This window comes from Canis aureus, chromosome 16 (genome assembly GCF_053574225.1).
Source record: "Canis aureus isolate CA01 chromosome 16, VMU_Caureus_v.1.0, whole genome shotgun sequence".
Classification (NCBI taxonomy): Eukaryota; Metazoa; Chordata; class Mammalia; order Carnivora; family Canidae; genus Canis; species Canis aureus.
In genome coordinates, this window is record NC_135626.1 from 10,515,732 (window position 1) to 10,655,279 (window position 139,548).

Genomic DNA, 139,548 nt, shown 5'->3' on the forward strand with positions numbered 1-139,548 from the left:
AGTAGAGGGTTACTTCTGCGCCTTCACTGATCATACAAAGTCCTATGCAAATACCAGCGAGCACTGGGCTCCCGGGACCCTTGAATGGATTCATGTCCCAGAGTCTGTGACGGGGAATGCAGCCAGGTTCAGGCAGGATAATGGCACCCCTTTCTTTTTTGGAGTTTCCAAATCATCGGAAGATTCTCAGGTTCTTTTCTCCGCTGGCTACCACTCAAAGGCCTCGTTGTTATATTTACTCCACCAAAGCCACAGATAATGCTGCATCAGCACTGCTAACTGAGCATGTGGGCATCGTCACCCTGTCTTGGTCTTCGCAGACCAAACACCACAGCCCTGGGGGCTTCAGTGACAGATTTATTCTCACAGTTCTGAAGGCCGAAAGTCCAAGATCAAGGTCCCAACCAACTCACTGTCCGGTGCAAGCTCCCCTCCTGACCCGTAGATGGCCACGGTCTTGCTGTGTGCTCATGTGGTAGGGAGGGGAGACAGAGAGACCATGGCTGTCCCCGGGACACCCATTGATAGGATGTAGGCTCCACCCATATGCCTCATTTAACCTTCGTTACCTCCAGAAAGGCCCATCTCCAAATACAGTCACAGTGCGGGTTGGGGCTTCATGACCTAAATTGGGTGGGTGGGGGAAGTACGCACAGTCCGTGGCCCAGGGGGTGGGAGTCTCTCCCTCAATCGCCCACCTTGGCTTCTCTCTTCTTTCCTCTGCCAATAAACAACGTTGCCAAACACTCATTTCCCATCAAACACCAGTGTGCCCACGAGAGGAGCAGGTGTCTTGAGAAAATAGGACTATTCTGCGAGATGGGGTTACCCCATGTAGAGTGAAATAGGCTTAGCGAGACAGGGTTGCCCCACGTGGAGCAGCCTCCCCCAGGCTTGCTGGAGTGAGCTCGTGGCCTGCAGAGGGACACCCACCCCCAGCCAGGGCTGGTTCTCCTCGGATGGGCGGGTGAGTGATGGCGCCGCGGGCCCAGACACCACGTGGCCACTCGCCCTCCCGAGTCCAGCCACTGAGTCCGGTCACGCCGTCCCTAAGGTGAGTCAGAGCCCGGCCAGGAGACCCACCTACCCCAGTAGACAGACGAGCCACAAGGGAGCACCATCCAGGCCGGCGCCAGCTCCCACCCATTCGTTGACACTTCCTGAAGCCGGTTCCTGGCTCAGGCAGGGTTTACCACGACTTCATAAGCTGCCTGAGGCCGCTTCTCCTGCCAACCCATGAGCAAACTAAAACAAGAAGCTTTTCCTCCCTCCAAACGCTTGAAAGGGCATCCGAGGCCCCATCAGTTGCACCCGGCACCCTGCTTGGACTCATCACTCCAGGCTGCCCGGCCTGCAGGCAGGGCCCAAGGGAGGACCCTCAACCCCACTGGGTGCAGGCAGGACCCCTCCCAGGCCTCCCTGCTCATCTGTCCACCTCTCAGTGCAATCTCCCACCAGTCCCTGCCCTGGGGACTCAGAGCAGATCAAAGCCCCAGGTCCCATCGGAGGGGGGACCCCACAGGAAGGCATGATCTGGGCCCCCTAAGTCCTGGCGGGGGGACCCTGCAGGAGGGAACAGTCGGGGCCCCCCAAGTTCTGGCAGGGTGGGGGACCCTGCAGGAGGGGCACGATCAGGGCACCCCAGTCCTGGCAGGGTGGGGGGACCCTGCAGGAGGGCACGATCAGGGCCCCCCGGATCCTGGCGGAGGGGAACCCTGCAGGAGGGGACAATTGGGGTCCCCCAGGTCCTGGTGGGGCGGGGGGACCCTGCAGAAGGGGCACTCAGGCTACCACACAGTGCATTCATTCAGCACTGTTCTGGAAGCCGTCTGAGCCGGGCTCAGGCTGGCACACCAACTGGGTGCAGCTAAGCCGTGCCCAGTCTGGCTGCTGCAGCACTGCAAGTGCCACCCCTGCCTGCATGGAGCTGCCGGCCCACTGGGAAGATGGCAGCAAGGCACTAACGGGTCCAGGAACCTGGGCCCGACCTCCCCCTCCACCACCAGGGGTCTTTGGGGACGTCCAGTTGTTGCGGCCTTGCCAGGAACGAGTGGGAGGGGTGCATCTGGAAGGGACCGAACTGTAGCTGCGAGGAACAAGGGTCTGGATGGTTATTCTGAAGCCCGCTCACCACTCCTGTCCCAGAGAAAGATAAGAGACACCTGAGGGCCAGGAGCAGGTGGTGGGAAGGCAGGTGTGAAAGTCAGGGGCCTACAGGGAGGTGGCAGTGGAGAGCACTGGGGACCAAGCCCGCTGTCCCGGATGGTCAGAGTAACTGGACTCTGCAGATGGCTGACATCCAACAGGGCAGGCCAACAAGCAAAGGTCAGGGGCCTGGTTGGGAGAACCTGGGACCTCAGCACAGGGCAGGGGTGGATTATTTAGAGACACTGGCCCCCCAGCTCCTCTGAGCCTTTGGCACCAGCAGATGTAGCCCACCCAGCCCGGGGACAGCATGTGCCCCCCACCGCCCCCTGGACGGGGGCCTGTAACCGGGGTTCGTTACGCTATGGGCTGATTAGGGAAGAGGAGCCAGTACCCCATGGACTTGAGGGCTCTAGAGTAAGAGGCCTTGCTAGAATCATCCAGCACGGGGAGAGGCTGACTGACTCTCCCGAGGTGCCAGGGAAACAGCCCTGGTGGGAGACACGGTGAGTCCCCCAGGCCCCAAGACCCTACCCATGGGGGAGCACCTTGTCTCCTTTCAAGGACAACAGCCGGGGTGCCATGGCCCCAGCGGAGACTGAGAGGCTGACCATGGGGCCCCGGTTCCTTCAGGGGGCAGGGTCCCAACAGGGCAGGGCTGACGAGGGGGCCCAGCCCCCTCACCCCCTGCACTCCCCCTCAGCCCAGTCCCTCAGTGACTCTCAGCTGTCTGGGGGCCCAGGGACAGCTAGAGGAGACCCCCAGCCAGGGCACCCAAGTGGGTCTGCTCAGGTTGTGGGCATGAAGCAAGGCTGGACCCCAGGGTGGAAGCCCCAACCCCAAACCTGGACCCAGACACCCACCCCGGGGGGAGACGGGGCCCCTCCACTCCCAGCTCCTCTGCTGACCCGGTAGGAGAGCCACCAGACCTCACTTAGAACTGCGTCCTGACAGCCTGCCTTGCATGCTCCTCCAACAGGGAACGCAAAGCCCTTTCCCTGCCCCTTGAAAGGAGAACCAAAGTCACAAGAAAGCATTTTCGTAATAGATTTCAGAAGTGTTATAAAACCTAAATGCAGACAATTTTGTCCACCTGGTTTCTGTACTTCCTAAATAAAACTGCACAAAGACCTAAAATTCTTCCCCATTCCAAAGTGTGCTCAAGAGCACATCCACAAGGGCGGATGAGTCAAACCCTGTGGGGGGGTGGAGGGAGGGAGAGAGAGGGCAGGGAGGGGGAGCAAGAACAAGAGTCCCAACAGCCCACACTCCACTCTGATTTCATCAGAGCCTCCCAGCCCAGACTCCTGGCTCTGGGGACAGAGCAGAGTCCTGCCAGGAGCGAGGCACTTCGTGTCTGCAGGGTCCAGGCCCCAGGAGTCTGCGGGGCCAGCCCTCCCCAGCCTCCTGGGCTCCCCCAGGCTGAGATCCTGCAGTGGAGGACAAGTGGTGGCATCCAGGCCACAGCTCAGGGGATACCTGCTGGTGGTGGGGCTGCAGAGCGTGCCTGTGGCCCGTCTTGGGGTCAAGAGGAGACGGAGAGATGGTGGGACGAAGGGGATTGGGGTCCTGGGTGAGCCTGCCCCCCCGCCCTTCCTGGGGCTCTGGTCCTGCAGCCTGGATCCAAGCTCCCCCACCCCCACCCACCCCCACAGCTCAGGCTTCCCTCCAGGGCCCAGGGCCGGGAAGCTCTAGAAGGTCCCCAGAGGCAGCACCATCAGGCTCTGGACAGGTAGGAGCAGCAGCCGCAGCTCACCTCCCCGGCAGAGGCCGAGTGTTCGCTAGCACCCACTCCACAGACAGGGAACCAGAGGCTCAGGCAGTGAGAAAGCCACTTGCTGGAGGCCACGCAGTCGAGATGTGGCCACGCTGGCAGCCAGACCCACACACCTCGTCTACACCTGCCTCACCACCACCGGCAACTCTCGGGAGCAACCTGGCCCATCACACAGGTGGGCAAACCAAAACCTGGAGAGGACGCAACTAGCTGGCAGGTCCAGGGTGTGTCCCCAGTCTGCGCCGAGGAAGCTGCAGGAGTCCAGGGGTGTCGGGAGGCCCCCTCTCCAAATGTGGGGGGCTCTGTAAGAGCAGCTGACCAGCTGCATCCCCAAACCAGCTCCCAGCGAACTGCACACTCGCTCAGGGGGAGGCGGTGCAGTCAGGGTGCGGCTTGGCGGGGGGTGGAGAATGGTGACAATGAGGGCTCCCAGCTCAGCCCCAGCTGTGGAGTGCAGGGGGCACTGGGCACGGCTCCCTGGCCGGGGCCCGCCTCCTCTCCTGCAGGCCCAGCCTCCCCGGGAAGAGGCCCAGAAAAGGAGGAGGAAAAAATTCATTTCCTGAACATGCACGGAGATGGGGCGGGCGGCAGGCAGCGTCCACGTGGCAGCTCCCAGGCACCAGCACCACCAGCGGCCGCGCCCCCAGCAGGCGTGGAGTGGGGGGGCTCCTGCTGGGGCCGGCAGCACCCTGTCCTCCAAGCCGGGGCCATCAGGCCATCCCCCAACTCTGCCCCCACCCCACCCCAGGGACCCGTGGCCCCTTCTTGCTCCCAGGACAGCGGGGAAATGGGGGATGCGAGAGATGGCAGGGTCTCTCCCTCAGCTCCCCCGCTCCAGGCCGGGCTTTTTCTCAGGGCCAGACCCACGCCTCGTGGGCCAGGCCCACCCCAGACACCAGGGTCACAGCTGGGAGCAAACATACCTCTATGCCTTGGGGCCGGTGACAACAGAACAAAGCACATACCAGGTGCCTCCCAGCCTGAGGAGGAAGACACCCGGGGAGACAGGAGGGCGGGGGACGGGGAGGGCACCCTGAATATCCCCCCAGAGAAGGCTCTGCCGGGAAGTAGACACCAGAGCAGAGCGTGACTGGAGGCCCCAGCAGATGCAAAGGCCCTGACGCAGGCGCTCACGCCCGGACTGCAGCTGCCAGGCACGCACGCCACCCTCTCCCGAATCACACACCAAGTGGCAGCCGTGTACCTGGCTGTGCGGGTGGGCTCTCCATCAGCAGCTCAGGCTCTCCGGGGAGGGCAGATGCACCAGCCTGTGGCCACCCTGGGGGAGGTCACAGCAGGGCAAGGGGCAGGGGTCACCTGCTCAGGCCTCACATCCGTCAAGGGGCTCAAGAGACTGACCCTGGGTGCTCTCTCCAGAGCAGCGTAAATTCTCCCCCAGGAGTTCTGCTGTGAGGACCCAGGAGGGCACTGGAACAGACCCCAGGCCACTGGGTGCCCTGTTTTGGCCTCCCTGGCTCCCGAAGAGCCTGCGAACATCCCGTGGAAGAGGGTGGGAGTCCTGGGGACAGGAGTCAACAGGGGCCAGCATCCTCCTGAGGGCAGGGGCACATGCTGAGGGCGTAGTGGGCCCTACCTGCTGCCTGCACACCTGTCTACCCCGTCACCCACTGGGCCCTGACCCCACAGTGGGGGGAGAGCCGTGGCTGCCCTGCAGCCAGGGGCTCCTCCAGGCTCAGCCCAGGGCAGTCTCTGCGCAGAGCCCAGGGGTGGACCTTGGATAGGGGTGTGCTGGGCTGGGCTGGGCCAGGAGGACTTGCCGGGTGCACTGGGGGGGCAGCCCAGGGCCGGTCCAGGTGAGGGAGGCCAGGGCCCTGCTAGACGCCCTTCCCATTCCAGAGCCTTCCGGGGCCCAAGCTCAGCTGGTGTGAAGCCTGCACCCCAAACCCATATTGCCATCCTGTGCTACCAGGTGTGGGACTTGAGCTGGAGCCTCACCTGGGAGAGGTGGACGCGCTACCTCCCACCCAGACATGGGGACACAGGGACACTGGGACACGGAGACGCCAGAGCTGACTGCTCAGGGTTGAACTGAGGCCTGCAATGGGCCAGGCCGAGTCAACCATCACATGCCGGGGAGGCCCCTCCACTCAGACCACTCAGCCTTTCCAGGGGTGGTAATGGGGCACAGGGGGCACAGCGGTGGGTGTGCGGGTCTCAGGCTCTGATTCTAGCTGGGCACCCTAGGGAGCCAAGGTGCCCCCAGGCCAGACAGCAGGGTGGACCCGCGGGCCCGGAGAGGGCCCCACGCCCCTCACAGAGCAGACGTTATGGTCCGGACTCTGCTGGAGAAGGGCCTCTGGCCCAGCTGCTGGGGCGTGGGAGGCCGAAGCCGGGAACATGGGCCGCGGCAACGATGGGCCTATGCGGCCAAGGCTCCTCGGGGATGCCCGGTGTGGGCTCCATGCTGTGGGCGCCATGACTTTACCAGCCTGGACCCTCCATCTTCACATCACGTGGCCAGGCCATGAGAGCTACCTGGGGAAGGAGCCCCTCACCCCAGCGCATGACCCCCCCAGCCTCCTGAGCTGCCCGTGCCCAACCTCCCACCACTCGGGTGGCCCGTGCTGTCTCTAGTGCCCGGAACCGCAGGGCCGCAGGGAGCTGCCCCCCCCACGGGGGTTGGCCTGGTAGAAGGAGGCCCCAGATTCTGAGAGAGCTCTGTGACTCGGGCACAGTCACCCCACAGCCCTGCGCTCACCCTGCCGGCCCCGCGGCACAGTCTGAGCAGCCCGGGGAGAGCGGAGGGAGGCTGAGCCCCCAGGCCGGTGCCCAGGAGGCCCCTGCTCAGGCTCAGACACTGCACTTGCCCTCTTGAAACCCTTGTTGATTTTTGAACGAGAAGCCCTGGGTTCTCATTTCGCACCAGTTCTGCGCTGGTGCAGCTCCTGGCCTTCACGCTGAATGCGTGGGAATCCGCCATGCATCCACCCTGGGCCTTTACTGACCTTCTGCGAAATGGGTTTACGCCCACTCCCCAGGGTGGCCCGGGAAGGCGACGGGAAGAGCCCAGGAGGGGACGGTGAGGGGTCCCAGAGAGACAGAGGGGCAAGGGGGAGAGGGAAGAGGGGAGGCCCGGGGAGGGGCAAAGCTCCCTCTTTTCCCCATGCTGTCCCCCCTTCCTTCTGTCCGTGTCCAGTCCCACCTCACCATCGGAGCTGGGAGGATCAGGGTTGAGTCCTGTGGAAAAGAAGAGGCTGCACATTTTCCGAGATGTTTTAAACGTTGTTTTGGCAACGCCACCTCCTCCACAGCCCGAGTCATCCTGACATAAAATAAGCCTGATCCAGGTCCCGGCCCCAGGCTCCAGCTCCCTCCGCCGCCGCCAGCCCTGGCAGGAGAGGCTGGACTGCCCTCTCCAATTAGCCTCTTTTTGGGGCCAAAATACACCTCTTGGTGCGCCGGGCTCCACACTGCTAAGTGGCAATGCCGCGTCAGCGTGAGTGGTTCCATGCCTCGTGCAGACGTCCTAGGCCAGGTAGGGGCCCAGCCCCACTGCTATGATGGTGCCTGAGGCACTCAGGGTGCAGGGAGAGAAACTGAGGCCCAAAGAGGCAGAGAGCTCACCCGGGCCTCAGAGCAAGTGGTTAAGCTGGAGCAGGTCCCAGCTGTTGTCCCCAACAGGTAAGTTGTGGGACATCACAGGGCCCACGATACCTCGGGCCCACACGCCCACCTGCCGTGGTGTCCACCTGCCTCCCCTGAGGGCCGCAGCAGGGCACAGAGTGTCAGTAGCTATCCCCAGCGGGACCCCAAGTCGCCCCCTCGAGGACTCAAACTTCCAATGAGGAACAGGCACTCGGCCCCGACAGGGGCCTCTCCAGGGGCTGAGGCTGCCCCCAGAACTCACGGGCCACCTAGGCCCCACGTTGGCCTGGCCACAACCATCGGGAGAGGCTGTCCGCTTATCAGCGCTAACTCTGGATGGGCCACGATTGAGGACATCAGCCCCTACTTATTTCCCGTCACACATCCGAGCTGCCCCCCCCAAGCCCCACCATAGAGACCCCTAAGACCTGCCTGAGCTGTGCACATGGCCTGGGCTCAGGCACCCCGCACACACCTACGCTGGCCAAGCATGGGGACCCAGGAGGACGGAAGCCCGAGGCTGGAAGTGGACGTTGGCTCTGTAGCTCCGAGGGGGGCAGGCCCCAGGGTAGGCAAGCTGGCTGGGGGTCTCGGGGGCCTCAGGTGTGTGTCAAGGGATGAGGATAGGCAGCCAGTGAGGACTCGGGGAAGCCCAAGGCAGACGCTCTGCAAGGACTAAGGAGGGGGCGGTGACAGTCAGGAGAGGAGGGGTCCAGCCTGACCCCTGGCTTCAAACAGCTTCAGGCTTGGACTCGGGCTTTACCTACATGTTTTCCTCAGGGTCAAAATAATCAGATTGTCAACCTCGCTGCGGGGCAGAGGACGGACCACGCCGGGAACTGTGGTGGGAGAGCAGAGAAGGAGATGTCACTGCTGCTGCCTGCACCGGGACAGTGATGGTGGACCCGCAAGAGGTGACCTTATGGGGGGAGGGGGGACAGAGGCCGCGGTCCCAGGCCCAGCTTCCCCTGGGAGCCTGGAGGCTCAAGTTACCTGCACCTTCCTTTTTTTTTTTTTTTTAATTTATTTTTTATTGGTGTTCAATTTGCCAACATATAGAATAACACCCAGTGCTCATCCCATCAAGTGCCCCCCTCAGTGCACCTTCCAAAGTGGAGGTCAGGTGACCAACAGGCTTCGAGCAAAACCTTCTGTTCTCCTTTTGAAGCTCTCTGTGTCTTTCATGAATAAATAAATAAAATCTTAAAAAAAATTAAAAAATAAAGATTTATGATCTTGTCATGAGCAGAGACGTCGAGTAACCAGGAATGAAAGCTATCGCTGTGGAAATGTTTGGGAGAGACTCTCACCAGGGACCTGCACAAATATGGAACCTTCTTGAGTGTGGGGCGGGGCTGGGCCACCACGCCCAGGACTGCCGCCAGATGGCCCAGGACAGGACCAGCGGAGGCCACCCTGTCCCAGCTGCCAGCATCCCCTCATTTCAGCGCCTCTGCGAGCTCCTACCCGGCTGGGCGTTCTGCTGGCTGGGATTTTTATTGTCGAGTTGTCCTAAAGGTTTATTTTTTTCCCTTGCTGTACAAAATTGATGCCCTCGCTCTTCAGACCTCGGTCTGTCTTCAGGCAGAAAAATGCAACAGGGGAGCCCTGGGACTGTCTGGTTTGTCTCCGCCAGAGGAGGGAGCAGCGGCCCGGCTGCCATAAGGAGGCAGGAGACGCACCAGCCACGATCCGTGCTCACACACCGTCCGGCCCAGGAGCACTGACCTGGCCGGGGTCCCAGATGCGGCCGCGGCCCCAGCCCTGCCCGTGTTCACAGGTGCCCGGCGGCTTCGCCCTCCCCCGTAGCGGGCACCGACCTGCCTGCAGCCCAGCAGCCGGCGTTACCCTCGCATCCCGGCAATGGGCCCGTTTCCCAGCCTGCCCTGGCCACGGCCACTGAGCACGGCCGGCGGCTGGGAAGCCAGTGCCCCTTCTCTGCCCCGGCCCTCTCGCCGGCTTCACTCTAGGTCCTCCGGCAGCTGCAGAGGCCGAGAGCACAGCCCCCCGCCGCGAGCAAGTTGCTGTTGTGGCAAAGCCCAGGGTCAGGGCTCCTGGCCAGGTGCCGTGCTCAAGGCTCTCTGGGGCTCCTTACAGGCCAGAGCCCGCCTCTCCCCATTTTACAGATGAAGAAACTAAGGCCCAGGGGAGCTCAGAGACGTGCCTAAAGCCACACTGCCTGGGTTGGAGAGCCCATCCCTTTGGATGGACACCGTCACACTGTGACACTCCTGTCGAGCCAGAAGATGACCCCCACAGGCCTTCCAGGAGCCAACCGGCCCCAGCTGGGAGGCCTGGAGGCCCAGATCCATTCAAGCCCCGACCAAACCCACCCTGCCTGTCGGATGCTGGCGTCCCATGGAGGAGAGGAGCCAGCATGTGAGAAAACCAGCCTCAGGATGGTGCCACGAGAGCCACCTGGAGAATGGCCACTGCTGGCACCCAGCTGAGCCGCAATTGGTCACATGAGGGCCAGGCGCCCGCAGAACGTGTGCAAGTCACGGCGTACAGGGTGACTCATGGGGACCACGGCTCTGCCCTGGCCGGCCGCAGGGCTGTGGGGGTGCTGGGGGACCCGCATGGACGGAGCCTGCATGGATGGAGCCGCCTGCGAAGCAGCTCCTCCAGCGCCGATGCGACACTCCGACCAGGCGATGGCATCAGGCTGCAGCCCCGTGAGAAACCTGCTTCTGAACTCCTGGCCCACAGAGGCCATGGAAGCCAACCTCCAACCTCATGTCATCTCCAGCCACCAGGGGTGGGCAGCTCCGCCCCAGAGAAAGAAGGTGGAGGAGCGCCACCCCCCACCCCGGACCCAGCAATCGGTGCACTGCATGCACCTGCCCCGAGGCTCCAGGGGGCACACGGCGGGCCCCCAGCCTCCCAGGTTGCAGTCAGGGAGGCAACAGGCACCTCCTCAGGCCGAGCATGACGAGGAGAGGACGGCTTGGCCTACGGAGAAGCGGGTCTGGCTCCCTAGAGGAGGCCACCCCTGAGCCCCTCAGACTCCCGCCTGGCTCAGGAGGAGGTCTTGTTTCTCTAGGTCACAGGTTCTTAATGGGGGGGGGGGGAACGGGGTAGGGAGGAGGTTGTCCCCTGGGGGACGTTTGGCAATGGCTGGACACAGTTGTGGTTATCTTCTGGGCTGGGGATGCCCACTGGCATCCAGCAGCAGAGGTCAGACGCTTGAGACATCCCCCGGCCGGCCCCAGCCCCGGATGTAGGGGGGACAGGAACCCTGCTCTGGGCCAGCAAAGGGCGAGGGTCCCTCCCAGATGGTCCCCCGAGCCCAGGACAGCCTGGAGGCAGGTGTTTGGGAGACGCTGTGGCTCCGACCCCCGGAGCCCAGCGCTGGGGCACTCCACTGAGGTGGGGGAGCCACAGAAGGTACGAGAGGGGTAACCCTGCCACCCAAGCGGAGGGACTTCTAAGCTTGGACTCAAGGAAGCCAAGGCTGGGCGTGGGGCCCAGAGAAGCATGGCAGGTGGACGCACAAGAGCACCACCAGCGCCACCACCAACACAGCCGCCGGCCACCCCATCCTGGGTGTCCCTGAATGTGTTCACATGTAGCAGCTCACGGATTCCCCACCAGACCCCTCTGAGGCGGGCTCTGGCCCCATGGCCCAGACAGGGAAACTGAGGCTCGGGGAGAGTCTGTGGTTGCCCATGGCTGGTTCCCCCCGGTCCAGGCCCGGGACCCTTGTCCACCCATCCTGCTGCCTTGTGGCAAACACAGCCATGCCCCTGGGAGCCGCTGTCCCTCCATAGGGGGACAAGACAGACCGAAGCCACAGGTGTGCCCTCGTGCCCACTGCGCAGGAGCCCCACAGACACTAACAGTAATCGGCAAAAGGTCAAGAAGCAATAGGATATTTGCGTTCCTAGGACACAGGTGAAGGGCCGAGGGCTGCACGGGGATGGAGGGCCTCCTGGGGGGGGCTGGGACCTGGACAGCCTGTGGGGCCTGTGGAGCCATTACCGTGAAGTCCCCCCAGTAACTCAGTGATGCCAGAGCTGCTCCGATCCCATCTCACAGAAGGAGAAACCAAGGCTCAGAGCGACTTGCTCAAACACGTGCCAGCTCTGGGTGGCGGAGTTGGGAGCCACACCCAAGCCAGTCTGTCTGCAAAGCCCCCCACGCCTGGCACTCACTCACCCCTCGGTCAACACGACCAGTGCCCCTGGGGAGCCCTCTGGGGACCACGACCTCAAGAGGGTTAAGACTTCTCACAGAAACCTAGAACACCTGAAGGTCACACTGTGCCATCCATTTGCCAAACACCACCGAGGCCAAAAGGACAAAGAAACCCAGACAGGCAGACATGGTTCAGGACGGCTTCCTGGAGGAAGGGGTAGGGGCAGGAACGGTCACAGAGCTTCCCGTGTTGAAGCCCCAGGGCCACACTGCCAAGACCACTTGGGGTAACCCACTGCAGGGCTTCCCTAGGCTGCATCCACGGCCCCCCAGGAGGCCGCCTGCCCGCCTGCCAACCTCTCTGGCCCCTGCTATGGGGAGGAAGAAGGAGGCAATGCTCCCAAGCTCAGCCACTCTCGGGGGACGCAGAGTCACGGATCTTCACCGCTGACCGACCCCCTGCCCCTGTGTCACCAGAAGTTCTGGGGCTCCTGGGAACGCCTGCATTTCCCGTGGTGGGAAAAGGCCCCCCGGCTTCAGGAGGGATCTCTGGGGACCAGGTTTATGGCCAAGGCCCCAGTGGAGCAGCGGCTGGGGTGCCACATCCGGCACAAGTGGGCACATTCCGCGTGGAGCAGCTGCTGGAGGCAGGTAGGTGCCTTTCCGCTGGGGCTGCGGTGGGCACGTTCCACGTGGAGCAGCTGCTGCAAGGCCAGCAGGGTGGCAAACACCCGTGGAGCCACCACCTGCCCTGACCCCTGCTCACTCTCACACAATCCGCCTCCTGCAGCTCCCCACCCTCAATCCAGCTTCCCCTGCAAGCACCAGCCAAGGTGTAGGTCCGTCCCCTTCCAGCCGACCCTGACACTCATTGTCCTCGGTCCCAAGCGACATGGAAACAGAAAGCAAACCAGAAGCTCAGAGGGCAGGCACCCACCCGAGGCCGACTCAAACCCAGAACCTGTCTGTCTCACCCCTGCCTGGCACTCCCACCCCACCCCAGGCCCCGGAAAGTCCAATACAGAGAATCGGCCCGAGGACAGTGAAGGCCCACAGCCAAGGCCCCACAGGCGGGGGGGGGGAGGGGGGGTTGCTCCCTGCTTAGCAGAGAGCCAGTGGCTACTTTCCATGGAAAAAATGTCTTCAGACCACCCCCCCCCCCCAGAGGCCAGGAGGCCCCAGCCCATGACTCAAGGCTCTGCTGCAGCCACAGCTGAATCGTGTCCCAGACAGACGGCGCCCCCCCGCCCCCCACACCCTGTGTCCCAAGCCGGGCTCTGCCCCCTGCCCAACCGGACCCACCCCAGGCCTAGCCCCGCAGCCCACCCTGTATCCTTCGGGGCCTCAGCCTCCTACCTGTTGAGAGAAAGGGGAGGTGGGAGGAGCCCTCTGGGGCTTTGCTCAGGGGGTGCCCCATTAGGTGGGCTCCCAGGGCAGGGCCTGGCTTTCAGGTCTGACACAGGTCAGCTGGTCCCATGGAACCTGAGTCCCCTCGGCACACAGCCGCCCACCGTCACTAGGTCACTGGGCTTCTCCACTGGGTTTTACATTGAGAACCATTTCTGACGAGACATGGGGACAGCAGGAAGCTAGCCCCCCGCCCCATGCAGACTCCCCGAGCTGTGATGTCTCTGGGGACAGCAGGCCTCTCTGGGAGTGGTCCGCAGGTGAGGCTGTGCTCACCTTGGCCGGAGGCCTGGCCTCCATCAGGGTCAGGGGGTGTCTACAGGGAGGCCCTAGGATCTTGAGGATGGGGAGTTGGCCCCCTTCCCTGCAAAGCTCCCGTCATGTTCCCAGAGCCCTGGCCTCCGGAGACCTGTCCAGCAGGGCTGCAACAGGCTCGTCTCAACCCAGGGGCTGGAGCTGCCCCAAAGCTGGAGGCACAGAAGTTAGCTGCTGCCCTCACCCCTGCTCCAGGATGGAGGCAGCCGGGACCTGGGCACTGCGTGAGGGCCACCGACACCCAGCCCTGCGGTCCCGGGCACCCTCCCAGACCCGGGAGCCCCCGATGCCGAAGGCATGGTGGGGAGGACACAGCCGGCTCAGCCCAGCCAGGGTTTCTGGAGCCGGTGGGCTTGCGATGGGCTTGATAGAAACCGAACCTTGGCGAGGAGCCCGGTGCAATGCTCCTCCTTTGTCCTCCCTCCCGCAGAGGGGCGGCCCGGCCCCAGCTGGGCCAGGCCACCGGGTTGGGACCAGACACCCCAGGAAGGCCAAAGCCGGGGCCCCGTCCTGCTTTTCCCACTTCTGGAAAAGACCCCGTGTTTCATCAACTGTCCTGATTCGAAAGCCAGGAGCCGGCCTGGGACCCATTCCGTGTTGTGTGTGTCACAAAAGCATCTCCAGCTTCATATTTTCCCCCTGACGTCAGCCGGCATGGTTTGAATCTGAGGTGGCTGTGAAGCCCTCAGAGCATAATTGCCGTTGTCTTTGCAAAGTGAAATCAGATGGTTTTTCCAAACCTCCCCCAACCCCTGCCTCCTCCGCTCCCTCTCTCTCTCTCTCTCTCTTTTTTTCATTATGTTCCTTGGACCACGTCCAGATGTTTCCTGCAACAACAACCCTCCAAAAATTCACAGAAAGAGAGCAAGAGCGCGCAGCTTCCTGCCGGCAGGGTGGAAGTGGAGACGTGGCGGGGCGGGGGCGGCCGGCCACGTCTGCAGGCCAGGGAGGCGGCGGGCCCCAGTCGGTCGAGTCCTCTCCCGCCTACACGCCCCGGCTCTGGACTCTGGGAGGACATGGTCCTGGGGCCATGGAGCCTCAAGGACGGCCCAGGGAGAAGCAGGGCCGGGCTTCAGGACCAGGCTTGGGCCCAGACTGTCCTGCGGGGAATCCCAGCCCCGCAGCCTCGGCTTCCCCACGATAGAGGCTGTGTTCAGTTTGAATTAGAAGCAGCCTCTGTCCGGTGCTGGCAGCAGAGAGCACCTGGTCCAGACCCACTCACCTAGAGGCAGGTGTGGAGCTGAACAGGGAGGGCAGGTCCCAGAGGGCTCAGGGGTGAAGGGATGCATGTGCCTCAGAGAGTTTTCCCCGGGGCAGAGGGCAGAGATGGGGGAGAGTGGTGGAGGCCAGCGAACCACTTTGACCAAAGGCCTGAACCTGGACAGACCCACTGCCGGGCCCAAGGCGTCTCCGGGAGGGCTGGCACCTCTGTGGGGGCCCCTGGGCAGCTACATGAGGGGGCCGGGCAATCCCGGCTATGTGAGCACAGCCACAGCCTCCGCCAGGCCACTGTGGAAGTGTCACCTGAGCCCGAGAAGAAAGAGCCAGGTGCTGCCCTTGGAAGCCCCCACCCGCCTCAACACTCCAGCCTCCGGGGTGACACAAAGTCTTCACGTCCGGAGTCCTGCCAGCCAGCGTCCCCTTCCCCGCCGCCCCCCCACCCTTTCCTGTGCCCAGACGTTTCAGATCGAGGATGGGGCAGGGGAGCTAGCCAGGCCTCCTCGACCCACGGAGGCTCCACACACTGGCAGCAGTTTGGTTCTCCCCTGGGATTCAGGGACGCCGGGTGGGTGCCCCGGGTGGCCAGAGCGGGAAACGTGGACAGCTGGAGAGAGATGTCAAAGGCCCGGGGAAGCCTCAGCAAACATCCCAGGGGTCTGTACGGCGGGAGCTCCTGGACCAGGACTGCCCTCCATGGGCTGTGGCAGAAATGGGGCCGACACCTTCCCTGCTCACCTGCCTGCAGTGGGCCAAGCCCCAGAGATGCAGCTCAGGGGCCCCACCACCAACCCCAGGTCCAGGGATTCACCAGGACCTGCAGAGCTCCGCCAAGCAACCGCACGGTGATCACAGCCTCTTGCCCATGGACGTGGCCAGCCCTTCCAGAACCCAACTGACAACATGCGTGCGGCCAACCAGGGAAGCCATCTGCACTCTGGCATCCAGTGCTCCTGGGCCCGGGTCACATACACACAGCCAACCTGAGTCTTCTGTCCCTCCAGGGGTCCAGCTGATGCCGGGGGGGGGTGCTCAAGGGCTCTGTAGATGCCATCATTGGCAGACACTCTCTGGCACGGGCGAAGGCCCCAGGTAAACAAAGGCAGGATGTCCTAAGGGCTCAGAGGTTGCTTCCCAGGAGTCAGGCTAGGGCCAGATATCTCCCGTGTGCAGGCTGTGGGCACACGGGGTCGGCCCCGTTAACCCTTTCCTGCAGGGTGACGCAGCCCACTGTGCCCCGCAAGGGGAGGCCCTGGGCCCGAAGGAGCCCACCACGTAGGGCAGAGTGGGCAAGAAACGTGTCAGGCAGATTTCCAGCCCCTGCCCGACATGCACGGGCCAGCCCCACAGGACCCAGGATGCCTGCTGCTACCCCCGCCTTCCTGATGATGCCCGAAGGCAGGCGGGGTCACAGAGCCTGAAGCCATGCCCGATCTCACGCTGTACGCCCTCCCGGCTTCCCAAGCCAGGTGAGCCCAGGCCTCGAGGGGCTCTGAGACCCTGCGGGGCGTGGCTGCGTGGGTGCAGCACCCCCCACCCCGCCAGGCACCACTGGGTTGCTTCCCTCAACTTCGGGTGGACTTTGGACTAGACAGTGGCCACACCTGCTCCAACCTGCCCAGCCCCCCATCCCTAAGAATGTGCAACAAGTGTCTGTTTATCCCCTGGGTGAGGCCCTGGTGAGCACACAACAGAGGATGGGGGTCCGGGGGAGGCAGAGACCTGCTTGCCACCCACCCCACCGCCTGGAACCACAAACCTTAATCCCAGAAGAACCCCTGCCCCTTACGGCAGGGAGAGAGGGGTAGGGGCCGTGGCTGCGGTCACATGGCACTGTCACAGCCCTCGGCCACCCTGGCACTGATCACCTATCCAGAGATGCCTTTGATGCAGGTTTAATCTTTAGATGCTTCGTGGAAACATTTTGGAAGATCCATGTCTAAAATGGATTCATCAACTTTCCAGGTGGGTCCCTGCCTCCCAGCAGCCCGGAAGGACCACCCAGCCCGGGCTGCAGCAGCAGCAAGGAGAGTTCGTTCACTCAGGCCTGGTGGAGGCTACACAGACCATAACTGGATAATCCTGCCTTGTCTGTCAGCTGAGTTTCGAGAACCCCCACCTGTAACACATACACAAGCGTTCTGGAAAGTTCCCAAGCACACGCATAATGCCTTGTAAACAGCAGTGGGACCAGGCCACACTGTCCAACGGCCTGGCCAGCATGGCTCGAGGTTTCTGGCCCACCTGCCAGTAGCTGGACTCTTCCTGCAGTGTTTGTAACTGGAAGATGGGAAAACACCAACCCCGGCCGCAGGTCAGAAATAAGAGGATTTAAACCCGTGGGTCCATCAGGAGCACCTGATGGAGAGGTCATCCAAGGTCCTTCGTTCCTTTTTGGTTTTGTTTTGTTTTGTTTAAATATTTTATTTATTTATTCATGAGAAACACAGAGAGGCAGAGACACAGGCAGAGGGAGAAGCAGGCTCCCTGCAGGGAGCCCGATGTGGGACTCGATCCCAGGACCCCGGGATCACACCTGAGCCAAAGGTGTCTGCTCAATCACTGAGCCACCCAGGTGTCCCAGGTCCTTGATCCCTTTACACTCTCCTTGATCTCCATGAGCCCTACACGGGGTACCAGGAACGAAATTAGAAGATTTTTGCGCCCACAGGACTCCTATGTATGCCGCAGAACCCAGCTCAGCCCCTCCTGCACTGGCTGCTCTCTCATCTGTGTGCCCATAGCGCCTACTCCCAACATGGCCTAGCCCACATGCAGCCCCATGAGAATGCTCTGGACTTTCACTGTCCAATACGCCAGCTACCAGCCACATGTGACTTTGGGGAGCTCGAAACATGGCTTGCACAAATGGAGATGTGCTGGAAGTGTAAATGTACACCAATTCTCAAGGACTTTGTACCAAAAGCCAAATGAAAAATGGCTCATTAGTAACTTTTATATTACTTGCATATTGAAGTAATAATAATTCATCATATTGGGTTAAATAAAAATATATTATTAAAATTCACGTGGTTCTTGATGAGACGACTACAATGTGTTTAATCCCATATGTGGCCCACATTGCATCTCTGTCAGAGAGACTCTGCTAACTGCTGAGCCAGCTCAGCTTCCCAGGCAGTGTTTGCTGAATGAATGAAGGAATGAGAGAACGAATGAATGAGTGGGTGGGTGCTCCGCAGGGAGCGCCCGGGAATCTGACTCGCCCCAGCAGGACTGTCGTGTTGCCGTGCAGGCGGCCTGTGACGTTCAGCGAAGCACAGCCCCCCTCCTCTGAGGTCTACAGCCAGCCCACCCCTCAGGTGCTCACCCCACGGGGCACCCGGCCCTGTGCTGGGAGCTCGGGGCACCCCAAGGAGAAGCTGGGGAGCCTCACAGGTGGCTGAGCACGCCCCTAACCAAGCCTGGAGGCTCCGAGGGGGCAGAAGCAGGGGCAGGGAGGGGGCCCCGGGAGCAGGAGGGCGTCGGAAGGCCGGTGAGAGGCTGGGCCATCTGGAAGGGACTGAGGCAGCCGGCGGGGCTGTGCGGCGTCTGGCTGCCGCTGGGTTGCCCGGCAGCCCTGTACCTGACCTGCCCCGCGCCCCACATGCCGCGCTCTCACCTGCCAGCTGTCCCTGGCTGCCCGGCCCTCCACTGCCTCTGAGCCTCCACACCTGCTGTTCCCCTGCTGGGATGGCTTTCCCTGGATCTTCGCGGGGTTGGCTCCTGGCTGAGGCCTGCTCAGAGCAGGGCCGGCCCCCAGATGGTCCCCCCACCTGCCGCCCATCTGGCCTCCTCAGGGTGCGAGGCTGGGACCCAGGCCCGGCCCCAGAGGCAGCCGCAGGTGCGCTGCGGGGCTTCCGCGACCCTCTGCCCTCCTGCAGGGCCGGCCCGCCAACGCGAAGGTGCCCTCCGGGCGTTCTGCAGGCCCCGGGGACCCCTGGGGGGTCACGCTGGGGTCCGGGGGGGTCAGAGTCCCTGATGACTTCACACCTGAGGGGGTCCGGCGGGGGGGGGGCGCCCACTGGACCTCCCCCAGGACCGCGGCCGCAGCAGGTGCACCCGGCCGCCCTCGCCCTCCGTCCGGGGTGAGGGGACCCGCTGGGAGGCCGCGCGGGGACGGGGACTGGGCGGGGGGGGGGGGTCGCAGCGCCGCGGGACCCTCCTGCGCGGCCCCACAGCTCCCTCCGCGTTTTCCGCCGCGGCCTCCAGGCGGGACGTGGGAAGGACGCGCATGTGAGGAAACGGGGACCTCGGCCAGGCGGCGGCGCTCGGCCCGAGCTGGGGACCCGCGGGCCCGCGGGCGCGGAGGGGGCGGCCCGGGCGGTTGCCGGGGAGACGGCGGCCCGGGCCAATGGGCGGGGGCCACGGCCGGCGGCCGGAGCGCTCACGGGGCGACGCTGCCCTCTGGTGGCGGCGGCGGGTATGACAGCCGGGCTGCGCGCCCGGAGCCGGTGGGGCCCCGCGCAGTGGGCGGCAGGGGCATCCAGGTGATTCGCACCTGCCGGGCGGCAGGGGCTACGCGGTCGGTCGCCGCGAGCTCCCCGCCATCCTGAGCTCCGGGGAGGTTACTGTCTGCCGCAGTCGGCCTTGCCCGCAGCCCCGCTGGGCGGGGGGAGCGGGGTGGGGGAATAGAAAGAGCTCGCGAAACGCCTTTCCTTGACCCGGCCTCAGGTCGGGGTCATAATCCGCAGAGTTCAGCGTGCAAACGCAGGCCTTGCTGAGCCCGCTCGTTCCATAGCTTAGTTTGGGTTTAGAGACCCTAAAGTTGCAAAATTGAAGGACCTTCAGCTTGGAATAATTAGATAGCGCCACGCACCGTCCACCCGGAGGCTTGCAACCCAGCTGTACTAGGGCTGTCGCTCCAGCTGGGAGGTGCCTCCACCTGCAGGGGGCGGGGCGGGTGGAGGGGGAGCTGGATTTCCCGAGCCCTAAGGGGGCCTGACCCACGTCACAGGGGTGGCCACCAAAGCTCCAGGCCTCAAGCAGGCTGACCGCTCACACCATCACCCCCACCTGGCCCCAGTTGTGACAGCTGTCACTCTCCCGAACCCGTGGTGGCAGACCCGGCCAACCTGGCCTCTGTGTCCTGCACCAGACGAGACCTCAGGCCCCTTCTCAAGGCGGCTCCAGGAAGCCCTCTCGGGTGGGACGGCGAGCGGCTAGCCACTCCATCCACACTGCATTTCCCCTAACTCACTGCTTTTTTCGGAAGTTGCTTTTTTCCTCCCAAAGTATCACGTGTCCCACCCAACATTCATTGCATTTGTCCTTGCTGGCAAACTCCCACACCCGTCCCTCTAACCTGGCCCCGCCGGGCCCTTGGAGACCCCACAGCCCTCCCGCCACCCGGGTATCTTGGTCCTCAGCCCCCTAGGCAGTGTCCACCTCGCTCACCCGAAGACCCTGAGGCCCAGGAGAGTCCCACCTTCCACCCCCGCATCCAGCTCGGACCCTCTGCCCCTCAGCCAGGAAGGCCCTGACTCAGGCCTGGGAACCTGCCCAGGGCCTCGAGTCACAGCCTGTTCGTTCCAGACAGACACCTGTTGTGGATTCCGCACACGGAGCCCTGGAGACCCTGTTGTCCTCGCCGTGCACTCAGCCCAGCTCAGTGCCATGAGGAGGCAAGAGGACTGGCCCATTGCGCAGATGCAGAAACTGAAGCTCGCCTGGAGAGTGAGTGGGAGAGGTGATGTGTGTGACTCGGGATCCCTAGGGAGGGGGGCGGCAGAAGAGGCCCTGGGCCTCCAGGGGGGCCCCCCAGCCACACCCGAGGCCTGGCCACAGCTCCGCAGAGCCCATGTCTGCTCTCCCCTCTCACACCCACGGCTGCCAGCCCTGGATGGTGGGAGACCCCCCAGAAACCCTGCCTGTATGGGAAGTTCCCCTTCGGACCCCAGCTCTGGATCTGTACACACAAGCTGCTCCAGGACCCAGCCTGAGGTTGGGGTCACACCCCTTCCCACAGAGGTTTGCTCCTGGGAACCTGGAGTGCACCGGGCACCAGCAGACCCAGGAGTGTCACCCTAGAGACTCTAGTGAGTGACCCTACCTTGGGGAGGGTGGGTAGGAGGGAGCGAGAGGGCAGAGGGAGGGAGGGGGAGGGAGGGCTGTCAACCTGGTGGCAACTTCACAGCCTCCCATCCCCAGACCCCTGTGTCCCTCACCTCCCCCTTCCCTTCCTCTCCCCCCTCCCCCCTCTCCCCTCCCTCCCTCTTCTCTAAGTATGAGATATTAATAATGCCTCGATATGGCATCTTTTGGGACAAGCCACATCCTTATTTACAGCACTGGAATGTCTCACAAGTAAACACGTTGGTTTCCCTAAGTAAGTATCTCAGGCAACAGTTTGCGACATGTTTTATGTACACACACCGCTTTGATTTTCTAAATAAACTTTTTTTATTTTAGACGGGCGTCAGATGTACCGAAGAGCACCAGGTGGCCGGTGCTCCGTCCCCCACGCCCGGGGCTCCCTCACTGGCCTCGGCGCCCTGGGGCACGGCTGTCCTGGTGGGTGAGCCCCATGCTCCCTGCGGGCGGTCTTTGTTTCCTAGCTAATGCCCTGTCCCTGCCCCAGGTCCTGGCGAGGACCCTGCGTGAGCCCCGGGCCCCCTCTGGACCGTCCCACGGTTCCCTTCTGTGTGTGACCTCAATGGTTTCCAGGAGGACCGGCCGGGCGTTCTGTGCCCCGTCCCTCGGCTAGTGTCTGCCCGTGCTCCCCGTGCTCCCCGTGCTCCCCGTGCTCCCCGTGCTTGGGTGGGTGGCGGGTCCGGGAGCGGGGCCACGAGGTGGGGTACGCTCCTCATCACTCCAGGGGCGCACGCCGCTGGGCTCAGGCCGCCAGGCTTCTCCACTGCAGTCACTCTTTCTCTCCCCTTGGACGGTCCCCTTGGTCAGGACGTCCGCCCGCGCAGCCCGCACTCAGCAGCGGACTCGGGCACCCCGTCTCCAGGCTGCAGCGTCTCCGCGGACAAGGGCGCCGCGTTCCGCCGGGAGCGGTCCTCCCTCACGTCTCCAGTCTCCATCCCAGCCAGCCCGGGGGTCCCTCCCGCGGCTCTCACTGCCCTGGCTGACCCGCTCCCCTCCCTGTCCGGAGCCACCAGCGGCCGAGGTCTGGGAAGCCGGCAGGCAGGGGCACGGATGACCCCAGCTCCGCCCCACCATGTGATGCCCGGCCCTGGCCCCCCGACAGCCTGGCACCCCCACTCGGATGGAGCTGAGCCCCACGTGTCCCATACGCGCCACTCCCTCCGCTTGCACTTGCACAACACCCGCTCCTCTCGGGGCTCCCAGCTGGGCCGCCTGGTCGCTGGTTGGAGGAACTACACCCCGGGTCTGTCCGAACCCTAGCACCCCGCCCCATGTGCTCCAGAACCCCCGAAGCACCCATCTGCCCCCAAGGCTCCCTGTCTGCATGGCCACAGGCGTGTCCTGTCCCCACCGGTGAGGCAGCACGCGGCCACCGCCCTGGACTCCTCCAGGCACCCCCTGCCCCACCTGCCCACCCTGGGCCCTGGGAATTCCACCACCCTGCCCTTCCCAGGGGGCCCTGTGAACCGAGTCACCGTGTCACCCTCTCTCTAGGGCTCCTGTCAGTCGGCGACATTTATGATGCACCCCCGCCTCCTCTGAGGGACGTGGAAGTGCTAGAGAAGGCTGTCCCCTCTCTAAGGCCCTCATGGCCTTGGGGATCTAGAGCCTCCGGCCAAGCCAGGCAGCAGATAGGGGAGGGGAAGAGGTCCACAGGCGGCAGGTGGTGGGCTCCACCGGCCCCCTCTTGGCACCCTGGGCCTGCTCTTTCCACCTGCCTGCAGGCTGAGGCCCAAGTTCCACCACCTATCTGACCTCGAGTCGCCACCTACCCCAGCCCCCTGCCTCAATTTCTCTCTCTCTTTTTTTTTTTTTTTAAAGATTTTACACTATTCATTTTATTTATTCATGAGAGACACAGAGAGAGGCAGAGACACAGGCAGAGGGAGGAGCAGGCTCCCTGCGGGGAGCCCGATGAGGGACTGGATCCCAGGACCCCGGGATCACGCCCTGAGCTGCTGAGCCACCCAGGCATCCTCTGCCTCATTTCTTACCTGAGCAGTGGTGACATGTCTCCCAAGTCTGAGCCTTCAGGGTGCACACTCACTACCGTGTTCACCAGGCCACGGAAGGGAGACTGAGGCTGGGGAGGTAAGTGTGGTGCCCCCAGATCTCCAGCTGGCTGAGGCCTGGCTGGCTGACCCTCGTGTCCCCCCCAGGCCCCCGGAAGGCCCAGGCCGGGCCTGGACACTGCTGTCACCACAAAGGCAGGAGGGCTGGCTGTGATCCCCTGGCCCCCCAGAGACCTGAATGGGCTCCTCCAAGTGGCAGCGCAGCCCCGCTTCTTCAGGACACCCCGAGGGGCAGGGCGGCTGAGGAGGGACCATCAGACTGGTCCCCGCCGGTCCCCACCCCACGGTCCTCCATGGGCAGCGGGCGGGACTGGCCCCAGCACTCCCAGCAAGCTCCGGCCATCCACACCCGAGCCAGCCCCCAGCCTCCGTGCAGCCAGCTTCTGGGCTCCAGCGTGTGCAGAGCACCGGGCCGCCCAGGCTCTGGTCACGGGTGCACAGCCCTGCCGGGGCGGGGGGTGGGGAGGGTCAGGGCCGCTAGGTGACCGGGACAGCCGTGCCCGGGCCACACCACGGAGCCGGGGGTGGGGGTGCCGTCCAGCAGGTGAATGAAGGCAGTCCCTGCCCTGCAGATTCTCCCCCAGGCAGCTCTGGGGACACAACGATGTCCCATCTTCTGGGCTCCCACCCCCGGCGCCGCCCCCTGGGCTGGCCACCCCAGCCTTCTCAGGAAGGGGACCTCCAGGGCTGACCCCTAAGGGCTCCTGCCCAGCCCTGTCCAGGTCCTCGCCCTGTATCCCAGCCTCTTCAGAGAAAATAAAACAGGAAGTGGTGGCTCAGGAGCATTTTTCTGGACCCAGGCCCCGGGCGGAGCACATGCAGCTTTGCTGACCCCCACCCCAGGCCCCCAGGCACCTCCACAGGGCGCGTGCACAAGCTCCACCTGGACCTTGGGATCTCAGGGGGGGAGGTCCCCTGATCCCAGCAGGACAGGAGGGGACCCGAGGAGGCAGGGGGCCGTAGCCCAGCACCTCCAGCAGAGGGCAGTGCTGCTCCATGCCTGGGTGCTGGGTGACCAGATAAGAGTGGGGTGTCCTCCCTCTGAGCCCTGTCCCCCTCCCCACTGAGGACCCCGGGGGCTCTGTGGGCGAGAGGCTGCCCTGGACCCTCTGGGTTCTGCAGCTGGAAATACCCACTGGATGGTGGCCGTGTACCCTGGACCCCAAGGATACAAGGTCACCAGCAGCCCCGGAGTTTGGGGACAGATGGGACTGCTGGGCACTAGGGGCTGGGGCTGGGGACCTTACATGGCCCACCTTCCCTGGAGCCCCCTGGGCTACCCCCCCCCCATCTGTTCCCTCCTCCCTGCAGCCCTCACGATTGCCCCTCCCCCTCCCCCAGGTTCCTGTCACTCTGGGGCTGCCACCCTTGTGCCCAGCGATGGCACCAGCCCCTTTCTGTGCTGTGTGTCCAAGGCAGGGCACCGGGGCCTGTCCCCTGTGGACAACCCCCCACTTCCTGAGCATGCCCACACGTGCTTGCTGATGACAAGACCACCCCCTTCCTGTCACGGGACTCCTGGCCCCAGCACAGGAGCTGCCACACAGTGGGTGCTCAGCACATCCCAACCCAAATCCCACTGCTCCCACCCTCACCTCTTGGGTTACAACCCCTACACACTGCTGAGCTGGCCTGTCCCCCCAATCCTGCCAGTGACCAACCCCAGCACCTCTGGGCCAGGGGACCACCCTGGGCAGGGGTTGCCATGGCAGCCAGAGGCAGCAGGAAGACCAAGGCCAGACTGCCCTGCAACATCGTGTGGGCCGGGGGTCCCCAAGGGTCTCTGCCTGACTGCTGGAAGCTCAGTGCACCCGGCAGTGCACCCATTGCAGGGTGGGGGGGTCACCAGGGCTGCACTCACCGCAGGAGGTCGGCATTAGAGCCCCGCCCAGCCACACTCACCGGCCCCCAGCCCCTGCTGCACAGGCTCCTCTGTGCCCCCCGGCGGGAAGCACAGCACCCCAGCTGTGCCCCCTGCAGCCTGCGGCCTGGAGCACGCGTGCAGGACCCTGGGCTTGGGCATGAGGGGCCCCCATGGAGGTCACCTGTCACCTGCCTATTCTGGCCATGGCGGCCCCCGAAGGACTCAAGGACAGAAGGGGTCGCGTGGCCCAGCACCTCCGGGGCCCACATGGCTCCTCCGGAAGACGCAGATCTGCCCCAGCCCCGGGCAGGGCCATAGCCTGAAGCCCTGTGAGGAATGCTCCTTTCCCGGTTTCCCCACTGCGGGCGGGCAGCTGTGAGAGCCTGTGCCCGAGAGGACACTTACACTGTGCCTGCCCAGCCCTCCTGACACAGCCCTGCACGACTGGTCAGAAGGCCCTGCCCAGAGCGGGGTGCTGGTGTCTGCTCGGGCAGGGGGACCCCCGGGGAACTCAGCAGTAGCTGCGGTCATGTGGAGGCAGGACAAGGGGCCCAACGGGGATGCCACCTCCTGATTCCCCAGGCTGCAACCCCCTTTGCAAGGAAGCAGCCCCTACAGCCAGTAATACGTGCTTCCGACGGGAAAGCAGAGTGGGCCTGGCTGGGAGGGGGCCAGGGGGGCTTCCTGCGGGGGTATGGGGGCCCCCATGCCCACCCTGTCTCAGGGTGCCCGGGCACCTGGTGGGCAAGAACAAGGCCTTGACCCAGGAAGGGCATGACCCCATGAGCACAACCAGTGGCAGGTCTGACGGGGCCCAAAGCTGACAGTGAACCGTGTCACTTGTCCTTCCATTCCTGGTGTCTCCATCCAGCCACGGTCCAGGGCCCCGGGAGGGACTCAGTTGTCAGCGTGCAGCCTCCTCCTCGGCCCATGCCATGAGGGGCAGTGTGTGGGGGGGTGTGCCAACTTGACTTCCCGAGGCCCCGTGAGGTCCTGGCACCCCAGTGCACACATGCGTGTTACACGTACATGTATGTTGTGGGCAAGTGCTGCACGGGGGCAGGCCTGTTGTGTGCAGGAGTGTGTCTGTGTACCTGTCGTGTTCACGTGCATGAGTGTGTGTGTGTGAGCACACCCTGGGGAGGGGCACGTGAGGGGAGCCACCAGCCTCCTGCTGTGAGGTTCACCCCACCTGGCTGGGCGCTTGCCTCTGCCCTCGGTCAGATCTGTCTGGTGTCCCTGGGGCAGGACCCCAGCCCTCAAGGCTCCCAGCTCCAGGAAGGTGCCTGCTGGAGGGTACAGCACTGTTACCAAGCCGTGGCCCAGCCCCCAGACTGCGCAGCGATGATAAGCACATATCACATAGGATGGAGCAGGTGAGTGTCATCCCGTCCTTATGAACAGGGCAGCTGGAAGGCCTCACTCATTTGGTGGCCCCGTGTGTGAACCGCGTGTCCATCAGGGCTTGGGCCTCCTGGGGCAGGCAGGTGGCTGCACGCCCAGTGCCCAAGGATGTGGAGGGGCCCTCATGGAACCTCCAGACCTGCCCTGGGGCCCAGAGTGGAGGGGAGCGGGCCAAGGAAGGAGCACAGCTGTGGGGGGCCCGATGCCCCAAAGCTGGGACCTCGCTGCCTGGGACTGGCCCCCCGCAAGTCAGGCAGCAGCCGAGGCGCCCTGCGCACCCTCACCGGCCCGGGGAAGCGTGCCAGCCCCGTGCGTGGCCAACTTCCAGACCCAGACAGGAAAGCCCCCAGCAGAACAAATGAGAATAGCACAACGATGTATTCTTAAACGCTCATATTTTGTTTCTCCTCTCACGTTTTTCTGTGTTTTCCTTTCCACGTTCTGACACCATTGTTCGTCTGTGCCCGGCACCCACGGCGGCGGCGTTCAGACAACAATCACGCAGGGAAGTAAGTTCACAGTCAAACAGTCTCGGGGAGGCCGGCTGGCGACAGGGGCAGAACAGAGCAAGGCTTTAAGAATCTCTCGGAAGAGGAGGAGACCCCTGGCCGCCGGGGGCCCACCTGCCCGAGGGGAGACGTCTGCGCAGCGCAGCGGGGCATCCGCACCTTCACTGAGAAAACTCTCCTCCATCTCTAGAAGCAGAAACAAAACAAGTCCCACCCCCCCATCATCCAAGTATACATGAGGGATAAAATTACATTTGTACAAAAATAGATTTTTTTTTTACCTTTCCCGATGCTTTAGACATTTTATCTCTACTCTCTGTACTCGCCACCCTCTCAAGTGTTCGCTGCGCGTCCCAGCTAAGGCATTGCTAAGGATGGGGGACTGATAAAGCTGCTTGCTCCAAAGCATCTTAAAATAGATGCACTCCTTGCCTTGAGATATTCACTCGAACCCGGATTTCACCAAAGGAGGGTCCTTATGTACTTGCTTACACGAAGCAAATGGATAGGAAAATGGGGGAAAGTCTTAATTACAAATAAAGACACAACGTTGGTAACTGCTCTGCATGTGCTGTGCGTCGACGGTGTGCAGCCCCACGCAGTTTCTCCGACAGCACAGACATGGCAGGCCGCACACCTACATGGACGGGGAGCGGGCCATGCGCCCGAATTCCATGATGGGGACAACGTCAGCCGATTACCCAGTGGCCACGCGCTGGCCGGGCCCTGCTGGTGGCCCCCGCAGACCAGGGGCTCCAGCGTGGTGTCCGCACTGGCCGCAGGCCTGAATCCTTTAGGGGCATGGAGACATGGCAAGCCGGGGTGCACGAGGCCATCTCCGCCTGAGGCCACATGCTTCCCGGGGCTGAGGGCAGGCTGGTGTCCATCCAAGGTGCCCGATGGGCTTAGCTGGCTCCATGCGGACACGGCGTGGTCATCTTCGCTCCCCGGCTGCGGAGCCCCGGCCCCAGGTCACACACGCGCCGGAGGCACGGATGCCCGGGGCCCAGGCAGCACCTGGCCGGGCTGCGGCGGGGATGGGCAAGAGGTGGCTAACAAGCTGATGTTAGTGCTATCTTTAGAAAATTAAAGATTGTCCCACCAAAATAATAATAATAATAAAAATAATTACAAAAATCACCTTAATTGAACCACATTGGTAACACTACTATCGGTCTGGTTAAATAAACCTCCTACCTCTCTACTGAGCCATGTGCATCTCCCCACTCAGCCACCTCCTCCAACAGCACTGAATGCGTGACAAGGACAGCTGAGGGATGAAAACGCAGGACAGCCCCACGCACCCACGGTGCTGTGCCCGCGGGCCGGCCGGGCTGGGACTTCTGGCTCTCGAAGCTGTGGTCTGGGGGCCTCAGGGCTTTATGGACAAGCAGCCGGGGCCCCCGGGGCCCCCGGAGCCCGTCACAGCTGAGTTCCCCAGCAGAAGCCAACCCTCCCACAGACCCAGTCCCGGGCTTTCTCCACTGCAGGTCCCCACCTTCCCAACGCCCCTGGGGAGGAGGGGGCGGGGCATGGATGATGGGGTGCGTCTGGCTGCAGAAGGCACCAGGGGTGTTGGTGGGGGGCAGTCTATGGTGCCCACAATGGGGGGAACCCAAGACGAAGTTCCCAAGACTGCCTGCATCACCACCTGTCACACCTAAGCCCCCAGAGGCTGCTGAGACTTTCGGGAGAGGCTGAGAGCTGGGCAGACCCTCCACGCCCGGCCTATACCACCCCCAGGGCAGGGGACACCTCCCCATGTTTCGAGCAGGCGGGCGGCAGAGGAAGGAGGATTTTGTGCAGTCCTTTAGAGCCTCCGCCCGGTGCCTCACCTTCAGCTTGGCTGGGGATTCTGGAAGGCAGAGGGGACACCTTCTTCCCGCCGGAGGCCTGGAGGCCTGTCCTGGCCTTGCCCCTGGGGCACCCTTGCACCAGCTGGGGAACCAGGCTCTGGGGAAGGCACCCCCCTCCCAGGGCTGCTCGTGGGGGCAGCAGGAGGGAAGCCAGGGCTACAGAGCATCCCCTCAGGGGCCGCGAAGACAGGAGCTGCCCGCATCACCCCCACCCCACCATCCCTGCTCAGCAACCCCCTCCCTCCAAGGACAAACGCTGGGTTTGTGGAGTATGAGGCATAAGATTGGAAAGGACTCAGACCAAAAGGAGGACATTACAGTGCAAAAGAAGCCAGTTCAACCTGAGAGAGCCCCTGCGCGCCCAGAGTTCAGAGCACCCTGCCCCAGAACGCAGCGCCCCGCCCGGGTTGGTGGAAATGCTACAGAAGCAGGTGCAGCGCTGGACTGGGGAGCCGTCAACCGGAGCAGGCGTTTGAAGGAGGCCCGCATGCGGCTGTCACCCAGACGAGACAACAGCCGGGCTGGCTGTCCCCGAGGGCCATCTAGCTGCAGGCCCGAGGACGCTGGCCACAACAGTCCCCGATTCCAAGAGTCTCCTACACACAACAGGCAGTCAGCGAAGGGGGCCTCCCTGCCAACAGCTCCAGGAAGCAGCCCCACTCGCCCCTTCCTGCTGGGCCTATGTGTCTACAAGTCCTTTGGGCCCTGCACGCCCCCCATGGGCCTCCTGGCTCCCTCCAAATGTGCACAGCTGCCTGAAGACCCTCTGGGGAAAGCATCCCCGCCCTCCTATCCCTGTGGGCCTCCCAGACTCAGCCTCTGCCCACGACAGGTCAGCATGGCCCAGGACTTCCAGGAAGGCTGGGCAGTGGGCTAGCCCTGCAGAGACGGGGGGTAGCCTGCCCTCCACACAGACTAGAATAGCAGACGGAACTGAGGGTGGGCCGCTCATGGGGTCTGGTTACCCCAGCCTGCGCAGGGCTGTGCAGAGGGAGAAGCTGAAGCCACAGTAATGCGAAGAGAAAAGCGAGGTGGGGAGGTGCATGACTCCCATCCCCGCAGCCTCGAGGGGGCCCCGGAACCCTACACAGAGGTCAGCTCCTGGCCTGGTCAGCTCAGGGGCCACACTGCAAGTCATCTTTGGAAAAGGGGCTGCTCGCCCATCACTGTGAGGGAAGGGAAGCCTGCTCACCCCAGAACCCCCCTCATCTTTCTGGGGGTCGAGGGTCTTCTGCGCCCCACTCCCAAGGCTGGGCGGGGCATGCCAGCCGGGGGGTGCCCGACAAGAGGCGACGGAGGTCACTCCAAACACAGGAGGGGAGCGTGGCATGTTCCAAACACCAGCGAGGCCCGGGGGGAGCTGCCCCCGCCACCCAGGGGGGGCCTGCCGGGCCTGGCCGGGGTTCACGCCAGTTCCTGCCGCTCGGCTGTCGCCCCGGGAAAGCCACGGCCAGCTCTGTGGACGAGTAGCTCTGAAAACAGCGAGGTGGCCACACACTCAGGCTTAGCAGGCGGTGCCCCCACGTCCTAACAGGCCAGGCGGAGAAGGGGCAAGGGCGGGCTCGGCCGGGCAGAATGGCCGCCGGGTGGGTGGGTGGGTGGGTGCGAAGGACGGGCTGGGGCCTAAGTCATCTGGTGGGGGGCTTCCAGCATCTCCATGAGGAAGGTGTCGATGGGCGTGTCTCCGATGAGTTTGAAGAAGAAGAGATGTTCCAGGCACTTGAGGCCAATAGAGCGCAGGGCCGGCAGGCGGAGCAGCAGCTTGGCAAACCTGTGGGAGGGCCGGCTGACGGTGAGCCCGGGGTGTCCTTTCCTCCACCTGGTGCCCGGCAGCCCCCAGGGGCAGGACCCAGGCCTGAAGCCAGAGCAGCAGAGCCCGGCCTGTAAGAAACCTGAGAGGGAGGCCGGGCTCTCCGACTGCAGGGACAGCAGGCCAGGGCCTGGGGGCAGGAGCACACAGGGTGGACACGAAGACCCCGAGGGACCAGGGGCAAGACGCTGGTCAGGCTGGTGCAGGCTCAGTAGGGCTTTGTGGGCAAGTTAGAGCATGTGGGCTTTCCCTGCGGGCAAAGGGAGCCACAGCAGACCTTCGGGGGAGATCACTCAGAAGACGGATCTGAGAACCAGCAATGCCTCTGGCTGCTGTGGGGAGACCATGGTGAAGCAGGTCTGTGCGGGCACAAGCCCAGGGCCAGTGCCCACCCCTTCCCCAGAAATAGCTCTACTGGAGCTCAGCCAGAGGCAGGAGCCCCAGGCCCTGCCCAGCCCCCCAGGGAGGAGACTGGATGGGGTGGGCAGGGGAGGTGCCGGGGCTCGGGGAGGACGAATGCCAGGCTGGGCTGCTCTGCCCTCAAGAACAGTGCCCATCCCCGAGGGGCTGTCCAGAGCCGCCCTTCACAATGGTGTGGACCCTCAAGGGGCTGTGGGGCCTCATTAATTATTCACAACGTCTGTGTTTCAAGGGAGAAGCGCTGTGGTTGCTGCCCCACAACCCACGTTTTAAAGGCAAAAACACAGCGTAGAGGCTGGACGGGGGCCAGAGAAAGCTGTTTTCTGCTGAGCTGGCGAGAAGGGCTGTGGCCAGGAGCCAGGAAAAACAACCGGGCCAGCCCTCCGGCCTCCCCGGCAAGTTTCACTTTAAACCAAACCAGATGAGGGCTGAGAGGGAGCAGGGCAGCCACCGTGTGTGCAGCTGCGCGTGCGCTGGCGGGGAGGTGGTGCTGGCACCCAGGGTGGGGGGCACGTGCCCTCCCAGGAGAGGCCCTTTTGGAGGGAGGAGCTAGAATCAGGACAAGAACAGATCCCCTTCTCGCCTACCGTGCACCTGGCACCGGGCACCAGAGATGAGACCCGGCCCTTCTGGAACCCAGGCAGGTGGGAGGCAAGCTCCGCATACGTTTACAAAGCACCCACTGTGTGCTGGTGTCCGTCCCTGCTGGGGGTAAGCACACCAAGGCCCTGCCTCTGGGGGCTCCCTGGAGGAGTGGAGGGAAGCCCTGGCTTCGTTCCCTACTCTGTGAGGACAGAACCCGGCTGCAGGAGAGCAGGAGCGAGCGCCTCCACCCTGCCCAAGGAAGGTGTCAGAAGGGCTGGGGGCAGGCTTGCTGGGGCAGGGGTGGTAACAGAGACCCTGAGGCCTCCGAGGGAGGGGGCTGGGTGGGGGGCTCACCTTCCTGGCTGCTCGGGGTACTTATGTTTGCAATACGCCTCCAGGGACGCGTAGACCTTCTCCCGCAGTGCCTCCACCTCTGCCGGGTTCGAGAGCCCCTTGGAGTCTGCAGGGGGTAGGGGCTGCAGGTCAGAGAGCTGCACGGAACACCCAGGTGCTTGGGCTAGCTCCCCCTTCTCCCCACTGGGCCAGGACCAGCAGCTGCTGGGCAGGCTCAGCCCCCGAGGTCGCCCTGGGCTTGAGGTTTGGCTTGCTACTTGCTGGCCATGTGACCTGCGGCCTATCCCTGGACTTCCTAACACTCAGCTTCCCTATCTGGGGTCAAGTGCATCCAGCTGCCCTCACACTCCCTGGTTACCATGGCAACCAGGCTGAAGCCTGAGCCCAGCCTGGAGGGGGCTCTGACCCTGGACAGAGATGCCTGGGAGCCCAGCCACCAAAGCTGGCAGGGCCCAGGGTGGGATCTAAGGAGCAAGAGACGCTCCAGGGCTCAACCAGGGCGGCGTTACAGGGCTTCCTGAATGGGGTGGAGTCCCCCATGCCAGGCAAAGCTTTGTGGAGTCTCCTCTGCTTCCTCATCTCCCAGGGTTTCCTGAGACCCAACGGACCAACAGAGACAAGCCCATCTCTCTGCATACCAGCCACCACTTATTGTCAAGCTAGACTCACAAGGCCCTTGGTCTGCCCCAGCCAAGTGTGGTCCACCCTGAAGGCACAGGGGGGCATAGGCTGGAGCCCACACCCACTCACTGCTGCTGTCTGATGCCGCCGAGCCCCACAGTGGCTCTGCTGTGGGACGGGCCTGCTGTCAGGTCACCTTTGAGCCGCAGACAGGGGCGGCAGGGTGGGGGGCTCCTGCCAGCACTGCCTGGCAGCCTGACATCCCAGCGGGCGCACTGGGGTCCAACACAAATGCCACAGGTGGCCTGGGCACCTTGAGACTGTGCCAGGCTCCTCCACAGCTCAGCATCCCCAGACCGGGGGGTCTTGGCCCTAGCCATGCCCTCCAGCAGCCCTACACCCATGCCTCAGACAGTGACCCAGAGCCAGCAGTGAAGCCACACACAACTCCACCAGGGGCCTCCCCCAGGCAGGGCCAGGATGTGTGGCCCCACCTCCCATGCTGGCAGGATCACGGCGAGGGGCACAATCTGAAGGACACAGTGCCCCCGGAATGGGCTCATCCCTACAGTAGCCAGATCCCTCTGTGATGGAGCTAAGGGAGGGCCGGAGGTCAGGACCCTTGGCGCCATCCCGTCTACCCCACGGGCTGGCCCGCTCCCCCACTGCTCCCCGGAAGCCTGCGGCAGCCTCAAAAGATACTGGCCCTCCGCACCCCTGCCCACTCCCGGCCAACCGTCTGGTCTCCAGGGCTTGGCCACCACAAGTTCATGAAGACGCTGCCTCCTCTGGAGCCCAGGATTCTAGCACCAAGCAGTGCCACACTTAGGACACAGTGCCCAGAAGGCTCGGCCCGAGGCCCAGCCAAAGCATGAAACAAGCACGGCTCTCGATCCACCCCCCCGCCCCCCACCCCCCGCTGCATGCAGTGGCTGCCATGCGTCCCACTCCTGGGAGCCACAAGAAGAAGGCGGCATGGCTAGTCTGCAGCACGAGTGGGCTCTCGGGCCCGAGGCCGGACGGCAGGCCATGCCAGGAAAGCTGTACCCGGGTTGAAGAGGACAATGGCACGCAGGCAGCCCAGCTCCGACTTGTCCATCTGCATGTCCCGCATCTTGGACACGAGCTCTGTCAGCACCCTGCAGAGGAAGCAGGCAAACACCACGGCCTGAGTCAGACCATGCCCCTCACCAGGGCACCCCCGCCCCAGAAAGACCCCCAGGACGGGCTCGGGAGGCTGGATGGGGACCACGGAGCAGCTGGAGGACAGGCCCCACCCCCCGGGATGCTGCCCAGCCCAGGACTGGGGCTCCCCTCCCGCTCTGTCAGAGGGCGGGACTCTGACCCAAGCCTGACTGGCCCGCCCCATGGGGTCCCAAATCCCCAGCCTGAGCTCCCCGACCCCATCAGCCCAGTCTCTGGTTCCCCAAACTCGATGGCTGTGCCCAGGAAGTGCTAAGTGGTCAGTGAGGCTGGACCACAGGGAAACAGAGGACAGTGGCCTGGGGAGGGCCTGGACGGTCACCCCAAGGAGCCAGAGTCCCCGAGGGTCTGCAGGCTGGAGAGGGACACGGTCCCCTGGAGACCGAAGACAGGGTGGGAGGGGACGGGCGCTCGGATGTCCACCACTCTGTGGCCAGGGGATGCCCTGAGGCAGGGGTCACAAGTTCCACACACTTGAATGGCAAGTAGCTGGTTCCCTGTGCCGCTGCTCCTTGGGTAGAAGCCCAAGCCTCTGTCCCTGTTACTGCCCTAGCAGCTGGGAGTGTGGCGGGGCTGCGTTTCTAAACCAAAGTATCATCCCAGCACTGCACTCTCTACAAGGGGCTTCTGGGGGCACTGAAGTGCCATACTCCCAGCAGCCTTTGGTGGCTCCTCTCTCAAGGCCCTGAGAAGTACTGCACAAAGACACACCACCTATCCCCTGCAAAACCAGTGCTTGCCAGTGTATGTGGCCACAACCCCTACTTGCACTTGGCACATCCCAGTGGGCTCCAGGGCTTCCTTCTCCGTTCTACCAGAACTGCCCGCAGGGCAGCACAGTTCCTGCATTCACTTTCCTGTGGGTGATTCCCGGGAGGGTCTGTGCACCCTTGACCCCAGGCTCTTCCGCTCGGGGGTTCCCTGGGAGCCCTGCCACCACCTTCCTGCCCCCATGGCCCACAGTGTGTCCCTCCCGGCCCTTCCTCCTCCAGCGGGCTGAGTGGCTGGGGAGCAGCTAGAATGGAGACATGCGGCCGCCCCCTTGCCCAGTGCTGCCCCTCTGCTGGGGAGCCAGGGGACGCAGGGGTGCAGGGAGGCACGCGCCCACCTGTGGTCGGGGAGGAGGAGCAGTGGCACACATGCAGCCGAGGGCTTGCGGCTCCAAAGACCCAGGGCCACTGCTGGACTGCACCTGCTGTATAACCTCCGCCCAAGGAGCACGGCGCCTCTTTCCACGTACGGGATACAGGATGTTAAAGAAAGGAGCCGGGAGGAAATGAACCCTCACATTACGCTGGGGTCGTCAAGTCTCCGGTGGATGGACGTGCAAAGGCTTGAACTTGTGTCCTTGTATGCCAATTTCCATGTCCACATCCACACCCTCCACGAACCTGGCCCGGGGCACCCACCTGTCGAAGATGGCGCCCACCCCCGCGCTGTGGGCACTGTTCCGGTGGACGTGCAGTCCGGTGGCCAGAAGGATCCCGTCCTTCACGGCGATGGACCGGTGGGAGAAGGAGGCGATGAGCAGCTCATTCCAGCCTGGGCGGGGAGGGGAGGGTGCACGGTCACGTGGCTGTGTCCCCCCCCATGATGGGTCGGCCACTCCGCCCTCCATAGGCCGCACCAGCACAGAATACCCCACTGCAGGTGCCGCGGACCCCGAGATTCTGAGCCACATGCCAACTAGGGCAACAAGTTCCCCAAGAAGTCCTGCACGGAGCATCCCCTCTGGCTCTGTTCAACCCAGGTGCTCCCAAGCCCATGTGCCCAGGAAGTCTCCTCCCACAAGTGCCGGACACTCTTGCCATGGAGGACAGAGGGCCTCTCTGTGGAACACCACGGGGCAGCTGCTGCCAACCTGGTCTCAGCAGCAAACTCTCAGACTCCCATGTGCTACGGGGGGCACCGCAAAAGAATAAATTCTTAAACTGACATAAGGTGTGTTAAAGCCTCAGGCGAACCGGACAGTATTTTCATGAGATCCCGGTGCAGACAACTGGGGTGGGTGTCAAGGGTTACGAGAAAGTATGGAAGCAAAACTTGAAATAGAAATTATTTCTGTGCTGGGATCTCAATGAGTCCTGTGGACGGGGAAGCCTCAAGCCGCTTCCACAGGTGCAGCACTGACACAGCCACACTCCCCGGGCTCCGTGACTCATGGCCCCACACAGCCTGTCACACATCATCCTGACTACAATCCTACAGGCTCAGGGCAGGGTAGGGGTTACCCTGTCACATGGTGAGTAAGGGCGAGGACCCAGGCCTCTGCCGCCCCTACCACCTCCCCTGATAGCTCTGGGTGTGGGGATTTAGCCCCAGCTAGAGGGAAAGCTCTTCCAGAAGGCATGCCCTGCCCCAGGTCCCCTAGGCCCCCAGGCACCCAAGCCCACAGGCCCCCAGGCATCTAGGTGCCCCCTAAGCCCCCAGGACCCCAAGCCCATAGGCCCCCTAGGCCCACAGGCCCCCCAGACCCCCAAGCCCATAGGCGCCCAAGCCCACAGGCCCCCAGGCCCCCAAGCCCACAGGCCCCCCCAGGCCCCCAGGCCTCCAAGCCCTCCAAGTCCACAGGCCCCCAGGCCCCTACGCCCCCAGGCCCCTAAGCCTCCAGGCCTCTAGGCCCCCAGGCCCCCCAGGTCCCCAGGCCCCAGGCCCACAGGCCCCCAAGCCCATAGTCACCCAAGCCCACAGGCTCTCCAGGCCCCAAGGCCGACAGCCCGGGGACAAGAGTTCTGCCGGGGGCAGAGCTGGCCCCAAGTGCATTTTCCCCCCACTGCGGATCACTCTGGAGTCACTCTGTCTCCCTGCCATCCATCCCCCACGGGCATGCCCAGCCTCCTCCTACCTCTGGGCCGGCTGCTACCTCTCCCACTGCCCCAAGCACACATGGGCTGCCCTGGGATGCTCCCGCAGCGCCCAGCACTGGCCTGGCATACAGCTGGTGTCGTGCAGCCTTCCGCCGGTGGTGCACTTGGCAGCACCCAGCTCGTGCAGGTGGCCCAGTGGGGCAGGAGGCTGGCTCGGTGGGGGGTGCTTCCTGCCGGCCCCCACTGGAGGCCCAGCACCGGCACACCTGGCTCACCTGTCCCTCCTGCCCCACTGCCAGGATGTGCACTGAGGACCCTGGTCTCAGCAAAAACGGGTCTCCACTTGGTACGCCTGTCACGTATCAGGAACTGGGCCAACCTGGACCCCTGGCTCTGACCCACCTGGCCAGCACTGCATCCCCCACCGGGAGGAGGAGCTGTGGCCTCGGTGCGGGGCGAGGACAGAACACAAGCCGTCCAGGGCAGTCCCTGTTGGGCATGCTGCCCCCACCCTCTCCAGAGGGCCCCAGACAGCCCTTTACCCCTCAAAGGGCACTAAGAGACCCGAAACCAAATACCTCCTTATGGGGGGCAGTCAAGGCCAGGGCAGGAGCCCCCCCACAGCCCGAGAAAGGAGTGTCCCAGGGCCCAGCCCACCTGTGGGTCCTCAATGCCCTGCCCTCTCCCTCCCATACCTTCCCAGCCCTTACCTGCCCTGAGCAGGATGACCTGGTCGTCCAGGGGCAGCTCAGAGAAATGCGGGATCCGCTTGGCCCACTCGACCAGAGTGAAGAGCTGCTTGTCCGCAGCCTGGCAGATGTTGGTGACGGGGTCGTTGGGCTGAGTTGGAGGAGAGGCACGCAGTGAGCGCCCAGCCCAGAAGACAGCCTAGGTCGGGCCGCCTCACCACCATGTGCTGCACCTGCCCTGGGCTGAACGACAGCCCCAGGGACCATGTCCTAACCCCCCGAGCCTGCACGTGTGCCCCTGTACATGTGCCCCTATAGGCTTCCCTCTGCAGGCACAATCAAGTGAGGGGTTTAGGTGGGAGAACTCTGGACAACAGCTGGGCCCGGTGTCATCACAGGGTCTCTGTCGGAGGGAGGCCGGGGTCAGAGACGGAACATGTGAGCAGGAGAGAAGCCGCTGGCTTGAGGCTGGAGGAGGCCCGAGCCAAGGACGCAGCACCCCCAGGGATGGGAAGGGCAAGGGGGCGTCCTCCCCAGTAGGAACCAGCCCTGCCGACACCACAACTCTAGTCCACAACACTGATTGTGGACTTCAGACTTCTACGACCAGAAGAGACTAAATGTGTGGTTTGAAAAAATAAAAAATAAAAATAAATAAAAATAAAAATAAAAATAAAAATAAAAATAAAAATAAAATAAATGTGTGGTTTGAAGCCCTCAGCATGGGGCCAAGTGACCCCGTGGCACAGCTGGGGAAACAGGTGCTGGCGTGGGTGCTGAGCTGGGGTGGGACTCCGAGGTGGTGGACAGTGTGGGCCCCTCCGGGCCACTTCTTCCTACCAGAGCAAGATGACACACAGACGGGGGCATCAGAGGCTTTTCCAGAAAGTTCTAGCCAGGGGGGATTCTACCCTCATTGTCACATTTTCACAAGTGAGGAAACCCTGGCAGCATCAGTGGCCTGGGCAGGGTGGACCCCTCTCCCCAGCTCCTGGCCGGCGGCCCCTCTGGGTCCTGAGCAAGGGGGAACGTGACGCTCACACACAGTGGCCAAGGCATCCCTGCAGGAGTGAAGGTTCCTGCAAAGAGCTCCCATGGCAGAAACCATCTGCCCTAAAGGGAGGTGCCGTCGAAACACCCTGGGGCCCGTGGGAAGGGCCCACCCAGGGCTCAAGTGGGAAGCCCAGTGACAAACTAGCAGAGGCCACTGGTGGGAAGGGGCTGGGTGTGCAGAGGCGGACACAAAGCTGCAGGGACAGGTGTCAGCCAGGGTTTCTGGGGCTCATGGGACCCCAGCCCAGGGTGCCAGACCCAGAACACCCCCAAACTGGCCCTCACCCCTAAGGCCCTCTGCTCACGGGGCTGGCCCTTGGCAGTGGGGTGTTCCCTCTTCTGTCCTCTGCAGCAGATTCTGTCGAAGTACCACCAGAAGCCTAGGACCATATGCGCCAGCGCCCCTGTGGGAGCTCACTCTCACTCTTGCAAGCGACCGCGGCACGGAGGAAGGCATGCATGGGGTCCCCAGCTCACGCGGGTGACATGTCCAGCAGCTAGCATGCCAGACGCTGGGGCCAGGTTCTAGTGGGCACCACCCTGGCCAGGCTCTGCTCTTCTGAGGCTCAGGGAAGCCCTGGGAGGCAGGAGCCCAGGCCCAGGCAGATGGACAGGGGCCCAGGGAAGCCGTGCAGTGGGGAGGCAGGGGGATATGGAGGAAAGTGGGAAGGAGCCTCAACGCTCTGCCACAGGCTCTGAAGCCCAGGGAACCAGCCTCCCCGGCCCCTGGCCATTGGCCCCCTTTCCAGCCCCTGAGCCACTCCTAGGCAGGCCAGTCTCTGCAGCTGGACACAGAGATCAGCACGTCCTGTGTGACAGGTGACAGTAGGGCCCCCAGGCAGAGGCCCAAGGCTCCCCCAGGGCTTGAGCAGTGCCAGCAACCACTCCCAATGCCGAGTGAGCCACACCGCCATCTGAGAGACGGGGCCCAGCGAGCCGTCCCCACGGGGCACCCAGGGCGACAGGAGCAGGGTCAGACACGTGCTAGTCACAAAACGACATGTGCTCCCCTCTCAGCCAGCCCCGTGTGGTCACACCGCAGGGAGCAGATGGCAGCTGACTTGTCCTAATAATGTCCTTACTGGACAAACGAATAAGTTGGCAATGCTCTGCTTCGTCCACCTCTCGATTTCTGTTCAATCGTGAAAGCCTCGAAGCTGGTCCCTCCACTGGGACAGAGGGGTGGACACAAGAAGGGTTCCCAAGCAGAACACCAGGCAGGCCCCTTATGCACCTCCTCCTCGGCTGGGCTCCAGGTGGAGGTCAGGGGGTGCTGTGGTCCTGGGCACCAGATACCCCCACAGAAATACAGGGAAGCAGGGTGGCCTCTCAGTGCTGGAGCCTCGTGAGCACACAGGACCCTCCTGGCCTGGGCTGCAGGGTCCCGGCAGTGAGCAACAGTGCAAACGCCACCCCCGGCCAGGCGGGGACGGAGAGTTAATGCGCTGCACACCCCACTATGCACCCCCACATGCTAGGGGACAGAAACGAAGTTCTGTGCCATGTCACAGGGCCAGGCCCACCTTCGCAGGGCCATGAAGGAAGGCCCCCCTGGAAAAGTGTCCCCTCACACCAGACAGAAGCCTCAAGAGGAATCAGAGGAAGCTGCATGTCAAAGGCCCTGGAGTCTCAGGGAGATGAGCAGGGCAGTGTGTCCAGCACAATGGGGGCCATGCTGGGCCAGGCGGAGGGTGGAAGGGGACAGGCCACTGTGACCTCAGGGCCCCGGCCCCAGGACTCTGGTCCCAGCCCTGACCCCACTGGGGGCACAGGGGAAACCAGCCCACGGCCTGCACCCCTGGGGCAGGTACAGGACCTCAAAACCCAGCTGAGCAATGGCCGGAGGCCACACAGAGCAGAACAGCCCGAGCTAGGTCCTGGGTATCGGCATGGCCCAGGACAGATGGGGCCTCCTGCCCAGCAACACGCCCTGGGGCCCCTGCCGCCCAGGGGAGGCCATGAGGACAGGAGTGACACTCACCGAATTGGGGTTCAGCCCCATGTTCGCGTCCACATACGTCTCAGTCTTGGGCTCCACAGCCAGCTCCGCCTCCAGAATCTTCTCCACTGGCATGTCCTCGTTGGCGCTGCTCGTGGATTCCACCTCATTCTCGTTCCGGTCCTTGCCCCGCTGCCGCTCCTCCTGCACGGCTGTGGCGTGGAGGGGGCGGTGGTCAGCCCACGGCTCCCCCTCCCCCCAGCAGCCCCTCTGCCATCAGGGGCCGAGCAGTGCTAGCCCCGAGCCAGCGTGCCTGCCAGGCCGGCTGGGGACGGTGCTGCTCAGAGCTGGCTGAACCACCACCCTGTCTCGGCCTAGGTCCGGCCTCCAGCAGCCCTGTGCTCTGAGGACATAGCACATACCTGCCCCCTCATTAATCCATTCAACTAAAGCCCACATCAGGGCCTGTCTAGGGCCAGAAGTACACAGGCCAGGGCACCAGGGCCCAGCCCTCATGGAGCGGACAGTTCAGCTGGGGTCCCCACAGGCAGTCAGAAGGACTTTGATGGACTACAGACTGTGGCAAACCAGGAAGGCTTCCCGGAAGAGGCAAGAAAAGACAAAGGTGACAGTTCTGGCAGAGGAGGCAGCATGTGCAAAGGCCCAGAGCTAGAGCAGAGACACTCCTGATCTGTGGGTACCACACCGGCTGGAAACCCACTGTAAGGGGTACAGGAGTCTGATGTGCCACAAGAGAGGGACAGGATGAAACACATCTCTGAAAGTCCCCTCCAGCTGTAGAAAGAAGAGGGGGGACCTGGGGAGACCAGGAGCTAGAGGCCCACCCCGAGTGCAAGCCAGGACGGCCTGGGCTGGCCTGGAGTGGGAGGGGTCAGCACCAGGGTGGAGGGCTGAGCACACAGGAGGTTGGGAGGGACCAGTCCCTGGGAGCCCAGGGAGAGAAGCCGACGGGGGAGGCAGAGAGAGGGGCATTCACTTGCACACTGCCCCACGGGGACCCACGTGGACAGAGGGAGGAGGTCAGGGCCCGTGGCGGGGCGTTTACACACCTCAGACTTCAGAGCCAGGCAGCTCAAGCTGAGGGGCTGGGCCATGAACCCCACCAGAACTCCCCAAGCACCCGAAATGGCTCCTGAGCTGCTGCAGCCCCCCGAGCTGACCACCCTGCACCCTGCCCCCCCACACACACACAGGGAAAATGAGTCAACAAAGGGGAGAAGTCACAACTGTGCAGCCTGGTGCAGGCCTGGGAAGGGCCGTCTACACGGCACTCTCACAGCATGAGCCAACAGGGGTATTGGGGGTACCCAGATGCCATTACTGCAGCACCAGGATGGGCAGGCCTCCCCCAAGCCCACCCATGCCTACCCTCCTATGGCCTTGTTCTCCCCAGCTAGAGATGTATGGACATCCCCCTCTAGCAGACCCCCCAGGGCCGGCTCCTCAGCCCCTACCTGACAAGGCCCTCAGTTTCTTGGGGTCCCCCGGAGATCCCGACAGAGTGGGAGCTTGGTGAGGTGACCTCTAGAGTGTGGCAGGGAGATCTCCATCCACAGGCCCGTCCAAGCGGAGGGGAAGGGCGTGGAAGTGGCCTCTCGCTGCAGAGCCCAGGGGCCGGAGATCCCCGAGGAGGACCCCGGGACTGCTGGAGCTGGGCCTGTCTCCTGGGCCACAGTGAGTCCAGGGGGCTCCTCATAAGATGTGGAATATCATCCTGAGTGGGGAACGCCCCACGTGGCAGGCCTGGGTCCCTCACAGCACCCCAAGTGATACAGGGAGTGCACTCCCTGGACTTCAAGAACTGGGCGGGAGCTGGTGGCAGAGGGTCCTTGGGAGACAGTCCGAGCAGCCCTCTATTCCAAGACTGCACCCAGCAGGCCAATCTGCTGAGCCGAGCGCCCAACAGACCTCATGGGCCCCACAGAACCCTCACCTGGAGAGGACGCCCAGACCGCCCAATGGGTGCAGGCCATCTGGCAGCAGCTGGCACCATCTCCCGGGACCCTCACCACCCCACTCCCTGACTGCACCCAAGCAGCACGGTGGAGAGGGCCCAGTACACAGCCCGAGACCCACAGAGCCAAGGGCAGAGCGTGAAGACAACACACAGTGAGTGACGTCTGTGGGAGCTGAACCTGCCCAGGACACGCTCTCACATAGGAGCCAACTCAGGTCAGCTGATGCAACAGCTGCCGGCCCTCTGGCCCATGGCCCAGCTTCCGGCCGCCTGGAGATAGGGGCTCAGCCAACGGGCCTCGAGGCCCTCCCAGGGCTGCCGGCCACATGCTGGCACCTCTCTCCCTCCACCAGGCCTTCCTTATGCCATATGACCTCCCACTCCCTACTCCTGACCCATCCCAGACTGACATCCCCAAAGCCAGATGGGAGACCCTGTTCCTACAGAGCTTGGCACCTTGCCCTCACTCCTCGCCCCCTTGTGGGACGCTGTGCTCAGCACCCTCTTTCCCGGTCCAATGTCCTGGGGCAGTGTCTTCTGGAGAGCAGAAGCCTCTCTCGGGGCTTCCTGAGTGCTCTGGCCCCCTGGCCCGTGGATGGGGCTCGGCCTCCTCTCCAGGACATCTCTAGAGGGTGACACACAGTCCCCATTCTCACAGATGCCGGCTGTCCTAGGACGCCTCCTTGAACCCCCAGACTCATGCCCCTGCCCTGGCTCTGAGGGCCTAAGCTCAGGCTGCCTTGTCTCCCCTCTCCCCTCTGGCTCCCTGCTGGGTTTGGCAAACGTGGAGGGAAGGGTGGGAGGAGGGTGTCCAGGGCTCTGGCCCCCTCCCTGCCCTGCCTCCATCCTCGGCTGCCATTTCTAAGCCCACAGCTCCTGGGGAGCAGCCTCCCCTGGGGTCCACAAGCCCTCGCTCCCCCCACTCTTCCAGCTCAGGGGTGTGAGAGCTCCCCAATGGTGCCAGGCCCAGGGGTCCCTCAGGCCTGCCTGATTCCCAAAGCATGGCCCACAGCTCCCTAACAGTCCATGTGAACAGCTCTCTAGCAGCCCACGGGGCCCCTGAGGGCAGGCCCCACGTCCCTCCTACACGGACTAGTAGCTGTTGAGAGCCAATGCCCTGCCAGAGGCTGCACTCTCCAAGACCCAGACTCAAGCCGGGGACTTCTCATCCACACAGCAAGTGTCAAGGACAGGGGCCAGCTGACACCCTCAAATCACACCAGCTGGCCAAGGAGCCAGGCAGGAGGCCCCAAGTCAGAGTCTTTGCAAGCCTAGCTCTTCCAGAAAATCTGACAGCAGGTGGGGTCTGCAGGGGGCAGCTCAAGCTGGCGGGCAGTGGCCAGGAGCTGGCGTGCCGGCAGACAGCCAGTCGTTCTCCAGCCAGGCTCACAGATCCCAACACGTGGCGGCTGCAGGGCTGGAGCAGGCCACCTCCTCTGTCACCCGCCGGCCACAGGGCACAGGGTGACAGGCCAGGAGAGCCAACGTGGCTGGCAGCCAGGGTGCCGAACCCAGAGTGCAGGCAGGCCCGTGTCCCAGAGCCCCCAAGGCTGGAGGTAGTCCTGGGCCAACTCCTGAGCTGTCAGAGCCAGGACACAGCTGAGGGGCATGAGCTTAGCTCAGCTGCCTCCTTCCAGCAGCTGGGAAAACAGGTCCAGAGCCCCAGAGGGGCGTGGCTGCACTCCTGGGCCCCGCCGCGCCCCCGCCGCGCCCCCGCCAGGCCATTCGCCCCGCTTCCTCAGCCCTGGAGGGGGAAACCACAGCGCTGGCCCTGGGCTGCCCCCGCCCCGTGCCTGCCGCTCCCACACTCCTCACACGTGGCCGTGGCCAGCGGGCCATGGATCTCCTCCCCCTGCACGGTTGGGGCGGACGGGGCGGCCCCGAGCGTGGAGGGCAGCGCCCAGAGCAGCAGTGGCAGGGGTCCCCAGCACCTGCCTCCTCGGTGGGGGCGGCACGAGTTAATTAGCCAATGCCTCGTGAAGCACTTTGAAGCTCTGAGCGGCATCATTATGAATATTATAGTTTTATTTATAGACAGCAGAGGAGTCAGGCAGGAGCCTGGGGATTTATGTCCCGCCAGCTCCATCACCTCTCAGAGGTAGTCATGTCCAACTTACGTTCTGCTGGCGCCGGGAAGCCTCGGGCAGGAGGCATCTGCAACACAGGGCCTCATTATCCCCCCAGGCCTGAGTGCTGTGGGACCCCAGGAAGACCAGGAGCCATAGGCGGGGAAGGTGCACCCAGGGAGACTGGGGTCCCCAGCCCCTCGGCCAGAGTGGGCCACCCCGCCCCCCCCCGGGCTGCTGGGGCCGGGCAGGAAGCCAGGAGGTGGGAAGGGGCATCTCTGAGAGGCAGCACCCCAGACTGCTGCATCCCCTGCTCTGGGCACTGCCAGCCAGCTGGGCCCGCCCTCTGACCCTGGCACAGCCCTCAGGACAAGCAGGACTGACAGTCACCAAAAGGCCCTGGCCCAGCACCCTTTCTTCAGGCCAAAGCCCCTGGGACCCAGAGAGGGGGTGTCCTGTCAGATGGACAGGCTCAGAGGACACACCCCTCTGTCCCTCGGGGCATTCGAGGCCAAGCGCCCTACATGACAGTGACCACACACACACACACACAAACACACACAAACACACACACACTCTCCACTCTCCAACCCCCCTGCCCCCCAGGCACAGGGCCTCCACCTGCCCTGTTCTCCCCACTGGCCTGCTGGAGAGGCCCACCGACGCCCCCATTGTGCACACGTGGAAAGGGCTCGGAGAGGCAGAGTCACTCGCCCGATGTTGACAGGGCAGCACTGGAACCCAGCCAGCTTCTTTCTCCACAGTCGGATTGTGTGGGGCGATTTTGTATGCACCCCCATGTGTGCCCGCGCACACACACACACACACACACACGCATGCACGCAGGAGACAGAGCTTGGAAAGAAAAGGGAGGCAGGAAGGAAGCAGGGAGAGGCCTTCCTGGAGGGAAAAGAAGGAAGCAGACAGGAGGGCAGTGGGGTGACCCTCCAGCCTGGGTCAGCATCACCCAGGTGGGGCCAGGTCCCCCCAACAGACCAGGAGCGCCAGCAGGCCCCCTGAGCCCCGCCATAGCGCTTCAGCAGACAGGCCCAGGCTCAGTCTGGCACATGGCTGCCATCTCCCACCCGGGCCTCAGCCCCCACCTCCTCCGAGAATGCTGCAGAGCGAGTCCTGGGTGGTGCCTGTGTGCACAGGCCCCTGCATTGCCCAACAGAGATGTTATCTGCCTGCAGCATCCCTCATTGGCCGGCACCGAGGAGGGGTCCCTATCAGCTCTGAGCCAGAGCAAGCCCCTCCCGAGCTCTTCTTGTGGTTGGTGGTCCAGGCACTGACCTCAAGCTGCTTCCTCCCATGCTGCACTGGGCGACACCATCTGGGTGTATGCCCGCTTCCTCACCTGTACCGGGGGTGCAACCACAAGTCTCACTGAGGGATCATATGGCCCACACTAGCCTGAAAGCCAACACCTCACATCCTAGGTGCTCCAGGCCAAGACCAGCATGCACGCCTGGCCCCCACTCTCCTGCTGCTGCCAGGGGGCCCTCCTTGTGTCCAAGACAACACAGGAAAGGAGCTGTTTCAGGACCAGTTCCGGGGAGCCCGGGGGCAGTTCCCAGCACCCAGCCACAGGCTTCTCAGCCTGGGAGACCATGGAGCTCCCTGCGGGGCTGGCACCAGCACCACATTGGGGCCACTGGTCCCTCCTCCCGAGATGGAGGCTGTGGACTGGGCCCCTGCACATTGGGACATGCACTGCAGAGTCACACACCAGGCAAGCACATGTCAGAGGCCCGGCTTCAGGCTGTTGTCTTGGAGGCATAAGAGAGCTCCGCAGGAGGGTTTTTACTGCACGTTCCGGACTTTTAAATCCAATACGAGGCAAAGGGGAGGTGGGTGGGTCCTGACGGGATCAGGTATTTATCTAACGGCCCATAAATCAGGTCTCAAGGGCCGTGTGCCACATTGGGAATGTGTCCAAAGCACCAGATCTATCCATCACACAAGAGAGCGAGGCAAGAGAGACACAGGGGCTGGCTCAATCTTGGACCACGCTGAGAGGTGCAACCTGGGCCCCGCCTATACTGCCCTGCAGCCTCCCCTGCCACCCCCCACATGTCCCCCTCTGCAGCCCATCTGTCCGTCTGTGATGTGTAGGGCAGCATCACAGCACCGCGGGTGAGGGAGCGAGGGGCGTGACAATGGGGCGGGTGCCCAGTGAGGCCTCACACACAGCAGGTGCTTCTAACAGCCACTCGCAACAAGGCCCAGTCACTGTGGGCACCAGTAGCCAACCAGCTCCCAGCCCTGGGGCTCTGCAGCTCCACTGGGACAGGACTGGGGCATCATCTGCTCTCTCCCAGGCCTGGGGGGGTGGGGGGATGGTGGTGGTGGTAAAGGGGGCCAGGCAGCTGGAGTCTGATGATGCCCAGGCTCCAAGTGGCCAGGCTGCAGGGTCCTGAGAAGAGATGAGCATTTCCTGGACCATCCGGGGACCCATGGAGGGTCACTCTCGAGTCAGAACGGCCTCCAGGCCCTGCAGTGTGCTGTATCTGCTGATGTTCTCGGCCCTGGCATGCCCTATTCCTTCTGACTGGGCACACAGTCTGCCTGACACCCTTCTATGCTTTTTTTTTTTTCTTTTACGCTTTTTTAAAAAAGACTTTTAAAACTTTTTTATTCATGAGAAACAGAGAAAGGCAGAGACACAGGCAGAAGGAGAAGCAGGCTCCCTATGGGGAGCCCAAAGCAGGACTTAATTCCAAGACCCCAGGATCACGACCTGAGCCAAAGGCAGACGCTCAACCGCTGACCCACCCAGGTGTCCCAACACCCTTCCATTCTCAAGGCATCAGGCTAGATAGCTGCCTGCAGCCGGGTTCTCCTATCAGCACTGACCACACCTGGGGACCCTGCTTGGTAATGTGACAATCACTTTGAGTGGACACATGCCCACAACTCAATGCCACATGCCCAATGCCCAGCATGGCTCCTGGCACCAGCAGTGCTGAGCTTGGCAAGGGAGTGGTCTCAGGCACCAACCCAAGCTCGCTCTGTGCTAGGATGTCCTCAAGGGAGCCCAAGCCTCCCCCAGCATGCTGGCACCAGGCCATCTGGTCAGGTCCTAGGCCTTGGCACACACGGGTCCACTGCCCACCACACACTCACCCCACCCGAGTTCCCATCCCAGCGACAACGCTGCATGGACCACCCCCAGCAAGCCCTGCCTTCCAGAGGAACCGGGGCCAGGTGCTCCCCTCCCCTGGCTGGGCACAAGCTTCCTCTGACCCATGACAGCCGAAAGGAATGAGGACAGCACTGGAGCCAGAGGCCCGGGTCCCACCTGGCACAGTGACAAGCCCCAGACACTCTGGGCTTCAGTCTCTCCGCCTGTACGAGGATGAGCACTGCAGGGAACTTGCATCCCAATCACAATGTGTGCAGCCCAGGCTAGCCCCTGTAGCTCAGCGCTAGCACCCCGAGGCCCTCTTGCCAGGAGTGGTGCCAACGGCAGGATATCCCGGGTCCTGCCTGCCCTGTAGCCTCCAGCAAGAAATCCTACGGGACTGCGTGGCCCAGCTGGGGTCTCAGTATCTCCACAAGAACAGAGGCTAGAAAAGGGAATGAAATGAGAACCACAGGACCCCAGGTAACTGTCCTCAGTGCTGAGGCAGCAGCCCAGGGACCCCGCCATGAGCAGTGCGGCACAGATGGGGGCAGGCATGCAGACCCTGACCTGGACAGCACCCCCCAGCCCACAAGGCCCTGGGTGCCAGACTCAGTGGGATGGACCTGCCCCCGTTCAAGCTTGGATGAAGACTGTAACCAGGAGTCACCAAGCCTGCAGATGGGGAAACTGAGGCCCACGGACACCAAGGGGCTCTGGGAAGGCCACACTGCAAGTTAGGGCCGAGGGCTCAGACCACATCTGGCTGAACCGCTGGACAAGTTCAGTAACTTCAGGGGAGGCACCTTCCCCGCCCCCTGCCCTTCCTCGCTCCTAACAAACACTGTCAATAAAGCAAATGGGCACAGATCCAAGCCCGAGAGCCCCGCTGCTCTGAGGACGTGGGTGATGCTTGCAAGGCGCCCCAACCAGATCTGTAGGAGGAAGCAGGGCCACCCCAGCACCCCGTAGGCCTGGGGGCATCTTAATGGTCTCTGGTGCTCCCCGCTCCACTCCACCCCTCGTCAGCACTGTCCTCGCCGCAGCGTCCACAGCCACCCCCCTCCAGACAGCACCCACGCTCCTGGGCACCTTCCGCCCCGTCTCCACCGCCAGCCTTGGCCCCCACCCGGAGCCCATGCACTGGGCCGCCAACACCTAGAGGAGGGTCTGACCCACGTGTGTCCCCAGCCGGGCTGGAAGGACGACCGAAGGCCCCTGGGGGACCTCAAGGCCTGGCACGCGGCAGGTGCCAGGGAGGGTCAGGCGGGGCCCAGGCCTGCGGGGAAACAGCACCCAGCGTGCAGCCCCACGGGAGTGAGTGCCCGGTGCCGGGTGACCACCCCCGCCCCCCACCTACCTTCCCGCTTCATGCCCATGGCCAGGCACTTCTGGTAGCGGCAGTACTGGCAGCGGTTGCGCTGCCGCTTGTCGATCAGGCAGTCCTTGTTGTCGCGGCAGGTGTAGGTCAGGTCCTTGCGCACCGTCCGCTTGAAGAAGCCCTTGCAGCCCTCACAGCTATACACTCCGTAGTGCTTGCCTGCGGGGAGGGGCCCATGAGCACACGGCCCCCCACCTCCCCGAGGCCCGGCAGGAGGACCCCCGCGGCGCCCAGGGCGGCCTACCTGAGGAGCGGTCCCCACAGATGGCACAGATGTGCTTGGTGAAGGACGCCATGTTCCCTGAGGGGTGGGCCGGGACCTTGAGGACACCATTGAGGCCCAGCGGCGGCTTGATGTCCTCGCTGCTGCTGACGGGGTTCATGGGGGAGCTGAGCTGAGGAGGGAGAACCGGGGCTGTGCAGGGGCCTGCACCGGCGAACCCCCCGGCCCTACAGCAGGGCAGGTGCTCGGGCACCTCCGCTTGGCAGAGAGAGGGACGGAGGCTCAGGGCAGGGTCCGGGCCCCCCGCTGCCCTGCCCTCGGCGCTCCTCCCTCCCATGGCCCAGCACAGGCCTCGGGGAGGAGACCCCAGGCCCTGCTGACACCCCCTGCCCCTCGCCGCCCTCGCTGCAGAGCGTGCGGTGGACAGGATGGCGTGAATTCGTGACCCTCCCAGGGAGGCAGGCCCTTTGGGGCCCCCTAACCCACAGATGGAGACTGAGGCCTGGTCACAGAAGGGCAGGAGTCAGGGTCCACACCGGCAGGGTGGGGGTCTCTGACCACGTGGCCCAGGGCGAGCAGGGCTGAGCCAGGACCAGGTCCCACACCCCGCCCCACCCGCGGCTGCCTGCCTGCCGCTGCCCAGGAGGAAGCGTGGGAAACTCACCCGTCACCCTGGCAACAGCTGCGAGCAGCAGTGACACAGCAGTTTTGGTTCTGCTCCGTCCACCCGGCTCCCCTGTCAGCGCCAGGGCCCAGAGGTGCTTCCCGCCGCCCCCCGCAGGCCAGCTTGTCTCTGCAGGCCCCGCACCCCCACTTCCTCAACGCCCCCCATAGGCGGAGGTCCCTGGGGAAGGGCGGCAGGCGCTGCGCACCACCCCCCAGCCCCTGGCCCCTCCTGCCGCAGGAACCTTGCCTCCTTCCTTCCCCGAGGCCCCCTTTCTCACGGGGCAGGAAAAGCTGGGTGCTCAGAGCACACAAAGCAGAAAGCACCCGAAGCTTCCTTCCATGCTGGCCTTCCGGCCTGCCCCCGGCCAGTTCTGAGTCCTTCCTCCCCCCACCCCCTGGGGGGGGGGGGCGTGTGGCTCTGGGAGGGTGCTTAGCCCCCGAGGGGCCCAGGTGGGCTGCCTGGAGGCCAGGAGGCAGGCTCTAGCCCACGGGGCTGTAACAGGGTGCCAGTGCTGGCTCCAGCAGCCCCCTGAGTAAGGGGAGCACACCCAGCAGCACCGTCCCAGGTGCCGGGAGCGCAGATGGGCATGGTCTAAGTGCTCAAATGCCCAGGCTCGGCATGCACTGCCTCTCTATGCACGGGAAGCCCCCTCCCCATCTCCCCGGTATGGACACGGAGGCCCCAGGGTCAGGGGCAGAGCAGCAAGCTAAGCTCCGGTCTCTGATAGCAGGTGCTGAGCACCAAAGGGATGCCCACATGCTGCGGAAGGGGAAACTGAGGCCTCAAGAGGACGGCTGGCCCAGAGCCCCTCGGTGACCCCATCCATTCACTGGGTGCCCAGTGATGCAGTGCTGCAGAGCCCCTGGGCCAGGTGGGGACAGGGGAAAGAGGGGCTGGGGAATGGCATAGCTTAGGGCAGGGCCTCCGGATCATGGGTCTCCATTCACTATGTGACTTTGGGGAAATTACTCAGTCACTCTGGGCCTGAGGTCCCTGGCAGGCAGGATTGAGGGCCACTGTCAGGATAACAGAGTGTACGCGGGGGCAGCTGCCTAGCACACAGTCTCCAGGAGGAGGTAACACCAGCTGGTCCCAGGCAGAGACCCGACATGTGCAGGTGGGAAAACCCACAGACTATTTGGGAGAAGGCAAGGCGGGGTACGGCTGGAGGTGGGGGCAGGACAGCCCCCTGGACTGTGGGGAGCTGCCCCAGACACAGAAGCCCAGCCAGGACTCCACATGGCTGGATCCACATGGGAGCACCAGGGAGGGAAACTGGACATCTCCCGTTCCGTGCTGGCCCACCCCAGGCTGGGCAGCTAGCGGGCCACCTGCCCTGTCTCCGGCTGCCCATTTGCATGCAGGCCCTTGGGTGCTTGCCCTAGGTAAACCGATGCAGGGCCACAGCAGTGAGGAGGGCTGGCCAGGGCTCCACATGGGAGGGAGCCACAGGCAGGACGGGCAGTCAGTGCTGTGGCTCCTGGTCACGTGCCAGGCACATCCCTGCCCTCCCGGGCCAGGCTTTCCATGGGCACAGCAGTCAGCCAGGGGCCCTGGGAGCCCCAAGGGACCCTGCATTGTGGGAACACAAAGGCTGAGCTGGGGTCCCCACTCACCACAGGCCTGGGCCACCAAGGCAAGGCTGTGAGGGTCAGGGTCACTCTTCCCCTCCCCAGCTCTAAGCAGAGGAGCCTCGGGCTGGGTTCACGGCCCCCAAAACAGCCCAGAATGACTCCTGGGGCCTCATTCTGCCCTGCCCGCACCCCTTCCCAGGGGACTCTGCGGCCCCCCACCTAAGGGGGACTGCTCCCCTGCTGTACCCCACCTCCCCTCTGGGGAGACCCATGGCACCAGCAGCCCCTCACTGGAGCCCGACCACGTGGTATGGCCAGGGTGGGGGCCTGTTCCCATTTCCCCTTTCAGATCCTTGGCATTTATTTCAGTTCCCGCCAGAGCCTACAGGACATACGAAAATAACCACCTGCCTCATCAATGCGCACCGGGGTCTCTGCCGTCTCTCGAGGCTCCTCTCTTCTGCACCCACCACCTCAGGAGGCCCTTCCTCCTGAGCCCACAGCAGGCCCTCCAACCCACGAGGGAGGCCATCACCCACAAACAGAGCTGCACACGAGGGCAGGTCCTCGGCCTCACCGGCCTCACACTGCCATCCAGGCAGGGGCAAACCCTGCGGTATGCACTCCTTTCACGAGGGAAGCCTTGCTGGGCTGGTGAGGCCTGGACGCAGTGCTGCCCACAGCAGGCTAGGTGGGGCGAGTGGGCTCTGGGACGAGCTGGGGATGCTCCCGGGCCCTGTGCTGATGGAGCCCCCAGACCAGGAAGAGATGCGGGGCAGTGCGGGTACCAGCACCAGGGATCTGGCTCTGTCCAGCCAACACCCCCGGGCAAGGTCAAGTGGGACAGGTGTGGTGTCAACGGCCCTCCCTGGCCGTGTGGACTTGAACAGGCAGCACGAGGCAGAGTGCCAGGCCTCCCCCAAGACAGCAGAAGTCTTGTTCCGGCAACCATGACTTCGCGGTTGTGGTTTTGGGGCAGGGGGTGGGGCATGCCCCCCTTTGAACTCCACCCACACTCTTGTGAATATGGGGAACCCTAGGTTTCCAAGACAAGCTGCTGAAGCCCAGAAGCTGCACTCCCTCCAGGAAGGAACTATGGGGCAGGGGGTTGTTCAGGGGAGACACCTACCCGGGAGGGGCAGCCAGAGGAGAGGCTGAGCATGGGGCCTCAGACTGGGGCAAAACTCATTGGGGGCCACCTGACAGATGGACACATGGACAGATGGGCGGCTGAGCGCAGGTCAGGACCATCTGGGACACACTGGGTTTGCACCCCCAGTTCTTGTCCTGACCCCCTCATCAGTTTCAAGGGGCCCAGGGCCCTCTGCACACACAACTTGGGCTCAACCAGCACCCATCAATTGCCAGGAACCTGGCTGTGTGCAGAGAAACACAGAGAATAGGATGGATGTAGTCCTGAAAACTCCTGACTCCCCAGTACCGCCTGCCCCTGCCCCCAGACAGAGAACAGTGCCAAAGGGCAAGTGCCCCCAAGGCTGGAAGGGTATCTCTGCCCTGCCCAGGCTACTGCTATACATGAGCCCTCAGGTCTACGAACAGGCAGCAGGCCTGAGACCAGCAAGGGGCCTGTGGGGCCAAGGGTCAGCAGACACTTGCTTCTGTCACAGTCCCCAGAGGGCAGGGGCACACTCAGTCTCCACCTGCCTCTGCACTCCCTGCATGGCGCTGTACAGCTGGTGAGAATGGGGGTGGGATGGCTGTGTTAAGAACAACCCAGCCAGGCCCAGGAAGACAGCCCAGCCTCCCCTCTGCCAGCACCTCAGGCCTCCTACTACTCTGGGGACCAGGTGACATGAGCAGGGCTCGGGAGCTCTGCACTGATGCCAGAGACCTTAGCTCTTTCACCCTCTCCCTCAACCACAAAGGGGTGACAAGGTCACTCTGGAAAAGCCAGCAAGGTTCTCCCCCAAGGCCAGCTCTAGAGGCCCGGCCAGACGGGCAGCACACTGGCCCCTGCTCAGTGGTATCCCAGTCCTCCTGCACCAGAGCACAGTGGGCTGCCCCGCAGGTGGTGCAGCAGCAGAGGACTCGGACGGCCCTAGGATGAGGCTGACATGGTTAGATGTGTCGCTCTGGGCAGGGAAGCCTGCATTTCAAGTCTCTCCCAGCAGGCTGTCCTGAGGCTCCGTGGAGACATGCACCCAAGGGGCCTTCACATTCTGGGGGAGGAACTCAGAGCTGGAGAGGAGCCCTGCGGATTTCAGGAAGGACAGCTCAACCCCAGAGAGGAAGGTCCCCCTGGGATTCAGGCAGGAAATCCACCAGGAACCACAGGGAGCTGGGGGGTGGGGGCAGCTGCAGGGATCTCCCAGGGATCTCCAGAAAAGTTCAGGACAATGCTTCAAGGGTTTGGACAAGAAGCATAGGAGAGGGTGGACCAGGCCTCCAGAATCCCATCACAAGAACTGGACCAAGCCAGGCCCTGCCAGATACCAGATGCTTCCTGATTCAGAGACAACCCTGAAAGCCAAATTGTTCCAAACACATGACTACGGAAAAGACCACCAAGCCCAACAGATGAGCTGGGGCCACCATGGGGCCGAGAGCCTGGCCCAAGGAGGGGTGCATCTGCATGGAGCCTGGACATAACCCGCCCTAGGATCTGGGCCCCAGGGCACTGAGACCTCCTGATGAGGGTGTGAGCAGAGGGAAAGGCGGTGAAGGGGCACAGGCTCCAGGAGGCAGGTTTAAACCTGAGAAACACTGAGCCCCGCTCTACAGAGCAGGGGGTCACGGGAGCAGGGGGCCCCCCACAGGAGGGATCCCACTAGGGTAGATGACCAGCTGCAGGGAACTTGGCCGATAACTGAGAGTCGAGCACTGGGGAGTCAGCCAGACCTGGGCTCAAGTTCAGGCTAAAGCCACCTCTCCAAGGTTCTGGTTCCCAGAGACAAAAGGTGGAAAGGACAGCACCTATCCCCCCCACCCGCAGGGCCCACAGGAAGGGCCTTGCCTCTGCACTTACCTGGGGGCTGCCGGTGCCGAAGCCCAGGGTGGGCGTGGTAGGCACCGACATGGAGTGGGGGCCCATGGGGGAGCTGATGACCGAGAAGGGTGGGCCCATGCCGTTGATGGGGGAGCTCAGCGTGCTGATGGGCGAGTGCAGCTGTCCCGGGGAGCCAAGCGAGGAGCCGATGCCAGGCCCCAGAGAGGGGTGCAGCGAGGGGGCGGCCATGGAGCCACGCCCCGTGGGGGAGTTGAGGGATGAGGAGTTCACCTGGGTGGAGAAGTCTGCAAGACAAGAACCAGAGGATGGCGGTCAGGAGCCCAGCCTGCTTCCCGCAGGGATCGCAATGGTTCATGCCGCCAATTCCCACCAACACGAGGTCAAGCCAGGTCAGAGAGCCGGAAGCTCCCCGTCCCGGGCGGCCCCCCACATATGCCGGCCCGGCAGGCCCCCCAGCTGCCACAGGCAAGCTCTCAGATGCCCATCCAGGCATGGAGGCCAGACGGCTGCCCATCCACCTGGAACGCCTGGTCACCACGAGGGGCCAGTCCCTCTGCCCATGTGTTCAAAGGGCTGAGGTGAAAGCGTATGAACAAGAGCAAGAACCATGAGACTGACACCTCCCGAGTGCCCATCGTGTCCTCGGTACAGAGTGACGCACGAAGGAGACAGCCATGCGGCAGGTACCACCATCACCGCATCTTAAGGACAGGGAACCCAGGCCCTGTGTTCATGCAGTGGCCCAGGGCACAGCAGGTATGCCACCAGGAGGCCAACCCTCTCTCTGAGTCCTGTGGCCTCAGGCCAACCAACCACACTGCCCAGGCCTGCTCAGGTGCCCCAATGGCCATGGCCCCTCAACTGGTGAGGCCCCAGAGAGATGCACGCTTCCTGTGTGCCTGGGGCCTCTTCCGAGTGGGCCTCGAGGAGAGGATGGAGGTGTGTGCCAGGCGTGGAGACATGCAGCCCACAGAGGCTGTGGGGCGAGGCTGGGACCTCCCACACACAGGCTTTCATCTCAGGGATTTCAAAGCCCCAACAAGAGCTAATTAGGCCTCTCCACCCACCCTGAGGGCTCAGCAGGAAGAAGCCTCCCCAGGAGGGAGGCTCTCAGGTGGTGAATCCACTGCCCACGGGCGGGCGGGCAGGCGGGTGGAACATACCAGCATATCAGCGGGAACTGGAGGTGCCCACAGGCAGCAGGGCCGAGGTGCAGGGGCCAGAGGGCTCCACCTCCACCCCGCGGAATGCCCTGGGCAAGCCCGGGCGCCTCTCCCAACCTCAGCCTTCCCATCTGCAAAATGTTCTCTCACACAGCGGAGTGACCTCTGTCGCACACACCCCAGGTCTGCGGGCACACCCTGGCTGCCCACTCGACGGCCCCGGGGACAACCAGCCTCCCTGAACCTCGGAGCAATTGTGTCTCAAGGCTCCCAGAACAAACGGACACATGTCCAGACACATAGTGGCCGAGTCAGGACTCAGCACACGTGACTCCAGCCAAAATCCTGATCCGGGGACTTATGAACCTGTCCCCGGTGCTGGGGGGAACACAGGAGGCTCTGCCCTCCTCTGTGAGCATTTACTCACTTCTGTCCTGTGGCCCCCAGCCCACTGGACACTTCCTCCTCCCTCTTCCGTGGGACTAGAGGTGTGGGAAGCCGGCCCACAATCCTACCGTCGAGCCAGGGGTGGGTGAGCCTGCCTGCACCCTATCTGACTCTGCTGGCAAGCTGCCTCATCCGATCCATCTGAAACCCTAGCCATTTACAAAATTGGGGATCTACCATTTCACTGAACTTGAAAATGAAAACCAGAGGAATTCCAGGGCTGGATGGTAGCAGCACCTGTTGGCAAGGGTGGTTACTGCGGATCAGCCCCATTAGCCATCCAGTGCCCTGAACACCCTGTACCTGGAGGTCCAACGCCACCAGAAGCTGGGGGTGGGGGCGTACACGGGGCTGACAACGGGACAAGCACAGCAGGTCCAGCTGCAGGTCCTTGATGCACTGAGCTCCTATGGCCCTGTCTGCCCATCTGTGATAGACAAGGAGACTGAGGCACAGAGTTCTGGTGTGAGACTTGCCTGAAGGCATGAGCGCAGAAATCCGCAGCTCCCAGCAAGTGTGGACCCACTGTGCCTCTCTGGCCTGCAGCCAGACTCACCCCTGCCCAAACCTGGGCTTCCCTATCTACACACACCTGCTCTACAGGAGACGGCCTCAGCCTCCACGGGGTTGGAGGAGAGCCTCTCTGACTTCAGGGTGGAAGCCAAGGGGGAGCAAGATGGACCCTGCAAAACAGCTTTTGTGGACATCTCCACAGGAGAGCACGGAGAGAGGGCCCAGGCCCCAGGAGGGGCGGCCCAGGGGGAGCCTCTCACCTCTCTCCCCAGAAGTGGGAAGGAAACCAGGATTTCAGAGCCAAGCTGGAGAAGCCAGTCCTAGAGTCCACCCCCTGCCAGGTACTCCCGGTGGATCAGAGCAGGGCACTGCGGGGCTTCACAGGAGCTCCTTGCTCGTCAGCAGCCAGGTCACCCACAGGGTCGCCTGGAGGGCCTCGGGGGGCAGCCCCAGCTCCCAGCTGCCCTGGCTGGTGCCCACTCTGCTCCTCACTGGGCCCTGAGCTGCTGCTTGTTTGTTTGTTTGCTGCTCCCCCCAGGAAGGGGAGGGAGAAGCAGGAGAAAGCCTGGCCGGAAGGAGGGAGGGAGGGAGGGGGCCCGTTTGACAGCCAGCTGCCAGGCTGCAGCCCAAAGCTCCTCAGACGCCCAAGGCACTGCCCGCACCCAGAGCCCAAGTCTGAAAACCAGGCAGGGGGGGAGCCAATGGGGGAAGGAGCACCCACCTCCAGCCTCCACACAGCCCCATCCTCTGCAGCGACGACATCCCTCAACCACACCCCACCCCCAGCCTAACGGCGCATGCTCAAGTGTCCAGCAACAGCTCCACACTGGCACGAGCCCCCTGGGGCTGCCTAGTCCGGAGGGGTGGCTACCCCCACCCCCATGCGTGCCTCCTGAGGACCCCGCTCTGGGTGCTTCCTGTTTACACAGAACATCCACAGCAGACACTCTCCTGGAGCCTGGGTGACAATGGGCTGGGTGTGTTTTCTGGAGTTTTCTGGAGAGAGACACTCTGGCCAGGAAGGCAATGTTAGAAAGAAAAGGCAAAAAAATGCCCAAACATCCTCGGCTTGCAGAGGCCCTGCCCACCCCCCTCCACGTGCGTGCAGGCTTGAGGCTGCCAAGCCATTCATCCGCCCCCACCCACTGATAAGCAGAGGCGGTAAGCAGGCCTTATTCTTTACAAGTCAAACTTTGGACTTGCTGGGGCCTTGTCACTGGCTGGTCACCACACACTTATCTGATCGTCGCTTGGTGGGGCTGGTGGGGCGGGGCTGCAGGGTCAGGCTCAGACACCCAACCCTCCCCACCCAAGGGAGTACAGAGGGGCCTGTGAGGGCAAGTGCCGAATCTCATACCCTCAGCACCTCAGCACCTCAACACACACACACACACACAGCCCTTGGGGCTCTGAGCAATCAGTGAGACTTGGGAAGGAGGCTGTAGCCCTGGAGCTCATAGGGACATCTGAGAAAGAGGCCCCTGTGCAAACAGAGCGGATGCCCAGCACCCCAACACGGGCTAAGAGACCTGGGGGCGTTGCCAGATTCAGTCCAGGCAGGCTACATGGAAGAAGCAGCCCACAGATCTGTCTTTTGACACAAAAAGCTCTCAGGCCACACAAGTGCCTCTAACATGCCAATACCTGGAGGCCAGCCTCAGAGCCCTCGCAGAGACAGGATGCCCTGGGATCTCAGCCCCAGAACCCCCAGAGCCTCAGGGTGAAGAGCTACGTCTGGTAAACTTTAAAGTAAAGAACGCACTCCGGGTGACCAACAACAGCGGGGGCTACTCCTTGGGGTGATGAGCTCTCCTGTCGTAGCTCCTTGCAAGCAAAAACTACATACACCACTCAGGAATGGCTGAGCAGGTGGCCCCTGAGGGCCCTTGGAGGGAGGGACTCTCCACCACTCTCCAAGATTCCCGAGCTACACAGGGAGCTCCCTCTGAAAGGGAGCCCTGGAGGGACCCCACACCAGGAATCCGGGGAACCCTCACCAACTCCCTTCCGGTCCCCACTTGGCAGACGGGGGTGGGTGGCAGGAAATGCCAGCCCTGCTGCGGTGGGGTGGGGGTGCGCCCCCGGGGCCCTGCCCCTCCTGGGCAGCCAGGGAACCCCCCAGCACTTAGAAAGGGGGGCTCAGGCCTCGCCTGAGGCCCTTCGTCGCAGGACCACTTGGGGCAGGGTCCAAGCCTGCAGCCACACGGCCAGTAAAAAAGAAGAGGGCACAGGGCCGGCCAGGCAGGAAGCCGGGAGGTGGGGAGTGACAGGAGGCCCAATGACGGGGCGTGGCGGGGGGGGGCGTCCCAGGGGCCAGAAGGAGGGCACGGGGGTCGGAGAGGGAGTTCTCAGGAGGAGGAGGGCATGGGGGCTAAGGAAGAACCCCGTAAGAACAAGAATGGTGCCCAACACCAGCTCCCCCACCCCCGGAACCGAAACCCCACGTCAAGGAGCCGGCAGGTCCTCAGGAGCTTCCCGGGGCGGGGGGAGGGGGGGGGGGGACACCCACTGCGGGTCCCCACCTTCCGGAAGGACTGCTTCCCCTGCCACCACCAGGGAGGGAGAAGTGGCGGCCTGGAGGGGGCTGTGGTGGGGACCACGGCGCGTCTGGGTTTGGGGGAAGCTGAGGGAGGCGACAAGGCAGGGGAAGCAGGAAGCTGCCACCGGCCCACAGCCCGAGGGGCCTTCAGGACATGGGGCTGACACAGGGAGGTGCTGGGCCCTGGGAGCAGACCCCTGCCGGCCCCTCGGAGCTCACAGGCTGGCCCTCCCTGGCCTGTCTCCCCTTCTGTAAGCTGAACGCACCCAAGGCAGAGGCACCGTGGTGGCCCCTGTGCCCGGTGCCTGCTCCCCACCCCGCAAAGGGTGGGCTGAGACCCAGGGCCCTGCCACTTCCAGCCCGGGGAGCGTGGTCCACCCATGGCCTCCTCGCCAGTGTCAGCTAACAGCTCAGGGGGCCGGGGCTGAAATTCCAGCTCCCCTGGGGTCACCCTGCCCTCTCCCAACCCAACGGTCCCAGCCCCAAATCTCAGCCCTGCTGAGGACACCAGTCAGCTGGGCCTTCACAGGGGGGCAGGAGAAACCCTGCCCTGCTCCTGCCCTGCCCCAAGCACTGGGGACCTGGAAGCGGAGTGGGTGGGGAGTGTATCAGGCATGGAGCCTTAGGGGCTTTCCCCTGCCAGGCTCAGCAGGCCCACGGGCCCACAGGGGCCAGAACTTGGGACATGCCCAGCTCTACTTGGAGCCCACGGTGGCCCAGGTCTACCCAGACCCCAGAGGAGAGATGGGGAGAGAGGAGGGGCACAGTGAGCCCTTACCTGTGCAGAGGAAATGGCTCCCAGGGCTCTTGGTCCCTGGGCACCCAACAGGGACCTCACTCCCACAGGCCTCATGGGGACCACCAGCTGGCTCCCGGGCACTGCAACGGAGAGAGATGCCCACGGGTCCAGGAGGGAAGGGATGAGGAGGGGCAGGCACGGTGGACACTGAAGGCCAGGGGACAAGCAGGATACTCTGAGGTAAGGGACAGACACTATGGACGACCCCAGACCCAAGGCCTTATAGGGGCCCTGAATGACCAGATACCGTGGACCTAGCAGGCTGAGCATCCATCCAAAACTCAGGAAGGGTCTGGGGCTTCCCGGGGAGCCTCAGGTGTCCATGTCTCAGAGTGGCCTTGAGTGGGCGGGCCAGCTCAGGGCCCTGGACTCTGGTCTAGCCACTGCCTCTATGAGCTCAGGGCCCCTGGGTCCCAGCTGAGCATGAGACCTCAAGGACTTGGAAATGTCAAACCCACCTTTGCGGTCACTAACCTCCACCCAGGTCAGGGAAAACAAGAGCTTGGCTCCTGTCCCCCATTCCAGGAGCAGCCATGCAGCTGGGCTATCCCTCCTGGAACGCAGAACTCAGCCCCCTGTCCGACCTTGTCCAGCTGCCCTTGGAGCCACCATGGCCCCCAATACATGACCAGGGGCTGACTCAGAGTGGGAGCATGGGAAATGGGGGGAAGTGAGGGGCTATGAACTGAAGGCACAGAGGGTGCACAGCATGAAACATGACTGGTCAGGTGGAAATGGATACAAAGGCAGGGCCAGGACTGGCAACCCAGATCTACAGGGCCCCAGTCCGGCCCGTCCCAGGGTGTGAGGACAGGAACAAGTACTTAGATCTCTGGGTCCTAGTCAGGAGACACCAACCTAAAGCCCTCCATCCTGACCGATTTCAGACTCCCCAGGGAAGAGGGAACACCCCTTGCAATTCCCCTCATGGACACAGGCGCCATTGAGGCCTGAAGGGCCTAACAGGGGAAACCATTCTCCATAATAAAGCTCAGGGTAGGACATCTGTGCTGATATCCAGTGAGCACTCAATGACAAATACATCTATACTATCACTAGCACCATTGCCACCATCATCGTCATCATCATCACCACCACCATCAGCAGCACCTTCATCACCATCAACATCATCAATACTATCATCACCCACCATCATCATCATCATCATCACCACCATCACCATCATCATCAACATCATCATCAATACTATCATCACCCACCATCATCATCATCATCACCACCATCACCATCATCATCATCACCACCATCACCACATCATCACCATCACTACCATCACCATCATCACCCAACATCATCATCATCACCATCATCACTACCATCAGCATCACTGTCACCCACCATCATCACCATCATCACTACCATCACCACCACCACCATTATCATCACTATCTGAGCAAACCCCCATCTTGCCCCACTGCACACATAAAAGTCTAAGGCCCAGAGAGTCTGACAGGTTTCACCACAAGTAGCACAAGGGACAGTGTTTTGGGGTTCTGCTAGCCATACTGAGCAGGCCAGAGTTGGTGAGGGGCAGCCATCCTCGCCCAGCCCACTCATACAGAAGGGGTACTACAGCAGAGCCCAGTAGCAGCGGTACAGCTGGAGTCCAGCCACCATGGAGGAAGAAGGAGCACAGCAGGGAAGGGGGTGGCCAGGAGGGGGTCCCTATGAGCAGCCAGCCAGGAGAGCTGAGCTGAGAAGTGACGGCACTAATGCCCTGGGGCCCGAGGGCCAGGGTCTTTGCTGGAGGCTGCCCTCCATGCCCCCAGTCCTTGCAGCCACAGCCCCCACACCAGGCCCAGCTACAGAGTTAACCAAATACATCTGCACCCTTACCCTCGGCTCCTGTAGCAGGCGCTGTCATCACCCAGCAGGCTGGCAGCACTCGATGGAGGCCTGTGCTGGGCCCTCTCTGGAAAACCCTGGGAACTGAGTGGCATGCTCAGCCTGGGGGAGCACTGTTCAAACCACCAGGGAACAGAATAGGAAGGTGAGTTCCAGAGCAGCATGTGCCCGAGTCTTCCCAGCTTAGAGACACACACAAGGAGGGGAGCACAGGGGGCACATGGCACGCCTCGGACACACCCCAAGCTGCAGCCTAACCCAGGGTGGTGGGGCTGGACCCCCCACTCCAGAGCCCTGCCTCTCTAGACCAGCCCATCCTCACCAGGCTGCCCCAGGTGCCTGGGTGCTACAGGGAGAAGATCCCAAAGGCCGCTCAGGGCTGTGGATAATGAGCAACATGGCCTATAGCACAGACACCTCCTCCTCGCTGCAACCTGCATACCACACAGACGCCCCCAAACACTAGCTCAGGAAATGCCAACTCTCTACCTTCCCTCCCTCTTCCCTGTGACTCCAAAGCCTCCTAGAGCTATGGGCATGGCCAGGTTTTCCAGAAGTCATGTGACCACAGGCAGGATGGGCACCCAGTGAGAACCAGCAGGCAGGCCTGTCCCCAGAGGCCTAGGGACATGAAGAGGCAGTGGTCGGGGCTGGTGGTTTTGAGTCAATGGCTGTGGGATGGGAGTCCCATCCCTAGTGCTCAACTGGGTTCCTGTTCCCTGGGTGCTATTTCTCCATCCATTCAACAAGCAGAAACCTCAAAGGATGCCTAGCCCCAGAGTGCAAACCACACAGTCACCACCTAGGGCCCCCAAATATTGAGACCAGTCCTTCTATGACAGCTCCAAGACATCTAATTTTACCGAGAGGTACGCACATCTTGCCATCCCGGAAATGGCCAAGCAGGCAATAGGATTCAGGTGGCCTCACTGATGGTGCTACCCACCCATGCCAGGGACCCAAAGGTGAGGACAGCCCAGCCAACCCAGCCAGCACTGAGGAGGGAGTCAGGAGAGCTCAGTGACTGGCAGTGCCCGGCTTGGGCCCCAACCAACAATGCGGTGTTCCCTGCCCAGAAAGATGCCAAGGGGTCCCGCACAGTCCCCGGGGCTGGTTTCCAGCCCTAGGGCCAGAGCACCCTCAGCAGGCTGGCATGGGACACCCCTGTGTCTCTGGGCAAAGCAGGGAGACCACCTCGGGCTGCTGCCAGACAGCTGGGCCACACCTCCCACTCAGTGGCCTAACAGGTGCTGCCTATCGGAGAGGCCCAGCAGTGGTCGCAGGTGACATCCCCGTACCTGCTGGAACCCCGACAGTGGGGGGGGGGGGTGCATGGGCACAGAGCGAGGTGACAAAAGGAACACAGAGGAGCTGGCAGCCAGCCATGATTAACGAACGTGCAGTGACAAAGCCACCACCCAGGCCCCCGCAAAACAGCTCCCCAGACCCACGAGCCTGCCACGCCACAGGTGTGGCGTGTCTCCCTGGCGACAGACATCCCGTATCGCACACGCAGAGTCTAGGCAGGGCCTCCACCCCCAGCCCCATGCAAACGTCATCACAGGAGCTCTGGGGGGGGGGGACCCCTGCCCATCCTGCAGGCAGGGAGAGGGCCTGGTGGGCGAGGCTCTTCCCAAGACAGAGTAAGAGCCGGCCAGGACCCTCCGCCCTAGTGAAGAACCCCCGTGGCCAGTGGCGTGGCCGGGCACCAAGCTACAGGTGTCCAAGCAGCGATGCCCACCGTGGGGATGGAGCGCCGGGAGTGGGAAGCGCGCTCACCTCTCCGAGGCCAGGCAGGGGCTCCTGGGCGCCGCAGCCTCCCCTCCAGGATGTCCCTTCAACTGTCCCTAACCCCTGTGGGGAGCTGCCCAGACTACGGAGGAAGGCAGGTGGGAAGGGGGGGAATTCCTGGTGAAAGCCCGCCTGCGGCGGGGCACCTCGCTGGGGAGGGGCCCCGAGCCTGCGGGCTGGGCGAGCCGGTTTCTCTTCAACAGGAAAAGAAATGATTCTTGTTTCATTTTGAGCCGTGTTGCCCCGGCTGGCTCGGAGGCCCTGCTCTGTCGTGGAACGCCTATGCTTTCTACCCACTCTGGCTGTTTTTCTAATTTTCATTTGCATCCCTGTTGGCTTCTGAGACACACTTGCCCAGACAGCCAGGGTTAAGTCTGCCCACACCCCATCCAGCTGTGGTGGAATGTAGGGGCCTCCAGGCTGGTGGTCGGCCAGTCAGAGCTTTCTGGAACAGTTATGAAGAGGGGCTGCTGAGGGTGAGACTCCTCCAGGCCCAGCGTGCACTGGTCTCACCTGGGGACGACCCCGAGGCCCCCCTCTGCCCACAGAGCACCACCCTTTCATGGATGTGGGCACAAAAGCTCAAAGCCCCAGGATGTGGTGACCCAGGGACACATGGCAGTCAGAGCAGGGCCAAGCCAGGAGTCCCTGGAGAACAGGGTCTGCTCAGCTCCCAAGGGGTTCACGGAGGGCTTCCCAAGACCCCCAGTGCCACGTGCCATGAGCCTCGGCCACACAGTGTCTTCCCCTTGGCAGAGGCTCACCCACACCACACTGACTCAGCCGGCAGCACCAGGCTGGTGCCAGTCGTGTGCGGGGGCCCAGCTGGCAGAGCTCTGCAGACCGGAGACAGGGCCTCACCGTGAGACAGACTGAGAACAGGACGTCTGCCTGCTGCAGTGGGGCTTCCCCGTGTCAGCTGCAGCAGGGGCACCTCCCCTCCACAGGGGCGGGGTCCCCTATGGGTGCTCACCTGGACAGCTTAGCTGCCCAACCCTCCCTCCCCTGCCACAGGCCCGACCAAAGCCAGAGCAGCCTCTGCAAAGTTGGCCCTCGGCATGGCACCCCCACCCTGCCCAGGCTGAAAGCCCTACCAGCCTGTCACCGCTCTGGGGCCTGCACAGGCTGACATGCGAGGCCCCCACAGCCCCGTCCCTGGCTGGACTGGCTTGGTCTGGGGCCTGTGGTGCTGACGGGCTGGGCTGGAGTCCCAAGCTCTCCCCCCTACTTCCTGCTCTGGGCTTCCAGCACGTGCAGGCAGAGGGGAGACAGAGGCCACACAAGGACGGGGCCAGGCCTGGCCGACCCTATGACTTCTGCCCCGTACAGCCAACCACACGGCCAGGGCCGCTGACTCCTGACATAGCTGGGGGCTAGGGGCGTGGCTATGGAGGGAGACAGGCAGCCTCCTTTCCCTGCAGCCCCTGCCCTAGAACCCAGAACAGGACTACAGGGAGCACCCATGAAAGCACCCAGACCAGAGGGTCTCCGGGCAGAAGGGGGGGTGGACAGAAGCCCAGAAGACCCCCCGCCGGGCTCTGGACGATCGCGACCTCCAACCGCACCGCACTGCCCTCCGCGAATACCCCAGCAGCCCCCTTGGTACAGTGGCCAAGCTCAGGTCTGGCTGCACAGGCCACCGCTGCCTCAGCTTGCCCTGTCTGTGGCCATCCCTCCTGCCAATCACCAGGCAGGATGGCCGTGGTCCACTGTCACTGTCAGCACCCACCATGGCGCCCCACTATACACCCCCCAAAGTCCAAGGCCCCTGGCGCCACTGCGCTCCTACCTCCCCCACACTGGCCAAGTGGGGCTGGGGCCTCTCCCCTTATGGTCCCTGCCCCCATGGCCCTTCCTGGCCCTGTCGGGCTCACCAACTTCTCTGGGTCTCAAGAGCAGCCCCCGGGGATGGCCAAGGCCAGAGGTAACGTGGCAGAGGGAACCTGGAGAAAGTATGTTCCATTGTTGGTTACTGTCTTTGGGAATAACAGCAAATAGCTCCCATGAACTACAAATAACGTGTAGTTTTGAATGCCGGGGTGGGCGGTGTGGAGGACCACAGGACCAGGTGACCAACGTGTGTGTCCAATGACAGGGCCCTGCTAAGAGGCTCGGGCGACCAGACCCCTGCCCCGAGGAGCTGGAGCCCAGTGAGGCTGGGTGCAGAGGCCTGGGTGGGGGAGGCGAGTCCAATAGAGAGCCGCGTCCGGCTCACACCCCATCCAGAGAGAGTGGGGACACCCCTCTGGCATCTGAGAGAGAGAAGCAGGGGCCCAGAAACATGCCTTCTGAGACTTCAAACCCACCCCGATCCTAAAACCCACACAGAGTCCAGGGGGCAACAGCCCCTGCCATGTGGGAAAAGGATCTGGATTCCCCAAAAAAACATATAACTTGTGGGATGCCTGGGGAACCCTCAGCACCTGGCCCTGAGAGCACCCAGATGTGTTGCCCAGAACAACCTCCCTCCTCAGAGGCCTCCAGCACAATACCCCCTCCTACCCAGATGCCACATGACCCAGGCCCAGGGCAGAAAGGCCTCAGAAACAAGTAGAAAGCTTGATGTGCTCAAAACAGCCGCCACTGACTCCAGAGGCTAAAAACTTCATGCATTTGACTCACAGAAGCCGTCCTCGCTCAGGGCCTGTTGACTCAACATCACACGCAATGCTAACACCCCTCTCGGGATGACTTTCCAGGGAATAAACAAGTGGAAAGAGCTAAACGTGGTGGCATGGGATGGCAAGTAGGGGACAGTGGGAAAAGTCCAAAGTCACACAAATGCCCAGCAGCCAGGTCCCCACGTTCCGAGCTCATCTGCAAGTGGCCAGCGCAACGTCCCCACACCATCCACGGGAAGACCGTCAGCATGCCCGGCACGACACTTAGAAAGCCTGGCCCAGCCACCAAATGCCCACGATAACCACCTGCCACACACACGTGGGCTGTAACAACCACAACACCCTGCTCACTTCCAGCTGAAAGCCGCCCAGCAAGATGCAATGGGTTCCCCATCCTCTGTCCAAGAGCACAGAAGAGGGCCTCAAGGCTCAGGATCTTTTCTGTGTAAAAGTCATTTTATGTGATTGTAAATGTCTGTCATGACAAAAGACGAGCTGACCTGGAAAATTCTCTATCTGCCTACGTTTTACAGATACGGATGCCAAAGTCAAGAATTAAAAGGGCCTGTCCAGGGTCGAGCGTGGAGGCAGACAACAGACCTCACATAAGCAGTTCTTACCCTCAAGGAAGAGCTGCGGGGGGAGCTCAACTCCAATGCCCGCTGACCCCTCTGAAGCCAGAAAGACGGAGCCCCTGCTTTCAAGCCACATGCCGGAGATCTCTGCTGTAGGAGGACAGGGCCTGCCTCGAGTGGGCCTTCACGGTCACTCGGCCAGGACAGCCCAGCGCAGGGGCAGAGTTGGGCCCAGAGATGCCCAGGGTGGGCTACAGGCCACCAGCAGGCCAGGGCCAGCCCAGGACAAGTGTGCAGGGCAAGCATGCCCCATGCCCGTCCCTCGGTTCCTGACACCGCAGAGTGCGGGAAAGGCTCACAAAGGGCAGGTTAGGGGCAGGCGGCCCCTGGTCAGGACAGCAAGGTGTCCAGCGGGGTGTTCAGGGCCCAACCACGTGGTTCCCTGCACCGTCTGCACCACACACCAACAGGCCAGGCCGCAGCCCTGACACAGAGACGCAAGAGGGCGGCTGAGACATTAAGGGTCAAACATCCACAAACTTCCAGAGGACTCTAGAAGGCCGGGAAGATCGAGGTGGCCCGAGCCCCACCCCAGCAGACCAGGAGTCCCTCCCTAGGCCTCTGTGGCCCCAGGAAAGCCACTGTACACCTGAGCCTCAGTTTCCCCTGAACCTGGGCACAGAAGACTGTGTCCCCCCAGGAGCATCGATGAAGGTAAAGCAGCCCACACAGGCCCCAGTGCAGGTGAGCCCGCGACACGGGCACCCCTGCAGCAAGCAAGGAGGGGACAGGAAGGGCCGCGCCCCCCATCAGCTTGGGAGGTTCCTCCGGCCTCCTGCCTCTCTAGCCACCAGCCCCTTGCCCATCCACCCCGACTCGGCCACCAGGAGTCCACAGCCCCCTCCAGTTACACGAGATCCCTGGTCTCCACCGCAGGTTTCCCAGGTGCCAAAGGGGAGTAGGCCAGACCCCAAGAGGCCCTCCCGACCCCACCCCAGAATTCAGTGCCCACACATCCAACAGGCTGAGCCTAAGGCTGAGGCAGTGGGGTCTGGCAGGCCCAAGCCCTCCATCACGGCCATGCCCACGGGCCCTCAGACGAGTCACCTCCACATGCACATCGAGGGCAAGGAGAGAGGCCGCTAGGGATGGCAGTGGCCAGAGCTGGGACAGGAGCAACATGCCCTCACCTGGGCCCCCATGCATGCCATGAGCTCCACAGCCCCCGGGTGAGTCAATGGTAACCTCCCCCAGGCCCACCAATCCCGGCCCTCACCTGCCAGCCACCTGGGGTCCCCAGCCCGCCAGGCCAGGCCCCCTCCTGAAAGAGAGGCCAGGAAGTGCAGCCTCATGGCGAGTGTGGGGGACAGGTCCCACCACGGGGGCGGTGCCATCAGCCCCCGGCCCGCTGGCTCAGGGTCCCACGGCCACGGGCGATGCAGGGTGACAGTACGCAAGCAGCGGGAGCCTGGGAGGGGAACGAGGCCCAGGAGCACTGGCGTCTCTGCGAGCAGCTGCCACTGAGCAAGTGGTGCTCACGCTGGCCCAGTGGGCGAGTTCCCCTTTCCCAAGGCCCGCCCAGCCCACCACCCTCACCCAGACACCTGTGGCCACAGGCAGCTCCCACTGGCTGAAACCAGTACTTCTTGGAAGAGGACAGGGACCCCGGCCGTGTTTCCTCAATCTGAGACACAGTGGCCCAGCCCCGCAGATGGTGCAGCAGATGGGCACGATGCCTGGCGGGGGCCAGAGGAACAGGGCGCAGGCTGAGTTCAACCCGCCCCCGGCCCGGCCCCCTGCCCCAGCTGTGTGCTGCTGTGAAGATGGGGCACCCCACCCCACCCCGGGGCCAGCCAGCATGCCCTTCGGTGAGGGCTCCTCCATTCAGATACATGGTGCCCTGAGCCCCAGAAGGCACAGGTCCCACAGGAGGAGGTGCAGCAAAGGTGCAGGCCCAAGGCCAAGAGCCCCAGACAGGACAGGTGGCAGAGGGAGGCTGGGGTGAGGCAGATCCTGGACCGCGGGAGGTGCGGGGGAGCCACGAGGAGCCCCACAGCCAGGGGAGCAGGGCCTGAGCAGGCCAGGACACACCTCGCCTCGGGGGCCGCGGAGACTCATCCTCTCAGGGGAGAGGGTCTTCAGGACGCCGGAGGGAAGGAAGCATCCCTGGCCCCCCGCCGCTCCTCAGCCACACAACGGGTCTTTCTTCTTGGGCACAGGATGCCTTTTGTGGCCCATCAGCCAATGGCCCCCGGGCAGGGGGTGGGAGTGGGGGTACAGGGACCACAACTCGCAGCCTTCAGCCCCAGCAGTCCCTGCCAGACGGAAGCCTCAGGCCCAACCAGGCCCATCCTCGCTCTGAGCACCACACACCACCTGTGTGCCGCCCACCCGCACACCACCCGATGCTGAACACTGGCCCTGGGGATGGGCCACCGAGATGTGTCCCAGGCCAGAGGGCCACAAGGAGTGTCCTGTGGCAGCCCCACACAGGCCTATGCCGTCTGGAAGGAAGCCCTCCACCGGCGCCCTCAGTGGCACGGTCAGTCACACCACAGGATGGCCGGACCTGTCCTCCTGAACATGTGCAAACCCGGGCACCCGCGGCAGCTCCTGCAAGTGAGCCAAAGTCCTCATGCGCCCCTGCGCCCAGGCCACTCCAGCACACCCTCGGCCTGCCCACCCATCTGCTCAGCTGTATGACTGGAGCAGTCCCTTCCCTCTGCCCACAGAGGCCCACGCTCACAGGGCCCATTGAGTTCCCGATCCCTGGCCTACCCCACAACAGGCTCTCCTGGTGCTCATCACACCCCCTGACTTAATCCTGTCACCAGGGACCCATGGCACAGTCCCCTCTGCACCCCGGCCAGAAGGGGCAGGCACTCCACCAACGTCTGCCCCATCTGGGGTTCCAGGATCACAAGGAAAAGACCCAGGAATCACCCCACAAAGTGGAGGGGCCCAGGACTCCCAGCTCCAAGGTGAGAGATGGCACTTTCTGCATCTCTATTTGGTTTGGGTTTTATGCCGTTTGCACATGCTGTTTTCATAATAATGACACAAACCACCCCTGCGGCAGCCTGACTTCAGCAAGGCCCTGGCCAGTCGGGGCCAGGCTGCCGCTGCCCGTTCTCCATTCACTCCTCTCCACACCTCCCAGCGCCTGCCCGTCTGGTTCGGGCGCGGGACCACACCTGGATAAGCTCACCCGATGGACAGGTGTGGCAAGGCCCTGCCTGCAACAAGCACTGCAGCCCAGCCCACATGAGGCTTCATTCCCAAGAGGCAACACGCCAGCTCAGCTGTGGCTTGTGGTCAACGGTGCTCCCAGATCCTCCTCAGCTGCCTGTGGCCTGGACGATCAGCCGGGCAGCACTCCCAGAGCGGGGCAGGGAGGGGCAGGGAGGTGTGGTCCCTGAGGGACCCCTGGCCCTGATCCCACCGGGTCAGCTCACGTTTGCACAGCATCTCCTCACCAAAAAGCTAACTCTTGCCATTTTGGGGCAGCAAGGGAGGAAAAGGTGCTCAGTGCCACCCCGGCTCCACCCTCAGTGCCACAGGTGACAGGTGGGTCTAGGACTTCAGGGCCACCCCCAGAGCCAACACAGATTTATTCCTGCCTCTGCAGGATAAGGAGCCAGCCCAGCTGACCAGGGCAGAGCCTGCCCCACCGGCTGGTGGCCTCAGGTGGTGCAGCCTGGCCACGGGTCCCCTCCACTCCTGCCTGTGTGCTGACACCCGGGGAGCCCAGCCCCCCACCCCGCACCCCATCACATATGCAGATGAGCCGCATCCATGTGGGTCACAGGGTCTAAGAGTCCTACCAACACCGGGCCAGCCCTGGGCACAGCCAGGCCCCTCCTGGCCCCTGGGGGCCCACCCAAAGGAGCTTGAACATTCACCAAGTGCCGAGAACGTGCCAGGCGGGGAGCAGAATGGGGAGCAGCAGCGGAGCTATCTCTGGGTGGGCAGGACAGCGGAGGGGGTGGGGGTGTTGCCAGGGGCGGGGGCTGCACCTGCTCGGCGGGGCGGGGCGGGCCGGGGCGGGCCGCTCGCCGATCCCTTCGCCGATCCCTTCGCCACGGGCCCTGAACCGCATCCTCGGGAGCCGGAGGCGGCCGCGGCCAGAGCGTTGGCGGCGCGGAAACCGAGAAGGGCCGCGGACCGGAGCTCAGCGGCCCCGAGCCATGGGGCTGCCCCCTCCCGGCCTCAACTTCCCCGTCTCTAACCAGAGGGGGCTGGCGGACCCGAGGCCCCCGCCCGATCCCACACACCTACTGTTCCTTCCAAGCCAGTCCCCTGCCTCTGGTCCGCCCAGCCGGTCCGGCCCGTCCACGATGTTGGCCGGAGGCCTCCCGCCCCCTCCGCCCGCCCGCCCCCCGCCTCCCCCGGCGCCGAGCCCGAGCCGAGGCCCTGGCCAGCGCGCCCGGAGCCCCGTGAGGAGCACACACCACCCCGACCTCAGCTTCCTTCCTCCCCGCGCCGTGGAGCGAGGGGGCGGCCGCGGGGCAGGGGTGGGCAGGAGGTGCCCACGGCAGGGGTGGGGCCCGCGCCGAGGCCGGCTCCCTCCTGAGCGGCTCCCCCAGACCCCGCGAGCCGCGGACTCACTGGTGGGGAAGGCCCCTCCCAGTCCCGACCAGAGAAACCTCAAATTCACCCCGGAGTCTCCGTCCATCACACCCCCCCAGGCCACCCCCTCCCTCTCACCTGCCCCCTCGCCGGCCTCGCCCCAGGCCCCCCTGCCCCCCCAGGCTGGAGGCCCATCTGCCCCTCTTAGCCCCAGCCCTGGCCCTCAGAGCAGGCATGCTTGTTCCCTCTGGTCTTCCTGCCAGGAACACCTCCTCCAGGAAGCCCTCTCTGCCCCTGCCAGACAGAGCCCCAGCCCCAAAGGCCCTCTCAGAGCGCTTGACCCCAGCTCAGACTACAGGCTCTGAGCCACTCCCAGCCCTGCCTCGTCTTAGCCGCTGAGCCTCACACCTGCCCCAGCCACCCCCATTTCCCCCAGGACCTCCCTCCGCCAGCCCGGCCCACGTCTGTCCTTCAAAGTGGGACCCCGATGGCCCTCCCAAGGTCCAGGGCTCCTCCCTGAAAAGCTGTCCCCAGGTCACAGCCGGCCAGAGGCCCTGCCAGGCTCAGCCCCTGGCTCTGCCTGCACAGTCTGTCCCACTCCCCACCTTGGGGAGCACGAGCCTCCCTCCGCCTCACCCCACCTCCGGGGCTCTGCTGGCTCTGCCGCCACATGGGCCTTCAGGAGAAGGTGCAACCACTGTCTACCTCGGGAAGCCTGCACCTTGAAGCCCCCTGATCCCAGGAAGGGATCCCATAGAGGCCCTTCCTCTGGCCTCTGACCCCCTACACCTTCCTAGAACCAGATACAAGGGTTAGCAGGTGAGGCTAGGTGGCCAGTCTTATCCCCACCAAGCACAGGAGCAGGAGGGGGACAGCATGGGGGACATGAGCATAGGATGACACCCCTTCAGGCCTGCCACATTGCCATACCTGCCCCCTGGACATGCAGGGACACTGACCCACCGACCCAGGAGCCTGCCTCCATGTCCCTCTGCCTTCCTGCCTTGCCTCCTCCCTTCCCCATGTGTTTGCTCTCCACTTGGAAGGTGGTCACCGAGGCATCATCTGCTCCCTGGGGAGGCACCAGCTTCTCACCACCACCCAGCACCCCCAGTCTGCTCCACAGGGCCCAGCCATAATGTGAGAGCCCCCTTGCCATCTCCCACGGCACAGGCTGGGGGGAGGCTGGGTCTCTGAGACCCGGCCCATGTGCCAGCTTCTTCGAGAGGCCATGAGCAGGCCCCCACCCACCCTGCTCCCCCTCTTCCCCAGTACCAGGCCAGTGGCATGTCTTGGCACGCCACCCCACAGCCAGGCCCCTGCCACCCCACTCCTAGGATCCGTGTGACTCACAGGGCCGGAATGCCGTCTGGCCCCCATTGCAGGCGGCCGCCCTGAACACACACACCTGCCCAGACTTGATGCTGGCGGACGTCAGGAGGGTCTGGGAACCGGGTGTCCCCAAACTGTGAGGCCAGCCAGGCACTGTGCCATGGAGGGACTCCCAGGAGGGACCCAGAAAGGTCATGCTCAGGCAGGTGGCTCAAGAAACACCACCGCTACAGGGCTGGAGCCTGATCCCAAGGGCCCCAAGGGCCCAGAGGACCACCTCGGTGAAAGCGCCTCAGAACTCAGACAGGGCCGCTGCCTCCTGGACTCACCCAACCCAGAGGCCAGCATGCTGACCGGCCAGGGAGGGTCCCGGACCCACCAAATCCAGGCACAGGGGCCACTGCCTCTCCCCACAAGGCCGAGCTCCACCCTGGGGCCAGGCGGGTCAACAGTCCCCACATGGGCCTTCTACTCAGGCCAGGCCAAGGTCCCAGCTGTCCATCAGGGGTGTCTTGTCTGAGAACACCCTTGCTGAGAAGGGGCAAGAGACAGGGGAGCGTGGGGGCAGCCACCTCCTGGCTCAAAAGGCCAGAGCTGGCCTCTGACACAGAAGAGCCGTCGGCTGTGATGTCCACAGGCCCAACTCACCACCCCAAGGGCAGGGGCCTCCTCAGACATCCCCACTGTGGCCCCTCCTGACCGCGGGTCCCAGATGGTCTCCCCAAAGATGGCCAGAGAGCAAGGACGACTCTGTCCCAGGATGCCTCCAGGAGCAGAGTGCTGGACACCCACATCTCCCAAGCACGGGTCACAAAGGTGCCCCGAGAGGGCCTCAGGGAGCTCGGGAAATGGGCAGAGATCTTACAGGAGAGGAGCCCCACTTAGGCAAGTAAACAGTAGCAGAGCCTGAAGGAGAAACAAAGGCAAAGCTCTGGAAACGAGTCCAGCAAGGACAAGCAGGCAGCACAGGGAACGGCATGACGTCCAGTCCCGCTGCACAGAGGTGTACAAGGTGAGCCTGGCCCAGGAGCTGTAGCAGCAGGACAGTGGCATCTTAAGAGAGAGCAGCACGGGCCGCACCCACCCCCTCCCCAGGGAGGGAAGGCAAGGGGCTCGCGGCCGCCCCAGGACAGGAGCAGGCCTCTCTTCTGGGCACAGGATGGAGGACAGCCTGACTCAAGGAAACAAAACAAAGTCACAGCCAAGGGCAGCCTGGCTCCCCGCTACACTCAGCGTGAGGGACACACAGACAGCATGTGGCCAGGGGCCAGGAGGGCTGCCTGCATACAGGACCTCCAGGGACTCTGGACAGACACACGGTCAGGCCAGGGACACCTCTGGGACCCAGAGCCCCCGGCACACAGAGAACCAAGCTCCCCGGGCCCCTGAGCGGAGTTGCTGCGCTGCACAAACACCTGAGCTCAGAGGCCTCTACGCCCTGGCTGCGACCACGCTGGCCATGGTCTGGCCGGGTATCTGCCCCCTCCCAGAAGACGGCTCCATGGAGCAGGGGACGTGCCCACAGCCTGGCTCCAGGCACAGACCAGCAGGTGCCCTCATCTCCCGCAGGGCCACATGGGGTCCCCAGGTGAGGTCCACGGAGCTGCACGCAAGCAGCAGGTGCAGTTTCCAGCCAGCACTTTCTGCCTAGAAGCACGGAGCAAGCTGTACTCAGGGGCCTCCCGCCAAGGGGGCTGCACAGGGGAGACCTCCACTTGGCCAGGCACCACCCTAACGGACAGCCTTGGAGTAAGCTGGCTTCTTGGTCAGGCTATGAGGGATCCGGGCCACCACCCCTGCACTAGGGGACAGCACGGGCTCAGCCCACCAGTAACGTGATGGCCCCTTGCTTGCGGGGAGTGGTCACCACCAATACTACCTAGTGGCCCCGGGGACAGAGGGAGGGCTCCCCTGGCCCCACGGCTCAAAGCAACAAGCCTGGGGTTCTGTCCCCCACGTGGTCCCAGACACTAAGCAAGGCTGGCCAGGGTCCCTGCTCCCCTGGGCCCAGGGTCTGGGGGCTGCCAGGGGGACCCGCCGGCCCTGGTCAGGAAGAGCAAAGAGTGTGCCTGGAAGGAAGGGAGGGTGTGGGGCCAGGACACACACACCATGCTCGGCCTGCAGGGGAGCTAGCCCAGCCCAGCCACCCAGACAGCACAGGGAAGTAAGAGCATTCCCCCACCTGCCCACCCGCCCATCCCACACCAGCATCTTCCCTGCAGCCTATGTGGACCCTACCACCCCCCCCCAGAGCCCAGACCCCATACATGCTGGTCTCGGGTACAGGAAGAGGGACAGGCCCCTCCCCAAAGCCCCTGCATCTATGATGGCAAAAGGCCCCTGCCAGGAGGTGCCCTCTGATCTCCCCGGAGATCTAAGCATGGGACGCTCTAGAACATACAGCTCATCATGGTCGTTCAAAAACTCTACAAGAATCATCGATGGTCTTGTTACAAGCAGGGAAGGGAGGCCCTGTCACACACAGTTCAAGCTGCCCAAGGCCACACAGCTGGTCAGTGGCAGGCCGGGCGGTGAGGCCAAGGCTGCCCCGGGCACAGGGCATTGGAGAGGGAGGGGCAGCCACAGGAGGAGGCAGCAGAGCAGGGAGCAGGGTGCGCTCCCCAGGGGGAGACCTGGGCAGGGCGATCCAATGGCCAGACATGCCACTCCTCCCCCCGCCCTGGGTCCTCCCCGGGAGCGCTCGAGCACCTGCCTCAGTGGGCCACCTCCCTCCTCCCCCAGAGGAGGGCAGGTCCCTTCCTACAGAAACCAAAACTCCGTATTCCCTTTGGTTTAAACTATAAACAGCGAGGTAGCCACTACCCAGCTGCACTCAAGAAAACGGCCACTGCGCGGCAACGTGACAGGGAACCAGCCGTGGCCACACGGGACGCGGTGGCTAGTTTCCACTTTCTTTGGCTTTGATGACAGAGCTACAGGGGGGTTGGTTTGGGGTTTGAGGGGAGGGGCCGTTTTATAGAATCTCAGCGTCCCTGTCAGCCCCAGTACAAACTCCCCCACCTAAGTCCCCTCCACACCAACGCTGACTTGATTTTCTCCCAAACTTCCCCTGCCCGGAGCCCCTCCAACCTTGCCCCCTGCCCCCCAATCCAGAAACAGCCCTGGGGAAGCTAGGAGCTCTTGGCCCCCTGCCCATGTCCTTGCTGTAAGATGTGAGGCCTGACCTTGACAAAGAGCCACCTGGAGAACTGGAGCATCGGCCCATGGGGCTCTGGGGGGCCTGCCAGGGCCACCGCCCACCACCCAGGGCTGACACCCCCAGCATGCCCCCGTCCCCCTCCACGAAGCTCCCCATCTCCCAGACCCCGACTGTGCCAGCCCAGGACCCAGGAGCCACCGCGGCACCTGGACCAACCACAGCGGCAGCGGCCCCTGCCCTCGCCCGTGTTCTCCGGGCCACCCACTCTCCACCCCCAGCCTTGGGAACCAGGTCATTTCCAGGAACACACCGGCTCTCTGGCCTCTAGGCCTGGACAGGCTGTTCCCTGGACCGAAACTTTCCCTACGTGTCTCCTGGCTCACTCCCTGCCAAATTCAGCAACACTTCCTCCAGGATGCCCTCCCGATCCTCCCAGCCAAAGCAGAGACCTCTCCAACCACTGCACCCCAAGAGGAACCCAAGCCAGCTTGTGAGAGGCTGCTCAAATCTCGGGGCAGGAGCTCCACTGGTTCCTCAGGCATTCAGGGGCCTGGCCTGGGGCCTGGCAGAGGACCTGGCACACGGAGGTCCCACATAAAGACATACTAAGCACATGGAAAGGGCATGGGTGGGAAAGGCAGGAATGGACAGGTACAGGCTGCAGGATTCACCGGGGTCCTTAGGAGCCAGCTGAGCAAGCACCAACTTTCACAGAGATCCCAAGGCCCTGACAAGCTGTGCAACCCCCAGCACTTACACAACCTCTCTGAGCTTTTAGTTCTTCTGCAAAGAGATGCTATCACAATTGAAGAAAGTGGCTGAGAGGCAGTGGACGCAGGTGAGGGACCATGAGGCTGGCCCCTCCTCTGTCCCCACATGGTGAGCAGCAGGTGGCTCTGTGGCCCCCAGGCCTGGGCTCCATGCCTGGCTTTGAGACTCAGGCTCAGACTCATGGCCAGGTAAGGGCTTGCAGGCATCTGACTCTGCCCCACAGGTCCAGGTGCCCCTGTCCTCAGGATAGCTTCAGTTCCCTCCACATGTCACAGAGGGCTCCTCCACTGCCCTCCCTGCTTGGACACACAGACCAAGGCAGGGCCCCGTCCAGGGGTATGCAGTCCAGAGTCAGAGACCTTCCCAGGAGCCCATGGGGCCCTCCATCACTGATGCACAGCAGGAGAACAGGTGCCCTGTCTGGGAGCAGACGTCAGGGAGGGCTTCCTATAAGAGGCACCGCTCACCTTCCTCTGGCTACAACATAGCCCCCCCGCCCCCCACCCCTGCCACCGACGCCACCTGCACTGAGAATGGGACAGACACTCTTGCCACAGCCGCAGGGAGAGCAGCACACACCTGCGGGGCACCCCGTCAGCAGAAGGCGCGGAGACCAGGGCCCGAGTCCAGGCCCAACCCCTCCTGGCCCCAGACCACGGGGAGCATTACCTCTCTGGGCTACGGGGTTCTCATCTGGGTTTACCAGCCCGTTCTCAGCAGAACGGGCTGATAAACCTCCAGACACTGTCGTCTGAGCACAGGGCCTGGAGCACTGCATGCCGGCCCCCACCAGAGCAGGCGGCGTCAACCACAACCCCGGCATGCAGCAGGTGCTCCGTAACCAAGGGCCGCCTCGGGGGTCATGGGTCTCCCCACGACGTCACTCGCAGCCTGAGTGTAACCCACAGCATCCTCCCCAGTCCCACCACGAAGACTTGCCCTCACCAGCGCGCAGGTCTCCCAATGCCCCCTTCTCCACGGCCCCTGGCTCAGCGGCTGCCTCACTGTGTGGCCCAGGCTCAGCCCCCATCCTCTCGGGGCACCTGCTTCCTCCTCCCTAAGAGACCCAGCTCCAGCGCCCCTCCCTGCTGACGAGCGACAGTCGGACGCCGGGGCCGGGGCGAGGCCTGACCACAGATTCCTAGAAGCCCAGCCCCCCCCCCGCCCTCCCTGAGACAGCGGGTCCTCGCCATCCTGTGAGCCCCTGTTCTGCTCCCCTTCACCCCGACAGCCAGGTACGGGTCACGTTCTCAACCAGCTCCAGGCCCGAGTGGCAGAGGTCCCTTGAGGATCCCGGGCCACGTGTCCCAGGTGGGACATGCCCCCAGGAGAGCATTCTCCTCTGAACTGAGTCCTCCCAGGCTGACCCCAGAGGATCCCAGAGAGAGTGGCCGTCACCACCCAGCAAGCCGGATGCCGGCTCCCTGCCCATGGGCAATGTGAGCCCAGAGGGCCACTCGGCTCTCTAAGCCCATTTCCCCATCTAAACACCAAGCATCAGAATGCCAACCCCAGGGGTCACAGGACAACTCCTGGACCCCCCTGAGTCGACTGCCCTGAGCATAGAGGATGGTCAGTGACTGCAGCCATGGTGGTCACTGTCTGTCCTCTGCTCAGGCCACAGGCTCTGCTCCAGGTGAAGGGAGAGGAACACCCCCTGGGGTGTTGCCTCAGGCTCCCCGCTTCCACTGTCTCCTCACATGGGGGTCAGCCCAGAACAGGGCCCATGTCCAGCCAGGGCAGTCCCTCGGAGGGTACAGGGCCTAGGACCCCCAGCTGCACCACCTGCCACCAGACTGGTACACACCCACCGTGCCACGTCCCTTGGCCTCCTCTGCTCCTCCCTTCCCTCCCTGTTCCTTCCTGCCCTGAAGGCAGCAACGGCACAGACTCCAAGCCCTGGGTTCAAATCCTGCCCCCTCTAAAGCCAAGTGATCTATGTAAAATGGACAGGTCACAAGGACTATGTGGGCCCAGAGCAATGTCAGCTGTCCTAACACCATGACCACCGCCAGCAGCCTGGGCAGCAGTCTGGGAGGGCAGCGGCTCCTCATCCCCCCCGGGGGGAAGCAGGGAGCCAGGCACCCTGACAGGGAAGCCAGGGTTGGGCCTGGCACCCAGGCTCCTAACACAGGGTCCTATGACAGGCTGGCAGGATGTTGGGAAACCCACGAGCACTTGTATTTCAACACCGCTGGCCACGTCAGCAACTGGTTTCGACACGCAACAGCACCCAGGAAAGGGCCTTGGCCCGCCCTCAGCCCACCCGCCAGCCTCACAACACCATGCAGGGGGAAGCTGGCCTCAGGCTTAGCGCTCTCGGCTCCCCTTGCCATCCCCCAACCTGGGTGATGTCCCTTGTCCTCAGGGACATGAAGTGACAAGGGCTGGATCATTTCAAACGTGCAAAGGCCACCCCCAAAGCCTGTTTCCCACACCCCATGCCGGGCTGCAGGCCCAGTGAGCCAGGGGGTACCAGGCCTAAAATCAGCCACTACGCTCTGCTCCCCGCCTGTGTGCCACAGCCATGAGAGGAGGACAAGAGTTCTCCATGGGCCTTGCCCACAGCCTGGCACCCTGGGGCACCCAGCAGCACAGGCTCCCCTCAGTGGGCATATGGTGGCAGGTCAGACGGAGTGGGGCCCTCTCCACCGCCCAGCAAGCCCAGAGACAGCCTGAGGCCTCCATGCCTTTGTTCAACTTTAAGCAAAAACGGGAGTGGGGCCGACAGCGGCAGCTGCAACACAAGAGGACCCTGTGCTCCACTCTCACTGGTCCCACTGAGCTGTCGGGGCAGTCCCACCCCAGGAAGGGGACCCTGCAGCCCCATGAGGCTCACCCAAGGCCTCACCTGGAGGAGCAGGGCAGCGGGAACCCCACTGTTACCCCACGGGGTCAGCAGGGGAGGAATGTTGTCAGAGTGGGGGCATGGTGGGGACAGCGGGTACGCATTAGAGGTAAATCCCTGGGAGCAGGGCCTGTCTGCCGACTCGCCCAGGGTCTGACCACCTGCTGACCCCAGAGCCTGCCCAGGAGCCCCAGCGCTAACTGAGCCCCGCCCTTCAGCTCTAGCTCCAGCTCTGGGGAGGGGCTAAGGTTCCCAGCATAGGCACCCACTGCATGGCTTCATGCACCCTCACCCGAGGCCCCTGGGACTTATCCCAAATGAGCCAGAAGAGAGAACACTGTCTCCTCCATGACTGCAGCAGTCTCCCAGCCAGCCACCCAGCCACCAGCCCCCCGCACGTGTGGCCCAGGGCATCAGGGCTCTCCCAGCCCTCCATGGCCTGCACCCCTCTGTGCACAAGGCCCCCAGGGCCTGCCACAGCCGGGCCACCCACCCAGCAGACTCACCAGGGCTGTGCCACACTGCAGCCTCTGAAGGGCCACACCTCTGTCCACGCATCCCCCGCCCCAGGGCTCAGCATAATGCCCATCGACTGCCGGGGACGGCTCCAGGTGACAGAGGAGGACTCGGCCGTCACACTGCAACTGGCTCTCTGACATCCCTAAAGGCACTGCACAGCCAGGCTGTGCTGGGAGAGACACAGGATTTCAAATGAAGGGTGACCACATGCCCTTCATCAGGCGCAGACTGGCTGGCCGCCTCACCCCAGATGCGAGGACATGCAAGGAGCCCCTGGGGGAGACCAAGGGGGAACTAGTACGCAAACACAGAAGGGAGCTGGGGGCTGAAAAGCAGGGAGGCCCGGGTGGTTCCGGTGGCCTGAAAGGCCTCAGGGAGAACCCAGCACCAAGAGGAGATGGCCAGGCTGCAGGGGGCCCTGCGCTCCAGACAGTGGGAGCAGCCGGCCAGTGGGGGCCTGCCAGGAACGCAGCCGGGGTTCAAGATCAGCTACAAGGATGTCCAAACCCGTCAACCCGCATGGCCCTCGGAGGCCCTTGAAGACAACCCCTGGTAAGGTCATGTCAGGAGACCAAGGGTCAGGCCCAGGCTGTCCCAGGGAGTCCGGCAACAAGGTGCCCCCCACCACATGCCCAGCACCCCAGCACACCTTCAGCCCAGCCAGAGTCCAACACCTGCTCGACACTGTGAGGCATAGCTGATGCCCAGCTCGTCACACTGGCCTACCCGAGTTGGAGTCTGGTCCCACATGTATATGTGTGACTGGCATGCAGGTGACACAAGCAAGGTTTCAGGTTAAAGCAGTCTTCAGCTCGGATGAGGGGCCTCCTGACTCAGCCCCTGCTCTTGCCCCCTCTGGCCTCCGAATCACGAGGCTGCAGGACACTGTGGGGAAGTCTGGGGACAGGTGCCCGCCTGGCCCAAGAGGCAAAGGAACTCTACCGAGGTCACCCAGCGGCCCCAGGTGGGACCTGAACTGAGCCCAGGACTCCCAAATCTGGACAGGGCCAGGGTTGTGGGGAGCTCCCAGGGACAACAGGACCCAAAGGGCCCTCACGCTCACAAGTACACACACACTGGTGTGCACCCCGCCCCGCAGAACGGCACACCTGATCTCTCCCTCAAAGCAGGACAGCCAGCTCTCTAGAAACTTCTGCTGGCCAGGCCTTTTCACTCCACAGGGAGCATCTCTCCCATGTGGCAGGAGCTGTCCAGCCCTAGGTGGGAAACCCCAGGCCCCCAGAGGCATCCTCACCAAAACCCTGGGGCAGCCAGAGTGGCAGGGGTTGCTGTCCCTTCTGGAAGAGGCCTTAGCTGCCCCTGAAGGCCTAGTTGTGCCCCTGGCAAGCCCCAGGTACAAGGGGGCCAGAGCTGGGAACAGGGAGAGCCACACACCCAGGCATGTCTTCCTTCACCGCGAGGAGGCCCGCTCAGGGATGGGGGCTCACTCAGGACGTGGGAGGAGACGTAGCCTTAATGTGACCACCGCCATGCTGTTTGTCTTCTGCAGGCTGCCAGTCTCTCTCAAGCCCTGGGCTCAGGCTGGGGAAGCCCCTAGCTTCAGTGGGAGGAACCCCCAGGGCCCGGGGAGGCCCCAATCCACACCCGCTGCACCAGGCTGCCGGGGATCACAGAAGCCAGGTGCTGGGCAGCCCGGGGCCTGGAGTACCAGCACGCCAGTGGCACCTCCGGGAGGGCAGTGACGGCTTCGTAATGAACCGAGCTGTGTTTGTTTAATAACAAATTACACCAAGCAGGCGGGGAGCGTCTTATCACAGAGTCTCTCCAGCAAGGCCGATCCCATCAACTGATGTCAGGGAGCTCTGGGAACTATTAGCTTAATTAGCAGTTCCTGCAGGGTCAGCAAAAACTGCGGGCTGAGCCAGGGCCCGGGAACCAGTGTGGCTGCCAGGGACAGGCTAGGCGGGTCCTGGGGGGTGGGGGGGCCCTGACGAGGGAAAGGACAGCCACAGCTCGCCCCTCGGCTCTCCACCTGCGGGTGCTAAGGGCGGTGCATGGGCTCCAAGTGCTTCTGCGCTCAGGCCCATAACACCCTCCAAGGCGCCAGGTGACAGAAGCCCACCAACCTTCCCCATGTGGCTGGCCTCCCCCCAGGTGGCTGGTTCCTGGACTGCTCTGGCCACCTGCCCTGGATCCCCCTCCAAGGGACACAGCCTGCACAGTCGTGCAGGAGCTGGCACCCAGGAGGCAGGGGTCAGTCCTGGGTCCCAGGGCACAGTGCCACCTCAGGCAAGGGACCCACCCCTTGTTCCCCACACACCAGGAAAAGTCCCTCCAGGCCCTTCAGACCCTGACCTGAATTTACCAGGCTGGCCACAGACATCCTCCAGCCCCGCCCAACTCCTCACTGGGGAGGGACACTTCCCCCCGCCCTCCCACGGCCACGCTGGCCCCCGGCCGGCCTCTCCCAGCCTCCCCAGGCCTCAGGGGCCCAGGCAGGGGCGCAGCTGTGGCTGGTGCCGGGGAGGGTGCCACTTCCACAGCCCCCGGGAGCCCGCCGCAGCCGATCACTCCACCGCCGACACCCCGAGGTAATCGGTTGCAGATGTGGCCAGTGCCGGAGGGGAGCAGCCCTGCGCCCTACTGAGGAAGCTGGAAGCGGCCTGAGATAATGTGGGATTCCTGAGTCCGAGCCAAGGCCTGCGGCCCCGGGAGGGGCAGCCAGCAGTGCAGGGGGAGAGGAGAAGCTGCTCCCCCTCTCCACACGTCGGAGACCACCCAGGCAGCACCGATGCTGGAGACACTCGCCCTCCACCCCAAGACCACAGCCCCTCCATGGAAGCCCTGGCATCCCGGGGCCTCGATCCCACTCTGGGACTGGCAAAGCACCTCTCCCAAGGCTGCTGCTGAAGCTCTCATAGGCCAGCCTGAGATGCTGGGGTGCAACCCTGACCCTTCCAGGAAGGAAGGGGTGCAGGAGGCTCCAGACAAAACTCCCACAGTCTTAAGGCTCCAGCCAAGACAGAACAATGCCCCTAGAGATCATTCACCTGACCCCTGACCTCCCAACACACGGAGGGCCCAGCTTCATTGCTGCACATTTGTATGCACTTCACGTGGGCCAAGCCCCCCACCCCATATGGGACCCTTCCCCCAAATCGGGCCTGTGCTGACAGGAGGATAGGGTGGGAGGGGAACGCTTTCTGCCGACACACCTTCCCCCCATGGAGCAAGTCAAGTGCCCCTCCATGAGTCCGCCTAGCCCCTCGGAGCTACCCCTGGCCAGGGTTTGCAGCCGAGGACAGACATAAAACTGATCCAACTGTCCCTTCCCAGGCCACTGAGGGACATCAAGGACCCAGTACACACACAGCCCAAGCCACTGGGCCTGGCACCCCGCCTCATCCGGCTAGCCATGGCTAAGGCTGGCGGAGCAGGGGGCCTGGCCGTACACCGCACCAGAGCCCAGTGTCTAACATTGAGGCTGGTGCACGCAAACACACGAATAAGCCAGGAACACTTAGGTCTCACACGGGAACACACAGTGCAGCTGCTTTCCTTAGGAGCAAGCATACCCACCAAATTCTGTCCCCACAGGCTGGGTCGGCCCACACTCTGGGGGCACACAGGGCCCGGGACCCAAACACCTCCTTGGCTCCCCCACCTGGGGACCTCTGCCCCCAAGAGGAAACAGCAGACGAGCAGAGGGGCTTCAGCCAGGTGCTGGCAGGCCACTGGGATGCGGACCCAAGTCTCCATCTCTTCATCTTTAAAGGGGGTTCTCAAGAGGACCCCGCGAGATGGCACATGAGGATGCTTTCCCAAGGCCTGGTGCGAAACCAGCACCCTGAGTCTGGCTACGTTCCCCACCCAAACCTGCCCAGCCCTCACTGCAGGAAACACCCCAGATGCTGTAGGACAGGCCCCCTCACACACAGGGTGACAAGGACCAGGCACAGCCCTCTCCAGCCTGTCTCCTCCTCCATAAGAGGCAGGTATACAAAGGGGAGGGGATGGATATCCTCGTCTGTGATGTTCAAAAGGCCGGGGCCAAAAAAAAAAAAAAAAAAAAAGGCCGGGGCCACCATCCAGGGCCAAGAGGCCAGCCCTGCCTTGGGCATTCAAAGCCCACACGCCCAGCATCTCTTCCCTGACCCGCCAACCTTGGCTGGGTCCCAGCAGATCAGCTGGCGAGTCTCCACCCAGGCTCTTGGTGCCCACACGGCGGACCATCGCACGACTTTCTGCCCTGCCCACCCCGGGACTTCTGCACCCTGCCTGTGAACACCTGGACTTCACAAATGAGACTCCATGGACCTCAGAAACTCAGCCCAACGAGATGTCCTAATTTAGCTTGAGATTTAGAAAGAGAACAAGATTGGTCATGTTACCCCCATGGAAGAGTCTAGAACAGCAGGCAGGAGGAGGGCATGGGAGGAAGAGCAATCCACCGTCTCTTGGGATCAGCTGGGGTGTCTAGCTGTAGAGTCCTTAAGGAAGGCTTTTCCCCATACTGCTTAAGCAAAGTGAAGACAACGGCAGGTCGGGGCCCAAGTGACACAGCCTGCACCTGCCTGGAAGCCCACCCTCACCCCCCCATCAGCCCTGGACAGTGCACGCTGCCCTGGACGGGAGGACCCCAGCACTCTCAGGGTTGGAAAGGGGCATTGCCGGCCATGCACAGGTGGACGGGAGGCTGTGCCACCGTATTTGCCAAGCGCACACCTGCACTTAGTCCCGGCCTAGCTCAGGACGCAGGGCTCCGGGTGCTGTCCTCACCACCTCGTCACATGGCCCTCCAGCCAGGCATACCGCCTGGGGCCTTCCTGGACATGTTGCCAGCGAGTCACAGTAACCAGACACAGGAGCCCCTGCAGGGGTGAGGGGCACTCCAGCGAGAGCCTGTATGCAGGGTCCACCCCGGGCCCACAGGGATGGGCGCTCAGATGGGAAGCCAGTGAGGTGTGAAATTAGTTGATCCTCTCTAAATGGATGCCTTCCTCCCTTCCCTCCTGGCAGGGAAGGGCCCTGCCGCAGCTGGACGCGTGGGGCAGAGAGCAATGAGGTCCCGCTGCCCACTGGCTTGCAGCCATCGCTTGGGTTACATCCATCACTGGACATGGTGACCACCCCCCCCCCCCAGGAGGGTCTGTGTCCCCAAGCAGAGCACTGCAGAAGTAAGCACCCAGCACCTCTGGGAGGGGAAGGGAGTGGGAGGGAGGAGCACCAGCCCCACCAGCGGAGCTTCAGCAGGAAGAACATGGTTCAGAGGGAGGCAGGGCACGGGCTCAGGCCTGCAGCGAAGTGAGGGGAAGGGAGAAGTGCTGGGGGCTGCATGAGTGTGCAATGGGGACCCCAACTCAGCAAGGGGCCCAGGGGATGGTCCATCCCAGGCAGAGACCTCTGCCCGAGACACACGAGGGGAACAAGAGCTGAGGCTCCTGGCAGGGCAGGGGCTGAGGGATGCAGGGTTAGCCCAGGGGCGATGGGCACCCACTGAAGGCATGGGTGGGCAGTGCCACCACAGCGTGGATCAGCACAGCTGACCCTCTGGAGCCATGTCCCCTCCCAACCCCACCTACAGGGGAAGTGGGACAAAGGCTGAGGGGGGTCCATGCTCAGGGCTGGGGGAGGCCAGAGCTGGAGGTCCTCCCACCAGCTAGGTGGGCCAAGTCCCACAGCTGTCCCCACAGGAGCTGAGGCACCAGCACAGCAGTTCCCCAGGGCTCTCGCTGCAGGGGACACTGTGGTCCCCAGTCTGCACAGTGGCAGGGGAATCTCTGACGCAGGTCAGACCAGGAGGACACCCAAGGCACTGAGGCTCTGAGCTCTTGTTCTGGAACCTTCCACCACCACCTGGTCACTTAGGCAGACTGAGGGCAGTCCTGAGAGCCACAGGCTGGTTCCCAACAAGGAATCTCCAGAGTCCCTCTGATTTTAATCAGAGTCATTAGATGCTTCCTGGCAGTTAGGAGACACACGTCACAACAAGAAGAAAAAGCTTGTTACCACAACAGACGGCACCACTGACAACAGCACAGGGTCCCTGATGGACTGTGCCAGAGCCCCAACACCTCCGTGCCCTCAGCCCTAGGTGTCATCTGTCCCCGCCCCCACTGGATGGACGGGAGTTGGACAGGGCAGGAGAGAGGGATGGGGTGGGACACACAGCACAGGGCCAGGTCCTCCAATGGGCCTCTGCACGCAGGAGGCCCTCAGCTCCAGCAGGTCATCAGACCCAGAGCGTAGGGACAGCCACCCGCCTAAGGGAGGCCTCAGTTTCTCCATCTGTGAAATGGGAACATTCAACAGGATCTCCAAGTTCCTCTCTGGGGCTGAGACCAGGTGCCTGACCCAAAGAAAGTTCCAGAACCATTAGTTGATAAATCAGCAAAATGATTACTACGTTAATTTGATGAGTCAGATGGCAGGGCACGTGGGAGAGTCAAGTCTGAAGGCAAGAGGCCCACTCTCTCCCATCAGATAAGATCTGAGCGGAGCCGGGGAGAGGAGGTGCTTACCAAAGGGAGCTGTGGGCCCAAGCCAGGCACAGTGTGGGGGCTCCTCTGGCATGAGGCCCCCCAAAACCTTGCCAGGCTTCCTGGATTCCAAGGCCACCCAGACAGGGCTCCCAGACCCCAGACCAGGAAAACAGGGCTCGGCTGGGGCCCTGACAGCTGCTGGTGAAGGGGTCCCCTCCCCACCACCTTGCTTGCCACAGTCCTAGGGGGCCAGGTGCCCCTGAGGTGTGCCCTACCTCAGCTCCACGGCTACCCTCCAGCCCGGGGCCCCCAGCACCTGGATGGAGCCATCCCCTCCAGGAGATCCAGCCAGCACCCCTCTCTCAGCAGCCCACACAGGGCAGGCCCCAGCCCAGACCTGTTGCTAAAGAATCTTCCTCAGACCTGAGTGCTGCCACGAGCCACTGTGGCAGCAGCATCTAGAGGCATGCTGGGTACCCACTGCATCCACGCCAGTCCTTCGGGAAAGGACACGGGCTCAGAGGGACCACCCTCGAACCCTGGGCTGGTGCAGGGCCACTGGGCACGATCCCGTGATCAGCAGGGGGGTGGGAGCGGGAAGGAACAGCTGCTTCCTGCCTGCTCTGCCCCCACCCCTGGCGACAAGCAAATGTGCAGCGTTCACAGCTCAGGCGGCAGCCAGGCGCCATCCCAGCCCCCATGGCCGGGTCGGGGTTCCCAGCCTGGCCCGGGGACCCAGGGCCGCCCCCAGGCAAGACACGGTGAAAACAGGGCCTTAGGGAAAGACTTCCTCCGAGGTGGCTGAGAGGAAACCAGCCCTGGGCATGACATCACTGTACCACTGCCCTGCCTGGCTCCCTGCCCACTCGCCAGCCCCAGGACCCTGGACGGCTCCAGAACCTTCCCCTGCCCTTCGGCGGGGTGATGAGGAGCCTCAGCTGCTGAGCCCCTTCCCTTCTGAGCTGTCCTGCCCATGAGGGAAACAGACGGGGGGGGGGGGGGGGGGGGGGCGCAGCCTGGGGCCTGGGCAGGGGCTGTCACGGGAGTGGGGGTACAGCCCACCACCTGCTTCCACCAGGGGTCAACCCTCACTTGTTCTGGACCCTGGGCCTCTCTCCTGGGATTCGGGACACAAACAACTACTAGGTTTTCGATTGTGTTATTAGCAGAGTGAGTGAGGGATCTTTACCAAGCTTCAGGAAAAATCAATCCAGGCCCACTGATGGGGAGAGGGGCATTTAGCCTCAACCCCCCGGGGTCCCACCCTGTGCAGTCCCTCCCACAAAGCCACCTCGGTGTCCCCTGGGGGGAGAATGAGGGGCTGGGGGGCTGGGAGGAGCAATAGGCAGAGACAGGAGGAAGGGGATGTGAAGACAGGAGAGCAGAGTGCCCAGGGCAGGGGGAGTGGGGCAACCACAGTGACTAATTAGCTCATTACTGCCAGGTAATTATGTCAGGGCATGCTCCAAAACATAAGAGGCCCCCAGGCAGCGCCATCCAAGCCGCCAAGCCCCACACCTCTGCACACCCTTGGGTGCCGTCCATGGCTAGGCCGCAGTCTCCCCCAGCTGCTCTGAGATCAGAGGCTGTCAAATCCAACCTGGAGGCACCTTGGCGGCGCAGGCACCCCCAGAGCCCAACTCAAAAGGCACACTCACCCCCTCGCTCTCACCCCGACAACCAAGGACAGCTCTCCAGGGCCGCCTCTGCACCCCAGCCCTCATCCAGCCTCCACCCCGCCCCCCCATCTCGGGCTGCAGACCCTGTCTCCTCCAGGGCCTCACCCCAACTTCTGTACCCACTGAGCTCAGTGGAGGCTCCCTGAACTGAATGGGCCCCTCTGCTGTGCAGGGGCAAGGGGGAGGCTCGGCCCATGAGGGGGCACCTGTACCCCTTCCTTCCATCCATCCTGGGCCCCCCAGCCCTCCCAGGGCTCACCACGGCCAATGGAAGGGCTCCTGGCCGTCCTCCCGCCTGCACAGCACGCCTTCACACACAGGCTGCACTCAGACCTGCCAACGCTGCCATCTCCTGGAGACCCCAGCCCGCCCCAGGAGGGCCCTGCCCGGTCCTGCTGACAACCCGGGGCCAGGAGGGGGGCGGGAGGAGGGAGCCTGAGGCTGCACCACTCTGCTGAACCACACCCACACAGAAACCTGGAAAGCCGGATTCCTGGATTCCTGCAGAAGTCTCTGGAACTGGACCTTTTGGTTCCCGCACACAGGGCTTCCATGATTCCCACAGCGTCAACTCCAGATCTCGTGCAGGGCCTCTAAGACCCGCCTGGCCCCAGCGCTTGACCTCCCCACACAAACCCAGACCTCCTCTTTCACCTTCGGGCCTTTGCATACGCTGTTCACTTGTCTGGACCTGCAGACTGTCACTTCCCGAAAGCTCCACCCCAGCCCAGGTAAACGGAGGCCTTTTCACCAGGATTGCAACGGCCCCTGTCCTGCCCCTCAGCCCAGCTAAACCCTGCACCCTCATCACCTACACCCTGCCCGAGTGTGGCTGCTGACAGTCCGACTGGCCTGGCCAGGCCAGGATCCTCCTGAGGCAAGGACCCTCAGTGCCTGCCGTTTCAGCTCTGGCCGGGGCAGGAGCTCACACCTGGGCAGGGCAGGGCATTGGGGCGGCCCTGGCGGCAGGGACTCAGGGTGACAACCACCAGGGGCTGCCCGCAAAAACACACGGGAACATCATGCCTCATGCCAACCATGCCCCAGAGTGTGAAAAAGATCCCGGGGCCACCCACAACCCGCTTCCCTGCCACATCCCAGGTCCCTGAGGCACCCCAGCCTTCCACAGGGTGGCCCAGGTCACAACAGGTACCTTCTCCCTCCTCCTTGGCTGTCCCTTCTCCCTGCTGAACTCGAGTTTGCTACAAACTGTCCCCAAGGCTTCGTCCTATGATAACACAGGTCAAAGGTCATCAGGGCAAAACTGATAAACTTATGAAGAAACCATGATTTATACATAAGTTTCTAAAAACAGAGGCTTTGAGCAGAGGGTAGCCCTTTCTGCCTCCTTCTGGCACGTGTCTGTGTTCCAGAAGATTCTGGCTCACAGAAATCTGACTGCTGGTTACATAGAGCACTTTCTACCGAAAATCTGCTCTTGATTATGTCCACCACAGCCTGTCCCCTGGCCGCCAGCACCACGGCTTGGGGGGGGGGGGGGGCGTCGGGTCACCGGGCCTCAGAAGCTGCCAGCCGTCTGTGCCAGCAGAGCTCTCTCCCTCCACCCCCCACCCCTCCCTTGGAGGCACCTGACACCTGACATCACAGCTACAGGTCAGGGGCCAAGGCGGGAACCTTTCCAAAGTCCCCTTTACCCAGACGGACGCACGAGGAGCCCAGCCGAGCAGGCAGGAGGCAGTGACCTCCGGCCAGGTTCTCCCTTCCACCCGGGGCAGGAACCAAACCCGTCCGACTGGCCCGGACGCTCCGCGCGCCTGGTGACTATCTGTTCCATCGCATTTCTCCACGGCACCAAGCAAGCGATTGCAACAGGCTGTGGGACAGATAAGGAGACCCAGGGTGTGGGCTGGGGGCGGATTCTTGTTTTGTTTTGTTTTTTTCTGCCCTCGCTGTGCCTCCACCACCCTCCAGCCTGGTGCAGGACCCGCGGCTTCCCGGGGGTGCCCTGCAGGGGCCTGGGTGCTGGGGCTCTGGGCCGCCTGCCGGTGCTGGGCAGGGAGGAGGCAGGCCAGCAGGGGGCCCCAGGGAGACGCCCTCTGTCATGGGGTGGGGGCTGAGCTGTCCCTGGGGCAGGGTGAGGCTGGGGCGGGGTGGCCAAACCCCGAGAAAGCCGCTCTTTCCCAACTGCAGGCCAAACCTGCTACCAGCCACGCTGTGACCTTCCCTTCCTTCCAGCAGAACCATGAGAAAATCCACCATCCCCAGTCTGCGGCTCAAAGGTGTCAGGTCCAAGAACCACTAAACAGCCATGTGCCTGGCAACCAGGGCACTCAGGCCCTTCGCAGGGAAGAGGGAGACACCCCCCTGGGTGAGGCATCACTCGCCCCAGCCTTCTCGGGGTAGAGGGCCAGCCGGCCCAGGCGCCCTCATGTGCAGGGCTCTGTGGCAGACACACAGTAGGAGCGCACAGTGGAAGTCCCTCGGCCCCCTCAGCCTGGCCATCCGTCAGGAATCTTTCTTGTGAGCCCGGCCCGAATGCCACATCCTGTGTGTGTGCATTCCAGGTATGAGCTGGACCATGCTTTAACACTTTACAAAGACCCAAGGTAGGACTTTTTCTCCCCACTTCACTACTGAGGAAGCCAGGCTCAGCGTGGCTAAGTAACTTGCCAGGGGTCCCCTGCTCCCACGGGGGGGGGGTGGTCACCCACAACAGCCAACACAGTCCTCAGGCCTAAGGGCTGGGAAGTTGGGTGGAGGTGTGGCAGCTTCCCAAAAGGCCCCTGCCTGCCCCAGCCCGCCATGGGGGCAGGGGAAGAAGCCAAGCCCAGCAAGGTTCAGGCTGTTCGAGCCACTGGGAGGAGGAGGCCCGGCCAGGGACAAGCCTGAGCCATGCACCCCGGGGGCGCCAGAGCCCTGCCACTCTGTGGGGGGACATCGAGGCCCAGCAGCCATCCCAAGCCCGGGGCAGGTGGCTGCCCCCAAGCCCAGCCACAGTCAAGCACCCCCACCCAGGGCTTGCCTGACACCTGAGAGCAGGCCAACCTCAAAAAGTCCATGCCCCTGGGACCAGGGTGCCACAAAGCTTTCCAAACATGCAGACTCCAGGGCAGGGCAGAGCAGAGCCCTGGGAGAAACTCCCCAGGCCATAGGACCATCGGATCCCCACCTGCCACTGTGGCGTTGCCAGGACCCACCAGCCTTCCAGGGTACCTCCCCAGCCTCAGTGGCCCTCACTGGGCCCTGGCCACTGACAGGTGCTATCCCAGCTCTGCCTCTGGGCTACACCACCTCCCTCAACCTGGGCCTATGCCTCTCCTTCCCCAGCCCACCCGGGAGGTGAAACCTCAGTGACAAACTGACAAGCAGGGATCCCCCGCTCCCACCCCCAGGCCTGGCTGAGCCCTGAGCACCACTCAGCAGTCCAGCCCTCCTGAGGGCAAACCAGCAAGCTGAGGCCAGGAGAGGGTGGGGGCGGGCTGATTTGGCTAAGAGTGCCAGCAGGCCAGGATCCTCCAAGGTGGAAGAGCCCCCGGCCCTGTTGGGGAGCTCAAATGACCTGGCTCACCCAGCGCTGCTCACTCGGACCCAGGAAGACCACATCACAGATCCCAGGGCCTGGGCCGACTCTTCTTCCAGGAGAGGACAGACCCCGGGGGAAAAAAGAACCAGACACAAGCCGCGGAGACCTTCCCCCCACCCAGCAAGCCCCCCTGCTCCTCTTGCCCTGGGCTGGTGCCCAAGCAGTATGCAGGAGCAGAGCTGGGCACAGGGGAGGGCTCAAGGATGCCCAGCCACAGCCTCACCTGGACCCCCAGAGGCCAACCTGGGCAGAGGAGAGAGGAATGCCCGTCCTTCTTGGAACTCTGTGTCCTGGGATCCCCTCCTCGTACAGCCTCCTGAGAGCAGGGAAGCCAGGCTCTGGGGTTCCCTCTGGTCCAAACACCCCAGAACTCTGACAGGCTCCCAAACTCCCAGCGAAACTTCCCGTGGCCCCTGAGGCTGTCCGAGGCCCAGGAGGCCCGTGGGAGCCAGCAGGGAAAGTCAGGTCTACAGCGGGAAGCCACAGATGGAGGACTCAGATAATCATCGCCGGAGGAATACAGCAGGGCCTGGGGCACGGGTGAGGTCTGACCCAGATCTGAGACGCAGCAACAACAGAGCTCCTGAAGACTGAGACCTCGCGCGACACTCAACACTCGCGGACGTGTGTGCTCACACGGAGCCGTGGGGAGGACACGGATGTGGCCCTGATGCGCTGAGCCAGTGGGTCTCCACCTGACCACGCGTGAGGATCGCCAGGGAGCCGCTAAAAAGCCCCGGGGCCCAGGCACCGCCCGCAGAGCTGCTGATCTAGCCGGGCTCGGGTGTGGCCCAGGTGCCAGGAGCTTCCAAACTACCCTGATGGCCCTGAAGGGCAGCCAGGCCAATGCAGGGCTACAGTTAATGGGGTATATGCATTCACCCCAGCACTCTGCAGGCCCCACAGGCCTTCCCCACCAGGCTACTCACGGACAGAGCATGCGGAGCGCCGGGGCAGCATGCAGTGCAAAATGCTGCACAAGTTTCAACAGAAACAGACACAGCCCCATTATTCAGCTCTCGGGGGAGGAGCCCAAGTGGAGGAGCAGCGGGAGGCAGCAGACCCAGGACAGCCCCGCGCCACACGTGCCCCTTCCTGTCCCCGTCCTCCCTGGCAGACGTCACCCACCCACCACGGCACAGCGCGCTCTCCTCCCGGGGCCAACTCCTCACTGCCGAGCCCCACTGATTCGGCCAATCAGAGCAGGAATGCCGGCTACCCACGCCTCTGCCATCCCAGGCTGAGGTGGGAGGAGGTGTTTTATGGAGATGGGAGCAGTCACAGTGCAAGCCGAGGCTCCCTTCCTCCAGGGGCCTGGGGACCACTGGGAGCACCTCTGTCTCATGCTGACCCCATCCGAACCAGCACCTCGGGCACGCCTCCCCCCAGCCGCAGACAAAGCCTTCTGCATTCACCCCCACCCCAGCATGGCTTGTGGGTATGTGTGGAGCCGGCCCTGGGTCTTGCCAACATCACCCTGACCGACAGAGATCAGGAATCTCAGGTCACAGGTGCCCTGACTTACCAAAACGGAACACCTAGCCCTGTAAAGGAATCACGTTCCGAAGGCACCCCTTCCCTTTCCAAGACCTGACATGGCCACAAAGAAGGCACCTCGAGCCTCCTGCCCAGAGAGGGACAAGGAGGGGCAGACTATGTGCTGCCTGGAGGAGGGGTACGCCCAGGCGCCACCTTAGGGAGGACGGGAAGGCTCAGCACGTGCTGGGGACATGCAGGTTCCAAGAAACTAATGGCGAACCACCAGGTAAAGTCACTACTCCCGAAAGCAAGTGAAGAAGGTCTGCTTAGGGCAAGGAATGCCAGCAGCCCGGCCTCGAGGAGGGAGTCAGCCTGACGTGCACAGGTGTGAGCACATCTGCACATGGACATCGTACACACACGTATGCACGTGGCACGCGCACAGCCTGGGCCCCCCAGAAGCCTTCTACTCCTTTAAGGAAATGAGCATGCCTCCCCAGCTGAGCCAGCTCCGTGGGTCCCCAGCCCCCGGGACCTGTACCTCCGGCCCACACACCACAGCCAGAACCCTTGCACTCAGCACCCCAAAGTGCAGGGCCCAGCCAGCTGTACAGTGCCCAGCAATGCCTGCCACAGGATGGTGGGCTGAGTCCCCAGGGCAGGGAAAAGACCGGGGTGTGGACTCACTGCCACATGCCGAGGGAAGATGGGGAGGAAGAGCACATGTGCCCCCAATGCTTTGGGTGACTCAGCTCCTGCCTCCCCTCAGCCCGGAGAGGCCCCCAAAGGGAGTGGGCACCCCTGCTCTCACAGCCGACCAGGGCGCTCTCTGCACCCCTGCACGACACGCACGCAGACGATGAGAACTGAGCGGGAGCCCCTCCTCCGTGTGCCACCGCTTACCGGTCCCCCAGCCAACCCCACAGCTCCCACACCTGGGGGAACTGACACCCAGGAGCTGCTGCAGCACCCGCCAGCCGCTAGGATCAGCTCCCACCCGCCAAAGGAAAACAAGAGGCTCAGCAGGAGAGTGGCCCGAGGCTGGGTGGTCCAGACACTCGGCCTTGGGCGGTGTGCTGCCTGGCGAGTGGCCACTTCTGCTTGCTGCTGGGCAGGAGCAAGGCAGGGAGGAGCAGGGCAGCTCTGCCAAGCCTGGCGCTGCCCGCCTAGGGGCCTGCAGCGGGGCCCCTGCATCCTCCCTGTGCCCAAGATGTACCCAGGGGCCCTGATGCGGCAGCCGTTCAGACCCCAGAGGGCCCTGGCAAGCCGCCACCTGGCCTGGCTTCATGCCACCACCTCCCTGTCCTCCTGATCCAGTGCACCCGCCAGGGAGTCCAACACGCCCACCTGGAGTGGCACTGTCCACCCAAGCCCCAGCTCCCGCAGGCCTGGAGGCCCGGGGGGCAGGGGTCTGCCCGTCTTGTCTTACCAGCAGCCCATCAATCCACGTGGGCAGCCCCAGGGAAAGGCCCTCTCCTCCTCAGCCCCAGGGCCCAGGACACTGTCCCCTTACTGCACCCAAGACCTGCCTACCCTCCACATATCACTCCTGGGACCATCACCAGCCCCAGGCTGACGGTGTGACCTTACTCCCTGCTACAGGGCCACCAGGGCTCCAGCTCTCCAGGCACCAGGCGATACAAGCACAGCAGGTCCCCTGATGAGTGGGAAGCCAGACCTCAGCCACCCAGGCCCGCCCAGCCCCGCATATGCAGACCAGACTCTACTCCCCCGCCCTAACCCTACACATGCACACGGACCAGAATGCCTTCAACACATGCCAGCCACACCCCCCGGGGCCAGGCCACAGAGCTCCACGTGGCCTCCACCGATGTCTCCATGGTCCCGGCACACCCGCTCTGACAAACCCTGCTGTGCACCATTCGCCTCTCATTTTGATGGTCAAAAATTCACTCACGGCAGCCGATTGGCTATTACGTCTCAGGCTTCGTTAAAGAAGGCCACAGAAGGGCTTTTTTAAACCGCAGTACCATTTCTAATTGATGTGGGTCCGTCATCAAGAAAAATACTCCAACAGGCCTGACACAGAGGCAGCGCCCCTTCTCTGCCCTCCTCGATCAGGTACAGTTCAGCTTCAATTTTTAATCCGTTGATGAAATATTCACAGGCCGGGGAGGGGATCACCTTTCCCAAGGTGTAGGATCCCTGCCCTCTCCAGGGGCTCCCCGAGCTGGGAGGACACCCAGTTTGGGATGAGAGTCAGGGCAGTCTGGGGGAACAGAGCCCACGGGGTAGGGGCTGGATGCCCGCCCACCCCACAGCCAGCACCCTGCGTGTCCCCTGGGCCATGGGCTCTTCCTTCCCAGTGTCCCTGCTCTGGGTACACCACAGACCCTGCTGCTGGTCAGGAACCTCCCGTGGGTAAGTCCTGGCAGAAGGATGCTGTGGCCCGAGGTCACCAGCAGTGACCTCCCCTAGGCATGGCTGGACCTCCAACGCCAGTCCAACCCTCCAGAAGGACCAGCACTTGCACTAGTTTCCTAAACAAATGTCAGAGGGCCTGGGCCCTAACGCCAATCCCTCCTGACACGCAGGTGGTTATGGCTTCTCTTGAAGGCTGAGTGGGCTGCCCCCATTTCTCAAGAGGGAATGCTAAGGCAGGAGAGGAGACACTCTGCCCACCCTGGCCGAGTAGCATGGCCAGGTGAGAAGGGTGTGGGACGCCGGGCCCCTGACAAGCACACAGCACATAGCCAGAGGTGGGCGCCAGCAGATGGGGACAGAAGAGGACACAGAACCGACAAGGGGAGGCGCTTCAACTGACCTCTAGGGAGCTTCTGGGCTCTCTAAAAAGTGTCCCCACGTGCGGTAGTAGCAGCGCGAGGACACCCGGCCCACCTCCCTCCCACCTCCACCTCTGCACAGAGAATGAAAAGATCCCAAAGGAGCAGCCCCTAGTGTGGCCTGGAGACTCTGGCCCTGAGGAGAAGGAGGGGAGGGACTGGGGAAGCAAGGCTACAGTCGGCCCAGGCCGGGCGCCGACAGCAGGGAGCCCCACCCGCAGGTGCCTTCCGCTGCCGGCAGGCACCATCCCTCCTGGGCCATCGGCATGTGCCCGCCACAGGGCCAAGGTGACCCAGGACAGACACCGCGGGCATCCCTGAGGCAGCGTGAGCCCCTCTGCAGGCAGCCCCAGGGAACCCCCAGCCACCCACACGGGTCTGCACCCTCCCTTACAGGGGAGGGAACTGAGGCTCAGAGGGCCCCCCAGAGCCCCAGCTGTAAGTGGGGCCAGGCCGTGTGCCCAGGCACTCTGAGGCCGCCTCCAGGCTGAGTGCTCTGCTCCGGGCGCCAGTGCCCAGGGACTCCCCAGGCCGTCCCCTCCCTCCACAGCCTCGCTCCCTCCTGCCAAGAGCGGGGTGGCTTCCGCGCACCTGCCTGTGCACCTGACGCTGACCAGCCGCCCGGCTGCCCCGGACACGCTGTTCAGTCAAAGCACGCCGTGGGCAGGATGCCTCCACTGTGTTTGGGCCCGTGAGGCCGCCCAGCCTGCGCATGCTCCGGCAGAGGTAGGAAGGCGGAAGGCAACAGCGCGTGCTGTCCACGCGCTCCCCCTGCACAGCCCCCTGGGGAACGGCCCTCCCCAGCGGGCGATGGCCACGGGCTCGGCCCCGGGGATTCGGGTGCGTGCAGCTGGAACTCAGGGGTGTATTGGCGCCAAATACACACCCTCCAATCCCAGGGTGCGGGCAGCCCTGGATGGGACCACAGACCCCAAGCCCCGGGGGACCAGACGGCGGGGCCGAGGGATCTGCCCCTCCCGCTGCCCACCCAGATGCCCGTGCCGGTGCACGAGGACTTCCTGCACATGCAGAGCTTCAGCGGCTGAGAGACCCCTGCCCCCAGCCCAATCTCGGTGGTCACCCAGGGGACTCGCTTGGTCCTACAGACCCATAGAGACGTCAAACTTCACGAGTACACCGGCAGCCACCTCCCCTTTGGCCCCAGGAGCAGCTCCCAGCCCCCAGCTGAGGTCCACCCAAGCAGCCTGCCCTCCTTCACTCACTCCCACATGCGGGCCCCCCTCCAGAGCCCTAGAGGCCCTGTCCACACCCAACTGGCCCATCTAGGTCTGCCCTCCCTCCCCACCCAGCAAACCTGGCCAAGCCCTGCCCCCAGGCCGAGGTGCCCCCTGCCAAGGGCTGGCCAAAGCAGGACCGACAACACGAGGTCACGGAGCACAGAGCCCAGGGCAGCTAGGGAGAAAGGCCCCCACGTCACCAGTGTAGGGGTGGTGGCTCCAGGCCCAGCTGGAGCAGGTCTGGCAGCTCCTGGCAAAGCCTCTGCGAGGGTCTCATGAGGCAGGGGCAGACGCTCGGGGATGCCCCCACCCCCACGCCAATCATGAGCCCAGAGGCAGCGCGGGTCCTCACCAGGGCAGCAGTGCACACTCAAGCCCACCCACACCGGGTGCAAGGGCCCTCCCTTCCCTGAGGGTGACAGAGCTGGGTGTCCAACAGGCCTGCTCCTCCCCTGAGCCTCTTTCTGTGGCGAGACCCACAGCTGCTACTCGGGCTGGGCGAATCTGGTGTCAGGAGAGGTCCACTTATACGTGGGGACCACGGAACCCCCAGGGCCCAGCGTCCCAGGGAAGCTTCCTGAGTTTGCACTGCCTGATGGCAGAGGCACAGACACAACAGAACCCTTGGACCCCAGGACCCCAGGACCCCAGGACCCCAGGACCCCAGGACCACAGGACTCCAGTACCCCAGGACCGCAGGACCCCAGGACCGCAGGACCACAGGACCCCAGGACCCCAGAACTGCAGGACCCCAGGACCCCAGGACCCCAGGACCACAGGACCCCAGGACCGCAGGACCCCAGGACCGCAGGACCGCAGGACCACAGGACCGCAGGACCACAGGACCCCAGGACCGCAGGACCGCAGGACCCCAGGACCCCAGGACTGCAGGACCGCAGGACCCCAGGACCGCAGGACCCCAGGACCAGTGTGGGTCTGAGACATGGCAGCAACCTCTCAGGAAGGGACGAGACTATCTGAGGAACAGTCCCCAGCCTCTCAACTCTGCTGAGCCTGGCCCATATCCACTCACAGCAGGATGCTGCTCCAACAACTGTCTTGAGCTCCGAGGGCACCCCTGCCGAATCCCCATCCCTCCAGACACCATGCTCCCCACACCAGCAGAGACCGCTGCCTCTCACCCTCAAGCCTCCTAGAACATTCTATGCTCTGACCGCAGACCCCAGCGTCCCAAGTTTCTCCCTCAAGGCCGGTCATGAGCCCGGTCTCCACGCAGCCCTGTGCAACCTCGCCATCCTAACAGCCCACTCAGAACTCCAGACTCCACCCCTGCCACACCCCACAAACAGAGCCATCCCCAGGCCAAACCCCCTGGGTGGCCCAAGGTGCCAGAACCCCGTCCTGGCTCTAGGAACACCCAGGTCCACCAGCACACCCCCCGCAACAGCCTCTGGACCATTCTCACCAGTGACCAGGGTCCCCCAAACTCCACCAGAGTCCTCGCTCCCCGCTGAGCCCCGCAGGGCCTTCCCATGGCTGGCAGGACAGGCCCATCAAGCCCAGTCCCCCGCTGTCCCCCACCTGGCTTGGCCTCCCACCAGCCCCAACCCCTGCCCCACTCCACGGCGGGACCCAGTACCCGCCCCGGCACTGACCCTCACCAGGCGAGGTAACTCCGGTGTCAGGGCCTTTGCACACGCCTCAGCCCAGAAGCTCCTCCTCCACAGCTCTGCCTGCTACCTCTTCCCACCCTGCAAGCTCACCTCAAACGTCACCCCACGGACCTGGGACTCGACCATAGTCACCGCAGACCTCAGGCCATCCTAGCCAAGCCCCTGAGCTCCCTGGAGAGGGGGTGCAGGAGTCAGTGGGGAGCCTCCTCCCGGGCCTTCCTCCTCAGCAGGCTCCAGGAGACCCCCGGGGCGCCCCCCCCACTCCGACTCTGTGTCCATGCAGGCAGAGGGCTGGCCTCCTGGGCCTGCAGAGGCACCCGGCTCAGGGGCGTGGAGACAAAGGCAGGCTGACCACCAGGAGCCCGCAATTCATCTCGATCAACACCACAGTGAGGTGGGCCGTCCTGTACGGCCCACGATTTACATTTTTATTAAATCACAAAGGAGAATTAGAAACATTATTACTTCCCTCAATCTGTAACCCTTTCTCTGCCAGGCTCTGCACCCAGCTTACTGTGCCATCTGTCCACTGGCAATTTCTAGGCTCCCACCTCACCTCTACCTATTGCCTCCACAGTGACCACCAGGGCCCTCCCCCACAACCAGGGACCCTCCCCCACAGGCCCAGGACCCTCCCCCACAACCAGGGACCCTCCCCCACAGGCCCGGGACCCTCCCCTACAGGCCTAGGACCCTCCCCCTCGGCCAGGGATCCTCTCCCACAAAGGCCCAGGGTCCTCCCCCAAAGGCCCGGGGTCCTCCCCCAACGTAACTAAGGGTACCCTACTATGTCCCAAGTGGGAGGAGGCAGAGGGCAGGGTCAGTCGCAGCCCCAGAAATGGGGTTTGGCCACGTTCTTCTTGCACCCACTGTGAAGACGTGGGGATATGAGCAGTCCCTGCAGCACCCACAGTCCCAGAGCCCACACCCCAGTCAGGGGAGCAGAGCCCTAGGTGGGAAACAAGCAGACCGAGGTGGCTGAGGGTGACTGCAGGGGAAGAGGCCACAGCCGTTACAGGGTCCATGGGGGGACACCTGAATGAGATCAGAAGGAAGAGAACTGGGGCCATGGGGCAATACAAGGAAGGGCATTCAGGGGAAGGCACAGCACGTGCAAAGGCCGTGAGCAGGGAACATTCTAGCAAAAGGAAGCAAATCGGCACAGCTGGTCCGCCTCCCCAGCAGGAAGCACGCCAGAGCTAGAGCTGGTACTTCACCCCAAGGGCCGTGCCAGCGTGGGAGAGATCTAAACAGCACAGCACGACCGGGGTCAAGTGTTTTGGAACAAGCGAGCACTGCAAGCAGGCCTCGTGTGGTCCCTGGGCACATCACACTGGGTTGTCACCCATGCTCCCATATGCCCTACCCCAAAAGCTCCTGCCAGCCCCCAATACGGTCCCAACAGGGAAGGTAAGGAAAAGACACCATCAGATGCAAAGACACTGGGCCTCAGGCGTGGGAAAGAGCCTCCCAAGTGCGGGGGTGGGGGGAATCTAGGAGGACTTCCTGTAGGAGGGGACATCTGGGCACGGGACAGAGAGCTAGTGCAGTAGCACTGCCACCGTGAGGCACCCACTCACGCTTATCCGTGCCAGGCACTGACCCAGATTTAGTCATGAATGAAGCAGGCGACTCAAGACTCTAATTACTTTTCACTTTCCCTGGTCATGCATTATGCATCGCCGGTGAGTGGGGGGCAAGAGGAGAGCAGTGGCACAATTAATTTCAGCTTCGATTGTTCTCTCCCTCGTCGCCTCTCCCCGCCCCCCAGGGAAGAACTGTTTTTAGCTCATGTGTAGGATCCAGCCAGTGCCTGACACCACGGGTGGGGGGCTCTCAGGCTGCCATCAGATGCCCAGCTGGGACGGCGCAGCAGGGGCCCAGCCTGGAGCACAAGGTCCGAGTGATAACAGTGCACAAACCCAGACCCAAGCGTTGGTCGTGGCCCCTGCTTGCCCAAAGCCACGCAGCCCCTGATGGAAGCTTCTCAAGCCTGCACGCTGGTCCTGGGGTGGCCACAGATGGCCAGAGCCCACCATGTGCACCCACCACGAGCGGCCAAGGAGACATGAAACTCCACCTCTGCATTCAGGCCACTTTCAACCTCATCCCCAGCAGCCCCACCCCCAGGAGCCGGTGCAGACATTGTACCAAGACACCCTGGGGAGGGGGGGCGGTCTCCCCACTCGGTGAGAAACTGAGGCCCTAGCCCCGAACCACCCCCACCAGGTGCTCGCTGATGGCCTCTGGGGCAGCCGGAGCCTCAGGTGGCTGGAGGCACCCAGTCCCAGGAACTGAGCAAAGGCCCTGAGAGTGCCAGCCCCGACTCCCCCGCCAGGCAGCCCAGGCTGCAGAAGGCTGGCCCCTGCTGGACAGCCTCAGTGCTCCCTTCCACGGCCACATCCAGCACTGACCCTGGCGGGGGGTGCTCCGAGCCCCATCCTGCCACCACCGCCAGGGTGACGGGACACTGGGCACTGCCACTGAGGGGTGGAGGGGATCCAACCCAGGAGAGCCCCTGGAAGAGATTATATATGTGGAGACTGGACAGCACAGGAAGTTGTCAGGTGAAGAAAGGCTGTGGCGGGGACCCAGAGGCAGAAGCCTGGCTCCTCAGGGCTGAAGTGTCCCATGTGGCAGCAGCGGGGCAGGGGAGGCAGAGGGAAAGCCAAGCCGAGGGAGGTAAGGACTTCATCCTGCAGGCACTGGGGAGCCACAGAGGGTGATGCGCTGGGGGAGTGCAGTCCGGGGCAAGGGGAGTGGGGAGACACTCCCAGGCTGAGCCCAAAGACCCGGCCCCAGCCCCACCCCCATGCCAGCCCCACCCCCAATGTCCTGCTGGGAACCCGGAGGCAGGAAGCAAGGCCTCCACTTCCCACCGTGGAGAGAAATCTGGGCCCCTGGTGGCAGATGCCCAGGGTTGGGGTTTTTGTGGAGAAACCTCTGGTTTCCCCCACCCTGTGGCTGCTGAGTCAGGCACACAGGGGTGGGACCCGAATCACAGACCCTTCCAACAGCACAGGCAGGGAGCCAAGTCTGCTGGTCCCAAGCCCTGCCAAGTGCCTACTGCATACCAGCCAGATCCTCGCTGAGCGAGCCAGCTCCTGGCCCCTGGCCACCGCAGCAGCCCCTCCCAGGACTGTGAGCCACACCATCGTCACTTCTCAGCGCTGGAAGGGACCCACCAGGGGCTGGGGCAGCGGGAGCCCAGGGTGTGCATGAAGGTGGATCTGTTTGGCCTAATCCCTTCCTGGGGTCTGGAGCAGATTCGGGGTGGCAAGGACCCTCAGAGGACAGGGACACCCAGCCCCCGCCTGGGGACTGGCCTCTAGGGGACAGGGAGCACACTGCCATCAGGCCGCAGGGACAGGATGGAAAGCACGGCGGGCACACCAGGCACAGGGCACAGCCGGCCAGGAAGCTCCACCGCGGGCCCCCACGGGAGACAGCAGGTCCGAGGTGAGAGCCGCCTGGGCACGCCCACCCCACCCTGGCAGAGAGCTGGAGGGCACTGCAGGCAGGAGGGCAGAGGGCAAGAGGGCGGGGGACGTCACATCTGCTGACCAAGCCCCCACCCCCACCCGCCTTCAGGGAGAAATGCTCTTTCCCACAGTTACGAAAGATCCTCTTTGCTGGAAGGAAGAAGGGGAACCCAGAAGCACTCTACTCCGGGGCTCGGTGCTCACTCCCTGCAGCAGGGGCCAGTCCCTCAAGACCCAGGGGTCCCCGACAGAGCCCACTCCCCTGGGTGCCCACCCCCACCCAGGACACGCCAGGGGAGAGGCCTGTGGGGACCGGATGGGACATGGAACCCCCAGGTCTGTGCCAAGACCACACCTGCCAACAGGTCTCACTTCCTGACCCTGGAGACTCTAGTTCCCAGGATGGTTCTGGAGCCAGCCGCCCCTGAAACCCCCCCTGGAGCAGCAGAACTTTCACATCCTCCCCACACTGCGCAGCCCAGCACGGAGCGCTCTCCGCCTTCCAGGCACCGCTGGGTGCTGACAGCCAGGCCTCCCCGTGGCCCAGCACCAGAGTGAGAAATCCCTCTCCCCACCAGGCAGAGGAGGACACTGAGTTCAGGGGTCCCCCAGCCACCACTCCTCCCTGCTCCCACGTGAAAACTGAAAGTCTGGCCCTGCTTAGGTACACCCGCACGCCCACCCCATAGGCCAGTGCCATCACCCCACTGCACAGACGACAAGAGGGAGATGCCGGCCCGGTCCACAGTGCTGTGTAGGCCTGAGTGCGAGTCAAGCCGCCCAGCAGCCCAGAGCGACCCAACCCACACATGGCTTCCAAGCCCATGAAGAGGAGCCCTCCGCCCTGAGATACCGAGGCAGCCACACCCGCCAGAGGGCCCTGCCCACATATGCCACCTCCCGTGGGTGGAGTGGGGACAAATCCACAAGCTCCAGGCTTCTCCAGGGAGGAGGTGGCCCCCCACTCACCTCAGCTGCCGGATTCAGTTTCCTGGCTTCAACTCAAGGGATTACCAACAATCCCTGGCCCACACGTGCATGCCTGCACCACCCACATCACTCATACCAGGATGTAGGCACAGGACGACGGCTACCTGCTGCGCTCACCTGGGCCAGCCAGGGCAGGAGGGGCCAGGAGGGAGGCTGGGCAGGTCCATCCCCGGTGTCCTCAGCCACCTCCTAGGGCCTGGAGCCCCCATCCTCCCCAGGCGGGCCTGAGCTCTGGGGGCTGCCCATGTCGGGCCCGGGAGAGCATACCTGGTGCCCTGCAGGAGGCGGGGGCCCACAGGCTGTACCTGGGAAGCCCACCCAGCACTTTCAGGATGGCATGGGGTCCCCGGTACCAGTGGGGCTCAGCAGAATGAAGTTCAGGATAGATGGAGGGGCAGACACAAAGTGGGCACTTCCAGGGCAGACTAGGGTGGGGGACAGGCCCAGACTCCTCCCCGAGTCTGTGTCCTTCATGTACTCAGCCGTCCTGGCTGGCCTCTGGACCCACTGAGCCCCGAGCCCTCACCCACACCCGCCTGTGCACGCTCCAGCCATGGGGCACCAGGCACACCACAGGCACCGCAAGCACCAGCAGGGTGGGCCAGTCTGTGTCCCGTGTCCCCGTCCAGGCAAGCAACTCCCCAACACCCAAGCCCCCCAGGCCTTCCATGCTGACGCTGCAGCCCCCCCACTGTGTACATGGGCCCACGGTGGGTCCTGGATAAGCCCTGCCCCCTCTACTGCAAGCTCCCCCCACTCTGTTCTGCTCAGCCCCTTCCCCATGCTGTCGCCCGTGGGACCTGGGCAGCAGTATTCCAGCTTTCCATGCCTCAGTTTCCTTTGTAAGAGATAGGGCAAGGCCGTGACACTGGCCAGCCCCACACTCCCAAGCTGTGCGACCTTGCAGATCTGCCTGGCATCTCTGAGCCCAGGCCTCATCTGTAAACGGAGTAAGTGCTGCAGGCTTGGCACAGGCACAGGGGGACCTGATGAGCTGCAGCTGGCTGGCCCTGAACCCCAACCCCACTCCAGCCTAGTCTCTCCGTTTGGGACCCAACCCACCAGATGCTGGCACGTGGCCTAGCTGTGCTCACACAGGCAGACAAGGTCCCCAGGACCCCTCACTCCAGGCAGGGCCATGAGCCCCTGGGGAGTCGCCCCCTGACCTGTGGTCACCATGTGCCCCGCAGCACCCATCATAGGAAGACCCCAGCTGGCTGGCCACATTCACAAGCCCTGCCCTGTGGGTGGGCTTTGCTGACCCCACAGCACAGCTGGCCTCCCAGTGGGTGGACACACTCTGAACCAGGCCCAGTCTGGCCCTGTCCTTGACATACCCTGTCCAGCCACGTCCAAGGCAGGAACGCTTCACACTCACCTACCTGCACATCCACAGCCTACCCTACCCAGCACATGCATCTACACCAGTCACCTCTCTCCTGTCAGGTTACCCCTAGCCTCAGCCTCCAGCTGAGAACCAGGGAGGGGTGTGAGTAAACTGAGTTACACATGAAGACATGCCACCCCCCAACTGTGGCTGGTCCTAGAGGATGAAAAGGGGCCACTGCAGAACCAGCTGGATAGGGAGTGAGCTCTCCATCACCAAGTGAGTGCAAGCCAAGCTGCCAAGTCCCCCCACTGGAGTCACACATACTCATCTTCTCTGAGGCCCCAAGCCTGGGCCAGGAAGCCGGGTGGAGACTGAAGGGCGGGGGCCTATCTGACCCAGAGTTGCTAAAAAGAGCCAACAGGGAAGTAAAAATAGGAAATAAAAATAAAATCGCTCCAGCCAGTCCTGGTTGTTTGTGTAGGAAACAAGGCATCTATCGCCCTGTGAGGCGGGCTCAGCACCAGGCCCCTCCCAGACGAGGAATGTCCCCCCCTCCCCAGCTGCAGCCGCCCAAAGACCTCAGCTACACACTCCACTCGAGACTCCAAGAGGAATCCCAAGGACCCAGTTCAAAGCCCAGCTCTGCCAACAAGCCAGGTGACCCTGGGCAAGGAGCTGAGCCCCTCCCTCACCATCAGTGGGGCACAAACCCACCTCCCGGTTCATAGGAAGGGAGGGGTGCAACCATGGCCCACACGAGGCTCCTGGCACCCCTCACACCTCTGCCAGGTTCCTCTCCAGGCATGCTCCCCACTGCCGGCCCCATCTGTTTGTGCACTCTGCCACCCAAGGCGGGCACTCAAAATAAAAGCCCCAGACTAGAGTAAGAGACTGGATTTGGCTCCCCACTTGCCCCAGCTCCCTGGCCGGTAATCGGACCTGAACTTCCTCGTGGAACAATTAGAGGAAGCCTTCCTTCCTATCCTTTCCTGTTGGGCCTGTCCAGGACTGGCACTAGACTCATTCATACTAAAGTGTATATGACTGGCTCTGGCTCGGGTCTAGCTGGTTCTCCAGGGTACAGAACTGTGAGAAGAGCTGAGACGCCCAGAGGGCAAGGAAGGCCCATGTGAGCCACTCGCCCCCCTCAGCCCCATGGCACAAGGACCCTCCTCCACTCCCCACCCTTCTCCATAAGGCACCTGCTGGTCAGCGCTCAGCCTGGGCCTGGAGCAGTGGGAGTGTCTCGTGGGGGGCCCCAGCAGCACCTGTGTGCTAGTTCAGAGCGTCCCCCGTCACCCCAGGAGCCCTTGGAGGCCACCCCTGGATCTGACGCCCACAGCCCCCTCCCAGGGGAACTGAAGTGGGCCAGGGGCCCAGCGAGGGAAGCCTGGGGGTGACATAACCAGTCTGAGACAGCCCCAATCAGCCCAAACCAGCCTCCCCACGACGGCCCACTGTCTTCCCAGGATACACATCTGCTCTCAGCCCACTCCATCCTCTGCACCCCACAAGAAAACCCCAGGTCCTCACCAGCCCGCCAGCCTCCGCTGCCCAGCTCAGCCCTGCCCAGGCCTCCCTGTGCACAGCCGTCTACACAGTCACTTGGCCCTCACAGGACGGGGCGGGGGGGGAGAGATCTGCCATCTAGATGTGACTGTGCTGGCCAGCAAGGGGGGAACAGAGCATGCACAGAACACACGCACATACACACGCACACTCCCACAGGCCCCCATGCTCACATGTGCTCAGACACAGGCCAGGCTTACACACTCACTCATGCTCACACCAGCTCACACACACATCTTCACACCAGCTCATATGCACGGGCTCACACAGAATCACAAACACTCACACAGAGGCTCACACAGGCTCACACACACAGGCCCAGGCTTGCACACTCACACATGCTCACACCAGTTCATATGCACGGCTCAACACAGGCTCACAAACACAACCCCAGGCTTACACACTCAAATGCTCACACCGGCTCACACACACATCCTCACACAGGCTCACACATGCTCATACACACAGGTCCACACAAGCCCAGACACATGCTCACATACATGGGCTCACACAGGCCCAGGCACACTGCTCACATGGGCTTGCACACTCATATGGGCTCATGCACACAGGGTCACACACAGCCTTGCACACACAGGCTCGCACACACTCACATAGGCTGACAAGCTCTCTCACACACTCACGTGATGCGGTCTCTGGCTCCACACAGGAGTGACCCTGCCAGGTCCCTGTGCCCTGTGTTCTTCTGTCTCCGAGTCCCTGAGAAGAGTCTAAGGAGGATGGGGGAGGGGAGCAGCAAGCAGCAGGCCCACCACCCAGGCCTGGCCCTTTCTGCCCAGTACCCTCCAGCCAACAGACCCTCAGAGCTACCAAAAAGGAAGTGGGGGTCCCCGCGGCTGGGACCAGAGGACAACAGAGAAACCCTAGGCCCCGTGACCTCCAGGTCCTAGGGCCAAGCCTGAGGTCAGAGCCCTCAGCAGCCCACCAGCCATGGACACATGGGCTGGGGACCCAGATCACAACTTGCAGTGCCAGGTTCCAGCTGGTGTGGGCTACCAAGCACCAAGCACAAGTCCAAGCAGCCAGGAGGACAACAGTGGTGACCACAGTTCCCTAGTACTCTGGGGACACAGAAGTGGAGAGTCCGCAGGGCAGGGAGGCCCAGGACAGGCCATCTCCTCACTCTGAGACACCCGCAAGAGAACTGATCACCACCCCAAGGCCATGACCTGCCTGCCCCCAGCCCTCCCTACAGTGCTGAGCAGAGCACAGGGCCTGGCGTCCACGCACATTGAAGTGATGCCCAAGGGGGTGCGGGGCACCGGCTGCCCTCCGATAAGCTCTGCAGCTTATCAGCTGCGTCCAGGGCCAACGTGGGTTCTGGAGCCAGGCCCTCCCCCACTCCCCAGCCTCCCGGGGCCCCGCTGCCCAGGCCAGAGACACAGCAACTGCCCGCAAGCAGATAAGTGTCAGCAATGGGCTGCAGGCAGGGAGGCTGGACTCCCCACAGGGGGGGCACGCCTCTCCCAAGGGTTGCAGCCAGTAAAGGCAGGTGGAGATGTGACCTTGCCCTGTGACCCCGGGGTGGATCAGAGGGATGAGGCATCCCTAGTCCTGGGTGGGGCCAGTCAACCTGGAAGCAAAGCTGTCCACATCCTGCGGCTGGGAAGACGCAGATTGCACCCCAACGCCTGGCGGCCCTCGGAACGCCATGACACGTCCTCTTTGCAACACCTATCCCACAGCAGCCAGACGGAAGTCGGCAGGCATCGGACACCCAGCAGTGTGAGTTCCAGGCTGAGGGCCGTGCGTGCACACTTGCCCACCCTTCAGCCTGAGGAAAAAGGTCCAGAGAGGCCCTGCATATCCCAGGCAGTGCTCTGCATTCTGCCTGGGGCATCCCCATCTCCTGCAACCCGCAGGCACCCTAGGGCTATCACGAGCCCTGTTTGCAGGTGTAGACACTCAGCTAGGACCCAAACCAGGCCATCAGGCCAATGCACATGCTCCCCACTGCCCGGCTGCCTGGGTATAGGTGCCAGCAGCCCAGGCCGGGCCTCCTGGCATGCACCAGACAGGTACCCAGTGAGGAGCGGACCAGGCCTCGGGGGGGAGTAGTGAGGACCTAGTCTCCAGCCTGGGGATCCAGGACACGCCACACTCCGGCTGTGTCCCCCCCGCTGCAGCAGGGGGCCAGAGTGGAAGTAACCTCTTACAACGGCTGCCAAACACATTCTTCCAATGGACCCTCGAAGAGCTGAGGGCAGAGAGCACAGCATGAACCAGCCACCAGAACCCTGCCGCTGGAGGTCCCAGCAGCCCCCATACTCCACGGCAGGGATGAGGACCCCCTCCCTCCTCCTCAAGGAGACGCCAGGGTGCTGCCTGCTGCTGGCTTTTTCCTGGTCCTTAGGGCCACTCTCAGCTGCTGCTCTGCAGCCACAGAGCCACCAGGCAGATGGGCACAGCTCCCGCTCCGCTGAGCCCCAGGCCAGCAGCCCCCACCACAAAAAGCAGCACCGAGAAATGAAAAGGGAAGGTGAGTGGGGGTCCTGCCTCTGAAGCCCGGCGCAAACACCTCCCCATGTGCACAGCCTGGAAGGATGCCCCTGACGGGGTGGGGGCCCTGGCCTGCTTCCACCTCTGCTCTCTTCAGGACCACCCTGGCAGTGACCTCCGACTGCCAGGCTTTCCTGCCCCTCCCACCCCGTGGCACCCCACATCACAGCCCTGGCCTCTCCCCTGTGCTTAGCCCCATGAGGCCACTGGGGGTGTCAGAACGCATCCCCTGCCAAAGTCCTGCTTGCCCCCAGACCTGCCCCTCCACAGCTCTCTGTGTTCCATAAAAGGCACATCAGTCTTCCAGACACGGAGGCCACCTGGTTACCACTCCCCTATCCTGGCCACTGGCCCCACTTCTGAGACAGCAGTGATTAACAGAGACAGAGAAGATCCAGGGCCTTTTCCACACCCCGACTCCAGCTCCCCCCTCTCCCCTCAGTGGCTTGGCTCTAGCCACACAGGCAGATTCAAGGAGCCCTGCTCCAGGGTGGCCCCTGACAATACAAAGCTTCCACACAGGCCTGAGAATATAGAGGCAGACTTCTCCCAAACTCCTATCCATCCCTCAGGACCCAATTCAGAGGGCCCCAACCCAGCAAACACCAGGGCAAGCTCCACCTGCTTCCAGAACGTCTTCCTACCACCCCACTCACACTGGCTCCTCCCCCAGAGCAAGAGCAGAGGTGACATCAGACCAACCAACCTCAGCTCCATACTCACTGCACGTGACCTACCCTCACAGGTATACAGCCATGGCTGTATACAGCCATCAGCCCTGCTGTATACATAAGCGAGCCAAGGCCCAGAAAGGTTTTGAGAATCTGGTCCAAGGCAACTCGCTGTCAACTGGCACCACTGAGTCCATCTCTGTTCTCTGACCCCAAACACCACTCACCCCTTGGGGGCTGGGCCTCACTCAACTCTGCTGCCCCAGTGAGGCCAGATGTCTATGGATACACAGCCAGTCAGACAGGCCGGCCAGATGTTTGCTCTGGACCTCGGGGCCAGGCCTTGATCCCCGCCACCGACCCTCTGCTTGGCGGTAGAAGATGGAACCTGGTCCTAACATGGGTAGTCCCTGGGAGTGGAGGGTCCTTCCTTGTATGCATCTGGGACCTGAGTCCAAGGGCAACCAGGACCCCTGTAGCAGCAGGTAGTAGCTGCAGCTAATGAAGCAGAGGGGATGGGCGGGGGGCTCGCCTGCGAGCAAGAATGACACCACCACAGGCTCCTTCAAGGGTACCTCAGGGGACCCTCCAGGGCAGGGCTCTGGCCCATCACGCCGCACTCTCTGTGCTCCACTCCCAGGAATTGGCACTGGCCTGCACACCACAGCACTCCCCTCCCTCAAAAGTCCACAGACCCCCAGAAGGAGGGTGGTTCACATCATCTTAAAAGCCAACTTGGAGATGGGTAGGCTCCCTGCTGACAGCTCCTCTGAAGTGCAGAGGGCAGGAGAGGCATCGCATGGTGCACTAATTCAATCAACAAACATTTCGCAAAGCTGGGGCAGCGCCTTGCACCGTGGCTTCAGGCACAAACAAGATCTAGAAGCCACCCTGAAGCAGTCTCAGGGACCCGAGGGGGACAGAGCTGGCCCAGGCAGCAGTGCCCACCAAGAGGAGCAGCCCCAGCCAGCGTGCTTCCCGCCTCCAGCAACTCCAACATCCTTCCTTCCACTCCACCAACTAGGAACTGAGATAAAGAGGGAGGAAGCAATGTGCTCCAAGTCACCAAGATCATGTGGCAGACAGGACAGTCCAGGGGCACCACGCATGCCACTTATCCCCGGGCCCGTGGTCTGGAGGCCTCTTGCAAGGACGGCTAGGTGTACCCAGCAGGCTAGGAGGGCTGCAGCCCGGATCTTGTGCCCCCTGAGACAGAAAAGGCTAGAGGGAGGCCCTGGGGGCCCAGGAAGGCCGAAGCCAGCACCACCCTGCCCCAGGGGTCACGGCCCAGCACCCAGTGCCTGTGGTCTCCACCTCTCAGCCCTCCTCCTGACCTTGGTCCTGGGCAGAAAGTCCAGGAGCAAGGGAGGGGTGGGAGCGACTCCACCTCCTCCTGTGGACTCTGGCCTCATCAGTTTTGTCCTTGATGCAGGGAGAAGACAGCCCAGGGCTCACACAGGAGGCTGCTGGGCACATGACACCTAGCTGCCACCGGGAGAAGGACAGGGGCAGCAGGAGGGGGCACCATGGGCACGGACCTGACAGGGGGGTGAACAAGGGCCCCCCTAGCTGCTCCACCCAGAGGGACCCAGCTATGGCCACTCACCCCAGGAACCAGAGCTCCGAGCTAGGGCCACGTGTGCTGGGCCAGAATGGGTCATACTCCAGACCAGGACGTTTCAGGGCCTGGGAAGCAGAGGGACATCTGGCCTGCAGGGGCTGCCAACGGCCAGCCTGGGGTCTGCCAGGTCAGAGCCAGGCCCACGGCCACCCTTAACTCCTCACAGGGTTAATTATTCCCAGACCAGCTGACTACACCCCCCACCACCCCCCACAGTGCTCACACGGTTCCTCACCAGCACAGACCTACAACCCAGCTAGCAAGAGGCAAATCACAGTAGCCTGCCACCCAATCAGACTCTTCTGAAATCCTCCAGGGAGGACTCCTGCCTATATCCACATGGGCATCCCCCTCTGTGCCCTTCCCTGGGGTAAGAAATCCCCGGGGAGGGCTCACCCATTCTCTCTACCTTGATTCCCTTTCCACAGCGCACCCAACAGACTCCTGTTCATGCTTCAAAACCCAACTACGACACCACCTCTCCTGTGAAGCCTCCCCAGGCAGTTTACAGGTAAGGAAACTGAAGGCCAGACAGGTGAATATGCCAGCCCAGGGCCACCCAGATTCCAACTGAGAGCTGGCACTCATTCCTCACACAGGACACCCTTTCGGCACTGGGAACACGAGAAGGCAAGGAAGAACAGTCAGTGGCGCTTAATGAGGCAGGAGAGGCTCCAGGGCCACGAGACCCTGAGCAGAGGCCTGGCCTCCACACTGGGGGTGAAGGAAAACCATGGAGAGTTCCAGGCAGAGGAGGTCAGAACCCAGGAAGAGAGGAGGCTGGCCTGCCACAAGTGGTGGCAGGACGCCCCCGCTGCCGACAATGATGCCGGCCCCCACCTGTAAGGTTCACAATTTCCCCATACAAGCCATCACCCCAAACTGTTTCAACCCAACACTCCCAGTTCAGACCCACAGCCAGGCCCAGCCTCAGACCCCTGCCCCTCCCCCCAACTCAGAGCCGAGGCTTCCTAGCACACAGGCACCTCCCTGCCCACCCCACCCAGGGCCTGTCCTCCTCAACCCAGGGAGGGCTTAGCGCCATTTCCTGAGAAGCTGGTCCCCAGCGGCAACACCCCAATCAGATGGCCACCAGCTTATGGGAACGAGGCCAAGGTACCGGGAGGGAAGAGTAGAGGCTTCTGGCTGCCAGAGAATACCAGGGAAACTGAGGCCAGGCATGCAACAAGCTGGTCAGAGAGCACCCCTGAGGAGGCAGGGGTGGGGAACCACCCATCCACCCAAGCAGGCTGAGACCAGGGGCCCCAGGGACAGCCCCCACCCAGAGCTCAACTGTACAGGCCTCTCCTGCGAGCAGCAGCAACAGCCTCTGCTGAAAGCACCCCAAAGCCGCTTTGGACAAAGCCAGCCCCAGAGGGTGCACAGGAGGCACCGACTGTCTCAAGACAGCCCCCCACCCCCTGGCTTCGATCCCAGAGCTAGCCTTCCGGGCCTTCACCAGCCAGAGCACCTTGGGCATGTCATGCGACCTCCCTGAGCCCGAAGCATTCATCCCCCATCATGGGCCGGTCCACACAGAGCCGAACCTGGGACAGCTCAGTAAGTACGTGGCTACCACTGTGCCAACCCCATCACTGATGGTCACCAACTGGTGCTGCCCAATGCCTGGCCCCTGAGGGGCAAACAATGAGCAAAGTGCATCTCCAGACACGAGGCCCAGGTTTTAAGGAAGACAGGAGCACTGGGTGCATCCTCCACACAGTGGGATCCCACTGCCACTGACAGCCAGTCGCAGGATCTTCTCCATCCCAGTCCCTAACCAACCAAAGGTGGCCAGGACACCCATGTTGGGTACCACACGACTGCACACCCTTGAGATAGGCCCTGCCCTCACGGAACCTCAGGAGCAAGGGAAGGCGTGGGGGGCCAGGGCATCAGGAGTGCACACTGGCTGAGCACCTGCTCCACCAGGACGGCCTCCCACTGATCAGCTAACCCTCATGTGTCCCTACGAGGCCGCACAACTCCCCCCCCCTCAGGCAGGCATGAGGACACAACAAGGCCAAGGGCCTGTGGACCTGAGGCTGGTGCCCAAGCCCAGCCAGCCCGGCACCAAGTCCAGGATGCCACCCACCATCCCGCACCATTCACAGCACATCCAGGACCAGCCCTGCTGGGAACCAAGCAGGCCTCCGAAAGGACTTGGCTAAGGGCACGGCGCTGGAGCCAAAGGCACAGTGAAAAGGCAGAGGGACACCCGGGGGGGACACGGCGCTGGCCAGGGCCCGCAGGCACCTGCTCCAGGGAACTGCAGGCAAGGCGGGCATCCATGGGGAGCCCATGACAGCCACCTGGGCTGTCGCTGCCTGACCTCTGCCTGGGGCCAGTGCGGACACTTAAGCTAAATTGGTCAATTATGGGATACTTAGATCCCTCCCCCGGGCTTCCCAGCCTCCCTCGGTTCTAGGCCGCAGCACCAGGAAGCCTGTTGAATCAGTAACCTCATTACAGCCAGGAGGCCACACCCGGGGCTGGCTTTGAACTCCACAGGGTTTATCCACCGAGCTGGAGGATTTACACACTGTCTGGCCCAGGCCCAACTCACACTCCCCTCCCCTCCCTCCCCTCCCCTCCCCTCTATGCTGGAGGCTCCCTCTCTTGAGACTCACAGCCACCAGCCCTGTGCCCCAAGCACAGTGGGGAAACTGAGGCACAGCTGGAAACCACAGAGGTGCAGGGAGCCAGGGCCAGGCTCTGGGTCACCCCGGGAGCAGGGTCTCAGGCCAAGAGTCTCCCTTTTTCATCCCTAGCCCCAGTTAACAGAGTTCGGAGCCACCTATCTCACGAACTCAGAGCCAAGGGCCAATTGTGAACATTGGAGGGGGGGGGGGGGGGGCCCGGGTTAATGCCTCACACTTAGGCCCCTATGGTGCAGGCCCCACAAGGGCCCCCAGTTCCCAGGCCCCAGCCCCAAGGCCAGTCCTAACATAGCCCTCAGGTCCCTGCCCTGCCCCCAGGACCCCAGCCATCCTGCCCCCTATGGACAGCCTGTCCCCCCGACTTGACCAGGTACCCTTGGTCTAGGACTCATCTTCCCAGACCCGGGCTTGAGCCCCCTTGACCACCAGACTGTTTCATCATCTTTCCCAGAGCCCCACCAGTACCCCAGGCCCTGGAACGTCTTGGTTAACATGGGAGGGGCACACGGAGTGGACGGCATTTCCCCCCAAGGGCAGGCCAAGGGCCCGAGGGCCAGGAAGGGAAAGGGGACAGCAGGAGAGGCGGGGGCCAGGGAGGGAAATGACTACTCACTCATCCCCGTGATCAGGGACAGTAGAGATCTGCAGTCTGGCCCACGGGCCTGGCCTGACCTCTTCACCCCCAGGAGGCAACTACCAAGGAGTGCCTGGCCAAGGCAAGGGTGGCAGCCCACACAGAGCAACACCTGGTCAGCCGGGTTCCAGCCCCACTGGACCCCTCTTCCTTCCATCTCCTGCCCACCTCCTGCCCACCTTCTGCACAGAGCTGGAGGCCTAATTCCAACCACGGACACCACCCTGCCCGTGGCCCCCCGTGGCCCCCACACACCTGACCTGAGCCCCAGACCCTCACTTGGATGCATCGGACCCTACTTCCTATCCTGCCTCCTCTCACACAGCACCATATCTCCCAGCTGCAGCCATGCAGGCCTGGACACCCAGCCTCCAGGCCTTTGTCCCCACTGTCCCTGCCACTCGAAGACCCCTCCCCCCACCACCTGTTGCAGCCCTGCCTCTCCAGCAGAGCCCATGACAGGACCAGCTCCATCAGGAAGGTTCACCAGCCCTCCACGCCTCAGACCCACCTCCATGGGAAGGCAGGGCCAGGCCAGCACCCACCAGCTATGCACTACATGCATGTAGATGGGAGTCCAGCCAGCAGGCCCAGGTTCTTGTAAGGAAGAGCTCATCAGGGCTGTTAGGATAGGCTGGGAAGGCAGGGCGTGTACACCTGTGCCTGTGTCCGTGTGTGTATACACTAGCATGTACGTGTGGATCTGTGTGTGTACACAGCACATATGTGTATATGCACTTGTACATGGGTGTGCAGGTGTTTACATATGTGCATTCGCGTGGGTGTGTACATGCGTGCATATGGGATGTTCATGTGTGCATGTGCACCCATGTGTTCACATGCATGTGCCATGCAATCATGTGTGCATTGGGAATGCAGATCACAGAGACGATCGAGACCCCGCCCTGCCCTGGGGCCCTAATGTGACTATTCTAGCCCAGCCACTCGCCACCCAGTTCCCTCAGGAATTTGCTGCTAGATGGCTCAGACCTGGGCAAGGGGGAGGGCTCCAGGCCACAGGGGTCCTCAGGCTGTGCCTCTGGCTGCTGACCCAAGCCATGGCTTTCCAGCCCAACAGCAGCCACCCCGCCATCCACCAAAGACAAGCCTGGATGAGGATCAGCGTCTCCACTCCCCAGAGGGCCTTCCGTGTGTGAAAAGGGACGGAAGGAACATCGTGAAGCTTCCACCAAGTCCTCCAGAACAGAACACTCATTTACCCGCAGGCCCAAGATCCGTAACAGAGCTCCTAGAGAGCCGGGACAGGGCACAGGTCCAGGTCCCAGTAGGCAAGTGGCTTCTGAAAATGCTGAGGATCAAGCAGCCCAGGAGAAACAGCACTCCTATCCAAAGGCCAGGCCAGGCCTCCCAGAAGGGCTAAGTGTCCCCATCCGCTCAGTGGGCTTGCCTCCATGAAACCCCGGTGATGTCCTAAAGATCAAGTCCCAAGTACACAGCAGGTGGCCAAAGACCAGAGCCACAGCATTCTCAAAAGGGGAAGACCAGGGCCCAGAACCAGTTGGGAGAGGTTTAGACAAATGGGGGTGGGCCACGACCACGAGGTCCGCCTGGATTCTGAAGACAAGGAAATCAGGCCGGGGCACGGAGACGTGAGGACACTGGGAGGCAGGGACACAGATCTCAGGGACAAGGGGACAGACACGAAGATACAGGGATGCGTAACAAGCACTTCTGGGTAGAGCACCAGGCAGGGCCCAGGGGCAGGGGCCAGAGCTCGGTGTGGCCGAGGCCGTCAGGGAGGGAGAATGTGAGCGTGCACACATCCAGGCCCTGCACACTTGTGTGCATGCCCCTACCCTCCCCCACAGTGGCCACGCCAATTTCATTTAGCCGCTTTCTGCCCCATTTTGCGCTCATTAGGCTGCCGAGCGCCACAACCGCTGGTAACTCCAGGGTACCATCACCCTGCCTGCAGGGTGGCCCTGGCGCACACCTGGGAGGCTCAGGACACCTCGCACCAGGCTGGCAGGGCATGCAAGGAGTCCCCTGCTCCTCCCACCTGCTGTGGGCCTCAAGGATAGGCTTTGCAGTAGGAACCTGCAAGGGTGAAGGCACCCAGCCGAAGGGCCCCGTCAGTGCTCACTCACCTCCCTTCCGTGTCTGCCGCCCCAGCCACCCTCTCCACTTTGGGATCCCAGTCCAGCCCTCCAGACCGCACCCCACCCCACCCCAGGCAGGAGGAACAGGGTGCCCCTGGCCACAGACCTCGCCTCCGAAGATGGGCCATCAGAACAAATCGGGCTTCCTCCCCCAATACCCAGCAGGGGCCAAGATCCAGGTCCATTTGACGAATGCTCAGCTGAGGCTCCGAGAGATAGGCAGGCCACACACAGGCAGCAAGGAGAGGACTGGACCCCTGGGGCGTGACCACCAGCCCAACAACAGAACACTGGCCTCCACGAGGTGCTGCCTCTGGTCCTCCCACCCCAGGGACAGCCAGGTCATTCCAGAGAGAGCGGGTGTGGGGAGCAAGTGCCAAAGGGCATGACCAGGAGGGGGAGCCTGGCACTGCATCTCCTAGACCTGAAATGATGCAGGGAGGGCAGTACAGGGGATTGGACGGACCGGGGGCACTAGCATCCCTCCACAGCATCCCTCAAATCGATCTGCTTCATGAGCATCGGGACAAAGGTCTCGAAGGTGAGCCCCAAGTGGGCACCAGTCCCACTAGCCACCAGGCTCCAAGTCCACATGCAGAGTCCTGAGGGCCTGGGCCCTGCTGCATCCCTAGCACCGCCAATGGCTAGCTCCCATGGCTTGGGCCCCTCAGAGCCCTGGCCACCAAGGCCCACTACAAAGGACAAAGACAAACTTGAAACCAGTGGAGAAGGAAACGAAGAGCAAGTCTTGGCTTACAAAGCCTCAGCCTGGTGACAGTGCCCGGCCTGGGCCAGCTCTGCCGCCCCGGCTCTGTGTCCCACAGAGGGCAGCTGAGCTGGCCCAGGAGCCTCTCCTAGAGGCTGGCCTCACTTGGCCCTGGAGACCACAGCCCTGAAACACCCCCCACTGTGGAAGAGCCCACGCCGCTCAAGAAAATGGGACTCCGCGGGCAGCTCCCATGGGCTCTGGGCATGTAGGGCTTTCCCCGCCCCGCTTCTACACCCCCCGCTGCCACACCCCCGCTGTGCAGTCAGTCTGTCCCACCTACAACCACCTGGGAGCTGCTCTCCTGACGCCGGAGCCCCCGACAGACACACTGTGCCCGTGCCGGAGAAGGGGCCCACCCCCAATCACCCACTCTGGGCCTGCACAATTCCACAACAACCCCCTCCCCCTCCCTCGGGATTGGAAACAGAGAGTGTGCGGTGGGGGCCAGGGAGAGAGAGCATGCAGAAGGCCTCCTGGAGGCAGCGCAGTCCCTGCAGCCCTGAAGGCCAGACACAGCTCGGTGCACCAGCAGGACCGCCCGGCGGCCACCCCTGCGTGAGTGCGGCTGCTGGCTCCACTCTGCCTAACCCTAGCTCCAGCCCTGGCTCTCCCAGCACAGCCCTTCCTGGGGCCAGCTCATTCCACCATGTCTGGGCAGCGGGGGTCAGGGCTGCACGCTGGGCCCAGGCACGGCAGCTAGATCCCGGCGAGCTTGCGGGTTGTGAGCAGAGGCCACGGTCAGGCCGCAGTCAGGGCTGTTTTTCTCGCCCTGACACTTCTCCTGTCAACAAACAGAGCCCCCTCTAGAGTTTACCCAAACAAACGCCCCAACAGTCCGCAGTGCCCAGGCCTCCACAGAACTGCCTCAGCAGGACGGCCTCCAAGCCCGGCCTCCAAGCCCAGCCTCCCAAGAGTCATGTGACCCTGTTATTTCGGGAGGCCCCGGAATGTGCTCTATTTTGGGTCCCTCGGGGCTCTGATGTTACCAGAAGCCCCTTACCAGGGTTCCAAGCTCACGCAGGTCCCCCGAGAGTCCCCCAGAGGATGGCCAGTGGGCCTGTGGCTCTGCTACTGGCCGCCCTGTCCCCTCAGGCAGCTAGTGAGCTACTGTTAGCCAAGCCGGGTCTGGCCAGGCCTGGGACCTCTGGGCCTCCTCGGTAGGCCTCCCTCATGGGTGTGGGGGGCACTGGGAGCAGGGGCTGCCTCAGACCACTCAGCCCCCAGATCTATAGCTGGGGCTCGTCCCTGTCCTTACCAGGTAGCTCGGTGGGCAGCAGCTAGGAAACAAACTCCCAGGTGGAGGAGGGCAAGGGCCCAGACCCACCAGGCCCCGAGGCAGGGGGCGCTGGGGGAGGAGGCCCTCTCTGCCCAAGGCCCCGCAAGCACAGTGGAGGGCTGTGTGGCCTTCCTGGCAGCGCCAGGGCTGGCCTGGGCTGCCAGCCGGGCCCTGGCCGAGTGAGCGAGTGAGCGGGGCCTTCTGACACTCACCCCCAGGAGGGATTAGGCTGTGTTTACAAAAGAGCTTGGGCAAGTAGCTGCTTAATCGGACCTTCAACTCCACCGCACTTCAGAGCTGGTCACAAGCTCAGAAAAAATAAAATGTCATCAGACAGAGCCCAGGACTCTCCACTCAAGCCTGGGGCTTGGGCTGCTGGGAGGCCACCGGCCTGGAGGAGGAAAGCCTCTGAGTCTCTGAGTGACCCATCCAGCTTCCTGGGGCAATGGCTCAGAGGCAGGACCTCCCCTTTCCGTGGGGATTCCAGCACAACTACCCTGCAGCCTGAGCCCTACATGGGCCAACTCCTGGGACCCTCCCAGAACGTCAAAGCCTGTTCCTGCTCCCCTCCTAGTACCCAGCCAGGGCCCTGCCACGTTCGGGGCGGGGAGCAAAGACAGCCAGACGTTCCTGCTCCAGAAGGGATCCTCTGGGAGAGCCTAGCTCTGTGCACATAGGAGTGTGCTCCAGCCTTGACCAGCAAGGGGGGGGGGGGGGGGCAGGGGGAGGAAGACGACACTACTTAGCTTTATTTTCTCTTCCACACACACTGGCACCCACTGACTGGGGGGTTAAAATCCAGAATCCACCACTTTGTATCCTGTGGCCTCAGCTTCTCCCAGTTTTCTCATCCGCAAAATGGGCACATATGTCCACCTCTGGAGGCTATGGGGAGGACCAGGCTCATGCAAGGAGGGCACTCAGCTTGGTCCCTTTGGAGATCTTCACCTTACAGAATCAGAGAGGGCATCTTCCTCCATCTGACAAACCTGACGAACCTTGTTCCAGTCTCCCTGCAGCAGCCCCCGTTTGTGAGTGGGCTGCGGGGTACCTAGGGGTGCTCAGATCCTCCCCCTGACCCATGGGCAGGGGGAAGGCAGCTCCACACTGGCTCCCCTCCACCTCCCAATCTCAGCAAAGGTCGGTACAGCTGTGCTGGGTTCTGACCGCCAACCTGGTGGCCAAACTGCGCCCCAGGCTGCAGGGGGGTGGGCAGGCAGGAGGGGCAACTGACCGAGGGCTTTCATTCATAATCAGCTGTTTTAATTTCCATTCAGCACAGATCCTTCACCCAGCCTGACAGCCTGGCTGCCGGCCCCACCACCAAATTAATATCCTTCGCGGCGCCCGTTCATAAAGTCTCCCCACCCCCTCCCCCTCCCCTGCCTCTCACAGGCTCCCCAACCCTAGGGAGGGCAGCGGCTGGGGGCGCCCAGCCAAGCCCCTTCCTCCTGCTACGTGGGTCGTGGGTCGGGGCCTGGAGTCGGGACGCGGTCTGGGGCAGGGCAGCCCCTGGGCGGGATGGCACCGGGAGGGCGGGAGAACTGAGCCTCCGCGCCCGGGGTGTCCTTCCCCCAAGTGCAGAGCCGGCCCCCGAGAACGCCCCGCACCACGCCCGGGTGCGCCGGAGCAGGGGGCGCCGGTTCTGGGATTCCCGGCGCTCCGGCCCCCGGGTGACCCTGCGCACCCGCCGAGCCGCTCCGGGAGGAGGGGTCCGCGCGTCCCCGGCCGGCGGCCTGCTGGCCTCGGCAGCCCGGGCGGCGGCGCACAGGCCGTCCCGGTGCCAGGCGGCCGCAGGCTGGGAGCGCACAAGTTGCTCCGCCCGCCCCGGCCCGGCCCGGCCCGGCCCCTGCGCAGCCCGGCGCGAGCTGTGCGCCCGGGGCTGCCGGCGGACCGGCGTGGCCAGGGGAGGGGGCGCCGGGGGACCCCCGCCCGCAGCCGGCCGCCCGCTCTCCCCCGCCGCCGCCGCCGCCGCCGCTCCCGCCCCGCGCCCCGCGCCCCGCGCCCCGCGCCCCGGCCGGCCCGGGAAAAGTTGCCCGGCCGCCCGCCCCAGGCCGGCGCCCCAAGTCGGCGAGGCCGCGGGGGGCGCGGGGGCGCGGGGCCGAGCGGGCCGGGGACGCGCCCCGCCGCCCCGCCGCCCCGCGCCCCGCGCCCCGCGCCCCGCCGGCCCGCGAGCACTCACCGAGCGGCAGGAAATGTTTGGTGTCCATGTCGGCGGCCCCCGCGGCCGGGGCGGGACGGCGGGGCGAGCGCGGCGGCCCCCGGCGCGGCCGGCCGGGCCCGGGCGGCGGGAGCCGGCGGCGGCGGGGCGGCGGCGGCGCGCGGAGGCCGCGGCGCGGCGAGTTGTTGCAAAAGTCGCCCAACAATGTAAACTACTTGCGCTGCGCGCCGCCGCCGGCTCCCGCGCCCGCGCCCGCGCCCGCGCCCCCGCCCGCGCCCGCGCCCCCGCCGCGCGCGCCCGCGTCCGCTTCTCTCCGACCGCCGCGGCGCCGGCGGGGGGGCGGCGGGGGGCCCGCGACGGGCGCGGACTCGGCGCAGCGCCGCCGCCGCCGCCGCCGCCGCCCCGCCCCGCCCCGCCCCGCCCGGCCCGGCCCGGCCGCCCACCCCGCCCGGCGCGCGCCCCCCCGCGGACCCCGCGCCCCCGCGCCCCCGCGCCCCCGCGAGCACGCGCGCTGGGCCGCGAGCGCGGAGCGGGCGGCGCGCAAACTTGCGAGTTGGCCGCGGCCGGGCTTCCCGGGAGCCGCGCGGGGCGGCGGGGGAGGGGCGGGCGCGGGGTTCCCTCCTCGCAGAGGGGGAGGCGGGCGGGCGGGCGGGCGGGCGGCGGGGCCCTAGGCGGCCGGGCCATTGTCTGGGCGGCCACACAAAGCGGCCGGCCGCGCCGCGCCCCGCCCCCGCCCGCCGCCACGTGGGGAAACTGAGGCCCGCGGCGGCCCGAGCTCGCGCAGGGGTGCGGGCCGGGCCTCCGCCGCGAGCCCTCCAGCGTCTGGGCCTGTGCCCCAGCCGCCCCCCACCCCCGCTTCCACGCCCCCGGGAAGCCCTGGTCGCCGACACCCTGGGCCCGGAGGGAGGGCGGGGGCCCCGGGATCCCTGCACGCCGGCCCGACTCCGACTTCGGGGACCCTCTTTAGAAGCACCGGGCTGGGGAGGAGCTGCCCTGAGTTGGGTGCTGACTTCGGGGCCCCGGGGCTACTTCTCTGCCCTGACTTTTAAATTCCTGATTTGTTTGCTGAAAAACGAAAGGAAGCACGCTGCCCCGGACCGCTTGGCGGCCGGAGTCGGGGTTCAAGGGTTACCTGCGTGGGGTGGGCCTCACCGAGCAGATGCAGCCCGGAGGCGCCCCCTCGCCATCCGCCCCCACAAGCCCTGCTGCACCCATCCTTGGCAGGGAGACCCAGGCTCCAGGAGGTGGAGGGGCTTAGCAAAGTCACATGGGCTGCACATGGTGATCCTGGCCCCCCCCCCGGGCGGGGGGGGGGCGCTAGTGATTGGAAGCTGATGGCCTTGCTGCCCAGAGACCCCCACTCCCCATCATTGACAAAAAAGCCAGTCCTACTGCCTGGTGCACCGCTGCCACCAGTGTGACACTGGGTTAGCCTTGCCCCCCATCTGGGCTTCACTTTCTGCTCTGTGAAATGGGGAGTGTAGCAGGACCTGCCTGCCACCTGACAGCCGGGAGCTAGGGCCACTCTGACCTGCCCTGGGGGGAGGCTGTCATTCCACTTGGGGCAGGAGCATGGCAGGGAGGGGGCAGGGGGAACAAGCAGCGGTTTAAGCCACCCCCAACCAGCACAGCTACACCAGGGCCCCACCCTGTACGGTCCCCCTGGCTTCTGCTTGATCCACTGACACCACCCCCCCATTGCAGAAGGCCCCCCCTTTGCTGGCTCTTGGGCCCCCTACCCTGTCCAGCTCCCCGCCTTCCTTCCAGTGCAGCATGTTGAGCTGTGGCCCTCATCCACTGCCATCACACCCTTCTTCCCTCTGGGGGCTCGGCTTCCCAAAGTGATGTCCTCCCGCCAGGGCTGGAGGCAGGCAAGCACGCAGGGAGAGCTCTGACAAGGAGCAGACACAGGCACGGACATGCATGGAGAGCGTGCCGCGTGCCAGCCCCAGCCCTCAGGCCGCTGCCAGCATGCCCGTGGCTGTGGTACGCAGTCAGTGCCCCTGACCTCCTGGTCTGCATCATCAGGCCTTGCCCCTTTCATGCGCGGCCCCCACTGGGCACAACTGACCGGGAAGAAGAGCCCTCCAGGGCCACAGGGCCCACTCCTTTGCTTGACAGAGGCACTCAACACCCCATGGGCAGTGGACACTACAGCCCACCTGGCTGTGAGACAGGCTGAGGGAGGTGTCAGGTGACAGGAACATGTCACATAGCAGTGAGGGTGAAGCCAGGGTTTGAACCCAGGACCTGTCCTTGGGCCTTCTGTGCCACTAAGGGTGCAGGGTGCAAGCCTGCACAGGCCCCATGGGCCTGGGTGACCATCGGTGGAGCTGGTCCTACCAAGGAGCTTCCTACCACCATGTCATGAATGGACAGCCTACCGACAATCCAAGGCCCTGAGTCTCAGGACAGAGAGGATGAGGACGAGGGTGGGTGGGCAGGAGCAGGAGACAGAGGTGAAAGATCTCTGCTCTGTGATCTCCGCCATTGTGGATCTTTCAGTCATTCGACAAATATCTGTGGAGCTGTTACTCGGGGTGGGAGGCATGGTCCCAGTTGGACAGACACAGGCCGGGTCCCAGCTCTGCCCCCTTCCAGCCATGTAGCCAGGCCAGGTCACTCCCCAACCTGGGCCTCAGTTTCCTCACTTGCAAAATGGAGATGACATGCCCTCCTTCTCACTGAGTCACTGTGCAGATGAAATGAGATAACACGAGGGGAGCCCTGGCATCGAGTGGGAGGAGCTCAGTGAGCTCAGCTGCTACTTCTACTGCTACTACTATTATTACAAGAGGATGACTTAGGCCCTCCGGGCGCCCCAGCCCCGACCAGAGACCGGACATGCCCACAGGGGCCTCTCTGAGGTGCAGAATCGCGGGCACGCAGGAAGTGGTGCGGACACCGGGCCGCATCCAGCCAGGGGCCCTGGGCACTTCCGGAGACCGCGGGTCCTCGAGTTGGGTTTTGAAGGAGGGAGGTGTTCACTGGGCAGAGGCAGGGGTGAGGGCGGTGCAGGCAGCAGGACCGGTGTGAGCACTGGCCGGGAGGTGGGAGGTACTCAGCTCTTGGAAGGAACAGCAGGCAGCCCGCTTGGAGGGCAGGTTGGAACTCGCTGGGCGCTTGTGGGAAAGCCGGTCCTGGGAGCCTGGAGGGCTGGGCTCCAGCATCTGAAGTCACCTCTGACAGTGGGCAGCCTGGCACAGGGGGCTCCCAGTCCTCCCCAGCCCCACCCCTGCCCTGGAAAACCCAAGACTCTAGAATCATCAGGGCCTGGGACAGGGAGCCACACACAGGCCCATTCCCACATGGGCTCCCCACCCCAGGGAAGGCACAGCAGTGAGGAGGCCAGAGGGCGAAGGGGCCTCTGTTCCTAAGAGAGCTCCAGGAGGGGTCACCCAGCCCCCAGTCAGGTAGACGGAAGAGCGAGTGCAGGCCCGAGACCACAAACCTGCTTAAACCCCAGCCTCATGACCCACCGATGCCAGCCTGACCACAGGTACCCCCAACCCTGCCTTTTGCTCACGGGCTCGGGGCACAGGGTGCCGAGGAGGCACCACCAGCAGCCAGGGAGGGGTGGGGCGGGGGCAGCCCAACAAACCCAGCTCCTTGATGGAAAATGCCTGTGCTGCTTGTTATTTCTATTTTTTGCTCTCCCCTGAAGCCGGGGCTCTTTGTGGAAATGCTTCCACAAGACACCGCCCGGACGGTGGCTGCCCCATTTGGAGTGGCCAGGTCCCAGCTAACCATGGAAAAATCCACCCCCAGCCTTCCTGCCATGTGCTTCTGCAGCCAAAAATGTTTTTATAGTAATATCCATCTATTTACAACCTGAGATCTAAGAGGGTTTTGTTTTTTGTTTGGGGCTTTTTTTTTTTTTTTTTTCCTTTTAAACCATCCCTGAAGGATGCTTTTTTAGGTACTTTGGCCTATTTCATGGGCCTGTCTCGGTGTAGTCTTGTAAACACTCTCCGGAATCACTGGGTGAATAATATTTTTAAAGGCCCCTGTCTGCCTGGCAGGGGCCCCTGAGGCTGGTGTCTGGTTGGATGACTCCCAGCAGTTCCTGGGACAGCAAGGGGTACCTCCTCTGCTCTGGTTCCTTCCCCCAAAAGAGGGTCCATGTGATCCTGAGTTGGTGACCAGCAGGACCTCACAGGGCCTCTGGGCCCTTGGCCCCCAACACGCAGAGCAGGGGCTTGGGCACTCACGCCTGTCCTCACCGGTGGGTGGCCTGCCTCTGTCCCCAAACACGCAGCCCAGGGGGCCCTTTCTCACTGCCTCTGTGGCTCCTCTGGGGGTCACACTTTCCATCTGTGATGGCAGATGACCCAAGATGAGAGGTGAGGGTGAGGCCCAGAGAGGCAAGGCCTGCTCAAAATCACAGTGAGGCCTCATGGAACTACCCTGGTCCTATCCTGTCTCTCTACTAGTCTGGAGGACACAGGAAAGCTGCTTGTCAACACCTGGCCTCCAGTGTGTGCTGCTTTAGTGAAGGGAAGGAGCAAGGATGGGGGAAGAGGGGAAGGGTGAGGAGGGGAGAGGAGGGGAAGACAGGGGGCATGAGATAGGGAAGAGAGGGGAGAGAGGGGAGAGGAGGGTAGGGGAGTGGAGGGTGCCTTCTGCGGCTGGCTCTGGCCCTCCATGAAATGCCTGAAACCCTACATTGCTCCCACCGCACCTGTCAGCCGCTCCTGGCCCCAAAGGTCAGCTGGCCCTGCGCACACAGACCAGGCAGGCAACAGAAAGGTAGGATACCATGTGAGTCAGGTGCTCTGAAGGCAGCCATTTACTTCCATCACGGGTAGGAACCTGCTTCCAAACCTCCAGGAAGCTAAGGGAAGTTTGAGCAAAGCCTTCAAGTGAGCCTGAGGCCTAAAGGGTTAGGGGCCACTATGTGGAGAAGGACCAGGATTTCAGAGAACGGGAGAGATGCTCCTAGAAGGAGTCCCAGCTGCCTGGGCCAGTGGGGCAGGTGCGGCCAGGAGGCTGGAGAGGGCTCGTGCTCCTAAGAGCTTCGAGTCAGGAGAGGAAGACACTGAGGCTTCCTAGGTGCATCCTGGTGCACCAGGTTTGCGAACACTGCTGGGCACCGTCTCCTCCAACCACCCAGCCCTGCAGACCAGGACTCCCACTTCCCCATTTCCCAGATGGAGACACTGAGGCTGAGGGACAGTGGGAAGCCTCAGAACAACCACCGGCCCTAGACGTCACCCACCCCCCACTCCCCAGCCTTGAGCAAACTGCTCCAGCGCCTTGCACATCACAGAGTGGATGGGTGTTGTGGGGGTGGAGGGGATCAACTGGGCAGGAGGAGGGCCAGGCAGCAAAACTGGAGGACTGGGTGCTGGGGTGGGTTCCAGGAGGGGAGGCCACCACCTGGCTAGGCCACCAACTCTCACGTGGCCCTCTCTGATCCACGGCCTGCTATAAAGTGGAAGAGGAGAGCCAACAGCCACAGAACCTCGTGGCATGCCAGGAGAACCTGGGCCCAGGGACGTCAATCCCAGGAACCATAGGAGCCCAAGAAGGGCCTGCGCCCAGAAAACCAGCTTCACCCGATAGACAGAGGCTGGCACATCCCTCCCCGGCTCTTCCCCTCCATGCCCTCTCCAGACGCCACCCGTCCGGTGAGAAGGCAGGGTGTTTTATCGGGGGCATTTATTATCGACAATTGCTCCATGAATCTCCTTCTATACACATACATATACATAAGAGGAGGATAAATATGCAGGGAAGAGCCACCGTGCCCAATCTCACTGATGGAGTCAACTTGCCCCCATAAAGATAACGGGAAATGATTCATAATATTTATTTGACAGACATGATATGAACCGTAATAGCCTGTTGGGATTAAAAATATCCGTACGTCTCTGTCATCCACCAATGTGGTTTAAATATTATATATGTGGCCACTGCGGCAACAGGGAGCGGGAGCAGTTATTGATAGCGGCCATAAAAGGAGTCGTTGTGCGCTGAGGAATGGGGAAAAGAACCAAGGAGTTTGCCCTAATGCTCCTCTGTGCTCGCATCGCATCGGAAGCTCAGGGTGCCCAGGCCCCTCGCTCCCTGGCTGGAGAACCCGCCCCGCCAGCCTGTCCCCAGCCTCCACCCAGCAGAGAGCAGCACCCCCTGCCCACCATGCCCGCCACCCTCCAGTAGGCCATTCCTTGCTTCAAAACTCTTTCATGCTCCCCGCGGCTGGCAGTGGCCTGAGGGATAAAGTCCAAACTCCTAAGGGAAGGGCCCAGGCCCTCCCTCCTCCCAGCAGGGCCAGCACCCAGCCTTCCCACAAGCCAGGCCACCCCCAGGCCAGCAGGGCAGGACTGCTATTCTGGACCACGGCCTGCAGCTGGTCAGCCTGCAGCACTCCTGAAGGCCCGACTCCCAGGGGCCCCTGCCTCAGCACACACACACCCCCAGGCCCGGCTGGGGCAACCTGTACCCTGAGGGCCTCCATGGGGCCTGTATCTTTGATATTCCCAAAGCCAAGGACCCAGGATCACCAGCTTTCTATTGGGTGGTGGGAGCTGGAAATGATCTCAGAGGGAGGGAGGAAGGGAGGGAGGGAGGAAAGGAGCTCCCCCTGCAAGCCCTGCTAGGGGTGGGCTCTCAGGATCCCCATTTCCATCTCCTGGCTTGGTCCTTCTAGGCTTTTCTCCTAGGACCTCGGCTTACCTACCCGTGCAATGTGCCTTCAGCATGGTGGGGAGTGGGGTAAAGGCCCTGGAATACCCAGAGGCATTTAGTTACTCACATGAAGCTTTTTGGGGTTTGCTTTGGGAAGTGCCCTGAGGAAATCTCAGGGAGGGTTACTCCCCCTTCACTACCACCCTACCTCACCCCCCACCCAACTTAGCCCCAGCCACCAGCCCCCAGTCTGGGAGCCCCGTTCCCATGCTGATGAATTAACAGCTCAGGGTGACAATTGGCCTTTGTCTGTCTCACTAATGAGGGTCCCAGCTCCCCAAAGGAGCAGCTTCTGAGCTGAGACACAGGCAGGGGGGGCAGGGCTGTCCTGGAAATGAGGTCGCAGAGGAGAGGCGCAGAGGAGAGACCCAACTGCTTCAGTGCCTGGGGTCTGCGCCCTGGCGCCACCCTAGGAGAGATGATGGACAGGGGAAGGTAAGCACCAGGCCAGAGCATTACTAGTGACCAAAGGACACATTGCACATGTTTCTCGCGCTGCAGGCACAGATGTCACTTTACAAACCCTTTCGGGGAGACCTGGTTCCCACTAAGGCCCCTGCCGCCACTGTTCCCAGCCTCCTGCTTGCTGGTCACGTGTGGGGCTCCCACCTCCACCAATAAACACCCAGGCTGGACAGGAGTTCCTGCTGTTCACATGGTGAGTCCCCAGGGCCTCTCTCTAGCAGTAGAAGGCTGTCCTTCTGGCTCCTTCCACTTCACCCACAGACCCTGCCAGAGCCCCACACCCAGTGGGCACTCGTGCTCGTGGAGGGGGCTGGCTGCCCTCACCTGGTGCCCACCCTGGCCCCTGTCCTCACCTCTGCGCTGGCATGTGAGTGTCAGGGTCCCCACCCGCCTCACAGGGCCCCAGAAGTGGAGGAATGAAGACCCAGGAGGTCACCAGCCCCATGCCCCACCTGGACAGCTGGGGCTTCAGATGCGCTTAATGACGTGTTACATTTTTTTCCCCTTGAAAAGATTGTCTTTACTGTCATAAAATGTTTTCATGGATAAGTGAGCTAGCAAACACACACACTCGGATGTGCCTTTGGACAAGACTGTCTTGTCACCCTCACCCCACCTATCCCAACATCAAGACGGACAGGACATGAGATTGGAGAAATGAATAGAGCAGCTGGACAGAGGGAAACCCACGGAGATAGAGCCTAATGTCTTGCTTGGTTCCATTTCCTCCAGGACCCTGGCGTGGAAGTGCAGGTGGAAGGCAGGGGAGGGGCCACGCCCTGGGTGGGGGCCAGCTGGGGAATCCCTGAGCCTGCCCGCTACCCCCCCACACTCCTGAGGGGCCGCCCAGTTACCACCAAGTCACAGACACCTGAATCAGGAGGGAACCCCAGCCGAGGGGGATGACGGGACTGACCCTGTAGGGTTCAAGTGTGGATCAGAGGAGATAATGTCTGGAAAGCCGCCAGCACTGGCCTGCCCCGAGCCAGTGCTGGATAAACGGCACGGCTAATAGGATTACCAGGCCCAGCTGGGGCACAGCTCCCCACGCACCTTGCGCCTTCGATCAGGGCACCTCTCAGTCGAGAGCCCAGCAATTGTCTGGGGAGGCAGCGTGCCCGAGGCCAGGCTCCAGTGTTACCCCGGGGAAGCCACGTGGCAGAAATTTCCAGATCGTGCTGTAGTTCCTCTGCTGGTCCCTGGTACTCCAGGTCCATTGTCGCGGAGTCTGCCATTGATGGGGTGATGGTGGGGGGCACGGGCCCTTGGGAGCTGAGCCGGTTCAGGGCTCTTCCACGCCAGCTGTGCCTTGCTGGGGGTGGGGGAGCCCTGGGTCTCAGCTCTCGAGAAGCAGGACTCCTGGGAAGGCAGGAGGGGACAGAAGGGCCTTCCAGGGGCCCTTGGGGGCCATTCGGAGCTAGCTGGAGAGCACAGGGACGGCAGCAGAGAGGTACACTCTTGCCGACTACACACTGCATCGCCGCAGGCAGGGAGCGTGGCTGAGAGCTCCTGGGGGAGTTCCTGGGGGAGCTGGCTGTCCCTGCAAAACATGGCCCACACCTGAGACCGCTGGGCCCAAGTTGCCCCTGGCACACCATGGCCCAGCTGCTGGTCCTCTCAGCTCACTAATCAGAGAAACATTAGCCGACGGGGCTGCTATCACCCTGATTGTATGCCTGATGTTGCTTCCCGGGGTTCGGGCTCAGAGAGGTGCCCCATCCTTCCACTCCTCCAACCTGGATTTCCTCCCCCATAAAATCAGTCCCTCCCCACCCCCCACTGATATGGGTTTCCAGAACTGTTTCCTGGGGATGCCCTGGTCATCAGCACCTGGGTGGGACCTGGTGCAGACCAGGAACCTGGCCCGAGTCCAAGCCCGGTCCCCCCGATGCTGTGCTAGGACTGGATCCTGAGGACACTGTCGCAGAGGAAGGCCCAGGGACGAAGGGGAGGTGACACGCTGCCGCACAGCCATTGGGCTGACCTGTTACCACACATGTGTGCTAAAAGTAACTTGTTGCCAAGTGAAAAAAACCCAGCAGTTTAAAGTTACATCCAGAAGGAGTCCAGTTAAAATGTGAACACAGAAGTCTGAAAAGAACCCCCCCACATCTTCCACCCCTGTTGCTCCCGGTTCCGAGTTCTAGCAACAGAGCTGGGGAGCGTTCGGATCCTCCTTCGTACTCTTCTTCCTGGCTCCGTAATGAGCCTTTATTTCTTTATAATCAGAAAAAAGTCGGGTTCACAAAGGCCTGTCTGAAATGCATCTGAGACCCCAGCACGGGTTGTGTCCCCTCTCAGAGCCCCTGGCCCGCCCAGCCCCTGTGGCCCCTGTGTGACAGCCTTGCAGCCTCATCTGTGTCAACTGTGTACAGATAAGAATGTGTTCACCCTCCCCTCCATTGGCCGCAAGGATATTTATCTGATCTGCCCACCTGTCACTGGGCCAGGCAGGATTAATAATACACTTAATTTCACAAGCACGGAAGGTTGTGTCTAAATGGCCAAAATATTTGTACCACAGAACGACAAGTGAGATCATTTCAGTGGTTTTAAAAGCTGACGCAGAAGACACTTAGCTTTTGTTCCCAGCTGTCTGTTGCCAACACAGTGAATGGTTGGGTACTTCCGAAAGGTTCTGAGCTGCAGGATGGTGCCCTGGACCCCAGCGCCCCGCCAATGCCACCCTCCCTCAGCAGCGCCTACTGTGCCGCGAGGAGGGGAGAACACGGCCCAGGACCCTCTTCCCTCCAGCTCCAGGTGACACACTGGTGTGACACATGCTCCATGGGCCACATTCTTCCATGGTGCCGGCCTGTGGTCACCCAGTGGGGGGCAGGACAGCAAGACCAAGGAGGAAGACCTGAGGGTCAGAGATACCCAGAAGGCACTCTAGGGCCCTCTGGCCGGGCATCCAGGCACAGTGCTCCAAGGGCCTGGAGGTGGGCCCGGTCTGGGCAGGGAATGTGAGAGGGCAAAGCCTCCCAGTGTGGAGGTCAGACCACAGCTGGGTGGGTGGGGTGGGAACGACTAAAGAGAGTGGTGGCACCAGGTGCCCTATAGGGAGCAGTGGGGTGGCTCAGGTTTGGAAGGGCTTTGCTCACCCAGCCCAGGTGCTGTTGAAAGAGGCTAGGGAGGGATGCCTGGGTGGCTCAGGGGTTGAGCGTCTGCCTTCAGCTCAGGGCGTGATCCCAGGGTCCTGGGATCGAGTCCCACACTGGGCTCCCCGCAAGGAGTCCGCTTTTCCCTCTGCCTGTATCTCTGCCTCTCTCTGTGTCTCTCCTGAATAAATAAATAAAATCTTTAAAAAAAGAAAAAGAAAAGAAAGAAAGAGAGAAAGAGAGAAGGCAGTCCAGAGTCTGAGCCTGGGGGGACCTGCCCTCAGGTGCAGCGGCCTTGCTGCTGCCACTCACACAGAGACAAATGCCATCATTGGGCCCATTTTGCAAGGAGGACCCAGCCTTGGAGATGCCAGGAGGCTTGCCTTATACCACAGCTCTGCTAGGGCGCTGCCAGGAGCCTGTGCCCCTGAGCTGGCCACCCCCACCCTCAGCTGCACCCCAGGTCAGCTCAAGGGCTGGGCCCCCCTGCCCTGAGCCCCAAGAGGATCCTGTGGCCTCACCTTGCCCAGACCGCCTTCCAGAAAACTAGTGAGCGAGGTGCCCCCCAGGCCACCATAAGTGGAACTCTGAGGCCCAGAAGGAAGGAGGGGCTTGCCCAAGGCCAGAAGCTTCCAGCAGAAGCCTGAGTTGAGTGAGGCTGGGCCCCTCCCTTTGACCCCCTTCCTGTGAGCTGCAGAGGATTAGTGCCTCTTGGGGTCCAAGCTGCCTGCCCTCCCTGAATGCCTGAGCTCTTCATCACACCGCTGCCCCAGGAGCGCCTTTGTCTGGGAGCCACTACACACCAAGGAGCTAAGCAAAGAACTAACAGGATTTCTGGGCCGTGTGGCTCCCGCGATTACCCCTGTCGGCCCTCTGAAGAGGAATTAGTGCTGCCTCTCCTCCCTCCACCCGGACCACCAGCCCTGAGCAGCTCCCGGTACATCTGCATTTTCAGCCAGGCTTGCAGTTAAGCAGCCTTTGGGGCCTCTCTGACCTGGAGATGCCTGGACAGCCAGCAGCTCCCCCAGGGTTTGGGCAGCCCTGTGGCCTGCTATTGGGGGGCCCCCCGGGTGGGGCATGCCGAGAGAGTGGGGACTTCCAAGCAGTCCATGGTTGATCCCCTGTTATGCGGGCTCACACACTCCTGGAGCTCAGGCAATCCCTTTGGCCACCCTGACCCTGTTTCCTCCCCCCTTAAAGCCAGGGCCTCACGACCCTTCTGGGATACCCTTCTGGGAGACCGCCATAACCTCATAATGCAGCACGGGGTGTCAGGCGCACAGTAGTTGCGTGATTCCTGTGACATTGTCCCAGACAAAGTGTGGATGTCCCAGACACACTGCTGTGGCTGCTTCCACGATGCTCACCAGGGGTGCAAAGTCTAAGCCTCATGACCCTGTGACAGGCACCAGGTTTTCTGGGTCCCCTGATGAAAGGTGCCTGAAAGTACTGTAGCTGCCCCCCCAGGGGTGTCCCAAGGCTTTGCCTGGAACTGCCAAGAAGTCCTGGGCTGGCACCCATATCGGTATCCCCATGAGGCTGCGGTGGCCTCCACCTACCCAGGGCGGCACCCCGCAGGTCTCCTTTGGCTTCTTTCCTCCAACACGGAACCCAAAGCGCAAAACCTCTGTGTGTTGGTTACCCACATTCTCCGGGGCACTCTGGGCAGGCCTGGCTGTGAGCCTTGGTCTCCTCACCTGAGAAAGGGCATAGCAGTAGCCCTCCAGGGCAGTCACAGCACCAAAGATCATGGCGCAGTGCACAGCCTGAGTGAACACTCCATACATCTTGCCTTAAAAAAATAAAAATAGGGATCCCTGGGTGGCGCAGCGGTTTGGCGCCTGCCTTTGGCCCAGGGCGCGATCCTGGAGACCCGGGATCGAATCCCACGTCGGGCTCCCGGTGCATGGAGCCTGCTTCTCCCTCTGCCTGTGTCTCTGCCTCTCTCTCTCACTGTGTGCCTATCATAAATAAATAAAAAATTAAAAAAAATAAAAATAAAAAAATAAAAATAAAATAAAAATAAAACTTGAGTGTTGGAAGAAGAAACAGGAACTCCCAGAGACCCCCCAAATCATCTGTGTGGGAGGCAGGAGGCTGGCTCTTCTCCCCTGAGCTGAGCGCCCACACTTCTCAGACAGCTCAGTGGCTGGCTCGCGGCCTCTTTAGGGACTGTTCTGGAGGAGGTGTCCACTCTGACCTAGAGGGCCCAGGCCTGCTCCCCACCAGCATGCCCAGCTAGAACGAGAAGACATAAGCCACTTCTACACCTGCCCCAAGCCGACTGTGTGGATGTTCACCAAGAGTGTGCCCAGCTGTGGGGGATGTCACAGCTCTGTGACAGCAGAGAGGTCTGTGTTGAGTTCCTCCTCCCCTGTAGATGAGCCCTGTGTCTGGGAGCCTGGATGAAACCCCCGCACATCTGAGCCTCTACTCCTCATCTGTGAAATGGGTCAATAGAGCCTGCAAGGCTGGCTCGAAAGAGAAGATGAGGCTATTTTCCGGATTATCAGGCTGCAGTAATGGCCCACAGCCTAGGTGAAGAGGTAAGACAGATGTCTAAGTTCAAAGGACAGATTGATGGCACCCAGGAGGGCCAAGACATTGCCTTGACCCATGAAGAGAGAGGAATGGACTCAGGCACCAGGTGGTGGGACCAGTGGCCTGAAGCCATGATCTGGAGGTGACAGTGACCGCAGCAGAGATGGCAGGATGGCTTCTAAGGAGGAAGGTGGTGGGGTCTGAGATGGGTGGGGTGGGTGCAGCCTGTGTGAGAACCACCTAGCAGGTGACCCTGTCCTCTCCATGTTGGCCCAAGGAACTCACGGCATAGCAGCCGGCTTCTTTCCTGGTGCCTGGAACTAGGATCACAGGTGGGACTCCTGGGTCCAGCCTGCCCTCCCCAAATACAGGCAATCCAAAAATTACTCCATGCATCAAAATTCATGGATGCAGCTAAAGCAGTACTGGGAGGGACAGTTAGAGCTTTATTTTTTTTTTAAGATTTTATTTATTTATTCATGAGAGACAGAGAGAGAGAGAGAGACAAAGAGGGAGGCAGAGACATAGGCAGAGGGAGAAGCAGGCTCCATGCAGGGAACCTGATATGGGACTCGATCCCAGAACTCCAGGATCATGCCCTGGGCTGAAGGCAGGCTAAACTGCTGAGCCACCCAGGGACCCCCTAGTTAGAGCTTTAAATGCTTATTTTGGAAAAAAAGGTTTAAAATCAGTTACCAAAGGTTTCACCTTAAGATGATTTAAATTAAAAAGAAAAAAAAAAAGCAAACTAAATCCAAAGTAAGTAAAAGGAAGGAAATAAAGAGCAGAAGTCAATGACATAGAAACAGACCACAGAGAAAATGAACAAAACCAAAAATTCGGTCTTTGAAAATGCTAATGAAATCGACAGACCCCTGGCTAGGATGATTGGGAAAGAAAGAGCACAAAAAGCACCAGTACTGGGAATAAAGAGAGGTTATCAGCACAGACCCTACAAATACTTATGAGAGAATGCTGTAGACCAAGAAATAGGACAATATGGATGAAATTGACACATTTCTTGGAAGAGAGACTTTACAAAATTGACACAAGAAGGAATAGAAACTCTGGTCAGCCCTATAGCTATTAAGGAAATTGAATTTGTTATAAAAGATCTTCTCAAAACCCCAGGCCAGATGGTTTCGCTGATGAATTCCATCAGTCACTCGAATCTTTTATCAAAGATTTTATTTAAAAATGTTTTTTTCAAAGATTTTATATAAATCCTTATTAAATTTTTAACAAATCAAATCCAACAATATAGAAAAGGACTACCCTTAAAAAGGGGGGGGGGGCTACCCAATGATCAACTGAAATGTATCTTAGGGACACAATGTCGGTTCAACATTTGAAAGACTACCAACAGAATTCACCCTAGTGACAGACAAACGGAGAAAATTCATATAAAAATAGGATGATTTCAAAAGATTCAGAAAAGCTTTTAACAAAATTCATCATCCAGTCGTGGTGGAAACTCTGAAAACTAGATAGGAAATTATAGAAGCAGTATTTCTCAAATTCCAAAAGAGAATCTATAAAAAATAAGCAACATAGTATGGGGCACCTGGTTGGCTCAGTGTGGAGCACGCGGCTCTTGATCTCAGGATCATGAGTTCATGCCCCACATTGGGCATAGAGCTTACTTAAAAGAAAAAAAAAATACAGAAAAAAACAAGCAACATATAGCTAACATCACCCTTAACAGTGAAGGTGGACTTGTTTCCTCCTGAGGTTAGGAACAAGCAGGGGGCAAATTGGCTTTTGTATGTGTTAAAAAGATGCCCCTCATCCCCCAAAAGCAGGCTGCATGGGCTCTGCTGGCCCCTGTGCCACACCTGGGCCACCAAGCACTTGGCTGCATTTTTCTCCCCAAGCTCCCAAAATAAAATACCATTACTGGTAAGTGCTGGGCCTGTCTGATCAGAGGATTCTGAACTTCACCTAAGGGGTGGGATTTGGTTATTTCCCTGCTACAGCCAGAACCTGGGGCCTTTCATGGAAGAAAAACCCAGAAAGGCTCCCTTCAGCCTTTAGGGGTCAACCTTTGGGACTTGCCGTAGGATGGCCCGTGAAGGCCCAGGGGACATGGGCTGGGGGTCAGACAGACCCGGCTCAAATCCTGGCCTTGTATTGTGACTTTGGTTCAGCCCCTGAAACTCTCATCTGTAAAATGGGCAGGAAAGGAAGCCGCCTCCCCTGGGCCAGTTCCAACGCTCTGTGAGCCCAGGGTGGACCATGGTCTGGGCTTGTGGGCGTTGGCACCTCCCCCCCTCTGACTTGGCACATACTCCTACTCCCTCCTCACTACCCACTCCCCTTTTCCTGGCAGCAAACCCAGGACCTCCCAGTGGTTCCCTCTATAGATGGGCCTTCAGGAGAGAGTGCCAGGCTGTGGTCAGCATGTGGACCACCGGGGGCTGTTGATATGGCCCACTTCAGCATAGCCTTCCCTACGGGGCTGCCCTGCTCTTGAATGGGCATGCTTGGGGTCACTGGTTGTGCCCCCACTGGCTCCTGGGGGTAGTTCTTGTTTCACCTTGGGCTCTTTCCAGGGCCATACGTGGCCTTCCCTCTGTGCCAGTCTCAGCTCTGCGACCACCAGCTTCAAAACACACCTGCCTTCCCCCATGCTGAGAAGTCAGGGGGCTGAACAGCTCTTTGTCTAAAGTGGACCCCACCTCAGGGGTCAAAGGCCCAGACAGGGGACCTAGGTCTGTGACGCCAAGCCAAGCAGCACCTCTGGGATGCTCCTCTGTGATGTGACTGACCCCAGAACCATCCAAACCCTTTGTTCCAGTTGGTTATTGCTGCACACACACTACCCCTGAATGTAGTGGCTCACAATCCTTCACAATGTATGGATAAGCTATCCCATCAGGGGTCCCACTTGGCAACCCTTCTGCTCCACGTGGCATTGGCTGGGTTCACTTGGTGCCTCTCAGCTGGCAGCCAGGCTGGTCTGGAGTGTCTAAGATGGTTTTACTCACAAGTGTGGTTCTTTAGCAGCATAACTAAAAGAAAGGCTGGGCTCAGCTGGGACTGTTACTCAGATTGCCTACACGTGGTAGGCATCTTGGTCTCCCCAAGATGGTGTCTCGGGGTAGCTGGACATCTTATGTCACAACTTAGGGTTCTCAGAATGTCCTAAGGGCCTGTGGGTTAGGAATGCTGCAAGTCTTCATCTGACCTGGACTTGGAAGTCACAGGACATCATTTCCCCCATGTTCTACTGGTCAAACAAGCTATGGAGCCAGCCCAAATTCAAGGGGGAGAGAATTAGACTCAGTCTTTCTGTAGGGAGGGATCACTTTGGAGGGACTCTTCAGCAAGCCTAGTTCTTTGGTTGGCCGAACAGAGAGCTGACAAGAAAGGTGTTTTATCATCTTCATCAATATCATCATCATCTTTACCATCATCAGCACCATCATCATGATTACCAACATCACAGTCATTATCACCATCACCATCATCACCACCATCACCTCTGCCATCACCGCCACCATCATCATCACCACCACCATCACCATCACCACCATCACTGTCAGCACCTTCACCCTGTGCTGTGCTTCTCTGAGACTGAAGCTATCAGAATCCCTATGGAACAGATGAAGAAACTGAGGCACAGATTAGTTTGCCCACGCTGACCCTGATGAAAACATCAGGCCCTGGATACAAGTGGGTCCATCCCACACCCTGCCTGTGTGCCCTCTTTTTAAGCACCAGCTCCCCTAGTCTCTCCAGAACCCTCACAGCAAATCCTTACCGCACACTTGCAAGGGAGGCCTTATCAGCCCCCACTAGTCAGGGAGATCAGGGCACAGAAAGGGATGTCAGCGTGTGGCTGGAGGCCCAGTCTCTTATTTCCAACATTCCTTCTGGTCCTGCTGGAGCTGCCTGAGATCGGGAGACGGGCAGAAGGGGGTACACAGAGCAGACGGTGGTAGTTCTGTCTACACTAATCAAGTTAATTAGATAATTGCCACTTCATGGTGCTTGGTGTTGACACAACCCTGAATTTGTTTTTTTCCAGAAGCTTTCCCCTGAGCCTCAGGGGAGGCTCCCCTGGATGGCAGATAGGGCCTCCTGCTCTCCCAGGACAGGGGCGGCGGGTGTCCTTTCCTAGCAGCGGCACACAGTGGAAGGGCTGAATGACTGTCCTAGGTCACCAGGTGACTGTGGATGAGGTGACAGGAGGAGCCTCGCATCTGCCCACTGCCTCTGGCTCTAACAACTAAATCACCCCAAAGAGACATGTGTGATTTCATTTCTATTCCATCTGCAGGAGGGGGGAAAAAATCAATGTTTGCTAAATGAAAAGGAAAAAGATCGGCAGGAAGAAAATGTATTTTCAACTTTTAATGGGGCATTATTGACAATGACAAGTCCAAAGGCAAGCAGCAGGCCTGTCTAGCCGTGGGGCTCTGTTGGGATGGGGTGCCAGGGGCCGGGGAGGACAGCGACCCCTTCTGCCAAGCCCAAGGTGGCCCTCAGCCTCTGGGTAAGCTCTAGCTGGGTGCCCAACATGGGCAGGGGCGGCGGGGGGCAGGTGGGAGGGCAGGGCAGGGTCTCCTCTGTGTGCAGGAGGGAAATTAGAGCCAGGATGAGGCCTTCCTGCAGAGCCCACACCCTGCTCAGGCCGCAGAGGGCAGGAAGGATGGGCGTGGGGTACTGCTCGCAGGGGGCTCACTGCCCCTTGAGTCTCCTGTGGCTTCAGACACCTATGCTGGGGGGCTTGTTTGGGTGACATGGATTGGCAAGGGCCAGGTTTTTGTGGTTTTTTTAAGATTTTATTTATTCATTCATGAGACACACAGAGACACAGGCAGAGGGAGAAGCAGGCTCCGTGAGGGCAACCCAAGATGGGACTCAACCCCAGGCCCCCAGAATCAAGACCTGAGCCAAAGGCAGATGCTCAACCACTGAGCCACCCAGCGGCCCCGGCAAGTCAGGTATGATTCATTCCTTGACTCTGGTGTCTATTTAGAGAAAAATTGTTGAACTTGTACGTGGCGGCACAGTGGGGACACAGTAGTGACTGGGGCAGGGGTTCTGTCTGCGGGGTTCCTGGTTTGGTAACTATAGTGATAGATGGTGAGCAGGAGGCTAGGGGCGCCAAGGCCAGAGGAGGCCTCACAAGGAAGGGGAGTCCCTGAGGAAGCTTGTTTTCAGTGGAAGGAGCCACATGAATGGGGCCCCAGAGACCAGAAGGGCTAGCGAGGCCGAGGGCCGGGGGAGCACCACGGGGTCCTGCTGCAAGGAGAGAGGCAGGGCTGAGCCGTGGGCTGCCAGGGGGTGCCCGGGGCCCCCCACCACTGCCCTCTCTCCCCTGGGGGGGCTCGGACAGACATCCACGTTGGGGCAGGTCCAGGCTTTGCGGGGCGGGGTCCTAACACACTTTGCAAGCCTCTTGAAGAAAATAAACACAAAATCCCAACTACAGAGTTAGGTCCAGGGCCTGAGCGACAGCCCCTGTAGGTGAGGGATGGACACGAGGCTCCGGTGGCTTCCCAGCAAATCCCCACCCACCTGCGTATCGTCACGTCCCCTCCTTCTCTACGTTCTGGCCCGTGGCCCTGCTGACTGCCGTGGCCTGGCAGTGTCTGGCCCTGACCAGCCTCAGGCCTCTCGGCCTGCCCCGGGGCCCAGCCTTGACTCTCTCACCTGGACTTGTCTCCTGGTGACTATCGTGTTTGCTTTCAGGACTTTCGGGCTCAGAAGTGTCTGTTTCCTGGGGACTTGTGGCTCTGCCAGGGAACCGGCTCCACTCAGAGGATGCAGGCCCTGCAGACCCCTCAAGTTCCCTCGGGACAGGACGTCTCCCCAGTGACAGGACTCACAGTGTGCGCCACTGTGGGTGTGAGGCTGGGGGACATGTCCCGGCTGAGTCTGAGGGGACAGACAATGGAGCCTAGAGTCCTCCCGAGCTGGCACAGGGAGGTGGGCCAGAGCCAGCCACAGCACAAGGGAAAGGCACCAGCAGACTGTAGAGTGCAGGGCCCATGTGTGTTCCTAAGTCATTGTCCTTGTCCCATCAAGCCATCAGCCTGAGAGGTGCCCTCTGCATGCATTTGATCCTATGTGGCACAAGTTTTTAAGCTGTTTCTTTTTTGTTTTTTAAGATTTTATTTATTTATTCATGAGAGAGAGAGAGAGAGAGGCAGAGACACAGGCAGAGGGAGAAGCAGGCTCCCCGTGGGGAGCCCGATGTGGGACCCGATCCCAGGACTCCAGGATCACGCCCTGAGCTGAAGGCAGAACCATTGAGCCACGCAGGTGTCTGTGTTTCCTTCGTAAACAATAATAAAAAGAATAATTCATTTAAGAAAGTCTGGAAAATGTACAAAGGTAAAGGATAAGAGACGAAATAAAAATACTAATCCCATCACGAGGAAAATAGCCATTATTAACACTCTGGCTTTTCTACTGGTCTTTTTCTCTGTGAATATATCTATTGTATTGTATTATATTTTATATGTGATATTATATATTTATTTTTAATCAAAGGTCATAGCATATCTACCATTTGTACCTTTTTTTAAAAATTTTATTTATTTATTCATGAGAGACACACAGAGAGGGAAAGGCAGAGATACAGGCAGAGGGAGAAGCAGGCTCCCTGCAGGAAGCCCGACGTGGGACTTGATCCCAGGTCTCCAGGATCACGCCCTAGGCTGAAAGTGGCACTAAACCGCTGAGGCACCCAGGCTGCCCCATACCCTTTTTTTTTTTTTTTTTTTTTTATTCATAGAGATGCA

At 62.4% G+C, this 139,548-nt stretch overlaps 1 protein-coding gene across 3 annotated transcripts; it reads right to left on the bottom strand.

Annotated features, from left to right (window-relative positions):
- Positions 1–26,413: 26,413 nt before the first annotated feature.
- Positions 26,414–120,118, bottom strand: RXRA (retinoid X receptor alpha). 3 transcript variants are annotated; one of them, XM_077851275.1, is made up of 10 exons: positions 120,018–120,118; positions 53,881–54,146; positions 48,675–48,825; positions 48,410–48,589; positions 39,924–40,093; positions 36,911–37,040; positions 34,803–34,935; positions 33,238–33,329; positions 31,570–31,675; positions 26,414–30,171 (listed from the first exon to the last, which is right to left on the bottom strand). In XM_077851275.1, exons 1-10 carry the CDS (start codon positions 120,043–120,045, stop codon positions 30,024–30,026), a joined length of 1,404 nt encoding a protein of 467 aa, XP_077707401.1. In that variant the 5' UTR covers positions 120,046–120,118; the 3' UTR covers positions 26,414–30,023. The 3 variants fall into 3 exon arrangements, with proteins under 3 accessions (XP_077707401.1, XP_077707400.1, XP_077707399.1); XM_077851274.1 differs by lacking the exon at positions 120,018–120,118 and adding an exon at positions 91,971–91,991; XM_077851273.1 differs by lacking the exon at positions 120,018–120,118 and adding an exon at positions 76,954–76,972.
- Positions 120,119–139,548: the final 19,430 nt, after the last annotated feature.

What these genes read in the sequence shown, in the direction of transcription:
- RXRA (XM_077851275.1), bottom strand. Translation starts at nt 120,045, where the DNA reads ATGGACACCAAACATTTCCTGCCGCTCG. An exon ending in CAAACATTTCCTGCCGCTCG is followed by an intron (nt 54,147 to 120,017) that starts GTGAGTGCTCGC and finishes CTTGTCTTGCAG; the next exon opens with ACTTCTCCACCCAGGTGAAC. An exon ending in CATGGGCATGAAGCGGGAAG is followed by an intron (nt 40,094 to 48,409) that starts GTAGGTGGGGGG and finishes TCCACGCCACAG; the next exon opens with CCGTGCAGGAGGAGCGGCAG.